Genomic DNA, 144,179 nt, shown 5'->3' on the forward strand with positions numbered 1-144,179 from the left:
GGTTGGAATCAAGAAATTCTGCTGCAAATAGACTCACAAGAAGTGCATGATAGCCATATTGGGGAATACTTACTACTTGCCTAATAAGAAAGACAGACTCGTGTGGATGCCGACAAGTGATGGGAAAATCTCCACTAGATCATTATGGAATGAAATCAGAAATGTGGAGGAGAAGAAACCATTTTCAAAATGGTTTTGGAATTGAACCATTCCTACAGAAATTGGTTTCTTCTCTTGGCAGATTATGTGCGATGAAATCCCAATGGATGAGGCTTTGAAGAAAATGGGAGTGCTACTCGTTTCCAAATGTTTATGCTGTACTAGGCCAAAAGGTGATTCTACTTCTAATTGTTTGGTCGAAGGCAATATTGCCACTAAGGTATGGACTTTTTTCTCCAGACTCTTTGAAGTGGAAGTGATTCTCTTGCAGGGTGTGAAAGGCAGGGTGTTGTTCTGGCATAACCATGCCTCAGGCAAGAGTTTCTACGGGATGATAATGGGTTTTATTCCCTCATTTATCATATAGGAACTTTGGAAAGAGAGAAATAATAGGAGGTATGGGGAAAGAGCAAGGTCGGCTTAACATTATTGAGGCGGTGAAAAATTGGATTAAAAAATTCCATACTTCGGCTCTTTCTCAAAATCTCCAACGTTAAAGGACTTTCTTATTCTTGATATTTTTAACCTCTCTCACCCTCCAATTAGACACAAAATGCCCATCCTCGTTTACTAGTGCGCCCCCCCTTCAACTCTGTCAAGTCCAATGTGGATGACGCATGCAGGGAAATTCGAGTCTGGGGGATGGAGGGGGTATTATTAGAGAATAATGGTCACTTGTTGGCAGTCTTTGCAAATTTTTATGGGGAGTGTACCAACTCTATTGCAGAAATCAAAGCTCTTAAGGATGGTCTCCAACTGTGCGCTGCTATGGGGTTTTCGGACTTCCATATTAACAAGGATTCCTCCATGGTGGTGCATTGTTCTTTCTAAAAAAAGTGCACTCTTTAGAAAGGATGGTACTGGTTCCATGACATTTAGGTTTTGATTGAGTCGTTCTGCCCCAGGATTTCTTTCACCTTCAGAGAAGGCAATAGGGCTGCCAATTGGTTGGAAAATTAGGCTTGTGACTCAGTGGATAATTCCTTCTTCGCTTCTGACTCAATGCTCCCTCTGGGTCTCAGGCGTATTCTACGTGAGGATGTAACCGGTATTCCTGTGTTGAGATCTCGTTAATTATTTTTGTGGGTTTTGTATGGGAGTGAGGTATGGTCTGTTAGAGTGTGTGAATGATGATGTTCTCATCTTGGGTTGGGGTAAGGCGAGACTTTGGGATATTGGCCATTAATTAAGGGGATCAATTTGCTCGGTAGGTGTTACATCTATGCCCGGATTTGCTATTAATTATAATTTCTCTCTCTTGTGACATGTAGATTCTGCTGCTGTGTACGCTGGTGAGCTGTTTTCACTTGTGGCAAAACCTAGCAATAAGATCATTGACCAGTTCACGGGCCTACCTATGGAGGAAAGGTTCCTTAACCGACAGTGGGGAAGATTTATCGATGGTGATTTCGTCGACCATCCTCTTAGCACTAGTCCCCGGAGTGAAGAGTACCGCAAGGTGTTCCCTGTGTCCCCTCACCTAGACACCTCTTTTGGCAATGAGCTTAGCATCGTGATCGGGAAACTCTTCGGGATCACGAAGGACCTGTCATGAGGGTCGAGGGGTAAGGTACTGCCCTTATAAATGCTAGTATACTTTCCCCTTGTTGGCCTTGAAGTGTGGGCTAAAGCCCAAGCAATTTTCTTAGGGTTCTGCCCTTTACAGCAACAACGGACTCATCAAGACCACATCTGTCCGTTAGTCCGCCCGTGCTGTTTAATGTTTTTGGCTGTTCTTCCTCGTGTGGGACCCACACCCCATGTGCCGGGCATCCTACCTAGGCACCTAGACAAGGTTGGCCCCACCTTTGGTCTCCTTGGCTTTTGGGTGTGCCATACAAGCCGACCCATTTGCCTAAGTAGGCTTTTAAATGACTTTTGACTCTAAAAGCCCAATCCAAATAGGCCCTAAGTAGGGATTAGTATTAAGAGCAAAACTTGGCCATTAAGGCTCAGTACTTCTCCTACTAACCCAAAACATTGGGAGCTAAGGAGCATTGAAGACCTTGGAGAAGAAGAGATTGGAGGATCTATGGAGGTGGAAGCCATCCATTAATCCATCCTTGAGGTAAATGTCCTCACCTTTCTCCCTCTCTTTTTCATTTTTGGGTTTGGGGATCCCCTTGGGATCGATTCCAAGCTTGGGGTTTCTCTTGGGAACCCAATAATCCCTAATGAATGCTCCCTTTGAGACTCACATCCCTTTCCTTTAGTGCCTTTATGGCTTTAATGACCTAAATGTTGTTCAAGCATTCAAGACCTAGTTAAGTTTGGGGAAGAACCTTGGAGATGGATCCAATCCCTTGAATCCACCATGTTCCTTAAAGGACTATGTGTTTTGGACCTCCAACGAAGGATTGGACTCACCTCCCCAACACTAGGACCTTTATGACTCTATGGATGAAGGGCTGAAGGTGGAGATCTTCACAGATTTCAAAAGAATGTCGACAGATCCACGAGCAGATCCACTGTTGTGTTTCCGCCCATTAGTCCGTCCAGTATAACCTAGCTATTTAGCCTGGGCAGAGCCACGAGCGGACTCACTTGTTGAATCCGCCCGTAGCTCAGTTCGCTCTTGGGAATGTCTCAGGGTTTGGACAGATGCACAAGCGATTCTATATTCCACATCCGCCCATGAGTCCATTCTATATATTTTTAGGGCTTGGCCTAGACGGATCCACGACCAGAGTCACCGGGCTGCCTCCGTTCCTGCATCCGCCCCTACTGTCTTGACCAAAACTTCAAATAAGTTGTTGGGACCCTTCATGGGACCCACCTATACACTTCTAACACTGTTTTCATGTATCCTCAGACTTCGGAATGTATATGGGAGTACGTGCACCAAGGCAAACCTTACCAAACACACCGAACGACAATCAAGCAAACTGTGAGTGGGCTTTGGGTGATGTTTAAGCTTGATATATATATATATATAGTATACTACATAGATTACATGATGGTTTTTATGCTTGCATTCATCCTTGCCATGTTGCATCCTTGCATATAAAACCATATTGGATATGAAATGATGATATGTGGATATGTCTACTTTAATTCATTATATTATGTTACGGTGTCGGGTATGCCGGTGCCATAACCCTAGAATTCCTTATTATATTCATTACCTGCCATCTTGGTCTGTATGCATTGTGCCGTGCTGGTATCCGGGTACTAGATGGAATGGGACGTTGATGCACCCGAAATACCTCTCGAGATGATAGGACTTGCATGTAGTATATATGTGGCTAGGATTTATGCTCCCTTATGCTACGACCCTTGCCAACAGGGGTTTATGTGTTGGATAGTCTGAGCACCTGTTGCCTGTGGAGGTAGGAGAGGCCAGGTCAAGGGTAGTGACAGCTATCGGGGTCTGCCACTGGGTGGTCTATGGCTTCTACCAGCGTAGGCTCCCTTGTGATAATTGAGGTTTCACTGGGGCAATAGGTTAAGTGACCCTCAGTGTCTCCCGAGTTATCATAGTAGCATATACCATAACTTAGACTGTTTGTTAGGTGGAAAATATGATTAACATTACATCCATCATGGACTATGTGTGATTATGTGTTTGTGCACTCCTCTTTCCCCTCACTGGTTCAGTGGAGCTAACCCCTTGTGAACACAACTTTTTAGATTTTGATGCAGATGGTGGTTACTTGGCTGGCTTAGAGGCTCAACAGGCGCAGTATGATAGTATTGGTGCAGAGGAGCCCGATTGTGTCCGATGAACACGGTGACGGTTGCCCCTATGATGATTGTGTGTAGGGGCACTGATGTTGTTGGGGATTGTCCCCACTTTTTGATTCTTTTGGGGCTTTGTGACCATCATGAACACTTTTTGTAATAACTTACTATTATTCTGAGTAGTTATGTCATGGTCAGTTGGTGGTCAACACTAAACTATTACTATATCACTTAGTCAGCTAAACATACTGTAACTGCTTTATGTAAATATTGCTTCCGATCATATTAACTCTAACAATAAATAGAATATTTATTTCCTTTTTACACAAATGTGATCATTTGGGTGGGTCCTTGGTTGTTGACTATGGCTTGGGACACTGTGTCGTTGATCCTGGTAGGAATTGGGGTAACGCGTGTCATCCTAATCACCCTCTTAACTGTGCTTATGGCCTAAGCTTGGCATAGGGGTGTGACGAGTGTGGTATCAGAGCGTGATGCTCTACACCAAACATGGTCCACCAAGGGCTCTTGATTTACTCTACACAATAGGGTCTAAATTAAAAGCTTTCAATTGATATAATTGGAATGTGTGCAGAACATAGGGAGAAGGGAGAAATCCGGGAACCAAAGCAAATAATAAGGACAACATGAGAATTAAAAGAGCTAGTATATATATATATATATAAATACATGTTCCATAGACAACCAACTGTTACGTTTACTCAACCTCTTGTGGAGGCGAGCAAACCATATACAAACCCAAAAGAGAATCTCTAAAATTACAGATTAGAAGAACCATAATTACATGCTTGTTCAAAAAAAAAAAAAAAAAACAAAATAAAAAGCCAAATTAAAATATTGTTCACCAAACATCCATCTAAACCATAACAAACACAAACTAAGAAAAACAAAGAGCAATTTCAGAAGCCCCGAGGCCTTGTCCCCCATCTCCTCATCACTGCCCTCATCTTCTTCATCATTGGCCTCATAATACAGGTAGGCATTGATGTCACGAATGTCCTTCTCCACCCTTTCGAAGCGATGGTTATATGAGGCAAACTCTCCATGGATACCTGTAAAACCCTGAAGCATGTCTGAATTGAGCTTAGCCATGTTAGTGTTTAGCTGGCCTAGGGTATCAAGAACAGCACCCATATCTGAGGTTCCAGAATTGGAAGCTCCAGCAGCAGACTGCACTGGAACTCCTCCCTCATCACCATCACTTCCTTCTGCACCCACCTCCTCACCACCCTCTGGGACCACTGGTTCCCCATCATTGTATGTGTTGCATCTGATCTGCATTCGGGCCAGGGAATTTCTCCCAAAAGGTTTCTTGTAGCTCTCACAGGGTGGCTCATCCTCCAGGTTAACCTGGAAATGCTCGAAGATGCGGGTGAGAAGTCTTCCATAGGGCAGAGTCTTCTCTATTTTAGACTTGAACAGAACTTGCTCCATGTGTTTGACTATGATGAAAGGCAGGCTTACTTGGACACCCTAATGTAGACAATACCCCAGAGTTGCAGATATGAGGGAAGGCTCAGTGTTGTGCCCCTTGACAGGAACTAGGTTAGTATTGGCTATCATAGTCAAAATCCACTGAGACTTACCAAAAGTTGTCATATTCATCCAGTACTCGTACTTGTCATTAGTCATGGTGGTGTACAGCTGTTTGTACTCTGCCTTAGACATGTAAGTCAAGGGATCCCTCCCAGGTGGATGATAAACCTGGTTCCCAACAGAACTGATCCCTAGGATAACTCCCAATTCCACCTCATGGAATGATATCCAGACTCCCTTCACAAAAGAATTTATTCGAAGCCTCACTACATCCTCTGAATGACTGACATATTGGAGTAGAAACGCCCAATCAGCTTAGGGTAGTAGTACCTGGGCAAGGTTAACATGTTGAACCACCCCAAGTACTCAAATCTCGGCCCCACCTTGAAGGCAACTAACTCCTCCACTATGACATCCCTCCCCACTTCAATCTTCCATTTGTGTAGTTTCCGAGTGTATAGGTCCTCCACCTCTGCTGACACAAAGAAGTTGGCATCAAAGTGGACTGGGGCTGGAGCCGGTGCTTCTACTGCTGCAAGAGCCCTGTTTCCCCTAGTCTTGGGAGCCATTTTTTCACTTAAATAATCTACAGACATCAAATGAAACCAAAGGGACAATGTGAGTGATTAGTCACTCCAATTTTAACAAAATACGGGAATGGAAGACTAAAACACAGCAAATCATTGAGTCACAATCACTAAGACATTAAAAGAGAATTGATAGGGAAATGAGTCTCTCGAATTTGGGATCAAGGAAGAAAAATCCCAATAAACCCTCCACAAAATCTAAATATAATGATAAGGATTAAACACAAATTGTGCAAGCAACACTCTTGTAAGAGAAATTAAAAGGAGAGTAAAACATACCCAAAATATAAAATAAATCCCTTCTCCAATGGCAAAATTGGGAAATTCTTTAAAAATTCCATAGGGGCATTGATAGTAATGCCAACCAAGTAACAATGTAATTAAAATTTCAACAAACTCATGAAATCTATGGAGAATAAAATGTTTTACCTATCACAAAACAAATTACCCAAAAATAGTGGGGGAAATTTCGGTTTTGGCAAGGGTTTGACTAACCCTAGCCCTAATCGATGGGTGTAAACATGGTAAGACATGTTCATTAATAGATTGGAACTTAAAGAACACAAGAAAGATAAGATTTCAACATTCTTTAAGCAATCAAACCCAATATCATGAGAAAAGGGAAGGGAAACCTAGTTAAAAACCCTAGAAGAAGATCAAAAATCAACTCAAGGAAACTAAGATGGGAAAGAATCTCATACCTTGAAGTAAGAGGCTTGAGATTAAGATGAAAAGAGGTCCAAATCCATGAGCTTAAGGCTAGAAATTTTGAGCGGACGAAGTTAGGGCTCCCCTACTCTATGCCTCCGCCTTTCCCAAACAAGCCAAAATGAAAGAGAAAGGCGCAGTTAGTATTCTTATTAAAAAATTTTGAGCGGACGCACTACCGCACTCACTATCGTGATTCTGCCTGTGAATTCATTGAGTATGAAAACCTTGACCTTTCATTTATTGAACTGCATGGACGAACAAAAGGAACCACGATCCAAGGATCCGTCCATAGTTCTGATCGGCTCGGTCTTTTGGGCCAAAATGATCACCCTGAGAATAGACGAAAGAACGGACTCACGTTCCCCATCCGTCCGTTAGTCCGTCCAGCCTAATTTTACGACGGAGTCACGAACGGACTCAGAAGATTAGATCCATCTGTGAATCCACCCGTGTTCTAAAGGGCTGTTGGCCAATATTTTTTGGCTCAGCCTTACTCATAGGGCCCTAGTTTCTCTTGTGTGTTGGTACACACACCTTGTGTATTGTGTAGAACTTTATGCTTGTTTCCCTTAAGGTCCCTTACCTTGCATTTATTTCCCTTGTCCTTGTGCTAACATGTGAGGCATCTTATTTATATTAGGTGCTAAATCATGGTCAATACTCGCAATCGGAATTGTTCCCCTCCTAGGAATGATGCCGATGATGTTTCTGACGAAGGTTTGCCTATACCGCCTCCAGTGAACACTAATGCGGATGTTGCCGCACTCTTAAGGAACATTCTGCGTGACATGCAAAGGGGACACCAGGAATCCCAGAATGAGCAGTGCACTTTCATGCAGAATGTGACTGCCCAGCTTCAGAATGTTGGATGGGAAGGATCGAGAGTGCCACCTCTGGTGCATGAAGTCCCTAATCCCACAGCTAACGCCACTCCTATCATTCCTCCTCCTGGGCCAGCTTCAAATGAAGTTCCTGTAGTATAAGTAATCTAAAATCCACCTCCTCCTGCTCTGGCTACCTTACCAGTCCGGAATGTTGTGCCAGAATGGGCCGATGCCTCCAAACTATCTGAGAAGTTCCAAAAGCACCATCCTCCTACTTTCTATAAGTTGATCCATGACTCTATGTTCCCGGCTACCTGGATACGAGACCTAGAAAGGATTTTTGAGGTGCTACTGTGTAGTAACCTTGAGAAGATTCAATGTGCCACTTCCTAACTTTGAAGTGACGCTGATGCATGGGGGCGTTCCTCAAAGGAACATTTCTGGGCCAAGTATCCAAATGCAACTTGCGCTTAATTTAAAGAAGCCTTTCTTAAGAATTACTTTCCAAGGAATTTTCGAGAGAAGAAAGAAATTGAATTCATGAGCCTCAGTCAGAGATCCAAGTCGGTCCTTGAATATTAACAGATCCTTGAGGAGTATTTGTACTTTGCTCCGGCACACTTGAAGACTAAGGACGTGAAAGCAAGAAGGTTTGAAAGAGGGCTTAGGGCTAGCTCAAGTACTTCTGTGGTACTACACAAGTACCCCACTTATGCGAAAGTGGTTAAAGCCGCCAAGTTGATAGAAGATCAGCAAAGGGAGAACTATAGGGCCATATAAGCGGGCAAGAGACCAATGCCATCACATGATTCTAAGGGACCTAATAAGTTCCAGAGGAGAGGGGCCTACTCCAATGCAGCTCCAATTCAGTCCCGTAGACCTGATGTGGCCCAGGTGCCTAAAGCTACATCTGCTCCTTATTATGGGACCCAGACTCTTATTTGTTACAATTACAAAGAGTCCGGCCACATGGTCAAGGATTGCCCACAACCTCGACAACCGGATTCATGGCCAGTTGTGACCTCCAAGGCACCCCAAGCAAAGACTGCTATTCGCCCACTTATTTCTCCTCCAGCAAGTAAGACTCAGGGGCGAGTTTATTCTATCACTCATGAAGAAGCCCAGTCTGACCCTGGTGTCATCACAGGTATTGTACTCAACCACCTTAGTAAGATTCCTTATGTTGAGTTTAACATGTTTGGCTATTCGGTGTTTGTCAGGGATGATTTATGTGTGCTCCTTACCTACATATGTATTGTTTGACTTGGGAGCGTTGCACTCCTTTATATCGCCTTCCTTTGTAAAGAAATTACCAATTGAATCAGCCAGTATGGAACAGAAGTTGATAGTTTATACGCCGACTGGAAGCAAAGTCGAGCTTGACCAAGCCTTCAACTCTTGCCCTATTCGAGTGAGCGACCATGGACTTGAGGCCAGATTGATAATCCTAGATATGAGAGACTTCGATATCATTCTGGGAATGGATTGGTTGTCCATTCATGGAGCTAGCCTGATCTGCGCAGAGAGGAAGATACTCTTCAAGTCAAAGGAAGGCAATGAATTTATGTTCAACGGCAACAAAATTAAAAAGCCTAGAAAGACAATCATTTTGGCTCTCCAAGTTCAGAAGCTCTTAGCACAAGGCTGTCAATGTTACTTAGCCTCCGTGCTAGACACTAAAGCTAAGATTACACCTATGGAAGAGATAAGTATAGTAAGAGATTTTCCTGATGTCTTCCTGGAAGACCTCACACGGTTACCATCAGATCGGGAAACAGAATTTATGATTGACCTGGTGCCCGGTGCTGCTCTGGTGTCTAAGGCACCATACAGAATGGCCCCATCAGAATTGAAAGAACTTCAAGAGCAGCTTAATGATCTATTGAAGAAGGGTTTCATTAGGCCAAGGGTTTTCCCGTGGGGTGCACCTATTTTGTTTGTAAAGAAGAAGGACGGTAGTATGCATATGTGCATTGACTACCGTGAACTCAACAAGCTTACGATAAAGAATCGGTACCCGCTGCCTAGGATCGATGATTTATTCGACCAATTGTAAGGCGCAAGGGTATTATCTAAGATTGATCTCCGCTCGGGGTATCATCAATTGAAGATCAGAGGTAGTTACATCAGCAAGACCGGGTTCAGATCGTGATATGGGCACTACTGGTGGAGTGGAATGAAGAGGGATGTAGCTGAATTTACGGCTAGGTGTCTCACCTGCCAATAGGTGAAGGCAGATAGACAACTACCCCATGGCCTTTTACAGTCATTGCCCATGCCAGAATGGAAGTGGGAACATGTCACCATGGACTTCGTCACTGGATTGTCTTGTACACCCAGAGGTGTTGATGCTCTATGAGTTATTGTGGATAGGTTGACGAAGATAGCTCATTTTATCCCAATCAAGGTCACCTATTCTATGGATAAGATGGCTCTCTTGTACATTGATAACGTGGTTCGCCTGCATGGAGTTCCAGTTCGCATTATCTCGGATCGGGATCCCAGGTTCACATCCAAGTTTTGGGGCGGATTCCAGAGAGTTATGGGTACCCTATTAAGTTTTAGCACTACCTTCCATCCACAGACCAACAGACAGTCGAAGAGGACATTATAGACATTGGAAGGCACGCTCCGAGCCTGTGCCATTAATATGCAGGGCAATTGGGATGAGCATATCTCGCTTATCGAATTCGCCTACAACAACAGTTATCAAGCTACTATCGGAATGGCTCCATTTGAATCTCAGTATGGGAAGAAGTGTCGTACTCCATTGTACTGGGACGAAGTAGGTCAGTAGCGTATCCTTGGGCCAGAATTGATCCAAGCAACCTATGAGAAGGTGGACTTGATCCGTTAACGAATCAAGGTTGTCCAGTCTAAGCAGAAGGGCTATGCAGACAAAAGGCAGAAGGATTTAGAGTTCCTTATTGGTGACAAGGTATTCCTCAAAGTGTTGCCTACCAAGGGCGTGATGCGGTTCAGTAAGAAGGGCAAGCTAAGCCTAAGATATATTAGGCCCTATAAAATTTATGCAAAGATTGGACCGGTGGCTTATCGGTTATCACTCCCACCATTTGTGGATAGCGTGCACAACATCTTCCACATATCTATGTTACAAAAATGCGTGCATAATCCCAGTCATGTTCCTCAAGAATCACCAGAGTTGGTAGTGGATATGTCTTACAAAGAACAGCCTGAGAAGATCTTGGATAGCAAGGGGGTGAATCTCCGCAATAGACCTATTCATTATGTGAAAGTAAAGTAGTACAACCACTCAGAAGAAGAAGCATCCTGGGAAGCCAAGGTGGAAATACGAGCAAAGTACCCTTCCCTTGGATTCTTACAACGTAAGATAAATTTTGGGCACGAAATTTTTTGTAAGATGGGGAGGATGTTACATCCGCGCCTGGATTTGCTATTAATTATAATTTCTCTCTCTTATGACATGTAGATTCTGCTGCTGTGTATGCTAGTGAGCTATTTTCACTTGTGGTCAAACCTAGCCACAAGATCATTGACCAATTCACTGGCCTGCTTGTGAAGGAAAGGTTCCTTAACAGGTAGTGGGGAAGATTTATCGATGGTGATTTCGTTGACCATCCTCCTAGCTCGAGTCCCCGGAGTGAAGAGTACCGAAAGGTGTTCCCTGTGTCCCCGCACCTAGACACCTCTTTTGGCGATGAGCTTAGCATCGCGATCGGGAAACTCTTCGGGATCATGAAGGATATGTCGTGAGAGTCGAGGGGTAAGGTACTACCCTTATAAATGCTAGTATACTTTCCCCCTGTTAGCCTTGAAGTGTGGGCCAAAGCCCAATCAATTTCCTTAGGGTTCTGCCCTTCAAAGTAGCAACGAACGCACAAATGGACTCATTAAGACCACATCCGTCCGTTAGTCCGCCCATGCTGTTTGAGGTTTTTAGATGTTTTTCCTCGTGTGGAACCACACCCTATGCCCCGGGCATCCAACCTAGGCACCTAAACAAGGTTGGCCCACCTTTGGTCTCCTTGGCTTATGGGCGTGCCATATAGGCGGACCCATTTGCCTAAGTAGGCTTTTAAATGAGTTTTGACTCTAAAAGCCCAATCCAAATAGGCCCTAAGTAGGGATTAGTATTAAGATCAAAACTTGGCCATTAAGGCTCATTACTTCTCCTACCAACCCAAAATGTTAGGAGCTATGGAGCATTGAAGACCTTGGAGAAGAAGAGATTGGAGGAGTTGTGGAGGTGGAAGCCATCCATTAATCCATCCTTCAGGTAAATGTCCTCACCTTTCTCCCTCTCTTTTCCATTTTTGGGTTTGGGGATCCCCTTGAGATCCATTCCAAGCTTGGGGTTTCTCTTGGGAACCCAATAATCCCTAATGAATGCTCCCTTTGAGACTCACATCCCTTTCCTTTAGTGCCTTCATGGCTTTGGTGACCTAAATGTTGTTCAAGCATTGAAGACTTAGTTAAGTTTGGGGAAGAACCTTGGAGATGGATCCAATCCCTTGAATCCTCCATGTTCCTTAAAGGACTATGTGTTTTGAACCTCCAATGAAGGTTTGGACTCACCTCCCCAACCCTAGGACCCTTATGGCTCTATGGATGAAGGGCTGAAGGTGGAGATCTTCACAGATTTCAAAAGAATGTCGATGGATCCACGAGTGGATCCACTGTCGTGTTTTCACCCATTACTCCGTCCAGTATAACCTAGCTATTTAGCCTGGGCGAAGCCACGAGCGGACTCACTTGTTGAATCCGCCCATAGCTCAACTCGCTCTCGGGAATGTCTCAGGGTTTGGACGGATGAACGAGCGAATCGATGTTCTACATCCGCCTGCGAGTCCGTTCCATATATTTTCAGGGTTTATCCTGGACGGATCCACGATCGGAGTCACCGGGCTGCCTCCTTTCCTGCATCCGCCCTTACGGTCTTGACCCAAACTTTAAATAAGTTGTTGGGACCCTTCATGGGAATCACCTATACACTTCTAACACTGTTGTCACGCATCCTCAGACTTCAGAATCTGTATAGGAGTACGTGCACTAAGGCAAACCTTACCAAACACACCGAACGACAATCAAGCAAACTGTGAGTGGGCCTTGGGTGATGTTTGGGCTTGATATATGTATATATAGTATACTACATAGATTACAGGATGGTTTTTATGCATGCATTCATCCTTGCCATGTTGCATCCTTGCATATAAAACCATATTGGATATGAAATGATGATATGGGGATATGTCTACTTTAATTCATTATATTGGGTTATGGTGCCGAGTATGCCGGTGCCATAACCCCAGATTTCCTTATTATATTCATTACATACCATCCTGGTCTGTATGCACCGTGCCATGCTGGTATCTGGGTACTAGATGGAATGGGACATTAATGCACCCAGAATAACTCTCGGGATGGTAGGACTTACATGTAGTATATTTGTGGCTAAGATTTATGCTCCCTTATGCTGTGACCCTTGCCAACAGGGGTTTATGTGTTGGATAGTCTGACCACCTGTTGCTTGTGGAGGTGGGAGAGGCCAGGTCAAGGGTAGGGACGGCTATCGGGGTCTGCCACTGGGTGGTCTATGGCTTCTACCAGCGTAGGCTCCCTTATGATAATTGAGGTTTCACTGGGGCGATAGGTTAAGTGACCCTCAGTGTCTCCCGAGTTATCACAATAGCATATACCATGACTTAGACTGTTTGTTAGGTGGAAAATATGATTAACATTACATGCATCATGGACTATGTGTGATTGTGTATTTGTGCACTCCCCTTTCCCCTCACTGGCTCAGTGGAGCTAACCCCCTGTGTACACAACTTTTTAGATTTTGATGCAGATGGTGGTCACTTGGCTGGCTTAGAGGCTCAGCCGACGAAGTACGATAGTATTGGCGCAGAGGTGCCCGAGTTTGTGTTCAATGAACGTGGCGAAGGTTGCCCCTGTGATGATTGTGAGTATGGGCACTAATGTTGTTGGTGATTGTCCCCACTTTTTGATTCTTTTGGGGCATTGTGCCCGTCATGAACACTTTTTGTAATAACTTACTATTATTCTGAGTAGTTATGTCATGGTCAGTTGGTGGTTAGCACTAAACTATTACTGTATCACTTAGTCAGCTAAACATACTGTAACTGCTTGATGTAAATATTGCTTCCGTTCATATTAACTCTGACAATGAATGGAATATTTATTTCTTTTTTACGCAAATGTGATCATTTGGGTGGGTCCTTGGTTGTTGACTATGGCTTGGTATACTATGTCGTTGATCCTGGTAGGAATTGGGGTGATGCGTGTCATCCTAATCACCCTCTTGATTGTGCTTATGGCCTAAGCTTGGGATAGGGGCATGACAGTAGGTGGCCGAACTGGTAAAACCAGTCTGATCCAAATCGAACCGAAGCCTTATCGGTTTGGTTTCGACTTACAGATTGGAGCACAATTCGGTTTCGGCTGGGTTTTGGCTAAAACACTAAAAACAACCACCAAACCCTAATAACTCTACTCAATCCCCACCCAAAACCAGCCTATACCCGGGTTTTAAACCAAACCGACCCGAATTGAAACTAATATCACAAATTGAACCAAACCTAAACCAAAACCAAGCCAAAATTGAAAAGTCCTTATTGGTTCGATTTTGGTTTTCTTGAAACTCACACCAAAACCAAAAAATCCGAACCGAACTGCTTATTTGACACCCTTAATATTATTGAAGACCTCATCCTACCCGTCAAATTCTTGAGACCTTTTGGTGTAAACTGGATTAGAATTGGACAAAGTTCAATATATATGGCTGTTCTCTTGGTAATCTGGGACGTGCTGAATCTGGGAGGAGTGTGTTTTGGGACCACCAAGGTAAGGTAAATTATGCTTTTAAGGAAGCTCTTGGTGTTGTAATAAATTTTGAGGCAGAGTTCTTAGCTCAATCCAGTCAAGTGCAGAAAACCAAAAATCTAGGGATCACAAACCTGTAAATTGAAAGTGATTTGGTGGTGGTGGTTATCTTAGCGCAGGCTGATGACCGGTTACCATGGTTTACTTGGCAAAAATGGATCTCTATGTAAAAATATTTGGCATCTATCAGGTGGAAGATTACTACCTGTTGCACAAAGAATGATGCTCGAGAAAAGATCCTCAAACCCTGCAACTTCAAGCTAGCTTGGGCTAGAAAAACTTATGGAGAACAAACACTACTCTTTAGTGTTTCTTGATTTCTCTATTGATCAAAGAATGAATTTACATGGGTGCAAGGACCTTATTTATACAGGTTTCTTCACAATCCCTTTTCTCTGATCCTCCTTGGATCCGCCAGAGGGCTTTCCTTTCTAGTTAAGTGGTCCCCCTATGCTCGGATTAGGAAACCTTTCCACAAAGGGGGATCCTCTCCTCAGATCACGGGATCCTCGATCCTCTAGCACGTGAATTACGGTTATCAGCATTCACCCACTTGGAAGTTCTCAACTAACCTTACTAATGTGTCTTAGACCTATATAACCATTTCGTTTGTGGTCTCCTCTTTTCTGGTCATGGTCCTGTTACTTATAATCCAAGCATTCCACGTGTCAAGCAGGGATTGGGTAGGTAAAACATGGTGTATCATTTGTCCCCCACTCCCCTTACCTGGAGTGAGGTATGGGGAGAATTATCGAATCATCATGTGCGGAGGCGCCTTAGCTCGTATGCTCAGTTATCTGCAATCTTTGCTTGTTTATTATGCCTCGATGGTGATCGATTTTAATGCTTCGCAGAGCCGGGCACCGATCATGATTCATTTTCCATTTTGAATTGCCTTTCTCATTTGGATGACTTTACCCCTGAGAGTGTTTATAATCGCGTCACCATTTGCCGTTGTTTACACGTGGGTCCAAACTATCTTTCGGATTTCAAGCCTTTTGAGGAAAATTAAGGGGATGTCATAAAGTTCGAATTTAAATTTTTTGCTTTCCCGGTGTTTTCATTGTCGATGTAGCTTACCTCATTCTCCAAACACGCAATTTTTTCATCTTTTCCTTGTATCCTGGCCTTTTAAAAAAATTTGCTGGTTGGATCAAGAGCCTTGGTTCTTCTCTCCCAAAGGTATAAAGTGTTCTAACTTCTCGTGTCTTATCTTCTTCATCGTCTTCAAATTCCCTTGCTTCAAAATCTCCAGACTTTCTGACTTCGCTCTATCTCTGAAGCTATCCCGCTCTGCATCTCTTTTTTCTTCAACTACATTTCTTTTGCTCAATTAAGTTCCTTTTCCTTTACCTCTTCAGTTTATTTGTTTCTCCTCTTTCTCTTTTTTATTTTTATTTTGAGAGATGACGAACTCTAAGAAAACCCTAGTTCCTGAACCCGACTAGGGGGTAGATTCCCTGTTCAAAGAAGCTGAGGAGTTATCCCATGGGGAAGGTGTTAGGAGAACTAGGGGGTTCCTCCTAGGTCATCTATGGAGGGTGTCGCAGTTCCTAGGGCTTCCGTATTAGTCCAGTGGAGTGCAACTGGTGTTTCCACCGGTAACTCCGATCGTGCCTCTCCCAAGAAATCTTTGGCTTCCTGGGGGAAGAAGACTTATCATATCTGCCAACCCCAACTTGATCCTACCATAGGGAAAGGGGTGGATGAGATTCCTTCAGCATTATCGGTGTCTAACCTTGTGGAGATCCGAGAAGTTTACTCGATCCCATAGTCCGTTGACCTTAGGGCTGCCTCTCCCGAGGACAGGTTAAATACTGAGCATCCTAATGAGGTTGGCCTCATCTTAGATGCCTTTGAGGCCAGGCTCCGCTATCCTCTTCTGATATTTGTTTCTTGTCTCCTTAAGTATTACGGAGTCCCCCCCAGCCAATTAGTCCCTAACTGCTGGAGATGTGTCGGAGGCTTCATAGTTAGATGTACTCGGTTTGGTAGATGTCCCTCTCCTGCTTTGTTCATGAGGTGTTTCCTATTGAACTCGAACAGTGGTCACCCCGGGTAGTATTATTTTCATCAGCGTGACATTCCTAATATGGGAAGAATCCCCACCTCTATCCACGGTTGGAAACAGAGATTATTTTAGGCTTCATATGTGGGACACAGGTTTCCTAATACATGGGGTTTCCCAAGTACCTCTGCTCAAAACAGGGTCCCAATCCTTGATGCTGAGGACCTATCCACCTTGGAAATGATGGTGACCAACCTAGGACCTATGGAACTAGACGCTATTAATGCTCTGGACATGTCCGAATCAGAGAGGGGTGAGCGCCCCTGGATTTCGTCTCTATTTACTATCCTCTTCTCATTGGTTTTCATTTTGTGCTAAACCCTTCTTTTATGTTCGGTGCAGTGGAGTTCAATTTAAGTTCCCTTACCAATTTCATGGAGACAGAGAATCTCCAGGTTGTCGGGGATACAGTCCTCTCCCCCTTAGATAAGAAGAAGAAAAGAAAGGAAGCTCCAACCGAACATGAGAAGGATCTTCCGAGAAAAGAACCATAGAAGAGTGTCCTTCCCCCGTCTTCTGGGGGTCATAAAATCAGGGTCAACGTTTGAGCAAGAAGAAAGTCCCCTCCTCTGACCATACTGCATGAGAGCAAAGCTCTCTCACAGTCTTTGAGGATGCCCCCTAGTTGGAAGTTTTCGGGAAAAATAAGGGCAAGGAGAAGGTGAGCTCGAATTTGTTTGTCCCCAAGTGGTCGGTACGAACTGACCAGTAGTCTGGCAACTGCCGAGAAGCGTATTGAGGATCTCAGCCTATCCAATAAAAGGGTTGAGGAAGAACTGAGTAAGAAGGACCAACTGGTGAAGAACAGAAAAAGGAGATTGCGAAGCTTGAAGTCCAAATTGGGGGACTCTAGTGCCAAGGCCGTGGAGGCCTATCTCAGCTCGGATGCCAATACTAGGGAGGACCTGAAGACTGCTTCGAAGATTTTTTTGCAGGTGGTCCACTCTATTTGAGAGCAGGTGAAGGAGAAGTAGCCTGATTTTGACTTTCATAGTATACCTGAGGTGCAATATATGCTCATCCGATTGAAGTTGGGGCCTATGTCCCTACTTCGACTAGAGATCAACTGGTGATTCCATTGCCACGTCCTCCTTCCATGACTCCCCAAGTGGTAAGTACCACGGCCAAGAGGACCCACCTCTGCGATGGTAGCTGAGGAGACCGGGACTGGGGCTACCGAGCAAATTGAGGCTGTTGAGAAGGTTTTCGAGCAAGGCACCGAACAGGTCACCGACTCGGTGGATGGAACCTCATCCCCATTACCCGTAGATGAAGCAACGCCTACTTCGGACACTCAAGATCCAAAAGATTCTGCTTTAGTTTAGCTTTTCTCCCTTTTTCTTTCTAGTTTTTTGCCATATTCTTTTGTTTAGTCTACAATTGTAATTCACCTCGTATGTCTTTAATGAAGAACAATTATTTTCTAGACCTCTTTGTTCTATGTTCATCTTCAGAGTTATATTACCTAATCATGACCTTCGTGTTTTGGCTATAGAGTTATTTCTTCATGTCCGGTATCCCATAACCTGACACTATGGAGCAAGAGAAGGAATTGCAAGATCGGATAACGATGTATGCGAATGTAAATGCTACCCTACGGAGGCTCAATTCTCGCTTTGAGAATGAACTAGATTACTATAAGTCAGTTGAAAGTTGGGAGAAGGATTTACTAGAAAGATTGGACTTTGCTCAGGATATTGTAGATAATGTTGCTGACTATCTTTGGGCGGAGAAATATGCTGCGGCGAACCTCACCATCAAATATCGCATAAAGTCGACGGTCTTCCAACGCTTTTCAGAAGATAAGGCTTTAGAGGGGGCCCAGCGCCTATATAATAAAGTAAAGAAAGCTGCCCTTCACTTTAAGTGGGGGAAGATCAACTTGGGGTTTGATCCAAGAATTCCCGTGCAGGAGGTGAGGTTGGACCCATCTTCTATCTCGATACTCTTCTTTTCTCCTCCCAAGAATGTTCCAAGACCACTACCCCCCAATCCTCAGCGTCCCAAGCGCCTATACTTGTAACTGATTCATTGTATCTGGCCAGTCAGTAATAACTGGCATACTTTATTTATGGAATTTTTATCCCTTTGATGCTTGGTACTTGTCTGGCTCATAATGCTTAATTCTCCACCTTAGTTAGGTGGAAATCATTTCTTCTTGCAGTGCTTGTCTCCCTTTATATATTTGACAAGAGTCACCTTATGGTCAAGAGATCTTTTAGATGATCCTATTTGTAATTTTCAGTGTAGAATATTTTTTGTCTGAGCCCCTGTTAACGCTTCGTTTACTGTGCCATTAATGGGACTTAAGTAGAAGCTGAACTGTCACCCCCCTTCTTAAACCTTCTCGCAGTTTTTGAAAAGCGTAGGTGCAATAGGGACCTGCCGCTTGACCCTTGGCAGTTACTTCTCTTAAATCTGGGTATTACCTTTTGGGATTCTCTTTTGATCTGGGCCATCTCTTCCTCCTTAAATAGTAGTTTTTCCCTCTTTCTCCCTTACCATTCCCTGCTTCTTTTCTTCGGAGCGAAGCTATGAACTTTCTCTGTGGGTTTCTTTCCTGCATTTCTCTTGAAGCGCTCTTACTTCTTTGGTGTTTTGTCTGTCGTTGCCTCTATAACTATTCCGGATGTCTATTTTTGGATGTTGACCTTCCGCTTGGTGAAGTTGTTTTTGGCTCCAATCTTCAATCGACATTTGCCCTTACAGCTTCGACCATCAATCGACACACAGTGTCTTTTGTTGTTCCAAGCTGGTGGGCTACCTCTCCATGTAGTGTGCCCATGCCAATGCTTGGGACAGTCATGCTACCATAGAGAGGATGGGAGTTTTGAGGGGGCTGTTTCCTGCCTTCCCTAACCTCCTCAGAGTACGAGGATGGGAGATTTTGCACAAGCAGTGCGCTGGAGGGCCTAAATCGGCATCGTCCTTACCATCTTCAATCTCCTTATCTCTGGCCGGGTTAGGAGGCCACCCATGGGATTCATTATATCTTCAGAGGAGCTCAAAGATGTTGGTATGGTGATTCCCATTTGGCGAAGCAATCCCCCATTCTTGGGGTCTCTTTAGGCCATTGGGTATTGCATCATGAATGTCGGGGTTAATCATAATCAGCCTGGCGTTCTTGTTATAGCTACACATGTCTCACGCTTCTTGGCCCCTGCTATCAAACCTACCCCTAACTGGCTGAGAATCTGATTGAAGGATAGAAACCCCTGACATGGCATCCAAACACACTGTGGAGCATCACCCAAGTGATTGAATTTAATGGAGAACCCCCGAGGATGTCCTCTTACATACCTGTCAGATGATGGATTGCAGACCCTTGTAGCTATACAGCCCACTGCATAATGTACAGCCTGGACTCTAGGTAATCTCTCTCCTCCTCATAAATGTGGGGTCCACACCTAAAAATAGGTGCATTTTACCCTGGGTGAGGTGTAGGTGTAGGTGTAATGCCCAAACCCTTGGCCAAACCCTTGTGTAAGCCCCATTGAGAAACAGCTTTGCTGTATTCTCTGGGTGATGCATTGGGTGATGCACACATCACCCAATGAATCGCCCAGAGTGGGAAAAATGGGTATTTTATTCAGCAGATGTGTGGGGACCACCCATACTGGCCAAGGGCACCCTCCATAGGTTGATGGGAGTCTTGGGAACCATAACATACCCTTGGCCCTTGTGGACCCCACCAGAATGCCCAGAATGACTGAGAATCAGTCAAAAAATGCATTCTTGGAATGGACCTAAGCTGCCAAACAAGCCTCAGTAGGGGGCTGGTCTATAAATAGAGGACCCCAGCCTCATTTTAGAGGTTCCAAACACTATTGAAATCGTAGGAGAGAAAGAAGAGAGAAAAGAGAAGGAGAAGAAGGGGAGGAGCTCACCCTTGCATCCAATCTGATCCAGCAGCCTACCCAACCTGATTCAGGTATAAAAACTATACTCATACCTGCTGTTATGCTACTGTTACTGTTTATCTCCTTGAATCCCTACTGCTTGGATGAGTTTCTGGCCATGGATAGCCCAGAATAGCTGGGGGCTGCCATGAGCTGCCTTAGATCCAACATGCAAACATGTTGCATGGAGGATCTGAGCATTTTGAGGTGATTTTGGTTGTTGTTGTTCACCTGAGACCAAAATCCATCCCTATGCCAGACTGCACTGCACTGTTGCACCAAGAACAAGCAGTCTGGGCTTGGATCTGTGAACACAGGCTGCTCTCAGCCCAACTCTATGTTGCAGTAGCCTCAGACCACCCTATTACATGTGGGATAACCCTTGCATGCAGCCCAATCCATGCCCATATGCTGGAACACAGCTGGGTTACTATTCACTGGGCTGTTTGGGCAGCTCCTGCCTGCCAAGTGGTGGGCCCAGGTCATGATCCATGTGGACCATTGCAAACTACCCCACATGAGGTCCACAATGACCTAACATGCATGGGGGATCGACCAAGGCACTGCCTATGGTGCAAAACCTTGGAATTGGAGCCTGTTCACATTCTAAACAGGCTCTGGGCGATGCACACATCACCCAGAGAATTAAAATGGCTGATATTGCAGATCTGACCATGACTGTAAATAGTGTAAAGAGGTGGTAAATGACCAAAATACCCCTCCTCACATCTGTCCAAATTTATTTGTACCTTGTGTACCCAAGTGGGCCCCGTAGGGCTTGAAAACCCTGTCTGTGTTGGTCATGTAGCACTACTGACCTTGGGACTGTGTTATAAGACTATTGGGACTGTGAACCATGTACTACAGTGGTAAATTACCATATTGACCCTAAACCACATTCTCCGGATGATGCACCGGGACATAGACCTAAAGCCCAGTCCAACGCCCAGAGAATTCCAAGTGATATCAGATTGAGCACCAAGTCAGACCAGTGAGCCTAGAACCACACTAGGATATCCAAAAACAGTTTGAACATTAAATGACACATGTTTGATTTAATACTTTAGGATTTGATCCCGCGCTCGAGGTGCACTGCCAGACTGCTGCCGAAACCGAAACTGCGATTGATCTTATAGAACCAGGCCAAGGTGAGTAAAATGTCATCGTGTATGTATGTGTAACATGAATAATATGCTGAATCTAATTTTCATAAATTTAAATATTATGATACATGTTCAATTCAAGTCTTATAAATAGAATGTAATATTGTGTTGACTGTTGATCAACTCTGCTTGAATATTCCATGCTGATTGTGATTGCTAGACTAGATGTCGTAGTCGACTTGGAAATGAGGCCTATGGTAGCCTGTAGAATGGGATGCGATTGACACCACCCGACTCATACAATGCCATATAGACATAGGGTTAGAGTTTCATCACCTATGCTACGCACCCGTGCCAACAGGGGTTAAGGTGTTGGATGCCTGTGGGAGCGACCGTATATATATATGCTATATGCTAGGTTTTAAGCCACAAATTATGAGCTATATATGCTGGGCTAAAACCAGAAAAAGAAAAAGAAAAGAAATATGAGCTATATGCTGGGCCTTGAGCCAGAAAAGAAAAGAAATGTGATTATTGAGCTAAATGCCGACGATTACCTCACAGGTTAATCACAGAGGGCTGGTCAGGCTGACCATGGAGAGCATGCTGGAGCTGACCGGTCCTCTCCGATAACTCAATGGGTGTATCGCGGGAAGGGGTTAAAAGCTCGCATCAGGGATACATGTATTGGGGATTGTAGTAGCACTAACCTGCCCTAGTTATGATGTTAGGTGGCTAATAAATAACTGGACTGCATTTTCATGTAGGATTCATATGATTGTGGTTGCATATGCATGCATGATGATATGTTTTACTCATGGGCTCAGCCGGGCTCACACTCTGTTATATATGTTTTTCTATTAGATGATTGTACAAGTGGATGTCATTGTGGCGGGGAGGCTCATTACGCGGAGGAGAGCCTTGGTGGTTATGACCATATTGGAGTGGACCCCAACGGTGTGCTGATGGTCCAAGTGTTCTCGGTGACTACTACGGACTGACCCGTGAAGGGTGTTTACGTGGTTGTGGATGCTGTTGCTTTTTGTCTTGGGGACTCCTTTTGACTTTGTCAAGAGTTTATCCCCGTTACTGTTTCTAGTTTCTCTTTCTTTCTTTTTTGGGCTCGAGTTATCTCGCCCTGTATATATATATATTTTCCTTTTTATTTCAGCAGATGTATTTGGTATCCCTTTTGTTTAGCTTGTGGGTGTGAGAGAGGGAATGATTCAGCATATCTATGTATATAACAATCATTTCCTGTACTGCTACGCTTCCTTTTCTTTTAATGTAATTATAGTTTCTGCAGCACTTTGAGTTTACTTGTGGTAATACTATGGATGTGTGTTTGTGAATGTACTAACTGCTTCTAGATCCGTGGGATTTGGTGGGTTGTCGCTATGCAATCCGGGTCACCTACCTAATCCTCCCAGGGGGTGGTTTGGGGTGTGACACCTTCTCCCCTCATCCCCCAGATCTCTTCTCCAGCGAGTCAAGTCGATGCTCTACACGCTTGTGGTTTAGGCGCACCTCGCTTTATATCTTGTACATCTTATTTGTAAAAATAATCATGTATTTGTTATACACCTCGGTATTTGTCAATAAAGAACTTTTTGTTACTTGACTTGTCACTTCTATTTTTCTTTTACTTTTGTTCTTCTTCTCGTAACTTCTCGGGCGTGGTCGGCCGATCATGTCATCTATACTAGTGATACTCTCCAGCTATGGTTGGCAAACCTGTTAACTTTGAAGTGCCACCATGGTGCAACTTACAATTGTGGTCGGAAGATCATTGATTGTTTTTGTGGAGCGCCACTATGGTGCAACTCACCATTATGGTCGGATGACCATGGATTATTCTATTGGAACGCCACTTGGTGCAACTCACCATTATGGTCAGATGACCATGGATTATTTTTATGGAACGCCACTACGGTGCAACTCACCATTATGGTCGAATGACCATGGATTATTTTGCACATCATCAATAATAACATGAAAGATTTTCTTATAAAAATGAATCATTGCTCCCAAAAAATGACGAATAAATATTTATGCCTTTATTGATCGTAGTAATACGAGCATTTGAAACAATCCCAAGTTGATTTAAAACAAACGAGGGGGACTGACCTTTATTGATAGAATTTTTTCAAATTTTCTGAATTCCAAGACTGCGGTATGGGTATCCCCTCCAAAGTCTCCAAATGGTAAGCTCCTGGCGCCACTTGTTTGGAGATTTTGTATGGTCTGTCCTAATTGGGTGCTAGCTTTTCCATGGCTCTCAGTTCAGAGGCTTCTACTTTGCGAAGTACAAGTTCTACTTGGTGAAACATTCTTGGTTTCACCTTTGCATTATAATGGTGTGTTGTCCATTGTTGGTGCACGGCATTCCTTACACATGTTGTTTCTCGGATTTCCTCCAACAAGTCCAAATTTGCTCTTAATTCTTCCGCATTAGCTTATTGATCATAGAGTTGTACCCTCAGTGAAGTTTCTCCTATTTCCACAGGGATCACTGCCTCGGTTCCATATGTCAACATAAATGGTGATTCGCTTGTTGCGAGTCTTGTGGTTGTTCGGTATGCCCATAAAATACTCGGCAGCTCTTAGCCCACAACCCTTTGGCTGTTTCCAACTTCTTTTTTATCCCATCCAGTAGGATTTTGTTCATGGCTTCTGCCAGGCCGTTAGATTGGGGATGTGCCACCGAGGTCTTACGTAGCTAAATTTCATACTCATCACTGAATTCCTTAAACTTTTGCTCAAATTGCTTTCCATTCTCCGTGATAAGGATTCTAGGAATGTCATATCTGTATGTGACGAAATGGAGGAAGAACCTCCATACCTTCGTAGCTGAGATTAATGCTAAGGCCTCTGCCTCCACCCATTTGGTGAAGTAATCAACTGCCACTACCACAAATTGTCTATCTCCCGACGCCTTTGGGAATGGACCTAGAATGTCCATCCCCCACTGTATGAAAGGTAATGGGCTAGAGATGGAAGTGAGCTCTGTGGCCGTTTGACGCGTGATCGGTGCAAAGGTTTGGCATTTGATGCATTTGCGTACAAAACTCATTACTTACTTTCGTAGATATGGCCAAAAGTACCCTTGTCTGATGACCTTGTGAACCAATGCTATGCCCCCCAAGTGTTTTCTGTAAATGCCTGTATGGATTTCCTTAAGAACATATTCAACTTCGGATGGGCATTTTAACTAGGGCATGGCGTAGGCCTTCTTGTATAGCAGTCCTTCGATCATTGTGTATCGTGTTGCTCTCATTCTTATCTTTTTGGCTTCTTCTTTATTTATAGGGAGTGTGCCCCCTTGGAGATAGGCTATGAAGGGGTCCATTCAGCAAGGCTCAACTTCAATAGGTAGTATGTCCCCGGTTTCTTCTCTACTTGGTGCGCCGAGAATGTCTATGTACACCGTTCTACCTAGGTCTTGAAACTCCGAGGTGGCTAGCCTAGAGAGCGCATCTGCAGAGGCGTTCTGTGCTCGGGGCACCTATAATATTTGAAAGGAAGTAAACCCATCAATTATGTTGCGTACCTTTCTCAGATATTGCACTATGCACGGTTCCTTCGCTTTATATTCTCCATTCATTTGATTATGTGCACGATGATGTTCTTTATCGTCAGACTCTTTGCCAGATTCAAACTAGCAATTAGGGCCTCATACTCTGCTCTATTATTTGTGGTTTGGAACTCAAATCTTAGCGTGTACTAGACCAAGAATCCCCCTAGACTTGTCAATATTAAGCCTGTGCCACATCTATTGTTGCTGGACGAACCCTCCACATACAGAGTCCAGGATTCTGCTAACTCCCTAGCATTGTCCTATAGCATTACCTCATCATCTGGCAAAGTGCATTCGACGAAGAAGTCTGCAAGGGCCTGAGCCTTGATGGCGGTGTGGGGCTTGTATTGGATGTCAAATTCTTCAAGTTCTATCGACCATGCTATCATTTGTCCAGAATGGTCTTGTTTGGCTAGAATTTTCTTTAAAGGCTGGTTTGTTATTACCTCTATGGTATAGGCTTGAAAGTAGGGTCTTAGCTTCCGTGCGGCCATTACCATAGCATAAGCACACTTCTCGACATTGCTATATCTAGTTTCTACATCTAAGAGCACCTTACTGACATAGTAGATTGGTCTTTACACCCGGCCATCTCCTCGGATTAATACCGCGCTTACTGCTACCGTGGTAATGGCTAAATAGAGCTGAAGAGTGTCCCCTGGTTCTGGCTTGATTAAGAGGGGTGAGTTGGTTAAATGCTTTTTTAATTCTGTGAACGCTCTTTGAAATTCTTCCGTCCATTCGAAAGTTAGCCTAGTTCCTTTTGCCTGTCTCACCTGGGCTCTATTCTTCAATGCCTTAAAGAAAGGGAGGCAACGGTCTCCAGAAGCTGAGACAACCTCCCTACTACTGCCACTCTTCTTGTCAGTTCTTATAGGTCCTTGACTCTGCCCTGTGGGATCATTTCTAGTATAGCCTTGATTTTGGCCAGATTAGCCTCTATTCCCCTTTTCGAGACCATAAAACCGAGGAACTTCTGTGAGGTAACCCTAAAGGGGCACTGGGCCGGGTTCAGCTTCATTTTGGTTTCCCTCAAGACTTGGAATGCCTCCTCTAGGTCGGTGACATGATGGGCTGCCTTCAAACTTTTTACCAGCGTATCATCTACATAGACTTCCATATTGCGCCCTATTTGACCCTTAAAGATGTGGTTCACCAATCATTGATAGGTGGCTCCTACGTTTTTCAACCCAAAGGGCCTATGGGTATAACAGTATGTATCCCTTCTGGCAATGAAGGAAGTCTTCAAGATATCCAATTTATTCATTCTAATCTGATTATATCCAGAATAGGCGTCCATGAAACTTAACATTTCATGGCCGACTATCGCATCTATTAATAAATCAATATGAGGCAAAGGGTAGTAGTCTTTAGGGCATGCTTTATTCAAATCAGTGAAATTGATAAACATCCGCCATTTGCCGTTAGGCTAGGGTACCATTACAACATTGGAAAGCCATTCTAGGTAGATGGCCTCTTCTATGAACCCTACTTCTAACAGCTTGATCACCTCTTCAATCACCTTCTTGTTGGAACCAAGCGCTTGCCAATCCCCCAAAAGACACATTGTGAGGGAAGGTGCAACTTTAATTTCTTATTACACACCAGCCAGCGCGCATCGCTCCCTCTCCTGAGCTGAGATTTGAGCAAGGCATTTTGGGTCACTCCCAACAATCCCCCCCCCAAATGGATGCTCAATAACAAAACACTCATGGCACCGGGGAGACTCGAACTCACGATCACCTACTCTGATACCAATTGTAGGATTAAGCGTTTGTCAATCCCCCAAAAGACACCTTGTGAGGGAAGGTGCAACTTTAATTCCTTATTGCACAATAGCCAACGCGCATCGATCCCTCGCCCGAGCCGGGATCTGGCAAGGCATTTTGTATCACTCCCAACAATCCCCCCCAAATGCACGTCCAATAACAGAGCACCCATAGCACCAGGGAGACTCGAACTCGCAACCACTTGCTTTGATACCAATTGTAGGATTAAGCGCTTGTCAATTCTCCAAAAGACGCCTTGTGAGGGAAGGTGCAATTTTAATTCCTTATTGCACACCAGCCAGAGCGCATCGCTTTCTCGCCCGAGTCGAGATCTGGGAAGGGCATTTTGGGCCACTCCCAACAATGCCACTCCTAATAAAAGATGCCTTGAAAATAAACACTAAGGGGTTTAATATTACCTCAAACCTTAGTGAAAACTGTGCTACCTTTCAAACAGTGAAGCTTAAATGCAAATATGTATGAAGGGAGCTTAAGTGAGATTGAATGCCTTGGATTGGTGCTTGAAATCTCACTTGGGAGTGACTTGTTCTTGGAGGCTCTTGATTATGATTAATTGTATTTATTAGAAAAACAAGTGATTATTTATAAGCAAAGAGGCTTGAATTAATTTGGAATCTAGATTAGAATCGGATTCCACAAACCATATATAATCTGGTATGCTAGATGTCAATCCAGTATGCCGGATCACCTAATTTTCTTTTAAAACAAAGGAATAACGGTCAAATGAGACTTAGTAGTACACTGTTCTGGTATGCTGGATAGCCATCCGGTATGCCGAATCAAGGCAAATAGCAGACAAATAGGATCCGGTATGCTGGATCCTTATTCAGCTTATTTAACCAAGCCACTGTGACCATTTTCCTGAGATTAACAGTTGATACAGTATGCCGTTTCATGATCCGGTATGCTAGATCATAAAATTTCTGTTGACATTATTAAGTCCTTTATTGGACTTACTTGGGTCGATTCCATTGGACAAGTCCGGGCCAATTTCTTTGGTCTTAGTCCAAGTAAGAAGTATCTAAAACAACCTCCTAGGGTCACATTACATGTATGCATGCGTGAGTGTGTGCATTACATATGGACTTTAACAAATGAATTTACAACTTAGTACATTTCTAAGTTTTCACAATTCTTCAAGTCTTGAACTTCACTTCTTTACATGAGTATCTTCAAAGTGAGTTCCTCTAACTTGTATTGATCTTTGACTTCAAAAGTTGTTCTCCATTCTTCATGATTCTTTGATGTCTTGAAAGATTGGACAAGTTCAATTTTCTTGAACATCAATCTCTTGAATTGAGTGCTCCCCCTCACTTGATGCTCTGCTCTTCTCTATGCATCTTTTAGAAAAGAGTTAGTATAACTAACTTATTTATTATCATCAAAATCATAATGGGTGATGTGTGGAAATTACCCCAACAATCTCCTCCTTTTTTATGATGACAAATAAATAATATCAAGTGATATACAGAGACAATATGAAGACAATTTATATTTAAAAGATAAACTACATAACAACTTTTTCTCCCCATTTCTCTCCCCCTTTGGCATTATCAAAAAAAGGGGATAAAGAAAAATAAAACTAAATAAAATGTGGGTCCCCATTGTGTGTTGGGTCCGTCAATGTTGGTATCATACCTTTCTCTTGGTTTCCAAACCATTTGGTTACCATACCAATTTGGGTATGATTGGGGGTTCCAAGGTCTTTGGTTTTGGGGTATCTTATGTGGTCTTTTCACTTTGGGATGACTCCTCCTATTTTGACCATTGTAAGGTCTTCTAGGATGGTGAAAGGGTTGATTCATATAATGACATTCCCAAATAGTGTGTCCCTTCTTGTTGTAATTGTTGCATACAATAATTTGAGGGTAGTATGGAGTCTTCCCTTTGGGATTTGGTTTACTAAATTGAGGAGTTTTCTTTCTAGCATAACATTCCTCAATTGAGTGTCTTTTCTTTTTACAATAATTGCAGAACTTCTTCTTCACTTTCTTACTTGTTACTTTACTTGAACTTGCCTCTTTGTTTATATCATAACCTACTCCTTTCTTGTTAAAGGATGCTTTGGAGGTATTTCCAAGTAAAATATCAAAGGTCTTTTTGCCATTTGTGAAGGACTCTAAGGCTTGACACAGTTTCTCTTTTTCTTCTTCCAACATATTTACTTGAGAAGTTAAAGATGTGTTTTGGTCTTTGAGGGTGTTTGTCTCCTTTAAGAGATTTTTCTTAGTAGTAGCCAATTCTATGTTGCTTTGGTATAAATCTTCAAAAGCTTCTTCTAATTCTAAGTAGTCTTTGTCTTTTGAGGGTGAAGTAGGAGTTACCTCATTTTGAGTATCTTCTTCTTCAGTAGCCATTAAAGCAAGATATGTTTGTTCCTCTTCATCTTGTGATTCTTCATTATCTTCTTCTTCATCACTTGAGTCGAAGGTGTGTTCAGCTTTGTAGGTCTTCTTATATTTCTTCATTTTAGGACAATCTCCTCTAAAATGTCCAGGTTTTCTATATTCATAACACACAATTTCTTTTGAAGAAGAGTCAGAGTTATCCTTAGAAATATTCTTACCTTTTTTGTCTTTGAAAAATCTTCTTCTGTTGAATGAAGTTTTGCCCTTGTTCTTCAAAAATCTTGAGAATTTCTTTGACAGATAAGCAATTTCATTATCCGAAAGTTCTTCATCATCATTGCTGATGTCATTGGTCTTGAATGCGACAACTTTCTTCTTAGGTTCCTTAGGATCATCCTCCTTGGTGTCTTGCTTTAGCTCCATCTCATGTGTTTGGAGTGATCCCAACAGCTCATCTAGGCTTAGTTTGTCAATGTCTTTTGATTCCCTTATAGCTGTAGTCTTGGGTCTCCATTCTTTTGAGAGGGATCTTAAGATCTTTCGAACATTCTCACCATTGGAGTAAACTTTACCTAATCCTTTCAACGTGTTCACAATGTTAGTAAATCGAGTAAACATAGCATATATATCTTCAACATTTTTCATTTTAAATAATTCATACTCATTTACTAACATGGTAATCTTAGACTGCTTAACTTCAGAGGTACCTTCATATGTCACTACAAGCTTATCAAACATTTTCTTAGCAGAGTCACACATGCATGTCCTATTGTACTCCTTTTCTCCTAAGGCACATTGAAGATAGCTTATAGCTATATAATTAAGCTGCATCTTAGCTTTTTCAGCTGGGGTCCATTCTTCTTTGGGCTTGTCTATGGTATTTGGTCCCTTTTCAATAACTTCTCATGCGTCAATGTTATTGGTGCACACGAAGTTCTTGAAGCGATTCTTTCAATAGGAGAATCCATCATCTTCAAAGAAAGGTAGTCTAGTGATAGTGTATCCCTCAATCTTACGATTGGCAGAGGATCCCATGGTCTTAAAACTCTTTGTTGGATTAAAAATAATCGCGGTCTTGAGCTCCCACTCTAATATCAATGTGAATTCACCTAGAGGGGGGGTGAATAGGTGAAGGTTTGAGAAATAAAAAGACTATGCGAAAATTAACACAAAATATAAAGACAATCAATAATTAGAGTAAGAAGAAAAACACAAAGATTTATAGTGGTTCGGCCAATATGTGCCTACGTCCACTCCTCTCAACTTAAAGAGAATTTCACTAATAGAATCTTGAGTAAGAGCAAGAGGACTCGTACAACTACTCTTGAGAAATGAGCTAGAAGGCTCAAAAGCTACTTTTGAAATAATGAGCAAGAGGACTCATTCTCTTGATTTCGAGCAAAAGGACTCAACCAACTAATGTAAATTGAAAATAATCACTAAGGGGTTTAGTATTACCTCAAACCTTAGTGAAAACTGTGCTACCTTTCAAACAGTGAAGCGTGAATGCAAATATGTATGAAGAGAGCTTAAATGAGATTGAATGCCTTGGATTGGACCTTGAAATCTCACTTGGGAGTGACTTATTCTTGGAGGCTCTTGATTATGATTAATTGTATTTATTAGAGCCTAAAATAAGTGATTATTTATAGGCAAAGAGGCTTGAATTAATTTAGAATCTAGATTAGAATCGGATTCCACAAGCCATATATAATCCGGTAGACTGGATGTCAATCCGGAATGCCGGATCACCTAATTTTCTTTTAAAACAAAGGAATAACGGTCAAATGAGACTTAGTAGTACACTGATCCAATATGCTAGATAGCCATCCAGTATGCCGGATCAAGGCAAACAGCAGACAAATAGGATCCGGTATGTTGGATCCTTATCCAACTTACTTAACCAAGCCACTGTGACCATTTTCCTGAGATCAACAGCTGATCCGGTATGCCATTTCATTATCCAGTATGCTGGATCATAAAATTTCTGCTGACAGTATTAAGTCCTTTGTTGGACTTACTTGGGTCGATTCCATTGGACAAGTCCGGGCCAATTTCTTTGGTCTTAGTCCAAGTGAGAAGTGTCTAAAACAACCTCCTAGGGTCACACTACATGTATGCATGCGTGAGTGTGTGCATTACATATGGACTTTAACAAATGAATTTACAACTTAATACATTTCTAAGTCTTCACAATTCTTCAAGTCTTGAACTTCACTTCTTTACATGAGTATCTTTAAAGTGAGTTCCTCTAACTTGTCTTGATCTTTGACTTCAAAAGTTGTTCTCCATTCTTCATGATTCTTGGATATCTTGAAAGATTGGACAAGTTCAATTTGCTTTGAGCATCAATCTCTAGAAGTGAGTGCTCCCCCTCACTTAATGCTCTGCTCTTCCCTATGCATCTTTTAGAAAAGAGTTAGTACAACTAACTTATTTGTTATCATCAAAATCATAATGGGTGATATGTGGAATTTGCCCCAACACTTCTCTTGTTACTCTGGGGCAAAGGTCCTCTTCTTTTGGGAAACCGGCTTGGAGGTAGGGTATAAACTGAGCCTGTGTTCAACCAACTACCAATCTACTCCAGGCATGTCTGATGCCGACCATACGAATATATCAGCGTTGGCCCTCAAGAAATCCACGAGGCTGTTTGTCTACTCGCCGCTCAGGGCTGCTCCAATCTGTATGGTACGGCTCCCATCTCCTTCAATGATTTCTATGGGGACTAAATCCTCCGCTGGTTCCGTTCTTTCATACGCGGGGTTGTCCCGATCATCCTCAAGGTGAATTAGAAGCGTCTAAGGTTCCTTACCCTTGGCCCTCAAATAACCGTCGTACCATTTTTGAGAGGTTATCTGGCATCCCCTGTATTCTCCGATTCCTTGATCGGTAGGGAACTTCATCACCAGGTGGGGGGTGGAGACCACGGCTTATAGAGTGTTGAGTTCTGGTCGTCCTAGTATCCCATTGTGGGTAGAGTTCACCTTCACCACCAAAAAGTTCATCATCACCGTAGAGAGTTTGGGTTCCGTCCCTACTATCACCAATAATTTAATTGACCTCTCCACATGCACCGGGGCTCCATTGAATCCATACAAAGGAGACTCAACCCTTTTCAGCATCTCAAGTTTCAGGTGCATTTTCTCGAATGCATCATAGTACAAGATGTCAGCCGAACTTCCGTTATCCACAAGGACCCTTGACACAGTACAATTGACGATAGCCATTTTGATTACCAAAGCATCATCGTGGGGAGACTGTATGTCGAATAAATCTTCATCCGAGAACATGATCTGAGGCTCGGTCCTCCTCCTCTTATCGGACACTTCCGTTTGGAACACGTACCGAGCATGATTCTTTCTAGAGTTGGAGGATTCACCCCCCAGCCCTGGGCCCCCATATTTTGTGGTAATTTCCCTAAGTGGGGCATTCTCGGTATGCCATTTCCCCCTTCCCCGATCTTTCCTATCTGACCGAGTAGGTGACTTGGTCTTCTCCTTGGACTCCCGGGGATGATACTCTTGCCTCCTTTCATTACCAGCTTTCTTAGCAAATCGGCTTAAACGGCCCCTCTGGATGAGGGCTTCGATCTCATCCTTCAATTTCCTATAGTCCTCGGTATCGTGACCATGGTCTTGATGAAATCTACAGTATTTGCTCTTATTGCACTCGTGCACGGGTTTGACCATCGTAGTACGCCAACGTAAGGTCACCTGGTCCTTAATCTCATTCAAGATATATGCCCGGTTGTGTGTGAGGGTCGTGTAAACCGATTCTGGTCCTGCATCGTTCTTTGTAACCCAGGCCTTGTTGTCTCTCTTTCTCTTCCCCTCCTTCTGCTCTCTGCCGTGCTTCGGGCCGTTCTCCCCAACTTGTGCATCTTTCTTTTCTTGACTTTTCTTCTCGGGTTTGCCTTTTTTTCTTGCTCGGCTGCAAGAACTTCGGCCAAGTTGATGTGCTTTTCGTAGCGTGAGAAAAGTTCATACATGTCTGCCGGTTCGTCCATGATCAAGTACCTCCTTAACTCGACATCCCTGATGTCATTGTGCAGAGCCTGGAACTTCACGATCTGGTCTAAGTTTTGCATCTCCAATGCCTCCTTGTTAAATCTCGTGAGAAAGTCCTTAATAGACTCATTAGGGCACTGCTTTATAGCCAAAAGATTGGCGGTTGTCTTCTTGTGGACCCTGCTACTCATGAAGTAGGCAAGAAAAGCCCATCCAAGCCCCACGAAGTTGGTCAGGGAGCGTGGTCGAAGGTGCGAGAACCATTGTCTCGCCGCCCCCTTAAAGGTAGAAGGTAATGCTCTACACATTATTACGTCTGAGGCGGCTTGAAAGAACATCAACAACTTCAAAATTTCTAGGTGATCTTCTAGATCCGTCGTGCCTGTGTACTGCTCAATTGCAAGCATCTTGAATCCCTTCAGCAGAGGTTCTGCCCAGATCTCGTCAGTAAAGGCCAGATCAGTAGTGAAGTGGAAGTCGTGATTTAGGGCTAGGTTTTTCCCTCTCATGACCTCCTGAACTTGATCCTGTAGCTCCAAAACTTTGTCGTTTAAAACTTGTTCGACCTTGGTCATCTGGGAACCTTGGCGCTTGCTGTTCCCTTGGACTTCTTTATCCTTCCATCGAGCATTATTCGCGTTGCTGTGGTTCTCACTGTGCTCAAGGGAAGGGGTTCTTTCCCTTGCCTGCGGTGGACGTGGTGGTATCTGGATCCCTTGCAGGAAATCGCACTGCAGTTCTACCATCTGATCCATCTTGTCCTACCACTGAGCCTACAATGCATCGAGTTGTTCCACCGTTATGTACCGTGGCAGGTCTCCAGGGAGTCTTGGCTGAGACTCCTCTTACTGTGATTCATTCACCTCAAGGATTAGATCATCTGCTTCATGGTGAGAGCCTGCAGGTCCACCTAGAGCTCCTCCTGAGCGACGGCAGGAGCAGCGGCAGCAGCGGCCCTAGAAATCTTTGATTGATTCCAGGTGTTTGTCATGCTGGAATCCTCGCAGGTTTCTATTCTTCGTTCCCACGGATGGCGCCAAAGAATGTTGCACAAAGAATGATGCTCGAGAAAAGAGCCTTGAACCCTGCAACTTTCAAGCTAGCCTAGGCTAGAAAAATTATGGAGAATGAACACTACTCTTTAGTGTTTCTTGATTTCTCTATTGATCAAAGAATGAATTTACATGGGTGCAAGGACCCTTATGTATACAGGTTTCTTCCCAATCCCTTTTCTCTGATCCTCCTTGGATCCGCCAAAGGGCTTTCCTTTCTGGTTAAGTGGTCCCTCTATGCTCGGATTAGGAAACCCTTCCATAAAGGGGGATCCCCTCTCCTCAAATCTCGGGATCCCCGATCTTCTTGCACGTGAATTACGGTTATCAGCCTTCACCCACTTGGAAGTTCTCAACTGACCTTGCTGACTTGTCTTAGACCTGTATAATCATTTCATTCGTGGTCTCCTCTTTTCTGGCCGTGGGCTGGTTACTTATAATCCAAGTCATTCCACGTGTCAAGCAGGGATTGGGTAGGTAAAACGTGGTGTATCATTTGCCCCACACTCCCAATATCTGGAGTGAGGTATGGGGAGAATTATCCAATCATCACGTGCGGAGGCACCTTAGCTCGTATGCTCGGTTATCTGCAATCTTTGCTCATTTATTATGTCTTGATGGTGATCGATTTTAATGCTTGGCAGAGCCAGGCACCGATCATGATTCATTTTCCTTTTTGAATTGCCTTTCTCATTTGGATGACTTTACCCCTGAGAGTGTTTATAATCGTGCCGCCATTCGCCATTGTTTACACATGGGTCCGAAATATCTTTTGGACTTCATGCCTTTTGAGGGAAGTTGAGGGGATGTCATAAAGTTCGAATTTAAAGTTTTTGCTTTCCCGGTGTTTTTCTTGTCGATGTAGCTTACCTCATTCTCCAAACACGCGCTTTTTTCATCTTTTCCTTGTATCCTGGTCGTTCAAACAAAATTGCTAATTGGATTAGAAGCCTTGGTTCTTCTCCCCCAAGGGTATAAAGTGTTCTAACTTCCCGTGTCTTATCTTCTTCATCGTCTTCAAGTTCCCTTGCTTGAAAATCTTCAGACTTTTTGACTTCGCTCTATCTCTGAAGCTATCCCGCTCTGCGTCTCTTTTTTCTTCAACTACATTTCTTTTGCTCAACTAAGTTCCTTTTCCTTTACCTCTTTAGTTGGTTTCTTTCTCCTCTTTCTCTTTTTCTTTTTTTTTTTTTTTTTTTTTTTTTGAGAGATGATGAAATCTAAGAAAACCTTGGTTCCTGAACCCTACCGGGAGGTAGATTCCCTATTCAAAGAAGCTGAGGAGTTATACAATGGGGAAGGTGTTAGGAGAACCAGGGGGTTCCTCCTAGGTCATCTGTGGAGGGCATCACAGTTCCTAGGGCTTCTGTATTAGTCCAGCGGAGTGCATCTGGTGTTTCCGCCGGTACCTCCGGTCGTGCCTCTCCCAAGAATTCTTTGGCTTCCCGGGGGAAGAAGACTTATCATATCTGCCAACCCCAACTTGATCCTACCATAGAGAAAGGGGTGAATGAGATTCCTTCAGCGTTGTCGATGTCTGACATTATGGAGATTCGAGAAGTTTACTCGATCCTGGAGCCCGTTGACCTTAGGGCCGCCTCTCTCGAGGACAAGTTAAATACTGAGCATCCTAATGAGGTTGACCTCATCTTGGATGCCTTTGCAGCCGGGCTCCGCTATCCTTTTCCAGTATTCGTTTCTTGTCTCCTTAAGCATTACGGAATTGCCCCCAGCAAATTTGTCCCTAACTGCTGGAGATGTGTCGGAGCCTTCATAGTTAGATGTACTCGGTTAGGTGGACATCCCTCTCCTGCTTTGTTCATTAGGTGTTTCCAATTGAACTCGAACAGTGGTCACCCTGGGTGGTATTAGTTTTGTCAGCACGACATTGCTATTATGGGTAGAATCCCCACCTCTATCCATAGTTGGAAACAGAGATTCTTTTGCGCTTTATGTGGGACCCAAGTTTCCTAATACATGGGGTTTCCCGAGCACCTTTACTCGAAATAGGGTCCCAATCCTTGATGTTGAGGACCTATCCACCTAGGAAATGATGGTGAGCAACCAGGGACCTGTGGAACTGAACGCTATTGATGCTCTGGACATATCCGAGTTAGAGAGGGGTGAGCGCCCCTGGACTTCGTCTCTATTTAATGTCCTCTTCTCGCTGGTTTTCATTTTGTGTTAACCCCTTCTTTTATATTCGGTGTAGTGGAGTTCAATTTGAGTTCCCTTACCAATTTGATGGACACGGAGAATCTCCAGGTTACCGGGGATACAGTCCTCTCACCCTTGGACAAGAAGAAGAAAAGAAAGGAAGCTCCAACCGAACAGGAGAAGGATCTTCTGAAAAAAGAACTCAAGAAGAGTGTCCTTCCCTCGTCTTCTGGGAGTCACAAAAATCAGGGTCAGCATTTGAGCAAGAAGAAAGTCCCCTCCTCCTCCAACCATACTGCACGGGAGCAGAGCTCTCTCACAGTCTTTGAGGATGCCCCCTTATTAGAATTTGCCGAAAAAAATAAGGGCAAGGAGAAGGTGAGATCGGATTTGTTTGTCCCCAAGTGGTCGATGCAAATTGACCAGAAGGTGAACGGGGATGCGGTGGCTGCCGAGCATCTGGTGTTGACCTGCATTCCTCTAGCTGACTGGGATGTTCTCTAGGATATGGAAGATGATGCACTGGAAAATACCACCCTTGTGCGGGCCTATGAGGTGATGCTTTCTTCTATGAGAGATATCATGGTCTCAGTTTATCATTACTGACTTTCCCTCATTGCAAGCTTTGGCTTTTGACTCGGGTTTGGTACAGTGAAAGATAAAGATTGCCTCCGTATACAGCAAACTGGAGAAGGATTGCAGGGAGCTGAAGCAAACCTATCTTGATAGAAACGATCAGATCCATTCTCTGGTTGTGGAGATGAAATTGTTGACGGAGGGAAAGAGTGCCGCAGAGAAGGCCCATGCTGTGGCAGACAGTAGTCTGGCAGCCACTGAGAAGCGTATTGAGGATCTCAGCCTATTCAATAAAAGGGTTGAGGAAGAACTGAGTAAGGACCAGCTGGTGAAAAACCAGAAAAAGGAGATTGCAAGCTTGAAGTCCAAGTTGGGGGACTCTAGTGTCAAGGCCGTGGAGGCCTATCTTAGCTCGAATGCCAATACCAGGGAGCACCTGAAGACTGCTTCGAAGATTTTTTTGCAGGTGGCCCACTCTATCTGGGAGCAGGTGAAGGGGAAGCACCCTGATTTTGACTTTCAGAGTATACCCGAGGTGCAATATATGCTCGTCTGGTTGAAGTCAGGGCCTATGTCCCTACTTCGACTAGGGGTCAACTGGTGATTTCACTGTCGCGTCCTCCTTCCATGACTCCCCAAGTGGCAAGTACCGCGGCCGAGGGGTCCACCTCTGTGGTGGTGGCTAAGGAGACCAGGATTAGGGCTACCGAGCAAACCGAGGCAGTTTAGAAGGTTTCCATGCAAGGCACCGAGAAGGGCACCGACCCGGTGGATGGTACCTCGTCCCCATTACCTGTTGATGAAGTAGCGCCTAATTCGGACGCTTAGGATCCAAAAGATTTTGCTTTAGTTTAGGTCTTCCCCCTTTTTCTTTCTAGTTTTTGGCCACGTTCTTTTGTTTAGTCTGCAATTGTAATTCACCTTGTATATCTTTAATGAAGAACAATTATTTTCTAGACCTCCTTGTTCTATGTTCATCTTCAAAGTTATATTACCCAATCATGACCTTCGTGTTTTGCCTATAGGGTTGTTCCTTCATGTCTGGTATCCCACAACCTGACGCTATGGAGTGAGAGAAGGAATTGCAAGCTCGGATAACGATGTATGCGAATGCAAATGCTACCCTGCGGAGGCTCAACTCTCGCCTTGAGAATGAACTAGATTACTATAAGTCAGTTGAAAGTTGGGAGAAGGATTTGCTGGAAAGATTGGACTTTGCTCGGGATATTATAGATAATGTTGCTGACCATCTCTGGGCGGAGGCATATGCTGCGGCGAACCTCACCATCAAATATCTCATAAAGTCGGTGGTCTTCCAGTGCTTTTGCGAAGATAAGGCTTTAGAGGGGGCCCAGCGCCTATATAATAAAGTAAAGAAAGCTTCCCCCCACTTTAAGTGGGAGAAGATCAACTTGGGGTTTGATCCAAGAATTCTTGTGCAGGAGGTGTGGTTGGACCCATCTTTTATCTCGATACCCTTCTTTCCTCCTCCCAAGAATGTTCCAGGACCACTGCTCCCCAATCCTCAGCGTCCCAAGCACATGTACTTGTAACTGATTCATTGTATCTGGCCAGGCAGTAATAATTGGCATACTTTATTTATGGAATTTTTATCCCTTTGATGCTTGGTACTTGTCTGACTCATAATGCTTAGTTCTCCACCTTAGTTAGGTGGAAATCATTTTTTCTTCCGGTGCTTGTCCCCCTTTTTGTTTTTTGCCGACAGTCACCTTTATGGTCAGGAGATCTTTTAGATGATCCTATTTGTAATTTCCAATGCAAAACATTTATTGCCTGAGCCCCTGTTAACGCTTCGTTTACTACGCCATTAATGAGACTTAAGTAGAAGCTGAACTGTTGCCTCCCTTCTTAAACCTTCTCGTAGTTTTTGAAAAGCGTAGGTGTAATGGGGATGATCATGCTACCACAAAGAGGATTTTGAGGGGGCTGTTTCCTGCCTTCCCTAACCTCCTCAGAGTTCGAGGATGGGAGATTTTGCACAAGCAGTGCGCTGGAGAACCTAAACCGGCGTCTTCCTTGTCATCTTCAACCTCCTTGTCTCTAGCAGGGTTAGGAGGCCGCCCATGGGATTCATTCTGTCCTCAGAGGAGCTCAAAGATGTTGGTATGGTGATTCCCATTTGGCGAAGCAGTCCCCCAAGGCTTCTTAGGGTCGCTTTGGGTCACGGGATATTGCATCATGAATGTCGGGGTTTATCATAATCGGCCTGGCATTCTTGTTATAGCTACACCTATCTCACGCTTTTTGGCCCCTGCCCCCCTCATCCCCCAGATCTCCTCTCTGACGAGTCAAGTCGACGCTCTGCGTACTTGTGGTTTAGGCGCACCTCGCTCTTGTTTCATTTTCGTTGCATGGGAGAAGCATTCATCTGCAGTCGAGCACACTCTATATCTTGTACATCTTATTTGTAAAAATAATCATGTATTTGTTGTACACCTCGGTATTTATCAATAAAGAACTTTCTGCTACTTAACTTGTCGCTTTTGTTTTTCTTTTACTTTTGTTCTTCTTGTCGTAACTTCTCGGCGTGGTCGGCCGATCATGTCATCCATACTAGTGATACTCTCCAGCTTATGGTCAGCACACCTGTTAACTTTGAAGCGCCACAATGGTGCAACTTGCAACTGTGGTCGGAAGGTCACTGATTGTTTTTGTGGTGCGCCACTATAGTGCAACTCACCATTATGGTCGGATGACCATGGATTATTTTTGTGGAAGCCACTATGATGCAACTCATCATTATGGTCGAATGACCATAGATTATTTTTGTGGAACGCCACTATAGTGCAACTCACCATTATAGTCGAATGACCATGGATTATTTTTGTGAAACGCCACTATGGTGCAACTCACCATTATGATCGGATGATCATGGATTATTTTTGTGAAACCCCACTATGGTGCAACTCACCATTATGGTCGAATGACCATGGATTATTTTTGTGGAATGCCACCATGGTGCAACTCACCATCATGGTCGAATGACCATGGATTATTTTTGTGGAACGCCACCATGGTGCAACTCACCATTATGGTCGGATGACCATGGATTATTTTGCACATTATCAATAATAAATTGTAAGATTTGCTTATAAAAATGAATCATTGCTCCCCAAAAACGACGAATAAATATTGATGCCTTTATTGATCATAGTAATACTACTGTGTCTTTTGTTGTTCTAAGCTGGTGGGCTATCTCTCCGTGTAGTGTGCCCTTGCCAATGCTTGGAACGATCATGCTACTACAGAGAGAATGAGAGTTTTGAGGGGACTGTTTTCTGCCTTCCCTAACCTTCTTGGAGTTCTAGGATGGAAGATTTTGCACAAGCAATGCGCTGGAGGACCTAAACCGATGACAAACTATTTATCTAAGGAAACTGCAAAACTCAGGATGTTTATCTATGTTTGATAAGATTTAAATTAGTTATACAATAACGATTACAATTATATTTTTCATTAATTAAATTCACTTCTCTTCATTTCTATTAGGCCAAAGATTTTATACACCGTCGTGCATGCTTGTACTGTCGTGTCCCCTCTCACAAAAAGTAAGAAAAGTCATAAACCCTCCACCAATATTTAATGCTTCGAAACTTCCACCCTCTCACATGCACGGTTTACACAGCTGTGTATGAAAAGTTCCCCCTTTCTGTTAAAAGAGACGGTAGTAGCCTAGTCTATTAATGATTTGATATCTCTCAGCAATGGCCAACCATTATCTTCAGATGTGAGACTAAAATATGTTATTTACCAAAAAAAAAAAAAGAGACTACAATATGTTGTCTTTAACTGAGTGTTGTTGATAAGGAGGATAAGTTGGGCTTGCCACGGGGCCAGGGCCCATAAGGTGGACCCCATTACTTTTAAGGCTTCCATGGTAGAGTGACTCAGAAAATATAAATATAATTGTTTGCCCCACTCAGAAAATATAATTAGATAGGAGAGATAAGTGGGATAATGAAGCTGATCATGAAGAAATCAGAACAAACTCTACTCTACAAACAGGAAACCAGAGAAGGGTACTCTTCCCAGTCCTCCATCATCCATTTAATTCAAAAGATTTGCAAAATTTGCCTTCTAGAGCGAGTTTGATGCTTAGGAGACAATGCAGCCAATATTACAATGCCACTAAGTAAAGCCAACCCAAGTCCTAAACTATTCACCACCATGGACTCGGCGGAACGTTTCAATACATTCCTCTTCGTTTGTAAGAGAGTCAGCTTCTCTAGAAGGCCTGTCTCGGCTGTTGCCACGGCCAACCCATAAGTGTAAAGACCCAGAAACACATGATGCCATGGCAGGACCCTTGTAAGCCTTGTTCTTCGAACTTCCCCTCTTTGCCGAAAGCTCAAGAACCCCATCAACCACTGTAAAGTGCAAAGGAGAAACATAATATATAAATATCACTTGTCCCCTTGTCCCCCCTTCCCTAATCATAATTCATAACTATTATTCTTCTACATTTCTACTAATAATGCTGCTGGGTTAATGATGGATTCAAATTTCAAATCCAATTAAGGGTTCAGGAAGGATAATGCCGACACCAAAATAGTTGCTTCGTTATTATTTCAAGAGATGAAAGAGAATGGAGCAAGAAAATTTCAGAGAAAGAAAGGGGAAAAAAGAGAAGAAGTACCAACCTGAGCTCCAAACAGGAAGACAGTGATCAAACCCATCCAGGAATGCAGACTGTAGAAATTGGCAACAATCCCATTCTGGCGATGAAACTTAGTCCAAATTCCGAAGAGCCCAGAAGCCAGAGCCACTCCTTGCATGCTCAGATGTACCGATTTCTTCAAATTTCTTGAACCCGGAAGCGACCGATGCACCAGAATAGCTGAAACATTTTAAAGCAGTAACAAGTAACAAAAAAAATCAAAATCCACCTCACCCCTTTTGTTTTTCCCTTTTTATTTTCCAAAAACCATTGGTGGATCTTGTCTCTGGCTTTGATTTACTACCTTCTCCACTGATGATTATGAAACCGATCACCATTAACAGCGGATGTAGGACCTGTAATCGCAAGCCAAATCCCATATTCAGCTCGGGAAAAACCCACCAAAAGAATTAAACACCAGTTTTTTTTTAAATTTTTTAATTACTAAAAAGGGTTTTACTTGAATAAATAATGAAAAGAAACCGGATGATCCAATGGATGAGTGGACTGAGAGTACTGCTACTAATCTACTTACAGCGTAGAGGAAATCTTCATGAGAGGAAGAAAGAGGAAGAAAGCTCGTCTGGAAGACAAGTGCCCAAGTGAGCACTAGGCCTGCAACTACAAATCCCGAGATTCTCGCAAACATAATGAGAGCAAACAGCGAAGGCAATGTAGGCATTGCTGTGAGGTGTGCAGTAGAGAGAGAGAGAGAGTTGGTGAAGATGAAGATCTGAACTCTGAAGTTCTGATTGTAGAAAGATGCCAGAAACAAAGGGCACCGAAGCGAGTGGTATTCTTTTTTTGTTAAGTACCGAGGCGAGTAGTATAGACTGTAGAGGGAGGTAAGCAGAAATAATTATTTAAAAAGAAAATGATATACTACTACCGGTACTACAAGTTAAGTTAGTAAAGGAGTCCCAATCATTGTCTATTCTCATCACAAGGATCATCCATATCCAAAGACGGTGTCTGATTAACTTCCACTGCACCGTTTAAAAAGAGAGAGAAAAAGATGTAGAAGAAATGTAAGCAGCATGGAGTCTATGTGCTATGGAGAGTAGAACTTAAATTTATTTATTTTTTGTTTTTTTGTAAGGTGTAGAATTGTAGAACTTTAATTGGATCTTTCTAACGTGCACGGGGGGTAGGGGAGTTTTTTGCACGACCAGATCTTCGTTTGTTCCTCGGATTTGGGTTGCGCAAAGTAATCTGTGCCGTTCTTTCGCCGGTTCGTCTAGTGAAATTTCTGTCGGTGGCTACGAAAACTGTATTTCACTTTTTTTTTTTTTTTTTTTTTTAATCTTTTGAAAAAGCCAAAACTATAATTAAAATTTGGGAGAGCGCTCTTTGTGGGAGTGCGCAGGGGCCACACGCACATGACAGCCACACATTGGTATCTTGAGGGCGGAATTTTCGCCCAACAACGGGGTGGTCATTTCGCTCCTCCCAGCGAGAACATTTTCCCATAACATTTACAGAAGGGGAATAGAATGCTACCTTGTGCTTGGTCACTGCGCCTAGACACAGGTGGGTCTAAAATATCCATCCACTCCACACCCATGGAAAGACAAAAATCTTGTCTATATGGTCGTGTAGCACCTACACAGACAGAGAGACAGTTATGTAGCTCTACATGGATTGGGAAAGAAACCTATGGCGTCACAAAAAGCAGAGGGACCCAACAAGTTCCAAAGGGGACCTTACTATGGGATGACACCGACACAGTTCGAAAGGCTGGAACCAGCTCAGCTATTTAAACAGCTCAACCAGCCCACTCTACTCAGTCGACAGCTGCATCACAGTCAGTTACATCGACAGCCCGTTGCAATTTATGAGACCGGATGCCCCTTACCCTCTACCTCTGAGAGCACAGTAGTCTCAACCTGCGGGTCGTGCCCTACACCCTCATCAAGGCAACCGAGTAAGGCAAGTATTCGTAGTGACCAATGTTGAGGAAGAGAGTGCATCGGGTTTCGTGACACATATACTACTTACCTCACCAATGATTTATTTCGTGCCTGCATTGTATTCCCATGCATGCATAGCATGAAGTTTAATTGGATTCATGTGTCAGGTACTCTGCATATTTCTCTTGTACCCATGCATGTGTTATTTGACTCTGGAACATCACATTCGTTCATATCTCCCTCATTCACTAAGAAAATGGGCGTCCCTCTGAAGAAGCTAGCCCAAGACTTAGCAGTTAATACCCCAACTAGAGTTATTGTGATATTGGAGATTGTATATGAATCTTATCTAATACAAGTCTATGGTCGTGACACATTAGCACATCTTATTGAGCTCGACATGACCGACTTTGACGTCATATTGGGAATGGATTGGTTATTGGTTTACATGGCGAATATGTTGTACGTAGAGAGATAGATAGTGTTTCAACCCGGAGGAGAAGAAGAATTCATCTTCACCGATCATAAGGTGAAGAGGTCAAAGAAGTAGATCATATCTATTCTTCAGGCGAAGAAGTTGATGGATCAAGGTAGTCAATGTTATCTAGCCTCTGTGATGGACACTGAAGCCAAAGTGAGGCCGCTGACAAAGTTGGAAGTAGTAAGGACTTCTCGAACGTATTTTCGGTTGATTTGACGATGTTGCCACCCGATTGGGAAACAGAGTTTGTGATTGACCTACTTCCAGGGGCAGCACCTATATCAAAGGCACCTTACAAGATGGCGCTAACAGAATTAAAGGAGTTGCAGACCCAGTTGCAAGATTTATTGAACAAGGGTTTTATCTGGCTCAATGTGTCTCCCTGGGGAGCACCGGTCCTCTTTGTTAAGAAGGACGGCAGTATGAGAATGTGTATTGACTACCAAGAGATTAATAAGCTAATCATCAAGAACCGATACTCACTGTTAAGAATAGATGATTTATTCGACCAGTTGTAAGGTGCAAAGGTCTTCTCCAAAATTGATTTGAGACCAGGCTACCATCAGCTCAAGATCAAAGAGAGTGATGTAAATAAAATGGCTTTCGGATCTCATTATGGACACTGTGAGTTATTGGTTGTGTCTTGTGGGCTAACCAATGCCCCAACCACATTTATGGAATTGATGAACAGAGTGTTCCAGGATATATTAGACAAGTTTGTCATCGTCTTCATTGATGACATTTTGATCTACTCCAAAAGTGAAGAAGAGCATATTAAACATCTGAGAATAGTATTGCAAAGACTGAGAGAAAAGAAATTGTACGTCAAATTCAGCAAGTGCAAGTTTTGGCTCCCTCAAGTGGCTTTTTTGGGACACGTAGTTTTAGAAAGAGGTATTGAAGTAGTCCCTGTCAAGGTGAAAGAAGTGTTAAAATGGGAAGCACCAAAGAATGTTGGCGAGATCAATAGTTTTCTAGGATTGGTAGGATACTATAAAAGATTTATTGAGAACTTCTCACGCATTTCAGCCCTAATGACCCGGTTAACTAGAAAGGGTGTTAAATTTGAGTGGTCTATTGAGTGAGAGAAGAGCTTCCAGGAGCTAAAGCAGAAATTGAGAACAACCCTAGTTTTGACTCTCCCGTCTGACATAGGGGGAATTATTGTTTATAGTGATGCATCCAAGTTGGGACTTGACTGTGTATTGATGCATAATGACAATATAGTCTCCTATGCCTCTAAGCAGCAAAAGGACTACGAAAAGTACTACCCCACCCATGACCTTGAATTGGCGGCGGTAGTATTTGCTTTGAAAATTTGGCGTCACTACTTGTATGGCGAAAAGAGTGAGATATACAATGATCACAAAAGCCTAAAGTATTAATTTACTCGGAAGGAATTGAAGATGAGGTAGAGAAGGTGGTTGGAACTCATGGTTGGTCAAAATGTCATAGACACCCCCTACTTTATGATTTTATTTCAATTTAATCCACTCCGTTAGGTTTCTGCAGTTAAGTGGCTGTTAACTTTTTTTAAATGATGAAATTACCCTCAGCACAATGTGAACTATCCATAATACCCTTTAACTTTTTATCTACCTCACGGTCTCTCTGAACATTCGTGGATGATGGGTTGGGGAATGCTAGTGAGGAAATACCTCCTGATCTTTCTGCAATGGAAAGGGGACCATCAACCATTGTTTCAATCTCTTTCTCTTTTTCTTCAAACCTCCCAGTCCTTGGTCCTCTCTATTATTTATATGAATTTTTGTTTCCGTTTGTCGTTTTTAGAACGAAACACACAAATCACAACTACCACCACCGCCGCCTCTCTCTCTCTCTCGGTGTGATAGCTGAGAGACAGAGAGAGATATGGTGGGTTTGAGGATTCTACTTGAAGCCCAGAAGAAGAACATTAACAGAGATCCACAAATCATCAATAAAGTTACCATGATCAAAATTTCCTTTAATTCACCTATTAATTCATCTCTATATTCTTCATAAACTCTTCCAGCCATCACTTTTCTTGACTTGTGTTTTCTCTATAAGCAGAGAATCTTGCCTGACAAAGACATCTACATGTACAAGTGAGTTAATTCCATCAATTCTTTGCAGTTTCTTCTCTCTCTCTCTGAAATATTGATGGGCTTCTTTCAAATTAAACCTAGATTCATTATTCTGTGTTTATCTCAACTTTATATAAATTCAAATATACTGGGTTTTGTTTCATTTTGTAATTTCTCCTTCATGGGTTGTTTTTACTATTGATCGATGGTAGATGTTAGTGGGTTTCTCTTAGATCTTCTTGATCTCGTTCATTTTGGTTACGATCTTATTGATTCTATCTTCTCTGGGTCATTTTTTCCAGTAGGAGTTCAATCGGATCAGACAAATACACGTTCTGTCCGAGTTTCCCCCTTCGTTCCTTCTTCAATCGCTTGACATGGAAGAAACGGTCTTCTTTTTTAAGGATTCGATCGAAGTCTATCTTGTTGGTGATTGGTAACCTCCGTCGCTTATCCAATGATGATCTTGAAACCTTACGGTGGATTAGCGATACAGAGATATGATATGGAGAGATTCTGATCCTTTGTCACTAATTGCAGTTTCCTGAAAGCAACCATCTGCTGATGCACCCACCGGTGATGCTCCGGTCGATGCGCCGAGAACCAGTAATGCTCCGGCAAAGTCTCCACCTACATCGGTTGCCGACTCACCGAATGCTGATTCGCCTTCTGAGTCATGGAGATGAGAGGAGCGATGAGGGGCTGCCGGCAGTGAGAGAGGGAGGCGTGAGATTGAAAATGCCAGTCGAGTTAGGGTTTTGGGGAGGGGGATAGATTGTTGGAATAGGGAAGAAGAGGGAAGGTTGATATTTTAGGGTTAAAATGGACATTTCAACTTTGGGGTTAAAATGAATATTTTATCTTGTTTTTTTTAAATAACTAAGGGGTAAAATGGATATTTCACCTTTGGGTACTAAGTGTGCTTAACATCAGGGGGAAGGTTGCCATTTTGACCAAGTTTGGTAAGTCCATGATATTTTGAATACTTAGAGGGGGTGTCTGTGAAATTTTCCCTATAATAAAATGAAATGGAGTCGCCACCTAGGGTTAGGGCCTAGGACCCATTGGTGTAACCCTAGAAGGGCTATGAGACTTCAGTTGGTCTGGTCAGAGATTTGGGGTAAGTGGTTAGGTTACGAGAGTGGAAATGTGTTAGGCACCCACCTCGCCCGGATGAATCGGTCTTTCTACTAGATGCCTTGTTTTCGAATATTCTCCCTTAATGAATGTCCTATTCCTACATGTATGGCTAAATAATGATGCACAAACTATTTAATTAAATTAAACTATGTTATACTAACTACTGTACACTACATGAGAGTACTTGAAAAGACTACATCGTACTAAAATTAAAAATTAACGAAAGAAATGTATACCTGTCTACTTTAAATAAATACAATTATGCAAAACGGACGTCGTGCCCCAGCTCATTTGGAAGCAAAAGATTGGCTTTGTCCCTTTTGTCAAACAGAGTAACGGCTTGCGAGTGTCAAATCTTACAATCTCGGATAGAATAACGACGTTCCAAGGCTTTGGAAACTAAGGCCGGACAAAGTGGCTGTGCCACCGGAGGTTTCCCAGATTTGGGCAAGAAAGAGTCGAAGAAGTCGGACTCGGATAGCCCGAACCTCGGACAGACGGGCGAGATTCGAAGGCTCGAAATTAGATTGGGGAAGAGCTCCGAAATAAGAAAAACAAGGAAAAATTGGAAAATTGGAGCTCTGGGGGTGCCCCCTCTCCCACAAACTTCGATCGTTCAAATGAGGGGGTTGACCTCCTTTTTATAGGCAAATTTTGGGTTCGATGGCGCTGTGAAAAACATGCGGGGCCGCATGGCTGGGCCACGGTAGAGAAAAAATAGAGAAAAAAATAGATTTTGGGCGTGCACAGTAGGGCCACGGGTGTACGGCGTCGCGCTGCAGGCCTCAACGAGGCACCACACAGTAGGGCCGTGCAGTGCCAGGCACTGCCTTACGAGGCTGCAACCGTGACGCTGCCTCGTGGGGGGTTGCATAGGCAGTCTGGGGGTATCTGGGGGTTGTGCACATGATTGTACGCTTAGCGGGACGAGTAGGGATGTTTTTCGATATAATGTTGGTTTTCAAGGACATTGCCAGTCTTCTACGTCTGATCGTTGTCATCGCTGGGGGGTTGATAAAATTCAACGTCTACACAACCATCACTGGTGGATAAGATCAAAGAAGCCCAACCTACCGATGTAGCGTTACATAAATTGATAGATGTGTTCGGGAGGAGAAACAACAAGATCCGGACTTTACTTTGGTAGAGGACGACTTCCTTCGATTCAGAGGCAGATTATGTGTACCCAGTGATGATCAACAGAGGAGATAAGTACTGAGTGAAGCAGATTGTTCACCATACTCTGTACATCCCGGTAGCACCAAGATGTACAAAAACTTGAAGAGGAATTACTGGTGGACAGGGATAAAGGTTGATGTAGCCACATTTGTATCAAAGTGTCTTACCTGTTAATAAGATAAGGTGGAGAGGCAGTGCCCACATGGGCTATTGCAGTCACTTGCCATTCCAGAATGGAAGTAGGAGCATATTACTATGGATTTTATCACCAGATTGCCCCGGACAACTAGAGGTGTAGATGCTATTTGGGTCATTGTTGACCGGCTTACCAAGGCAGCACATTTTATTCCAATGAAGGTGACATATCCAATGGACAAGTTGGCTAAGTTATACATGGACAATGTAGTTCGCTTGCATGAACTCCCAGTGAGTATCATTTCCGATCGTGATCCCCGGTTCACATCGAACTTCTGGTGTGATTTCCAGAAGGCACAGTACGACAGGAAATGCCAGACATCATTGTATTGGGATGAAGTTGGCGGGCAACGTATATTGGGGCCAAAATTGATACAAGCCACTTGTGAGAAAGTAGACCTCATCAGGGACCTGATCAAGGTAGCTCAATCAAAACAAAAGAGTTATGCCGATAAGAGACAGAAGGACCAGGAATTTATCATGGGCGATAAAGTATTTCTTTGGGTATCACCAACAAAAGGGGTGATGCGATTCGATAAGAAAGGGAAGTTGAGTCCGAGGTTTCTTGGGCCTTATGAGATCTTAGCCAAGATCGGATCGGTGGCGTAAGATTGGCACTGACCCCATCATTGGTAGGAGTCCATAATGTATTCCATGTATCGATGTTGCGGAAGTACATCCCAGACTCAACTCATGTTTTGACTCAGAAGCCACTTGAGTTTGCTGCCAACATGACCTATGAAGAGAAGCCCAAAGAAATTCTAGAGCACAAAGAGCACAATCTTTGTAACCGTACTATATCATTTGTGAAGGTACGGTGGAGCAATCATTCAAACCATGAAGCATCTTGGGAGCTCAAAAGTGAGTTAAGGGCGAAACATCCTCACCTTTTTAGACTATCAGGTACGCCAAATTTCAAGGACAAAATTTCTTGTTAGGTAGGGGGAATGTTACAACCGTGCCCAAATCAGTACTAATTTGAAACTTGCGTAGATGTGGAGGCTACGTATACTGATGACCTCTAGACCATTACAATCAAACCAACACACAAAATCATTGGTCAATCGACAGGTGAACCTGTGGAGGAAAGTTTCATTGATAGGAATTTGGGGAGGTTCGTCGATGGTTGGAAAGTACTTGATCTCCCTCTATGCACTTGCCAAGTATGTGAAGGACTCTATGGAAAATACCCAAAACCTCCTTTTTCGGATGATTGAAGGTATGTGCTTGAGACTTAGTACAATTGCCTTCCATGGCATGTAAACATAGTGCCAGTTCGGGAAGACAAAGTTGATTTACCAATTCTCAGACAGTAGTTGGTTTTTGGTTTTTTGATATTGTATTTTCTTTCTGTCAGGGTTAGGGTGCTGAATGAGTTTGCAATAGCTTTGTTCTCCTTTTGGGTCGGGGTAAGGTGGTTAAGTCCCCCCTTGTATGTCTTTTCTTAATTGGGTTTTAATAAAAGTTTAGGGGCCTCCCTGGGTCCTAGATAATGTTCGGGGTAAAAAAAAAATGTGAACATAGTGCCACAACCATACTTGGACCCCCACACAAATCCCCTCACACTTGGCCTTGGAAGCAACCTTTGGACTTCCAAAATTGTTGCCTATGTTGTTGAGGTCGATCATATGGTTGATCAAGCAAGATCAACCGTAGGATCGACCTGTGGTGCTGAAAACTGATTATTGATGTTGTGGGCCCCATTGATCCTTGGGGTAGGTCCCAACCCCTTATAGCGCTGTGATGTATGGGTGCACCATGCCAGCCATACCCTATTGGTACTTGGTTGTGGGTCCCCTTGCCCAAGTATGAGGTTTAAAGTGATTTAAACTTGGGTGTTTGATCTGACTACCAAATAAGCCCTAAAATCACTTGAGTATTATATATGTCATGAGCTCCCAATAGCTCATTTCATGTCTCCTCCAACCAAAATCGTGGAAGAGAGGAAAGAAGAGAAGAAAAAAAAAGAAAGGAAGAAAGAAGAAGAAAAAGGGTAAGGAAGGGGAGCTAGGGCACTCACATTGACCTCCAAGCTCCAATCAAGGTATACCCTCCAACCTTGAATACCCTTCTTCCATTTCCTTGCTTAGTGTAGTTTAGGGTTTTGGGATTTCTTCTTGGGTTTGGGACTTAAGACCATTGATTCATGTTATAGTATCATTAATGTGAGCCCTAGGTGTTCACACACCCTTGTGCACCTTCCCCAATCCTGAAGCCTAACTTGTTCATTAATCATGTATAAAGGTATCCCTAAGCCTAACATGCATGCTATACCCTATGGCCCCTTATGCTCCTAACCATTTGGGAAGCATCCCTAGTATAATTAGAACCCTTCTATGGTGGTGTACATGTTGTCCACCTCCCCCCTTTGAATCCAATTGAGGATTGGGGCTAGAATTAGGGTTTCCATGTATGAAACTAAGTTGGGACCATCCCCCCATGAAATAGAATGGTTTATTAGTGATTAAATGACCAAATCGACCAAATCAAGGTGTACATGATGTGCATCAACCCCTTGAAGCCCCCCAAACAACCTAGACTCGAGATTGACCAAAGCATGTGAAGCACAACTTCGGATGCCTAACCGGTCGATCGAGCGGTCAGTCATACACCATCGATCGGAGGCTCAAAGGCAGCATTTGTAGGGCCTGAGGTCGATCATGCAGATGATCAGACCTCATCAGCCACAGGATCGATCTATGGCAGCATTTTGTTGTATTTTCCCAACCTCTTTGTGGGGTCTTAAGCTACTTTTGTTGAACCCTAATTAAACTATGTTCCACAAATTAAATAGGTTGAAAACAAGGTCCCGACGAGGCTGAACTAAAGAGATATGTTCGAGTACATCGAATCACTTACATGCCAGAGGTGAGTGGGTTGGATCCTCAACTTGATTTATGGAGTGTTTGGTCTTGTATTGCCTATGGACATTCATGCATAATCATTGAAGCATTTATGTTTGAATGTGATTAGTATATTTATCTTTCCATAACCTCACTATGCGTGAGAGTCTAGGTTAGTTATATTGATTAGGTTGTGCTTGTAGTTATATCATATGATTGTTAGATGATTAGGTCTTTCTTGATTCATGTGTATTGAGGTGATTGAGACGATATTGTGATTATGGAATTCGAGTGGCGAAGGGGATGCCGAACTCAGGATTGCCATCCGTTTAATGTTGTACTCATGCATGTAGAGTAGATCTTGGAAACGGGGTGCGGAGTAGCTGGGGTTCCATTGTCATATCGCGGTACTTGTTTCTATTTTTTATTTGATTATAACTATTGCATTACTAATGATTGCTACATTAGGACGAGAAACAGGGAACGGTGTGACCGAGGGAATAGCCGATACTGTATCGTAGTACTATTTGTATGTGGGTGCATATGCTAGAGGAGACGAATGGATAGTGTGGCCGAAAGGAAACTCGGTACTATGGCTCCAACCTTTAGTATATGCATATGCATGCAGCATCATACATTTAAATGCATGCTGGATAGGTTGAGATGAGACCCTGTACTACGATCCCTTGTCGACAGGGGGTTAGGTGTCAGACAACCCACGGGTAGGCCTACCGAGAAGTTTGGGTTTCGACCATACTTCGGGACCGAGCGCTAGGACGGGGTTGTAAGGGATTTACGGACAATCTCATGAGGAGACCAATACCGCGGGCTTCTAATCACAACTCGGGTTTTTCATCGTTGGGCTCCGCCGTTTTTGGGACCAGGGATGTTACCTAAGACGTTGTAATAGTACTCACCTAGATCGACTTAGACATTGCTGTTAGGTGGACATTAATAAAATGAATTCATGCATACATCATGTGACTGCATTCATGTATTTATGTGTGTGCTTGCTTGTTCTAACTGCTCATTAGGCTTAGTGAAACTCATACCACATGGTTTCTCCCTTTTAGATGGTGATGCAGGTGTTTAGGAGCCGGCAAGCTCACAACCGCCTTATCTCTATATTGATGGTGTTGACATCTAGAGTGCTCCTACGGAGGAGAAGCATGGTCCAGACTGTACATGTGATGACTGTACCTATGGGGCATGAGTGATTGAGGGTTGGACCCTTTTTTTTTAAAACATTGATGTTTATATTTTTTTGTCATTGATGTATATACATTCTTTTTTAGGGATTACTTTAATTATGTCTTGGTATAAATTTGGGTGATAACAATGATGATAAACCATACACACAGTTACTTTATACAATATAACAGTAGATTCCCTTCTTGCTGATTTTATATTCAATATGTCTTCTACTGCTCTGATTTTGATTATTATTGATTATGGACTATGAGTGTTAGACACTGCATCTATGATACTGGTGGTGATAGGATGTAGGCGTACATCCTAGTCACACTCCCCAGTGTTTGGGAGTGGGGTGTGACAACAATTCCGCATCAAGAAAATTTCCCGCCATCCATTTAGATCCTTAATGGTAATAGGTTAATCCGAGTTGATCCTACTCGGAGTCCATCTTCTCAAAACCCTAGGACCTTTGTCTCATCTAATTCGATGGCTCCAAACCCAACGGAGCACCCTTCTCATAGATGCAGTACGGATCCACCATCAAGTGACTGTCCAGATCCTTACAAGCAAAGATGGCCGAAATAAAACAAGTGATGGCACAATTATTACTAGCAGTGCAAGCCTAACAGAGGATTGAAACTGTCTACATCCATTGACCCCAAGAGAATTTTATCGAAAATTCCTAGTGTCACACCCCCTATCCTGACAAGGCATAAAATACTATAAAAGATGGGTATGACTAGGACAACACGTATCATTCTAAATAATCGCCAGGATCACAAATACAGTGGCTCGAATCACAGTCAATCTAATACACATATATTAGAGTGCAGAAGGAGAAATATTACATTTCAAATCGTAAATAGTAGCGGAAGTGTTTACAAATTAAAATAGTTACAAGATGTTCATTTGAACTACGTAATATTAAGTATTGTATCTTTACACATTTTCAATGACCATCTCATAACTACAAAATAGTATAACAATTAAATGTTTATACATAAATGGTATGAAACCCAAAAGAAACAAAAGGAGTAGAAACTCAAAATCGGCATGCCCCGTAGGCACAATCATCACACGGGCACCCATCACCGTGATCCTCGATCAACAACTCTGGGTCCTCAGCACCAATGAAATCATAATCCGAGGCATGAACCTCCAGGTTTGCCACATATCCAAAATCTACAGCAACATCTAAAAACGTGTACACAAAGAGGGGTAAGCTCCACTGAGCCCAGTGAGGGGATGGGGAACATATAAATAATAACGTATAGTCCATGATGCATGTATTAATTATAATGTTTCCACCTAACAATCAATCTAGGTCAATAGGTACTTGCTACTACAATGACTCGGGATACACCTTAGGTCACTTACGGTCATCGATGCAATGTATCCTCAATTACTGCCTTGGGGCTCGCACCAGACATAGCCTCGCATGATACTACCCAGTGGTAGACCTCGATAGTAAATGGTCATCCCCGGCTTGGCCTCTCTCACACTCCACAGGCAAGTGGGAAGCCTTGACTATCCAACACCTAAACCCTTGTTAGTAAGGGTCATAGCAAGGGGAACATAGTCCTAACCGCAGGTATACTATATATTTCTATCGTATCGAGAAGTATTTTGGGTGCATTGACATCCCATACCATATATCGCACAGGTACCAGCATGACACGATACCTAATAGTCCATATATGTACAACTTATCATACACATGAATCTGGTGTCGACATACCCCGACCATCGTATCCAACGTCTCACAATTCTAACATAATCATTCCCAACACAATCACAATCGCAAGCATAATTATAAGTAATGCAATATGAAGCATGCATGATAGATGGCATTCAAGACATATCGAATGCAAAATATTCTCAAATTAATTCAAGACCAAAACCCACTCACTATATAGTTCACGTTTGGAAGTAATGGTTAGTCACCGGTTGCCTTTTTGCACGCCTCACCGTAGTTGCTTAGATGCCTAGGGATGTGAGAAAAGGTGTTAGAAACATGAAGGGAAGGTCCCAAGAGGTCCTGCTACGGTTAGGCCTTTGGGAGTAGGGCAATTTTATAGGTAGTTTTTACAGTGCCTGCTATCGGGCCAAAAACCGCCCAGGTTAAGAGCTTCATAAGACTGGCAGTTTTTCGCACGGTTTAACCAGGGAGTAAAACTAGGTGATAATCCGCCTGAATGCCAAGCCCGAGATTTTGAGGTTTTCACCTCCAACTCCATTTACCTTAGACCCTAAGGTCCCAAGGGCTAGAAGGGAAGTGTCCTAGGGTCCTTTGGGTCAATTTATATAACCCAAACCATTAGGTTAATGGGTTTAAGGGATTGACTCCACCATTGGCTCCAAACTGGGGTTTGAGAGGTTAGTGTCTAAGGTTCAAGAGAGGGGTTCAAAGGGAGGTCTTAAAGTGCATTAGGGAAGTGACACTGACCCAACCATGGGTCTCCATACTAGTGCTTAGTCATCCCTGAGGTTCCAAGTGGAACCCTAGGTCAAACCCCACCCATGTATACCCCAAAACCCAAAACTACAAAGGGAAGAGAGGGGGAAGGGGTCCTTGTACCTACCTAGATTAAGGGGAGCCCCAACGGTGATCCTCCAAGCAAGCTTTCCCTTCACCAATCTCCTTTCTTCTTCTTCTTCACTTCCTCGTTTTTGGTAGTTGTAGGTGGAGTAAATGACCAATAAGTGGCCAAGGAAGTCTATTTATAGTAAGGGGTTAAGTAAGGGTTTGTTTGGTTGCCCCTCATTAGGTCCAAAACACATCAAAAGTCAAAATGGGTGATGTGGGCCCACCAATATGACTCCATATGAAAAGGTAGGCTGTGGATGGGGCCCACAGTGTATGGGACATCATACACTTACACAAATTACGAGGTAAGTAGGTCCCACCAAATAAATACTTTCTTTGGAGCATTACAGCATGAGCAATTTTTCAGCCGGTTTCTCTTGGGAGAAAAACCGAATGATAATCTGGCCCTGTTGAAAGGGCTTTTTACACTTTAAACAAGTCCCAGGCCTTGGCCCGCACTTCAAGGACTTATTAGGGAGTGTGTACAAGTACTAATTTGGGTTAGGAACTTACCCTTATGTGATCCTCTTGCCCATCATGGCATGTCTTTCGGGATTCTGAAGAGATTCCTCACCTCGACACTTACTTCACTAGGGCACGAAGTGTCGATGTGGCACGACACTAGGCGCTCCTTTCGGAACTCCTCGCTCCTAGGGCTCGTACTAGGAGGGAAGTTGGTGAAGTCATCGTCGACGAATTTCCCCTACTTCTGGTTGAGGAATCTATCCTTAATAGTCAAACCCGTGAATTGGTCAATGATCTTGTGGGTCGGTTTGATGACCATTGCAAATAACTCACCGGCATAGACTTCAGCTCCATCTACATGGCACCAGAATAATAATATAATATTAGGATCTTGGGTGCGGGTATAACACTTAGAGCATCTCCAGTAGCCTCTAGAGTTCTTACCAGAGTGATCATAGAAGATGATGAGGATGTCTTGGCTGATGCTCATCAAGAGTCTCTAGAGATTGAAAGAGGGCGAAGGATGAGGGAGAAAGTAGAAAGGCTGGAAGCCATTGTCCGTAGTGGGTAAAATCAAGCATTTCTGAAGATAATACTATGAGATTGTTTCCAGAATCCACAGTTCCTGAAGACTTCAAATGGAAGCCAAACAAATGTGATGGAACTAATGACCCTAAAGCTCACCTGAAAATCTTCACCAATGCTACCCGATTATGGCAGTTGACCGAAGAGTAGATGAGACAAGCATTCCTTTATTCCTTGTCAGGATCTGCTCTGTGATGGTTCACACAACTCAATCATTTATAGACATAGACATGGTCAAGTGTCATAAAAGTCTTCACCAAGAAATATTCATAGAATACTGAAGTAGACATCACACGACGTGAGCTAGAGACACTAAAACAAGTGTCAAGTGAAGGTTTCTCATGGTTCATTATGAAATTCAGTGAAAAAGCTGCCAAGATGTCGAACCGCCCCTCTGAGGTCGAACAAGTGAAAATGATCCTTGAAAATCTCTATGAGGAATATGATGAACATCTCTACTACTAACCTATCAAGACCTTCTCACAAGAAAGCGTATTGAAGACAAGTTTCTCGAGGGAGTAGAAAGCCAATGTACCTTTCATGATTCCTTTGGAACACTCTCCGAGAGGAATGGGAGATGAACGAAGGAAAGAATCTTGAAGTAAATGTGGGGGAGAAGAGCCAACAATCGAACATGCGAATAACAACTCCAACCTCTCCTCAGATTATAATACAGTCAAGTCCTCTAATACCCCAAGTACCCAAAAAGAACTTTTTAGATTTCGAGGACATGGCTCTGACTACAGTATTCACCACTTCCTCTCAACCAGTCGATATGGCACATCTACCATCATGGTACAAGCTGGACCTATATTGTCATTATCATGACCAGAAGGGTCATTAAACTGATAAGTGTATACACCTGAAGCATGTCATTCAAGATCTGATCGATGTCGGGAAATTCGAGCTCATGACAAAGTAGTAGCCAAATGTGACCACTAACCCCCTTCCAACTCATGGGGGTGAATATGTATTTTTTACGTACATCCTATCTCTTTCCTATTGCCTTCATCGAAATGGCATTTTTTGATGATTCTGTAACTGCTTATCCAAAAAAAAAAAACAAAAAACACAAAAAAACACATAAAAACTTGGTCGTTTCATGGCCGCCAGTAGTCCCAAATAGATCCTAAGACAGCATAATCTGATAGTATCCATGTTGTGCCTTAACCTTTTCTTTGAAAAGTTCATCTCGGCCACCTACAACCTATTAGTCAAATGTCCACCCGCTTGTTGCATGTCCCACAAGCATCTAGGGTCTGACCAGGAGAAATCTCCATGCTAAAACCAAATGTCACAAGGGCAATAAGTTTCCTAGGAATGAAAAAGGAAAAAATTCCATTTTCAAAACCCAAGTTGGGGCAATCTCAAAAAAAGAGAGATAAATTTGATCAATTGCCCCAAGATCTCATGAGCAATTGGGAGCAATCACCAAATTGCCAATTAAGCCATGGAGGCAAAATTATCAATCTTTTCAGTTAAGCCTTTGGGATGGGATTGTCGAAATTTTTCATCCAATCTTTAGAGAGCATAATCACCCAAATCTTCAATTGGAACATGAGGGCATAATTGCCAAATTTCTCAATGAATCTTAAAGAGCAGAATCACCAAGTTCTTGCTTAAACTCCGAGGGTAGAAGTGTCAAGTCATGGTTGGATCCTAAAGTCACGTTTGGGCTTTTAACATCCTTTGGAACTTTGTATTAAACCCCATTACAACCTAATGAAGTCCTCTTGAGCTAAATAATAATGGGATTCTCATCGACAACTTCAAGCTCACCCAACTACGACAAAACTTAATTATCAAGGCTTTGACATTGTTATTTTCCCCTGAACTATGTTTAACCTAATCCCTATTTGGGGTACATAGGCAGCTTGATTAAGTAACATTCGAGTTCATTCCACCCACATATAGAGTTTTCGATTTGTTTACATTGTGTCTATCACATTTCTGTTCTTAAGAATTCTAGGAATACCATACACAATCATTAATGCAAACAAGAATGATTGAATGTAGTTTGAAAATCCTAGGGGATGAGAGTACAATAAATGTAGTATTCAAATTTCAATATATGGGAGAAAGAGTTTCCTTTTGAAAGAGAGTTTCCTTTTGAAAGTCACAATAGTTCCAACGGAAGTCTATGATTTATTTGTACACACCCCCATATATATATATATATATATATATATATATATATATATTTATGTATGTATGTATTTTTGTAGGGTAAATTACACATAACCCCTAGTTTTCAAATGAAACTCAGATCACCCCCTGATTTTTGATAAAACTCAAATCACCCCCTCTACAATAACGGTGTTAGTCTGCTGTTAGTTATTGGTGTGAAAGGACTATTTTACCCTTGTACTAAAACATTAGAATTAAATTTATAATACTATCCTTCATCTTCAACATTGATCAAGGGTAGTTTAGGGATTTAAATTTATTTAACTGGCTAACATCATCACTTAATAGCATAAAACTAACGGTAGGGACTAATTTTTCATATTGGGGTCTAAACCAGGAGGTGATTTGAGTTGATTATCTTGGTGAGAAGGGTATATCCTTATTTTCATCCGTTTTTTTTTTCCTTGGTGGATTGAAGCACATATGGAACTATGGAGTCATCACATCTTCAGCCTTTTCTTTTGTCTTTTGATTAGACTTCCTTTCAGAGATTTCTTAGTCTTAGTTATCAACTCATCTTGTAAAACAGAATTAAGTCTTCCATCTTATCATACCCATTTGAGCTTGGGTCCACAAGAGTTAATAAACAAACACATTATTGTGGGTGTGGATGTGGCCCCTATGCAATAAGAGCATGCACGAAAGCATCAGATGGGCGATCATTTCTGCCTTCCATGGGGGGTGAGGCGGTAATTTCACTCATGAAATGTTTCTCCTAAAATTTATGCCACAATAGTAGAAATTCATGCAAGGCTTAGCTTCAAAGCACAAGGATTGAAGGATTGAGCTTCTTAACTTCTAGGTAAATATTCTCTCTTCCTTTCTGGTTAGCTTTGTTTCTTAACTGTACATAAAAACATTCTATGCTACAGTTGCTACTGTTACATACAACAGAGACAGACAGGAGACTAAGGTGAAACTTTCCCTGGTTTTCTTCCTATGTAAATATTACGCCCCCACCCAACACCATCCACCCTAACAGATTTGCTTGCTATCTCTCTATTTCTTACAACATTACAAGGTCATCTGGAGACATCCTTATGCCATTTTATTTTCATCATCTCACTTTCTTATCTAAACGTGTAGAGCTATTATCAGCTGAACAAACAACAGCAGAGGTAACAGGTTCCATCAGTGTCTCATAGTCAACCTCAGTTGAGCGGTACTTCAACTTGAATCCACTCTGGATCCATGATCGTATGCACAGGAGTGCTTGCATGCTGCCATGGGGCAAACAATACCGTTGCTTGTCAATCTCATCACCTTTGCGACAAAACAGCTCATCAGGTGCCACTGAGGTTGCTTGGACAGCCAAGAAATCTCGAGCCATCCCTGATAGATGTGGGTAACGCGTGTTGTTCACCTTCCACCAATCTAAAACATCTGTTGGAATGGGAGCTGGAGGTTCAGAAAGATACTGTGTGAGCTCATCTGTGGCAGCACTTATGCTCACCCTGCGTCTCTTGCGAGCAATCTCCTCTGCAAAAGAGACACCACTCCCATCTTCACTTTCCTGAGCACTATAGCCATTAGCCATGGCAGTGAAATGGTTGGTTGCATAGTTCCTCATAAAATGATTCCTTGCTTCCTCAAGGTTGTTGTCTGAGTTAAGATTCTCCGGTATGAGCTCATTCTTGATCCTGGGGTCAAGAACTGCAGCCATGTATGTAAAGATATTGTAGACCTGCGTATTGTAACTCCGGACCTTTTTTGCCATGTCATCTGCTGCACTTTTGAGCCAGTCAGGATTGTGGCGGGAATCCCTGCACGAAGCAATGATCTCAGCGACATGGTCCATAAAGAAGAGCACCAGGCCAACCGTTCGGACTTTGCTCGTGCAGATGTTATTTGTGGTCTTGTAGAATGGCTCCAAGTATGCGTGCATGATATTAACTGCATTCTTCTCCGCATGATTCAACAGCATATTCTTACTCCCTAGTGTCTCCTCATGCTTCCTGATGACAGCATCCATGGACTTGGAGGCCTGCATAATAAATGAAATCCCATTTCTTTGTTGATCATTAAATTCTCTGGGTCAAATAAAAACCAAATTGGGAGCAAAATCTACAATAGTGAATACTGAACAGGATCTCGCCAGGGCCAAGAAGAAATACCTTACGCACAATACCTAGCAGCAAGTAATTGCCACTCCAGCGGTTGGAAGCATCCAGTGGGAACTTCCAAGAACCTTCCTGATATTCAGCTGTTGTTCGTCTGAAATCCTCTGAGATTTCTAAAGAGGCATTCATCTCCAGTACAAATTCCCGAATCTTAGATACTACTGGTTTGGCAGTTCTCAATCCATCTTCTATGATCAGGTTCAGCATCCGAGCAGCACAGGGGATGTAGCAGAAGGGACCTATCTTCTGACCATCCAAATCTTCTTGCAATGTGCGACAACCATGCACAGCATTCTGGCTGTTATCATGGGTACAGGAGAGGATCCTGTTGTCAATGTTGTACACCTTGAGGATCTTCACCAATAAGTGATAGATGTCAGTGCCTCCACATGGGTAAGGTATGCGAATGATATCAAGAAGAACCTTGTGGAGAGACCAATTCTCATCAATCCAGTGGCCTATGACACTCATATAGGAAACTTGCTCAAATGAATTCCAGAAATCAAGTGTAATCGAGACCTTAGAATTCACATGCTCCAAAGATGCCCTAACATCTTCCTGCATGCTCCTGAACACCTCGAGGCTCACTGCACGAAAATTCTCACTTGGCCAGAATTTTACTGATGGATTGAGGAACTTGAAGGAGTTCACCAACCACTCTTCTTCCACTATTGAGGGATGAAGACAACCTTGAATAAGCCACTTGAGTAGCAGCCAGTTCAAGTGATCAAAATCCACCGAGGGTGGTTTTGCTTGAGGTTGAGGTTGAGGTTGAGGTTGAGGTTGAGACTGAGATGGGGGTTTCTTGGTTACAGGGCTTGGCTGTGATTGTGGTGGCTGGGTGGTGATTGTGTCCCCCAACTTATCGTATCCAGGATGGCGATGATTTAGATGCCTTCCCAGATTACCTTCATAGGGAAAAAAGTAAAAGCTAATGGGTGCATGGTAATGGTTACAAAACAGCTAAGTGATATGTGAGGCATAAACAAATACAAATCCCATTGTTTATCAAACTGGGTGCTGACATAGACAGTCGACATCCCAAAATTTTCTGCAATGGAAAATGTTACAGAAGAGAACTCATCAATCATGGAACCATAGTAAAGACACAACAGTTACCTGTGGCAGTTGCAATAGAATAACTCTGCTTGCAGAATTTGCATCTTCGACTCTTCCCATCAGGAGCTGTTTCAAAAAACTTGAGATAAACTGATGTCATGGACTTCTTTCTTGGTTTTAGTTGAGGAGCAGCATTTGCCTTCTCTGATGAACCCAGTCCAATGTCTATTGGATCAATGCTTGGTATAAGTGCCATGTCCATCATACTTTTGGGTTCCATATCTGCTCAAAACAACATAGTAAGATTATAAGTGAAACAATGTTCAAATTTCAAATGCAAATAAGGTGAATCCATCATTTATTTGGGAGAATCATGGTTCTACCCAAGCCAATGATAACGTTCTTCTTTTTAACAATAGTTTGTCAGGAAATATATGATTCGAAGGCAATGATTGGTGCACTTGAGTATCTGTTCATATAGCAAGAAAATGTCCACACTAATTAAGGATTTTTTATTTTATTAAAAAGTTCACCTACAGGAGGCAAAGCCGCAAAGCAGAGAAATACTCAGTTGAATGGATGAGTTAAATATTAACAAAAGATCCCCATGCCCCAGCTTTTTGGAGGGGGTGTGTGGGGTGGTTTATAGGAAGTAAAAAGAAAAGGATGGCATTGGGAAGGAGAAAAACTGCAAATTGGAGCATTCATTTTTTACCCCCTTCTTTAAGGCCAAAGACCCTTCATTTGGTCATCGGAATCCCCGCATTACCATGAGGATCATTTCTCCTTTCCCCATGTTCCCCAAAAGTGCAACAATATTGTGAGTTGATTTACTACTGCACTCAATGTCGCCTCACATTACATCACCTCATCTAACTAGGAAATTCCTGCCTATGAGTGCCTCCTTTGTATGCAAAGTGGAGGATCAGTAGATCAGAATTACCTTCATTTCTCCAATTCTCCCTTCCAACAGGGTCTGAGTTTGTTTTAATCCCTTTCTGATGCACTGGGTGAAACCAAGATAAAACAGCAGAAACTTGCTGGGTTATCTGGTTCTAGAGGAACAACTGAACCTTTGATAACCACTCTGCACTATGGTTCAAAATGTCGATCAAAACCTATCTTGGTGTTGCAGTTTACTGAGACGATACCAATGGGTCAAAATGGTATCGTCCCTGGTTTTGCATGGTTTCAACAGGGTTTGACCAAGTTTTGGGTTTCGACCAGAACCTGGTTTGAACACTATATATAAAATGCCTTATTTCATGTGAAAGTAGTCTGTTTGAACAAAAGAGGAGTTTCGTTGGTTTCAACTAAGGGGAGGGATTTTTTCCCCCAAAACTTGTATTTTCTGGGCAAAATATTTCATTGATCTCTTTCATTCTCATACACATTCAACCTTTCTACAGAGTGGATTTACTGCTCGGAGCTCCAAGGTTCTGTTTCGATTTTCATATTTTAGATAAAATGGCCTGATCTACAACTTCATGTAATCGTATTTTTTTTAAGTTGTTGAATTATTTATTGAATTTTCTGTTTTAAAATTGATTTTCCTTCAACAATTTTTTGAAAAAAAAATAGGGGCAATATGTGATGGATGGACTTCAAAATTAATATATGTCTGACACCGTTGGCCAAGTCGGAATTTTTTTTTGTACTTTAATATATATTTTTTTTTTTTTGTTTTTGTGCTTTTAATTTTTTTTTTTTTTGATTTTCCAAAATTAATTGATGAAATTCAAAAGAAAAAATTTTGAAATTATATAAGAAAAATATTCTGTTTTGGTTTGAAAAATTAAGAAAAATAACTTAAGTATTAGAAATATGTTTTCAGTCGAAATTGATTAATAATGTGATGTTCTTTAATTATTTTTTGTTTGATTATTTATATATTAATTATTAAAAATAAAAAAAAATAGTTTTAATTACACAAAAAATATAAGATTTAGGGGGATATTTAGAATAAGTTTGGGAAAATATCATCCCCCTCCCCTCTAAGTTTGCCTAATATCAATCCAGTACCCAAGTTTTCAAAAATGATTACTCCCTCCCCTACTTTATAAAGATTATATCAACCGTACCCTAAGTATGTAACGCTGTTAAAAAAAACATGTGTAAAGACAAAATTACCCTTTTTAATATCTATTGAAAGCATATGTCTTCCTCCCTTGCTTATGAAAAGACTATATTACCCTTTTATGTAGAGTTAAAAGGCAAAAGTCTTTCTTCTCCCTTGCAACAGCCAAATCGAGAGATAGAAGAAGGGGGAGAAAGAAGACAAGCCGAGAGATACAAGAAGGGGGAGAAAGAAGACGACCTTTCTTTCACCATTGACGATCTGCTGCAACCTTTCTCGGCAGTTAACAAAATAAAATAAACCCTCTTCTTTAAAGAAGGAACAATACATCTTCTCAGAATATATTGGGTTTCCATTCTCTTCTTTTTCCCATTTTTTTGTTCATGAATGTGAAATTGATTAATTTAACCTGTAAAATTCTCATTTGAGAAAGGGTGAACCTGTTTCTGATTGCATAGTCTTCTTAATTAGGGGTTGGCTACTATTAGGTCAGTGGTGGAGAACAGTACCAAATCAAAGTTATATCAAGTAGGGTAACAGAACATTCTCCTTTCCATAGGGTAAATCTCTTTAAAGATTTCAAATTTCCATTTTCTCTAGATAATTGCATGTCATCTTCACATTTCACATTCTACAAAACCAAGGCAATACGCTTCTTCCACTACTCTCAATCCTAACCACTGCAGATGAACCACACGTGGCAGTCTAAGTGAAGAAAAGTAGATGGGAGAAACTAAGATAGGGAGATAGGAACTTTCGTGGAAGGGGAAGCCCTTCATTTATAGGTAAAGCTGTCTAGCAAATGGAAGGCATTTATGATCTTAAAGAAAGATAGTTCTAAGAATAAGTTAGTAACTCTGTTTTGCTTTACAGACCCATCTGAGGTTGTTTGAGTTCATCAAAATCTATCAAGTTTTCAAAATCTATGAGTTCATCAAAATCTATCAAGTTTTCTTCTTAGTAACTCTGTTTTGCTTACATTTAGATGATGAAGGTAGCAGAGAAAAGATGAAGATCGGCGGCAGTGTTGTGGTGCTGGCGCTGCTGCTGCTGCTATGATGGTGGTGCTGCTGCCAGAAGAAGACGAAGAAGAAGAGGATCTGCGGTGATGGTGGTGCTGGCAGAAGAAGACAAAGAAGAAAAAACGCGAGAAGCAGAGGCAGAAGAAGGAACCAGAGAAGCAGAGGAAGAAGAAGAAACGAGACAAGCAAGGGAAAAACGATGCAAAAAGGGGATTTTGGGATTGGAGGGGTAAAAATGGAATTAAAATAAATTAAGGGTAATTTGGGGTTTTAGATAAATTGGACCTGTCCACGTCATCAATTAATGGTAGTTTTTAACGGTTAGGGTACGGTTGATATAATCTTTATAAAGTAGGGGAGGGAGTAATCATTTTTGAAAACTTGGGTACTAGATTGATATTAGGCAAACTTAGAGGGGAGGGGGATGATATTTTCCCAATAAGTTTTGTTGCATTTTTAGGAGCCATATTTGATGTCTATGTTAATAATCATTCTGTTCTTGTTGCAATAGTGTGCCAACTAGTGCATAATGGCTGGGGAAGGTACATTGCATAGAGGCATGGGAGACCCCTTTCGGCCGACAAGAAGAAATCTGAGTTCAATTACTATCACAAAAAAATTGGGGGAGGTGGGCCCACTAGACTGAAGTGGCATCTTGCTGGTGGTGACATAAATGCCATGGGCTACCCTAGTGTTCCAAGTGAGATAAAGACGGCCATGTAGCGCGTCTGAGGGGCAGGGTACACAAAAGGAATGACAAGAGGGCAGCAAGGGAAGATTTTGATGCTGCATGTCTATAGAGGATGCCTGAATTGGGGAAGAGGCTTATGACAGTGAGGAGCCAGATTGAGATGATGCAGAGAGCCAAAGACAGCGCCAAAGGCTGCACTACTGAGAAGGGCAAATGAACCTTTGCTACCTTTACGACGGAGCAGGAGGTATTGTTGCATATGGCCAAGGGAGCTGGTTCATCTAGATAGGCTCCAATAGAGCCAAATGTCACAGCCCGCCTAATTATGGCCCAAGGCTAAGACTTGTAAGGCCCATTAACATGGACCTTGGGCCAAGGAAGAACCAAGGTCTAGAACTCTCCATACTGGAAGAGGCTAGACTCATTCTAGAAGTATTGAAGAACCTCTAGAAGCTAGGAAAGATCTAGCAAGCTTCTAGAGCATTCTTGTAAATATCTAGGATTATTCTAGACTCTATTCTAGAAGGTTCTCCACCGTTGGATGGAGGACACATGTAAATATCATAGCCATTCATTATAGGCTTGGTTGCCTATAAATAGAGGTGACCTCATTTGGCCAAGGCAATCAAGCAAGCAAGCTATCAAGTCCTGTACTAAAAGCTTTCAAGCCATTCAAGTGCATTCTTTCAAAGTCTCTCTAGTGTTCTCTAAGTTCTCTTCCCAAGTCCCTTGCTAGAGTTGGTGAAAGGCTGACTTAGTGCTAGAGTGAGTGCTAAGTGCCGCGCGTTGCTTAGTAAGATCTAGGGCCGTGACAAGTGTGGTATCGAGCTTGGTTACGAGGAAGATACAGAGATTCGACATCAGGCCAATTACGAATCGGAAGTGCTAGACATGATGGTGAGTGAGCAAGCCCGTGGGAGGAAGGCCATTCCCACCAAGGAGAGGCGAAGAGGCAAGGACAAGTCTCGTGGACTTAGTGGAGCTATGGAGCCACGCCTAGCTCGGGTGGAGCTAGCAACGGCCGAGGTGAAGGAGCGCTCGATGTTGTGGAGCAAAGTGGGAGGAGCTCGAAGGCCACACGATGGAGCTCAAGGAGGAGCAGTGGGCCAAATGGGGAGCTCAAGGAGTCCCTACAAACCACTCTCAACACCATAATGCACGCCAACAGAAGAGTTTGCCAGCCTTCAATGCTCAAGTACGGGAAGCATCGCCAAGATGGACGCCGCATCGATGAGGCAAGCGGATCGTGGCAATGTGTGGAGGCAACGGCCGGGGAGCCACCACTCATGCGTGAGGTACCTAGGGTAGAGGTACCAAAGCCCAAGCCATTCGATGGGAAGAGAGATGCGCGGAAGTCGACAACTTTGTGTGGCACGGAGAGGTACTGAGGCGATGGCACTCGAGGACGAGCCGACTAAGGTGCGGATCTGCAACACTTTACCTCACCCGACACAAAGAACTCTATGGTGGCGAAGGAGACATGCCGACATAGAAAGAGGTACGTGCACAATAGACTCCCGGGATGAGTTCAAGAAGGAATTAAAGAAGCGTTCTACCCGAAAATGCTCGCTTACTTGCTGTAGAAAGAGCCTTAAAAGGCTGAAACACACCTGGTCTATTAGGGATTATGTCAAGGAATTCTCAACACTTACGCTTGAGGTCCCTAGTATGACCGATGAAGAACTTCTCTTCAACTTCATGGATGGTCTCAAGGTGGGCCGCACAAGAACTACAACGCCGAGGCGTGCAAGATCTTGCTCGGCCATGAAGCACGGAGTCATTGGTGGAGTTCAGAGAGAAGATACCGCTAAGGCCAAGAAGAGCAATGGAGGAAATGGTGGGGAGAGAAAGGTCCCAAGAAATACCCTCCCAAGGAAGGAAGTAGTAAGGCTACCACAAGCAAGGAGGGTAAGGCCAAGTTGACAAGAAGGATAAGTTCACTCCAGGGATAAGTGTTTCTTGTGTGACGGGCCACACGGGCTAGGGATTGCCCCAAGAGGAAAGCTCTCAATGCCCTATTGGAGAAGGGTAAAGAGGAAGCACACATGGGGTCTCTACAACAACCGGGTGCTATCAAGGCCAAGGCGACGGAGGTCAAGGCCACTACCTCTCGAAGGGCTTATGATGTGAAGGTGCACATCAACGGAAGCCCTCGCGAGCTACGGTCGACAGGCGCTACACACAACTTTGCCTCAATGGAGGAGGCAAAGAAGCTTCGACTAAAGGTGTCCAAGGAGGGAGGATGGCTCGGCGGTTAACTCCCAAGCTCGCCCCATGAAGGTGTCGCTCGAGGGGTCGAGATGAGCATCGGGACGTGGAAAGGCACCGTGGACTTGTGTGGTGCCTATGGATGATTTTCAGTGGTGTTGGGTATGGAGTTCTTAAGAAGGGTTAAGGCTATACCTACGCCATTCATCAAAGACCGTGCATCATGTGGTTAGCTGTGCACCACGCATGGTCCCAACGGTGCAAGGGACCAAAGAAGGCCCCAAGCTACTCCATGGCAATGGAGAAAGGGGTCAAGTTAAGGGGAAGACACCTCACTCATGCATCAGCTTGAGGAGCAGAGAATATCCCACTGAGGTGTTGCCCAAGCCACCGGAGAAGGTCCTCGAGGAGTTCAAGGATGTCATGCCACCAAAGTCGCCAAAGAGACTTCCACCCAGAGGGAGGTGGATCACGCGATCGAGTCGGGAGCCCGGTGCCAAGCCACCGCCCATCGCACCTTATCGAATGTCGCGCCGCAGTTAGAGGAACTAAGGAAGCAACAAGGACTTACTGACAGCCGGGTTCGTCCGCCCGCCCAAAGCTCCATATGGCGCCCAGCTTCTCTTTTCAACGGAAGCCGATGGGTCACTTCGACTACGACGACTATCTAGCGCTAAACAAGGTAACCATCAAGAACAAATACCCCATTCCTTCGATAGCTGATCTATTTGATAGACTTGGTGGGGTAAGGTACTTTACGAAGCTAGACTTCATGGTCGGCTACTATCAAGTCCGCATCGCGAGGGAGATGAAGCCAAGACCTACATGTGTGACACGGCACGGCTCATATGAGTTCTTGGTTATGCCCTTTGGCCTCACCAATGCACCAGCCACATTTTGCACATCGATGAACAAGGTCTTCCATCCCTACCTCGACAAGTTCGTGGTAGCGTGTACTTAGACGACATCGTGGTCTATAGTAACACCCTGAGGAACATGTGCAACATCTAAGGGTTGTCTTCAAGGCGCTTGAAAGACAATCGCTTATATGTTAAGAAGGAGAAATGTTCTTTTCGCTCAAGAGGAGGCGATGTTCCTGGCATAAGATCGGGGGTGGAACACTAAGGATGGACGAGAGGTGCGGGCTATACAGAGTGGGAGGCACCTACAAAGGTTACCGAGCTAAGGTCTTTTCTCGGCCTGGTGAACTACTATAAAGCGGTTCATTCAAGGGTATTCAAAGAGGGCAGCTCCACTCACCGATCTTCTAAAGAAGAACAAGGCATGGGAATGGTCGACTCACGCCAGGATGCCTTGATGATCCAAGAAGGCCATCACGGAGAAACCGCGTCATTTCTCGCTGCACTACGGCAAGCCATTCGAGGCGCATACGGATGCATCCGACTTACACCGAGGGGTACTGATGCAAGAAAGACACCCCATCGCATATGAGAGCCGCAAGCTCACCGACACGGAGCGGCGGTACACCGTCCACGAGAAGGAAATGACCGTGGGCGTATCGCTTCTAAGAACACGGCGACACTACTTGTCGGGGTCGAGGTTCGTGCGAAGACGGATAATGTCACGCACTAGCTACTTTCGCACCCAGAAGAAACTAAGTCCCAAGGTGCTAGATGGCAAGACTTCGCGGAATTCGACTTCGCCTTCGAGTACAAGCCGGGCAAGGCCAACGAGGTGGCCGATGCGCAAGAGAAAGGCGGAGTTAGCTTCCTTAGCCAACCCGGAAGGAGAGCTCATGGGCTTCGATCAAGGAAGGTCTACAACACGACTCCAAGCTGCAAAGCTTACTTGCACACGCCAAAGAAGGCAAGACACGGAGGTTTGGGGAGCAAGATGGTTTGCTTCTACGCCAAGAAGAGAAGACTATATGTTCCTAAATGGAACAACTCGAGGAGAAATTTGGCGCGGGAATGCCACGACACCAAATGGGCTGGTCACCCAGTGGCAACGCACACACACGAGCATCGCTGGAAGCGCGCATCATATCGCCTCGATGCGCGATGACACAGAGGCCTACGCGAAGACTCGCCTTCAGTGCGCCAACAAGATAAGGTGGAGCACAACCACCTGTGGGATTTTGGAGCCACTCCCAATACCCGAGAGAGAGCACGGAGAGCCGCTCCACGGACTTCATCGCCCCTACCCAAGTCGAGGGGTCTGGGTCAATCATGGTGGTCCGTGATAGATTTTCTAAGTACGGCACGTTTACAAGGGCACCAAGAGATCGCACGGCGGAAGAGGCAAGCAAGACTATTCTCAAGCACGCCGTCAAGTATCAAGCGCCACGCTCGATCATCACGATCGAGACCCCCGCTTCACAGGAGGTTTCGACGGAGCTATTCGTTGATGGGGTCGGCACTACACTTTCTACAAGCTTCCATCCACAAACCGATGGATGACTGAGCGCATCAACATTTTGGAGCTTTACTTGAGGCATTTCGTGAGCGCTAACCAACGAGATCGGGCTAAGCCGCTTCGATGTAGCCCAATTCTCCTACAATCTCCAAAGGAGCGAGGCAACCAATCAAAGTCCATTTGAGATCGCTGCCACAGACAAAGCAACCCTTAACGCCACATACGCGCGATGACAGCTACATAGGGAAGAGCCCATCGGCGTTCAAATTTGCCAAGATGATGCAAGAGAGGCGGATGCGGCTAAGTCATACTTAGACAAAGCCACTAAGAAGATGAAGAGGGCGACAAGGCAAAGCGGCCAGCAAGGTTTCAAGTTGGGGACATGGTACGCGTAAGCTTCTACCTCAACAATTCAAGTCCCTACGGAAGGTACACAAGGGCTGGTTCTCGGTGACGAGGGCCCATTTGAAATCACAAAGAAGGTAGGCAAGGTGTCTTATGAGGCGAGCCTACCTCCTAAGCTCAAGATCCATCCAGCCTTTTCACGCAAGCATGCTAAAGCCTTATCATGGAGACATGGAAGACCCAAGTCGTGGAACATCAACGAGGGCACCAATGAGCGCCACAACTTCCTACGATAAGGAGGCCGAGTATATGATCGCAGCACCGAGTTACGCGAAGCGAGGAGTACCTCCTAAGAGGGAGTACTTAGTCAAGTGGAAAGAGCTACCGGAGAGCGAAGCAAGTTGGGAACATGCGGACTCTCATGGCAGTTCGGGAGCAAATACGAAGGTTCCACGAGGAGGACGCGACGAGGACGCCGCCAACTTAGGTGGGAGAATGTCACAGCCCGCCAATTATGGCCCAAGGCTAAGACTTGTAAGGCCCATTAACACGGACCTTGGGCCAAGGAAGAACCAAGGTCTAGAACTCTCCATCGGAAGAGGCTAGACTCATTCTAGAAGTATCAAGAACCTCTAGAAGCTAGGAAAGATCTAGCAAGCTTTGTAGAGCATTCTTGTAAATATCTAGGATTATTCTAGACTCTATTCAGAAGGTTCTCCACCGTTGGATGGAGGACACATGTAAATATCATAGCCATTCATTATAGGCTTGGTTGCCTATAAATAGAGGTGACCTCATTTGGCCAAGGCAATCAAGCAAGCAAGCTATCAAGTCTTGTACTAAAAGCTTTCAAGCCATTCAAGTGCATTCTTTCAAAGTCTCTCTAGTGTTCTCTAAGTTCTCTTCCCAAGTCCTTGCTAGAGTTGGTGAAAGGTCGACTTAGCGCTAGAGCGAGCGCTAAGTGCCGGCGCGGTTGCTTAGTAAGATCTAGGGCCGTGACACAAAGCTCCCATTTAGGAGGAGCCAGAGTGTGAGGGCCAAGCCCCACCCCCAGTCCGTGACCCAGCAGTTGAGATCCTTGAGTCGGATCCTGCCCTCTTTCCAAGACAATACCGGAAACAAAAAAAAAGCTCAACACAATGATCAAATTACTGACATCCAATATATCTTTCGTAACCTGTCAATGATGTCCACACACCTACTCTAACACCTTTGGACAGAGGTTTGGATGATCTAGATGAGGTAGAGGAGGAGCCTCGTCCTGCCAAACGAAAGGCTTTGATAGAACACCTACGGCCTGTAGGAAGAGGAGTGGTACTGGGGATGTGTCCAATACAATGTGATCTATTGAAAGGTTTTGTGCTTGGAGAATGTAATATTATTTTTGCAACTGTTTGTTAGAGGAGGAGCCTCATCCTGCCAAACGAAAGGCTTGATAGAACACCTACGGCCTATAGGAAGAGGAGTGGTACTGTGGATGTGTCCAATACAACGAGTTCTATTGAAAGATTTTGTGCTTGGAGAATGTAATATTATTTTTGCAACTGTTTGTTATGGGATCATGTATGGTGATGTCAATTACCCAAACCCTATCGCCATTTATGTTAATATTGGCAATAGTATTATACATGTGTTCCAGAACAGGTTTTACCAAACGCCATTTGGTTCCGGAACTCTCCCAAGAACAGTTCCAGAACAGGTTTACCAAACGCCCAAATAGAGGCAAAGAATCATCTTTCAATGAAAAAACAACAAAAGATGATTTTGTCGAAGAAATACGTTCCCAGAACAGAAACGTTACCAAATGCAGCCTAAACTTGTTGTAACTTCTAACGAGGCATTGTTCCGGTGGCAAGTAAGCCCAAACAAAATCATCGGGCTCAAATATGACTTTACAACACTATTGTTCAACAGCCTTCTTATAGGTTTCAGAATTACTTTCCAGCTTGCAGTGCACTTCATCATGTAGAAGCTTCATTTGAGACACAATGTCTTCAACCTTGGCAATATGTTTTTTAGAAAATGGGACTGGTGCGAGGTTGAGTGATGTCTTTGGTTGTCTACCATAAACAATCAAAAAGGGGTTGGACCCTGTAGAATAGTTTACCGAATAGTTGTAAGCAAACTCACCAAGTGATAGACGTTCTTCCCAAGAGCAGGGATTGTCATCCATCAAGGTCCTCAACAAATTTCCCAAGGACCGATTTACAACTTCGGTCGGTCCATCAGTTTGGCACTGAAACACATATACTGAAGTATAGTCTCAATACTTCCATAGTTGACGCCAAAAGTGGCTAAAAAAGCCCAATATTTAAGTTTTTGTTTCTGGACTGAAAAATCCAATAGTAAACAAAAAAAACCCCTTCTTGCCTCCAACTGAACCAAATCCCTGTTTAGCCACCAACTCAAACTTAGATTCCTTCAAAATCTAATCACCCAACAATCAAAGTTTTAAGTATCCTATCATATCCACCAATACGTGTCGTAGCTTTAAGCAAGGTTTAAAATCTCATTTCGTTTAGCTGTTTCTGTCTGACCGAAATATTGTATTTTTCCTGCAAGATTTCGATTGGTAATTTTGGTGGGTTTTAGGCAAATTAAGGCCTGAAACTTCATGGAAACCCTATTTAGGCTATATAAACACATGTAAATGTTCAAATTGCAAAAATAGTTACCCAAAGTGGTGTTTTGGATTTGCACCCTTGATTGGCAGTATACGGTCGAATCCTAATGTATAAGTTAGTTAATTATACATACATATTGTTTAAGACTTTAAGTACTAAAGGACATAATAATTAATAAGTAATTTGAACATGTATATTCTCGGGAAAACATAAAGTCAATGACTTATAAGTCATAATATTAAGTACAATAACAGGATGACATCAATATCCTAATACAAGTCAACTAGTCATCAAGAGACTCAAATGTCTACTAGTAATAATTACTCCGCCGTCCAGGATCAACCCCACTCATAGTCCAATGGAGCCGATGTGCATTGTTCTCTGACTGTAAGACATATGAATGTCACGTCATAGTCTAGGAGAAGAAACGAGTATAGAGTCCTCCACAGTTGTATATTCTCTAGGAAACATAAAGTCAATGACTTATAAGTCATAATATTAATTAGAATAATAGGATGACATCAATATCCTAATACAAGTCAACTAGTCATCAAGTGACTCAAATGTCTACTAATAATAATTACTCCGCCGTCCAGGATCGACCCCATTCATAGTCCAATGGAGCTGACGTGCATTGTTCTCTGACTGTAGGACATATGAATGCCACATCATCGTCTGGGAGAAGAAATGAGTATAGAGTCCTCCATAGTTGCCATGTAATTGCATCATCAACATGCTGAAGGTAACCTATCCTAGGATATTTATACATAAAAAAAATTTCGACACCGTGAGGTTGTAGATCGGCCTCCTGTGTTTGACATATAATATTTTCATCACTAACAAACATGTATTGATCATATTTTTTTCAAAAAAAATTTTTTTTTGGAGAAAATGGTTTTACCTGAAATAGTGTAAAGGCTTTACTGATGTGCTAAGAAGGTTCAATACTGTGTTTCCCAAGTGATTCCGACGTAGATGCGGCGAAGAAATCAAAAATCACCAAAATCAGTGAAAGAGGAAGAAATGGGAGAAAAAAGTTAAAAAAACCAAGGCTTGTGAGCTCTCAATCGAAATTTCGACCATACTCACTCGACCTTGTCCTTTTTTAAAGTGAGTTTGTAACATCTTGCCGAGATTTCGGCGAGATGTTACAAACAGTCGAAATTTCAGTATATATCCAAAATTTCGATTGAGTTTGTCTTTTTTCAATTTGAGGATACGTTTTATTTTGGATCGACCGAAATACTCAAAATTTCAGAGATTTCGACCGAGACGAAACGTGGTTTTGTACTATGGCTTTAAGGTACCAATAAGATACATTAAAAAATTGTATCGGATTGATACATGACCCGATATACTCGATAAATAGTTGATACCTATTGATACGCTCGAGACAACAACAACAACTTAGCCTTATCCCAACTGAGTGTAGTCGGCTACATGGATCCTTGCAAAGACTGAAACTAAAAAATAAAGGCAAACAGCCCAACAACATCGCAAAACTCAGGAAAAACTCTACCTAAATGGGGTCAGCTACATGGGTTGTAGTCCACCAAACATCTCTATTCAAGGCCAAGCAAGAGAAAAGGCCCAAACTACTTCTCTTAGGGTCATTTTAGGCCTGCTCCAAGCTCTTTAGATCCTTCAATCTGAATCAAGTCACTCCTCCGAATTGGTGCATCCCGAGGCTGCTGTTGAACATGACCATGGCACCTCAAACGACTCTCTCGAAGCCAAGGTTTGATCTCGATGTGAACAGTAACTAGTTCAATAATAAACCAGATCAAACCATAAATGTCTAGATCTGGACGAACCAGCCTAAACTGCAAGAACTCCTTTTTTTTTCTCTCTTTTTTTTAGAATACTACATCAATCACTCTTCTCATCCATAAATTATCCTAGCAAATTTCTCTCCAATGAAACTGGCTCTGGAATTTTAATCACCTATAGCGCAATCTCAGCAACTTCTTCAATATTTATCGTCGCCTCTTTTTGTTGAATCACATTCAACCCCCTCCCCTGCTTTCATTGTTTTCATTGCCCAAGTCTCCATTCTCATCTTCTAAGCCATTGCCAGTAAAGAAGGTTTGGAGACCACCAAATATGTACTCCCCCTCTTTATTAGAACGAGCAATTTTGATTCAAGTGTCAAATTGAGTAAGAATCATCTGATAAAAATTCTTAAAGGCATCACATACATCATTCTTATGTTTCATCAAAACAGTCCAAGTAGTGCGGGAAGTCATCAACAAAAGAAACAAAGTAGCGATAGCCAAGTAAAGAAGCTGTAAGAGAGGGAACCCAAACATCAGTATGGACAATATGAAAAGGAATAGTGGATCCATTGCCATTGTAAGGATAAGAAGAACGACAATGTTTAGCAAATAGACATGGTTCACACTGAAATACATGGGAAGGAATGGAAGAAAACAAATGTGGTAATTTTTGTCTCATAACACTAAAGGAAGGGTGACCCAAACGTTGATGCCACAACATTACAGAGTCAACAATACTATTGTCACCACGCCCACATGCATAGGATTGAACAGTAGGTAGGGAGGATGTTCCTGGATCAAGAAGGTAAAGAGTCCCTTTTCCTCACATCCTCTACCAATAATCTTCTTTGTCACCAAATCCTGAAAAAACACAATGAGATGGAAAAAAAGGTAACACAACAATTCAAGGATTTAGTTAGGCCTCACAGATAAGAGATTAGTATTAAATTGAGGAACAAGAAGAACAAAATCAAGGGAGATAGAAGAAGTAACACGGACACTACCTTTACTATAAATGGAGAGGGAACCATCAGCAATTCTAACCTTCTCCTTACTAGAACAGATAGAATAGGAGTCATAACACTGAGATATGTCAGTCATATGGTCAGTGGATCCAGAGTCAATGACCCACGCAGAGGTAGTGGAAGGGCCAGATGTAGAGGCCTGTAAAGTGGAAGCTGAAGAATCTTTACTATAGGTGTAAAAGTAGAGCTGTTCAGATATGACAAAACCTTGCGAAATGCTACAATATCATCCTGCATGGGGGCACCAGTGTCTGTCTGTAGTCTATATGGAGATCCCATAGGTGCAACCTTAGTCATCAAGGTGCAAGCTCTGGCTCCCCCTCTCTTGCTGCCTTGCATACCAGGGAGACAGCCATAAAGTATCCAACATCTCTCTCTCGTGTGTCCAGATTTTCCACAATGGGTACAGCTGAACCTATCCTTGTCATTTCCTTAGGGTGGAACCTGGCCTCTGCCTCTAATAGCTGACATAATGTAGGAATACACGAAAAATGGGTATGATACCCAAATCCAATTGGGAGTACACACTCTACCTAACTAGAGACAGTGCTTCTCAGGTAAGACTTCTCCACAACTCTACTCTCTCTTGGATTATATGGTACTACTAGCCTCTATTTCAGTCTTTTTTTTTATTATAAAGGTGGTTTGTGACACTTAAGCAGCAACACTTAGGAACATGAAACGAGACTATGGGAGGGTTCAAACACACCCTTGGGCGATCCAAATAGACTGGACTATAGCTCCAATATAGGACGGATGAGGAAGAGAGTGATAAATTACCCAAAGGGCTGGCGGTAACTTGCTGCCTAGCTGGGTTTGCTTGATTTGAGCTCTAAGCCCTATTTCTTCAAATAAAACCCTCTTTTGGTTGCTCCATAGTCTTCATTCATGTTCCATGTAAGGTATCTTCAAACATTTCATATAATAGTTCTTCCTTAGAACCCCTTTGTAACCTAGGGTTCCAAAGAGAGGAAAGAAAGGGAAAGTAAGCTCTGATACTAAGTTGGGAGTTAAGGAAGCAAGAGAACAAGGAGAGAAATGAAGGTTGAAGAAGAAGAAGAAGAAGAGAACATGGTGCAATGTTATGTGTTGGAGTATAGTCTCCATCACACCTATATTACTTCACTAATGAGATAGAATAAATTACATACACCTCCCTAGGGAGGTAAAAGGGACAAAAAATAGAAAATTATAATATAAGGAAACTAGTTAATTAACTAGTTCCTAACGTACCCTTACAACATATAAACTCTAACAGTTTCGACCTAAATGCCTATATAAGTGTCACTTATCCCCATCGAAACTTGAGGAAACTTGGACAGGAACTTATTTATGCTAGGAACTAGGGAAGAGACTTATTTAAGCCTAATATCATTTAAGTAAAGATATTATTCATAAATAAGCAAATACCCCCCTATTTGAATCCAATAATAAGAGTTAAAAAATCAAATTCCAAAAGGATAAAAAGTCAACCCCCCAGTTCAAGAACAAAAACTGGATTTTCAGCGGTAGGTGAAATTTTTAACTTTCTAAAGTTGGGTTTTTTCTCAAATCTAAAAATTTCATAAATCTTAATATGGTAAACATTGCTATAAACCAACAGTGCGGTAAAATATTCATTTGTTTTGATTTCTAAAAAAATATTTCCATTCAGAGCGCTTTAAACAACATTCGCGCACACCAAATTAAGTTTGACCGGAACATAACTCCATCAATATAAATCTTATATCGATGGAGTTCTGTTTCAGTCAAACTTAATTTGGTGTACACAATCGGTTTGAATGAAAATATTTTTTTAGACATCAAAACAAATGAATATTTTACCACAATTTTGGTTTTTAGCAATGTTTTACTATTAACAAAACTGATTTAGGAATAATGCTTGAATGATCTTACACAGACCCTAAGCCTTTATTTATAATAAGGAGTCAAAGTTACATGGACAAAATTGTCCCTAACATAGCCGACATGGCTGTACATAAGATAGAACATAGTAAAAAGTCCAGAATACCCTCCACGGTATTCTGGCCCATACAATCCAACACTCCCCCTCAAGTTGATGCATATATGTCATGCATGCCCAAATTGACTAAAATAGGATGAAACACTTTGCCACTTAGTCCCTTCGTGAACACATCGGCTAACTGATCAGCAGACTTCACAAATGGAACAAAGATGAGTCTGGCTTCGAGCTTCTCCTTGAGAAATGTCGGTCAATCTTCACATACTTAGTACGATCATGCTGGACAGGATTATGAGCGATGCTAATGGCCGCTTTATTATCACAATATAGCATTATGGGAAGATGGACTACAACACCAATATCCTGCAACAATCCTCTAAGCCACAAAAGTTCACAGATTCCTTGTGCCATGGCACGGAATTCAACTTCAGTACTGGACCTTGCTACAACATACTGCTTCTTGCTACGCCATGTAACAAGGTTGCCACCCATAAATGAGCAATAGCCAGAAATGGATTTTCTGTTAGTAGAGCCAGCTCAATCGGAATCAGTATAAGCTTCAACTTTTAGATGACCACTAGGAGATAAAAGTATCCCTTTTCCTAGAGCAGACTTCACGTATCGCAACATGCGAAGAACTGCATCCATGTGAGAGGAATAGGATCATATATAAACTGGCTTACCAAACTCACGACAATGGCTATGTCTAGTCATGTATGAGAGAGATAGATCAACTTGCCCACTAATCGCTGATAATGACCTTTGTCAATAGGTTCACCTTCTTTCTCCCTAAGTCTAGTAGTAGCTTCCATGGGAGTATCTGAAGGATGACACCCTAACATTCCAGTCTCAGACAATAGATTTAGGATATATTTTCTTTGAGAAAGAAAGATGCCCTTTGAAGATCGAGCAACCTCTATCCCTAGAAAATATTTTAGAGTTCTCAGATCCTTTATTTCAAACTCACGACCAAGGAAGAGCTTCAATTTGTTGATCTCATCACCATCATTGTCGGTCATTACAATATCATCGACATAGACTATGAGGATAGTTACCTTATCACCAACTCGTTTGATGAACAAGGTATGATCAGCATTGCTTGATTTGTATCCCACAGAAACTATAGCCTTGTGAAATCTACCGAACCAAGTTCTAGGTGACTGCTTCAACCCATTGGGAGAGCCCTCTTCAATTTACAAATCTTACCCCTGGTAGTACTATCAGAGAAGCCTGGTGGAATGTCCATATATACCTCTTCCTCTAGTTCTCCATAGAGGAAGGCATTCTTCACATCCAACTGCTGAAAATCCCATCCAAGATTCACAACACAAGATAACAATACTCTTATAGTATTGAGTTTTACTACTGGTGCGAAGGTATCCTAGTAGTCAACTCCATATATTTGAGTAAAGCCCTTTGCAACCAAACGTGCCTGATATCGATCCACTGTTCCATCTGCCTTTTGTTTGACCACAAACACCCATTTACATCCCACAGGTTTTTTCCCTGGCGGAAGAGCAACAAGATCCCATGTATTATTTTTTTTTAATGCTCACATTTCTTCCAACATTGCTGCCTTCCACTTTCCATCTATAGATGCTTCCTGCCAATTTTTAGGAGTGGAAACATAAGAAAGAGAAGATACAAATGCACGAAAAGGAGAAAGAGAACTATAAAAAACAAAACATATGGGATGCAGAGTGCAAGTCCTAGTACCTTTGCGATGAGCAATAGGTAGGTTGGAAGAAGGCGGCTTACCAAGAGAAGAAGAATCTGGATCCTGAGTCGGCAATTGGATAGGCATTGGTGCTACAGTGGATTGAAGCTACCCTTTGCTGGAACATCTCTTTTTATAGGTGATAATGTTGGAGTCGTCAATTCTCTTATGAAATTTACTAATGGTTCTCTGTACTGGAGTCAACTCCACTTGAATAGGAATATCATCACCACTTGTTTCCAGGGTCTCCCCCTGTAAAGGATTCCCTTTGGGTGAAGGGGCAGCAGTCATTGGAGGCTAGGCAGCAGCCATAGAAGGCTGGGCAGCAGCCATAGGAGGCTGGGTAGTAGCCATAGAAGGCTGGACAGCAGCTGTAGGAGGCAGGACAGCAGGCATAAAAGGCTGGATAGCAGGCATAGGAGGTTGGACAGCAGGTATAGGAGGTAAAAGAAGGGGAACCTCAAGAGAAGGAACCACATCTTCACTAGAACTCTCCCCCTGAAGAGGTGGTGAAGAATAATAAGAAAGGATTTCATGAAAAATGACATCCATACTGACCATAATATGACGGGAAGTAGGATGGTAACACTTATAAACTTTTTAGGTTGGGGAATAACAAAAAAAAATACATCTTAACCTACAGGGTTCAAGTTTGCCATGAGATTTTGTATCTCTAGCATAACAGACACAGCCAAACACCTTGGGTGGATCACAAAGGAAGAATTCCCAAGTAAAACATTAGTATGACTATAGGAATCAACTACTCAGGAAGGCAATCGATTAATTAGATAAGCCGCAGTGAAGACAACATCACCCCAATATTGGGATGGAACATGTCGAGCAAACATCAATGCTCTGGCCACTTCCAACAAGTGGCGGTTCTTCCTTTCAGCCACACCATTTTGGTCCGGGGTATCAACACAACTAGTCTGGTGAATAATCCCATTATCAGCAAAGTATTTTTGAAATTGGGATTCCTTATACTCGGTTCCATTGTTACTTCTCAAAATTTTGAGAGCAGCCTGGAACTGAGTTTGGATCATTTTATGAAAATGCTGAAAACATGAAAAAACTTAACTTTTTGTGTGCATAAGATAGACCTGTGTGTTTCTAGAATGTTAATCAATAAAGGAAACAAATCAACGATGACCAAAAAGAGAAGATTTACGACTAGGCCCCCAAACATCAAAATGTACCAAATGAAAACAAAAAGAACTCCTTTTATTTGATAAAGAATAAGTAGAACATGTTTGTTTGGCCAGAACACAAGCCTCACAAAAAAAATCATCCTTACTACATTTGGTGACCAAAGCAGGAAATAAATGCACTAAAATTCCTAATGGAGGGTGACCTAATCTAGAGTGCCATAGGTAAAGTTCAGAAGAGACCAAGGAGTTCTGGTGTAGCGGAGAAGGTAATGGTGGTGGAGAGAGATAGCCATCATCAAGCAGGTACAATCCATCGTGTACTTTACCCAAGGACGGAAAAAAAGTTACTTTGCAATTAAGATCACGAGTAATACTACTAATGGAAAGATGATTAGTAGTAAAATAAGAATTGTGCAAAACAGAAGACTAAGGAAGGGAGGAAGTGCAGTTGATGATTCCTTTTCCAGATATGGAGGAAAGGGAACCATCAGCCACTTTAACCTTGTCTTTCCCAGAAGCGAGAGAATATTGATGGAATAGGCTATAGGAACTGGTCATGTGATCTGTAGCTCTAGAATCTATGATCTAAGGATGGGAAGTTACAGAAGCATAATGACCACCTAATGGAATACCTGACCGGGCAAAGTTTGAACCTGAAGGAGCAGAGGAATTGGCAGTAGCAGCGGATGTAGTAGAGTTAGCAGCAACGGAAGTCCTTAGCACATGTAGGAATGCTTGTAGATCATCTTGGGAAAGACCAATGTCTATAGTCGGGGCTGTAGTAACAGATTCAGAGTGGCTTGCTTTGTTTTTTGGCTTCTTCTTGGTAGCCCATTTAGCTTTGAAGGCAACTGGTTTCCCATGAAGTTTCCAACATTTATCCTTGGTGTGGTAAGGTTTGTGACAATGCTCACAGGTAACAGTGCCTGGGGTAGAACTCCCAAGAGAGAGGTTTCCAACAGGTGTAGTTAGAGCCGGGGCAGCAGTCTGTAGGGCTGATCTTTCAGTAATAGGAGGGTGTAACATAGCAGCCCGTTCGTTTTCTTCAGAGGAGACCAAGGCATAGGACTGTTCAAGTGTGGGAAAAGGAGAATAGCCTAACACTTGAACACGAATCTGGTCATACTAAACATTCAACCCAGCTAAGAAGTCATAGACCCTGATTTTATCCACATGCAAAGTGGTCCAACTATTGCTAGAGGCTGCACAGAGTAGCATAGTATTTAGAGACCGACAAGTCTCCCTGAGTAGTATGAAGGACCTTTTTTCTGAGTTCATAAACTTGGGCATCATTGCCAAGCTGCCCATATGTTTCCTTGCAAGCTGACCAAATCTGAGAGGCTGTATCAAGGAGAAGAAACCCATGTGCATGGCCTGAAGTCATAGAACCAATCAAATAGGACATGAGAACCCCATTGTTGGCAAACCATCTAGTTTGAAGAGGACCAGGTCTGGCGGTATAACACTGGTGCCATCAATATGGTCAATAAGGTCACGGCCAGCAATGGCAAAAGAGGTAGACTGAGACCATAATAGGTAGTTTGAGCCATCCAGTTTGATAGGATTAGGAGAAAACTTGTGGACATGGCCATCATGATCAAAAGTGGCAGTAGAAGTAGCAAAGTCACCCATAGTAGCAACAGAGAAACCCAAATCGTAGGAAGGGGCTGGTGTGAAGAGAAATCCAACAAATACTCCAAGATAAGGACTGAAAGCAAGATCGAGTGGTCCTCTTGGATGGAAAAAACACCCCCAAAAAAATCAGCAGCAATGGAGAACCCTATCCCAAATATCGATGTTGTCAAGGTTTTGAAAAAAACCCTGAAAGTTGAGATCGATGTTGGGGATTGGATCCAAAAAAAAATATGCAGTAGAGCTGCATATATGCTGGCCAGGAGTTGGTAGATGATGCCCTTAGTGGTAGAAACTCCTCCAAAAAATATAGCAACAACAAACAGCCCTAAACCCAAAAATCGATAGATGTTAGGGTTTTGGAAAACCCTGAAGAAGGAGATCGATTGGGATTAGGGGTCTTCAAATAACTGGTAGAGGCTAGATAAATGCTGGTTGAGGTTGCAGATGAAGCTCCAACAATGGAAAATCAGCCTTCAACAGTGGTAGGGGCCTGATCTTCAAAAATCATGGAAAATTTCAATATCGCAGAGATAGGGCCAGCAGCTATCGAGCAAGATTTAGGACATGGAAAAAAGGAAAAGAGGTGGGGAGGAGGGCAGCAACTAGATCATATGATCACCTCATTAGTGCTGTCCTTGGAGAGGGATGAGAACCAAAGAGAAAGAGGAAAGAAAAAATATCGAGAGAAGGAGAAGGGAAAGAAACGATGGGAGGGTGGTGGGTTTTGAAAACCTAGATCAGAGAGAGTTTTGGCTCTGATACCATGTTAACAAAACTGATTTAGGAATAATGCTTGAATGATCTTAGACAGACCCCAAGCCTTTATTTATAATAAGGAATCAAAGTTACATGGACAAAATTGTCCCTAACATAGCCGACATGGCTGTACATAAGATAGAACATGGTAAAAAGTCCAGAATACCCCCCACGGTATTCTGGCCCATACAATCCAACATTTACCATATTAAGATTTATGAAACTTTTAGATTTGAGAAAAACCCCTACATTAGAAAGTTAAAAATTTCACCTACCGCTGAAAATCTAGTTTTTGTTATTGAACTTGGGGGTTGATTTTTTATCCTTTCAGAATTTGATTTTTTAACTCTTTTTATTGGATTCAAATAGGGGGTATTTGCTTATTTATGAATAATATCATAAATAAATGAAATACCAAATATAAAACCATTTACTTAAATGATATTTGGCATAAATAAGTGTTTGTCTTGGTTTCTAGCCAATGTCCAAGAACAATATACACTATCAAACTTGGGTCACAAAAAACAAAAACCACAAGTATAATTTTGTGATGTTCATGCATTGTGTTTAGAATGTCAAAAATAGGCTCATTACAAAAAGTCTGATAAAGAAACACATATCTGGGCCTCGAAACTACCAACTCAAGTTGGCTGGGAAAAAATCACAGGTTTCGACCAGTTTCGACCATATCTCGGTTTCTGGCTGGTCGAAACCCGAGTTTTAGAACCTTGGTTGATACTGATTTCGGCCTTCCATCATTACTAACTTCTTGTATGATATTTTTACAAATCATCCTCTTCAGGTCCAGTTCTGTCAGAATGGTCCTCAAGGTAGTTTGGTGAATAAACACCAACTAGTTCATGCATCGATTGAAAGGGAAATGCTGTGAAGACCAACCCTCTCTTCTTCCCAAACTTTCTCAACATGTATTTTGAATTATGGAAGTTTTACCACAACCCTAGAAGTTGTTTAGGTTGCCTCGACTCCAAATAGGAAAGAAGATGAGTTAAAACAAAGAAAAAGACCGTCTCCTTAACATTGCCCAACCGGAATGCTCTTAAATAGTCACTGACTATTCAGGGAGCTGTTGTGCCATACTTCCATATACTCAGAGAGATGATAAAACAATAAAGCTCTCTTCCAATTGTTCATCTTATAATGGAAAAGAAAAATCATGTACCCTTGTTCCAATATTGTGTTATGTTTTAATAAAACTTCATATTATTTTACGAAAAAGAAAAGAGATTGAACCAAAAGCAGAACATAAAAGCATGGCCATTCCAATGTTATATGTTATATTTACCAAGGTTTGAAATTTCAAATTTCAAACCCATTTTGAATTCTATGGAAACCGAAATACTTCGGTAAAATTTAATTCATTTCGAAAATTTGGGTCCACTTCGACATTGCAATTTCGATAGTCATTTCTTTTCAATTTTGGCCAAAACTGAACTATTTCACAAAATTGCTGTCATTTCGACCAAAATTTCGAACCAGATTTACAACTTAATACTTCCAACTAAACAAAGAATCATACAAAGACCTGTTCAAAATCTCGAGACTAACCGAGACCTGTCGAGATTTTGAACAGGTCTTATCTCATCGAGACCTGTTCAAAATCTCGACAAGTCTTAGTTAGTCTTGGTGGTTTCTGTGGGTTTTGAAGAAAAACTCCAAAATACTCCATTTTTTGCCCAAATCTCACTCATTCTCGTCTATAACAAGTAACCTTGTCACTCAACAACACCATTTGAGGAGATTTGCTGCACATCAACACCAATTGGAGGAGATTTCAAGTTGAAGGTAAAACAACATTGTTGCTTGTATTGTTGTTTGTTCACTTTCATAGTATTATATATGTCAACCTTTGACTCTTTTTTCTTTTGTGTGTGTGTGTGTGTGTGTGTGCAAGAACTCAGTTTTCCTTGTTGTGTTTGGATCTATGTAGCCGACCCCATTAAGTTGGGATAAGGCTGAGTTTGTTGTTGTTGTATAATTTAATTAGTGGTTTATAATTTCATGTCTTTTCACTTGTTTGTATGATTTATTTAGGTTTTTATACTGGAATTCTATGAAATCTAGTGCTAAAGATTGTATGAGACAGGCCAGATCATTGTATATATAGTATGTATACTACCAACCATAGGTAAAAAATAAAACAACCATTTTGAGTTGGTTTTTTAAAAATTTAAGCATTACATTAAGTTTATAGGGCCTAAAATAGGCTATACTGAAATTTTTAGGACCTGAATAGGTCATATGGCCACCGAAGCAAGGGGCCGAGAAAAAAAAATACATCAACTTGGTTTCGAGCCTGGTGATCTCGAACCTTGGCTTCGAGAGAGTCGTTTGAGGTGGCATGTCACGTTCAACAGCGGCCTCGGGATGCACCAGTTCGGAGGAGTGACTTGATTCAGATTGAAGGATCTAAAAGAGCTAGGAGCAGGCCTAAAATGACCCTAGGAGAAGTAGTGAGGAAAGACATGAATAGTTTGGGCCTTCTCTCAAGCTTGTACTTGAATAGAGATGTTTGGAGGACAATGACCCATGTAGCCGACCCCATTTAGAAGAGTTTTTCCTGAGTTTTGCAGAAGTTGTTGGGATCTTTGCCTTTATTTTTTAGTGTTAGTCTTTGCAAGGATCCATGTAGCCGACCACATTCAGTCAGGATAAGGCTGAGTTGTTGTTGTTGTTGTAAACATAGAATCAAACAGAATTAAAAGGGGCACAGGAAAAACTAAATGGAGAGATAATTTGATGTCTTTGATGCAATAAAAAATTTAGATAGTTAAAAGTATCAGATACTATAAAGAACATCAAACATTGGCAAAAGCCTCTATTTTATTTATTTATTTATTTTTTTTGGGGGGGGGGGGGGATGTAACACCCTGGAAACCTCACCTAGTAAGATGCAATAGAAAAATAAGATTAACCAATGATATAACAGTTAGAATGATGGAACTACATGTACCTTTCAAGGTTTTAAATGCATTATTGATATTCCAATCCATTAGGTTACCAGTTTTTCCGCTTGCTGTTCCTGTCTGATAATCAACATATTTTGTGAGAACTACCAGATAAAATATACAATACACTCAAGAAAACATACAAAATACAAACACTCGACTAAATAAGAAACACCAACATGGTGGTGAGAGCATTTCATAGTAAAGTGTCCCTTAAATAACATGAATTACAACAATTAGATAGAGCCTGTTTAATGATTAAAGGCTAATATGACCTTAGATAAAGCTGAAAGGCGAAACAGGTAAGGCTTTGTTGAGTTGAATTGAGTAGAGTTTAGATGAATCCAATTAAATGATGATCAAATAACAGGCCAAAGCCAAAAGATGCACAAGATATACAAAGGAAACTCTAAGGTTCTGAATAAAAACAAAAACAGGAGAACCAACACTGTGTAAAGGTACAAATTCTAGGGATTAGAGCAACATATGGAGATTAACTACTATGCAGTCATGTTTAAAGTTGAGTTTTGTCTTATCCAACTCCTGAATGCTACTTTCTATAAACTACGAGAAATTCGTTTGAGGTGGCATGGTAATGTTAAACGGAGGCCTTTGGATGCTCCAGTACGGAGGAGTTATTTGATTCAAATTGAAGGAACTAAATGAGCCAGGGCAGACCTAAAAGGACTTTAGGAGAAGTGGTGAGGAAAGACATGCATAGATTAGACCTTGTATCAAGTATGACCTCGAATAGAGCTGATTAGAGGGCAAGGATCCATGTAGCTGACCCCATTTAGTTGGTTTAAGGATGAGTTGTTATTGTTGTTGTTATTTGTTTGTATATGAAGTTCTTACCAATATGGTTAAAATCAAGGTTTTAGGTCTCGGTTTCGCCACTGGTTTCGCCAGGCCACGAAACCGAGATCATGTATTTTTTTCCCTGAACTCAATTGTAGGTTTTGGTGGCCATATGGCCAAGATAGGGGGCTGAAACTTGACATTCCCCCTATTTTAGGCCTTCTAAACACAGTAGAACCCTTAGTTTTTACAAATTCAAACCCAAAATGTTACTTTCACTACGGACCCTAAGTTGGTAGTCTACAAGTTTAGATCATGTTTCTATGAAAAATATAGTTTTTAAGATGAATAGTTACCTTAGGTTTTTGAGATGCAGCTTGGAGGAGATTAGCAACTTCAATCTTTAATAAATCAAGCTTTGATGAGGTGTGATTTGCCAAAAGAAATGAAAAAAATGACCCAAAGATGGAGTTTCCCCTTCACAGAGGCGAGACAGGCGAGAGCGAGTCAAGATCTCGTCGAGTTATGGTGTATTTTGAGCTTTCTAGTTCTACCAAGTCGAACCGAAACGAGAAATAGCTCGAGATCTCGGCGTGATACCGAAATCTCGAGCGAGATAATGACATATTTGTGTTTCGCATGGCGTTTCGTCTAGAGATCCTACGAGATCGAGTTAAAAGCTGGTTGTGATCTCGCCGAGATCTTGAACTATGGTTAAAATCTTACTATTGGACCCAGATGGCCATTGAGAGGAGGGTGAATCAATGGTGACTAAACACCGATCCCAAGTCACTCATTGGCGTATCTATAACTCAAGCATATGCATACACATACCACACATCCACACACCACCTGGAGCACACACACACTCATACACCCATATACGGCTATCACCAGCCACACATCATACATCATTAAATCCCATCCTCCTTAAATACAAACCATCTTGCAACGCACTCAGAGATATGCAAATATAGAGTTACACACCAAAAGACAAGAATATACGTGGTTTTGCAGTGTGCCTACATGGCTACATCCATGATGCAAATGGTAGCTTAGGCTACGACCCAAATCCTACCTCTATAAAATGGACAATAACATAGTTGTCAAGGGGTCGCCAAGGCGTCTAGGCAGATTTCTAGGTATGTAGGCGGCTGCCTCCTTATTGTAGGGTGCCTTGCATTGGTTTAATTGGCATCGAACTAGGTTCTATGCCCCTCTATTTGAATCCAATAAAAATAGTTAAAAAAACAAATTCCAAAAGGATAAAAAGCTAACCCCCCAGTTCAAGAACAAAAATTGGATTTTTGGCGGTAGGTGAAATTTTCAACTTTCTAATGCTGGGATTTTTCTCAAATCTAAAAATTCCATGAATCTTAATATGGTAAAACATTGCTAGAAACCAAAAGTGCGGAAAAAAAATTCATTTGTTTTAATATCTAAAAAATAATTTCATTCAGAGAGAGTTTGACAGCATTCGCGCACACTAAATAAGGTTTGACCGACACATAACTCCTTCAATATAAATCAGATTTAAGCAATCTTGGATTTGTTGGAAAGCTGGTTTTGTGCTCTACCTAATACAAAAAGTCTCATGTAAAAATAAAATCATTTGATCAATCAAATTTCTTAGAGAACAAGATAAACAAAATGTATAAACCAAATGAGAGACTAGGTATACCTGCAAATGACCAATTCCAAGAACATATAAACAAAATATGTGTTCTGATTGTTTCACACATATAACTGATATATTAACAAAAATATTGGAACGCGATTTAGGCGCCGGCTAAGCGCCTAAGCACTTGGGAAGGACCTTGAACACCTTGAATCACCTAGCGCCTTGACAGGACAATACAAAGTTCTGCAACTACAACTGCAAGGAGCTACAACCCCAATTTATACAACCACAACTGTGAAGGTGCTACAACACCTGATTTACCCAGCATAAAACTAGGAGGGCGCAACAACGCCTCACTTGGTGGCTATAACTACCAGGGAGCTTCAACCCCCGTGTTCAGCACCCACTGAACACCCTAGTACTATAAACAATGGGCTTATGTGTGTTGCCCCAATTTCAACCTCTTACATATACAAATCCCACCCCAATACTCAACAAGTATTTACTTAGGCATTTTCACAAACATCTAGCCAACAATGAAATACAACACAATGGGGATATGTTCAAACGGTTACCTACATTGTTGGTAACCTCCGGAGATGCCGTAGATTGAACTTCTTGAATCAATGAAGCACTCCTTTTTCTTATTCCTTTCACTCCTTTGAGGAGACACTAACATGATGTGGAACAAGATGACAACTTGTACTAAAATGGTTGCTAAAGATGTGAAAGGGGTATTGAAAAGAAAACGTCATTTCACTAGGGAGACTTGGTGGTGGGATGAGGAGGTTCAAGTAGCCATTAAGACTAAGAGAAGTAATTTTAAGGCATGGCATAGGACTAAGGATGTAGAGGATATAAAAAAGAAATAAAGCTTCCAAAAATGAAGCTAAGAAGATTGTGGGGAAAGCAAGAATGAAGAAATATGAAGATCTCTATAACCATTTGAACACAAAGGAAGGGGAAAAAACTATCTATAAGATAGTAACAATGAGGGAAAGGACAAGTTGAGCTTTCGACCATGTCAGATGTATTAAAAGTGACGATGGAAGAGTGCTCATAAAGGATGAGGACATTAAGAAATTGAAAGATTATTTCTACAGCCTACCAAATGAAAACTGATAATCCCATGTTTACACTAAGAAGGGGGTGAATCAGTGTTACCAAATTTTATCTCCAAAATTCTGACCTTGATTGTTCACCTCACTACTAGTATCACATACACAATCATATGCATGTCCAACCTGCTACCACCAAGTGGCCAGGTCTACCAGACAATGTGATACAGGGCAATCTTGGACCGGGCTGGCCCAACTGGTGCACTACCTTGGACCAACCCAAACCCAGTTGAACTGGGTCCAGTATGAGTGTTTGGATCTAGTAGGATTTTAGGAAGTTTATTTTATTTGGGAAAGTATTATGTAATCTTTTATTTTAAAATAGTTATTAGACACGTAGGGAAATTTCCAATTTGAGTTTTACTGGGTTTCTATTTTAGTTAACCTAGTTTAGTAACTAATGTATTGGACAGATTGTTGAAGAATGAACTGAGTTTGGGATTGTGTGCATGTGCACTCTCTTCTCCCCCCCCCCCCTTTTTTTTCTTCTTCTCACGGTTTCTTCTCTTTCCCCCTGCAATTCTGATGTCTTTCTAGCTTTTCCTTTCTCCTTTCCCGGTCCCCCATTATCTGGTATTAGAGCCGAAGGATCCATCTCCTTCCCTTTCCATCTCTCTCATCTCATTCTCCTTCTTCCCCTTTCCCAAACCTTTCTCTTATCCTACGGTAACAAGAGCAATCCCGTTACATCCCATCCTCCTAACCTTCCCTTTGATTCCCAGAAAACCCCTCCACATTGATTCCCACTGCAACAACACCCCACCCATTTTGATTTTCCCCTGCTGTGACAGTGAAAAAAAAAAACTCTGTGATGTCACAGCAACCCCAACCCACAACAAATCCCACTGCCCCTTTTCAGTGACAGCCCCCACCACCCTTTCAGCGACCGCCCCCGCCGCCCCTTTCCTTCTGAAATATGGGGTTTGACCCAGTGAAAAAAAAAACAGAACAGAGAACATCAAAAAAAAAAGGAGAGGAAACTCCTACCTGGTTTGAAGCTGCTGCTGCCTTCTTCCGTCGAAGTCACCGTCCTTTGCTAAAGTCCAAGTGTGAATCAAACTCCTACAACCGCTGTTCGATTCTCCTTGTCGAAGTCGAGTTCCAGTCGAAGTCCCCAAGCTTCACCCATTTTTCCCGTAGGCATCCTCTCTGATTACCAGCGGTAGAAGCCAAGTCCATCATGCCTTCCAGATTCTCACCCTCCCACATGATAAATTATACCTTTTAATCCCATTTTTTTTCCATTAGTGCCCCTGCCCCACTATATCTCATTTAAAACTCTTATTCTCAGGTTATTCCAAGTATACCCCTCCCTCTCACGGTTCTTTATGTTTCCTATTTTTTTAATTTTTTGTTCCCCACAACACCCCCGTATTTCTCTCTCATCTCCTTTTTCTCCTTTAATTTTATTCGTTTCCAAGTTTACCCCTCCCCACCCATCGTTACACCACATTTCTTTTCTTCTCTTTCAATCCACTACCCCAATGAGTCCTAAAGAGTGGGCTAGGATACTTCAACAAAATGATAAAGCCATAAGAATCGTTCAAGCAGACCTTGAATGGTTGAAGTTTGAGTTAAAGCTCCAACAACATGACAAAGTCATAAGAGCCCTTCAAGCAAACCATGAATTGTTGAAGGCTGAGTCTTTACCAAAAAAAAGAAATAAGAATTGTTGAAGGCTGAGTTACAGATCCATGATCAAACTTCGACCCAGCAGTTGAAGATCATAATGAAATCAACGGTCCGATCGCAGAATTGAAATTCCATGATCAGACTTCAACCCAGGCAGTTGAAGATCACAATGAAATCAACGGTCTGATCGAAGAATTAAAATTCCATGATCAGATTTCAATCCAGGCAATGCCAATGGCCAATGAACATCAAGAAATCGTGACGGATCAGATTTCAATCCACGCGATGCTGTTGACCGATGAACATCAAGAAATCGTGGCTTGATCGTTTAATTGATCCATTTAAATATGTGCTTTCCCATGGTTACTTCACTTCAAGAATTTCGGCTCATGGATTTTATACAAGTTGGATAGGGACTGATAGTTGACGTCAATCATACGATTTTGATTCTCTCGTTCTACAAAACTCGTGGATGAGTTTTTCTGAACTCCAGGAGAATTGATGCAGGACAATCTTGGACTAGGCCGACCCAACGAGTGAACTACCTTGGACTGACCCAAACCCCCAGCTGAACTGGGTCCAGTTTGAGTGTTTGGATCTAGTAGGATTTTAGGAAGTTTATTTTATTTGGGAAAGTATTATGTAATCTTTTATTTTAAGGTAGTTATTAGACACGTAAGGAAATTTCCAATTTGAGTTTTATTGGGTTTCTATTTTAGTTAGCCTAGTTTAGGAAGTAATTAGGAGTCTTTATTTTTGGGTTTTATAAATAGATGTGTAACTTACATATTGGACAGATTATTGAAGAATGAATTGAGTTTGTGAATGTGTGCATGTGCACTCTCTTCTCCCCCCCCCCCCCCTTTCTTCTTCTCATGGTTTCTACTCAAAGACCTCACAAGCCTTCTCTCTCTTTACCTTGTAAAACTAGGGCTTGATGGCTCAAAAACCTCCAACTCTTTGCACAGCCACGTTCTCCGCTTAATTTGGGGCAAGCAGCAACTTGAATCACTTAATTTGGCCTTGTAACAAAGAAGTTATGCTCAGTTAAAGTTTCTTAATAGGTTTGACCACAGGAAGGTCCTAGATGCCCTCAGATTGGAATCTGTGGGGTTCCTTGTGACGCAGGGCACATAACAGCCCATTGGCACGGCTAATAGCCATCAGATCAACTACCTAAATGGCAGGTTCAATATCAACCCTTAGATCATGTTAGAAGCATTGACAAAACAAATAACAAGCGTGGCCAATGAGATTCGGACAAATAGAATCTTTAGGGGGCGCAATGGATGAGTGAAACGCACTGAAGCATTGGAACCCTTTTGACGTTTCAAGCTAGATCGGTTTGATGGTCTGGAAAAAACATTGGCCATTGGATGGGCTTAGAAAGCGGAGTGCACTTCGGCCATCTGATCGACATCTTCACTAATGTGGCATGCTACAAATGGTGCAGCCAATCGAAATTCTCCAAAATAAAATCATGACCATCTGCCTTCTACGCGTGCATCTCATGCGATCATGGCTGGTCTACTAAACTTCATGGCGCACAAAGTAACTCTGCGCTTGGCCAATCACAGCTCTAGCGGGAGCATCTTTAGTGCAAATGTGTCAATGCCTTCACGAGGGGAGTGTAGTCGATATCTTAGATCCCTGATTCTAATCGAATGGTCCAAAACACTCTAGAACCAATGCGCACCAACCAAATCACATTCTAAGGCTTTAACTTACCGAGAGCCCCTTAAAATCGCACCTATTTCAGGCAATACATCAAGCACATGGTATGCTCCATTATACTTGGCCATTTTTTTGAGTAACTCGAATAGTTGTCAAGGCGAACCAAGGCAACCAAGGGGGTAAAAAACCAAGGCGACCAAGGCGATACTAGAAATCAAGGCAAGAGAAAGGTGCCTGGACGCCTAGGCGACGCCTTGACAACTATAGTAGCTCGCATGGTCCACACACGGGGACCTCTGCGGGCATACTGTCGCTCAACGTGTGCAGCCATGTTATGGCCTGTGCAGCTTGGCATGGCCTTGTGCCCTTGCCCTATGAGGCCTGGCTTGGCCTTGCGGATTGCCATGTGGCCTTGCCACGTCACTTTGCCACCTGCCACCTCAACTTCAGCTGCCATATCAACAACCCTACCATGTCATCAAGTGGACCCAACAACATAAAGATTTGAATGCCACTCATCATTGAGACATTTTTTGGAACTTGGCTTTCTTGAATGATCGTACAAAAAATGGTCGTGTCTCCCTCATCCGAAGTCAGATCGACATGGTTACAATTGCGTTGGAAAAAAGACTTGATGCTCAACGCTTCTCCAATACAACTCTCCCGGCAAATCTGTCACTTGGCCGGTCCAAATTGGCTCCGAACATGACTCATCTTCCCAATACATTACTAACATTTCCAGCACTGGCAAGTACATCCCAGTCACCGCCTGACTTGCCCAGACACTCCCAACTCACCCTAATGTTGTGCCACATTACAAAATACTCTCTAATTGTTGCGAACAATGACAACAAACTGCCAGTAGCTTCCAGACACTGCATGTTGCCCAATAGAGACTTTTCGAGCAATAGTGGCCTCGAAGACTACTTTACTCATCAAGACACAAGGTTTAAAGTATCGATATCGGGTATCGTATTGGAAGGTGATTTTAAGAGACATATCATATCGTATCGTATCGGAGATATGTATTGTACGCTACAGATAAACATGGAAATATACTTTTGGAGCAAAAAACAATATAAATAAGCAATATATAACATGTATCATGCATAATCATTAAAATGGAGAAGACGTATAACGAGACAAGAAACTTTCATTGATTTAAGTACAAATCCTTGCAAATGATCAAGTTTGATGCATCAACAAACTTAGTTTTACCTAAATCTATCGATTTATAGCCAAACAATAAGATTAAAAACCATGATTTAAACACAAAGATCAAGTTTTTCTGAAACCTAACATTTTCTAACTTGTCACATGTTTAGTGCCTCAATCTAAGTCAGTTCAGAGCCCTGCCTTTTAGGGCACTTCTTCTACAATTACATCTGTATGGGCTAGGACTTTAAAGTGCACATAGATATGGTTGTAATGGAGATTAACTCCTAAAAGCTGGATCAAATTACAGTTTATAAAGCCACAAATGGAAACCCAGGTGATACTGCATTGGAGGTTTGCTACACAGTGGCTGATGTCTTGTTTTGCCAGTTCAGTGGCAGGGAAACAATGGCGACACCTGTAGATTGGGTAGCACATGGCTCCATTTTGTTGGCACATTCTCTGGGAGCATAAAAATCTCTAGATTTCAGGTGGTTCACAAGTTTTTACTGGTGCATTAATTAATAGTGTTAGAATAGGTATTGCTCCTGCTCCTTGGTATGTATTTAACTCCACTACCGGATAGTGTTTCTCTAATGACTCCATTTGATGACTTCAGGATTGTTCATCTCTTGGACAATAGGCAAGCTGATGCTCTATCCTTTTTTTGGTTTCATCAAAATTTACTCATGTATGGCATCAGGCACCCCACTACCCATATATTAGCTGATAGACATACAACCACAAATTATGAGACTATATAGTAATGAATTCCATGTATGCCCAACCCACACATACACACACACACACACACACAGAGGTAGGTCCTATTCCGTAGGACAAAAATTGAAATGTTCTTCATCGCACTCATTCATAAGATCCAAAGAGGCAAGATACAGATTGACATAATCATTCAACTTGAGACCAGATCTACAATACATGGAATTAACCATCCCTTTTATACCACTCATCTATCTATTATTGAAAGGAACCAGTGCAGTGCTCACACCACTTTTTTTTTGGCTTTTTGATTAAAATCAAGAGATTTCAATTGGTGATTTTTCAATGGTTCTTAAAACATTCTCAATTTATTGTTTTACCACTCATCAAATCTTAAGAGACTCTTCCATTTCTACATCCTCCCCCTTTTTTCCAAATCCTCTTTTTAAGGTTTTCCTCCTCCCTATAGAATCTTAAGAATCACTCAATCACTTCCCTCATTCCTCTTTTTACAGATCATCTTCTTTCCCTACCAAATCTTTCTTCCTTTTCCCCTAACCCACATCACATTTCATCAGATTTAACAACACTCCAAACAAGAAAACCAAAAAATAAAAAATAAAAAAAATAAAAACATCCCTAAAGATATAATTCCTTAACCGACATTGCTCATCTATGTTTATTTTTTTTTTAACCCGAATATTCACTGGGACCCGGGCTGGCCCCTAAAATTTTATTATACTCAAACTCCGCAAAAAGGGAAGAATACACAGGGGGACATTCCTGACTTACCCCAACCCAACCAGAAAAATCCACTCTCAATCACTCCAAAGATGCCTCAACCCATACAAAAGGCCCCATGAAAGACCTAAAGCTAATATCTCAAAACAGGAAGCCCAATAGCCTCCTCTCTAGCAATCCGCCGAAGCTGCAAGGGAAGATCAAATTCTTAACTAAACAAAGTGTCAGACGCCGAGTCGCACGCATAATTTGCCAACCAATCTGCTGCCCTGTTACCCTCTCTATAAGTAAACGAAATCATCGGCCAAAGTTCATCAATTAAAATTAAAACTTCATGGAACCAGTACCACCCTTTCCAAAAATTGCACCTTCTCTTAAGAATGCCTTGCACAGTCGTGGTAGAATCCGAGTTCCCATGCAAATCCGAAAACCCCAACTCAGCGCAGAGTTTGAAACCATCCCTCAAAGCTCTAAACTCTGCAATGGAGTTAGTACAGTCACCATTGAAATTGGGAAAGGCAGCCAAAACTGGCCCTCTATTATCTCTAATAATACCCCCACCTCCCCCTGTACCAGGGTTTCCTTTACACCCCCCATCCACATTGAGCTTTATCCCGTTAAAAGGGGGACACCAATACACTGGAATAGGAATTTTGTGAACAATGGGAGGAGAAGGAAGATTAAAAATCTGGAGGATAAGGGACTCCCTCAACGATGGGGATTTCGCAAAAGATGAATAGTAATGAACCTCCTTCACCCAATTTTTTATTTTCTCCATAATGAAATTCGCCGAATGAGCCTTCTCCCCATGTCTCCTGTTGTTCCTTTCCTTCCACAATTCCCAGATGATAAATGAAGAAAGTAATCCAGTGATCACCCCACAAAGACTCTTCCTATAGACATGGCTGTACCAATATAAAATCCAACTTCTCACGTCTTGTGAGGGGACCACCTCCACCTCAAATAATCTTGAGAAAAAACCCCCAAACTTTAGAAGCGGTCATGCCCGTCACTAAGCAATGAGTAGCCATTTCACACCTAGAAATGGCACAACAATAGCACTGGACGCTAGGGGCACACCTAATGTCATAACTGCATCATCAGTTGGAATGCTGCCACACATGACCTGCCAAGAAAAGAAACCAATTTTTTAAGGCAAAGTACGGTTCCAAAACCATTTAGCAAAAGGTTTGTTCACCGAGATTATCCTATCCTCATTCCACAAAGACTTGGTAGAACTTACCGTCAGTCGCCGGAGACCAAACTAACCTATCCTCCTTATTGGATAGAAATGCTCATCTATGTTTCCCTCCCTCTTTTTTAGGACCATGTTTACTCTACCCCTTTTTTTCTCTCTTTGAAGAGGAAGTATAAAATTTTACCGTACCAAATCTAACTTCCTGTTTCCTTATCCTAACTCATCCATAGATTTAAAAGCAAAAGGAATTTAAAGAAAACCTAAAAATATATTTTCCTTGTTCACAAATACTCAACATTTTCTGTGTTTTGTCTTCTGTTTTTAAAAATCAGTAATTTGAATACATAAAAAGCCTGAAAATATATTTTCCTTACCCCAAATCACTCATCTACATTTTGTTTGGGTTCTATTAATTACTCAAAACTGAGTACCAAAGAAAAATCTTAAAATTATGTATTTTGAATACATCATTCTCCTTGATCGCCTTATCTTTTCTATTTAATGTAGTTACTGGAATTCCCAAAACTAGACATCCATAAAGATCCCCCTTTCCATACGTGTGTAACCACAATAAATCCTCTAGAATGTGCATTCCAAGGATAAACACTAAATGCTGCATTTAGAGGCAAGGAAAAGGTATCAAAGGACATTTTGGTCGATGAAAACTGGAATTGTGAATTGACCAAATACCCCATATGATGCTTTCTTCCTCCCATTGGATATGGCATAAGAAAGCATTCTCAGAATATACATTCCAAAGTATCCGAGGTCATGTGCTACTAACAATTTCCACCCCGACATAAGCACTTTTCTTCAATTTAGGAAATCTTCCATTAGTAAATCTATAGACTTCAACAAGTAAACATAAAGATCCCTCTTTCTATACATGTGTACCGAAACATTTCTTTTTCTTTATATAAGCAATTTTCTTCTATTTAGGAAATATTCCATTGCCATATCCATAAACTTCCACAAATAAACATTCTATTAGCACTCAATTCTCACCCAAGTCTCAGACAGTTAAAGAAACACTGTAACTAGTCATTCTCCCCTAATGTCACACATGTACCCTCTTCTCCAAAAACCTTTTAAAGGGTCCATCCAAAAAAAACAGCAAGGCATACAATGATAGGGAAAACTAAGCTGAGGAATCTCTACTTGAAGTTTTCATCTAAATTATTAGAGTTTCATCCTAAACAATATTGCCACCTACTTTTGTCAGGGATTAGAAAGTCTAGGATCCAGAGTTGAGACCACAATGACACATAATTTGGTGCAATATTATAAAGCTCAGGTAGTTATTGTGAAGATGCAGGTTCAAGTCTTAAACCACAACTTTGTGTAAAAGTGCAAAAGTTTAGGTCTGTGTCCACTCCAACCTCCCAGGACCCAACTAAGGTGAAACTTTCTTTGGGTCAGAGCGTTTAATATTTCAAAAATCAAATGATTTTAGTACTCCCTATATTCTGTAAAAAGTGCGAAAAATCATGGCATTTGATACTCCAATTTCCCATTTTCACTAAATTATTTTCCAAGTTTTCCTTCATCCACGACACGGATTTCAAGTTTGAATTAGCATGATAAGAGGTAAAGTGGGAAAGCAATTAAATTCCTGAGATGGGGAACAGAGGGAGCAGAGAAATCTCATACCAAGTGCTACCTGTTTGGACCCATTTACTTCTTCACTTGCTCTATCATTGAAGAAGACAATTTAAGGATAGCTTGAGATAGATCATTGAAGCTGTCTCCCCGACAATTTAAAAATAGCATGAGATTGGTCATTGAAGCTCTCTCCTCCATTCTCACTTATATTATTTTTTTCTTCCTCTCTTCTTCACAATCTTATCTCACATTTCATACGTGATCAACAATCCTCTACATTAGAGAGGCTCATCACTGAAACTCTCTCTCTCTCTTAAAACTCCTCTATCTTCTCTACTGTAGATGAATTTATTAATCTTACAGACGATATTTGATGCAACTATATTTTATTTCGGAAATAAAAGGTTTTTATCTTTCTATGCCATAATCATATTCGTGCATCGCACAGGTTTACTGCTTAGTAATAAGGATAATGAACTATTTCCATTTTTTTATCACATAATCTAACTCGCAGTAGAATCACAGTGCTGCAACCAGTGCAAAAGATCGTCATAAAGCCTGCTAAACCAAAGAACACCATTGTTATTGCATCAGCAATATATTTCAGAGATTAGTCTAATTGCATGAGCAATATATTTCAGAGACTCCAACTAGCAACAACAATGAAAGTATCATAAATTACCCACCTCAACTGAAGAATAAATCAAATTCACAAAGCTTACGATTAAAACAATCTCAAGAACACAAGATCACCTACCTGAGTAAATGTACAGTGCACCAAAACTATAGTATAACAAGAAGCAAGGAAATTCTGTCAATTAGAAATGAGCAAGTTTACCTCAAAATTCATTGTAGCCAGCAGCCTTTGCAGAAACAGCCAGCAGGATACTTCAACTTTCAAGTCCAGTCCTTGGAAACACAATCTGATCACCAAGCACAAGAGGCTTCAGAAATGAAAAATAAAAGCGTAAGAAATCAAATTTCGTTGACAGCGTAAACTAGGGTTCCCAAAAGGGGGAGAGAAAGAGAGAGGCTGGTTCACTCACAACGAAACGCTAGTGAGGGGTGTTCGTCTTTCTAGCCGGTCCCGGACCGCATCGCTGAAGCTTGATTGAAGCACTACAACAGGACATCCAATTCGACACCACGAATGTAGAGAGGAATAACCCCAACACAGAAGAGAGGGATAGAAGGAACGAGGAACGGAGGGAGACTGGGTTAAATCTGTACAACGCCGAGAAAGAGGGGAATTAGTATCAGAGAACACAACGCAGGAGAAGATAGAGAATACGGAGCAGAGAGGGAGAAAGAGAATGAGGATTGGGGGGGAGAGAGAAGATGGAGGTGAGCGGCAATTGCTTCAGAGGAGAACGAAGAATTGCAGAGAGGAAGAGAGTGGGACGACAAAGCCGGATCGGAGCTGGATTGAGCCGGATCTGAGCCGAGCGAGGGAGAAAGTGTAAGATCAGTTGCTTAGAGAGAGACAGAGAGTCGAAAAAGTCGAGACTTCACAGTTTTTAGCAGAGCCGCGACGCTTACGGAGCGTTTTTAAGTTCTTTTGAGCAGTTGATGTCTTTGTCGACGGCTAGACGCCTTGGGTTCCTTCTTGATTTCTTGTCAGTATTTTAGAGACGAGAATCACGAGACACGAATGAGAGAACGGTTGTGATTGGCTCGGCTGGTACAGCATGTGAGCGGTCGGCTAGTTAAATTACTAAGTTTGGTTCTCTCTCAATTCAAGCCCACTCGAGCCGCTCCACAGTTACCCAAAAAGAATCTGTCATTAATTTTTAAGCCAAGTGGGAGATTGATGTGGGAAAACCACTATCAATTTCTCTAAATACGACACTCATGTGTGTACCACAGTTGGAAAACCAGCTGATATATTATTAAAAGTTCAGTCCATGGGTGAGCAACACGTGTCAAGATTTGAGGTCGGTCTATAGAAATCTTTGGAACCATTGATCAATGGCTCGTTAGTTGGTACAGTATAAAGCCTATATCTGGCACAAATATTAGAATGGCGTAGGTATCAATCATTTCTCATTGGAAAACGGGGGAATAGACAAGCATCATCCACGTCTCGTATACATCCCGTCTCAACATATCAAGGCATATTACAATTCAGGAACATTTAATAAAGGTGTGTTCAAGATAGTCCAATATCCACTGAAATGGTTGATTGGATTACAATTCAGCAACATTTAATGAAGGTGTGTTCAAGATAGTCCAATATCCACTGAAAGGGTTAATTAACTCCTGGCAAGCCCACTTTGCATTTAAGGCATGCTCATTAAGCCGATCAATCTCGGATCGCAAGTGACGGGCAATCAAATCATGTCAGATCAAGTTCCATCCTCATGATCGCCTATAAAGGTTAGATGAAAACCTTGAGGAAGAAAAATGAGGAGGAGAGAGAACTCAACTCTCCACTTTAGCACCAATTCTAGGCGAAATTTTACTACAGTCGAAGAACCTAGATATGGTTCTACTTTCGCTGAACTCACTTTTTTCTCACTCTCCTGACTGGATGCCCTGAAAACTGAATTAGGCATCGGAGGACTAATCTGGAGCCTGCTCCGGTTACCCTCTTGTGTTTTCCTTTCATGTGCAGATTAACGCATCTGATGGCATACGTCCACCTTCAGTTTTCACCCACATCAATTTGGCACCCATCGTGGGGCCCCAGTCCTCATAACCACCGTCATTAACCATTTAGAGACTCATGTGAGAAAAAAGAGGGCCCAGAATAAGGGACAACATGCAACCTCCCGAAAAACTAACAACAGCCAAACCAGGAGAGATCTTAAACCTGTTACCTAATACTCTACTAAAATTCAAGCAAACAATAACCATGCTATAGAGACCTTTCCAGTCCATTCTGCTCTTGATCTTGAAACTCTGGTAACCCGTGCAGAGTTTAACCAACTCGACCAACACCTCCACAACATTTCAGAGGCTTTGCATGGTTTGCCCAGACCACCTCACCCCGCAGGAATTTAGATCTCCATGGGGAACATAGCGAAACCGCTTCAACACCACGAGCACGAACTCGAGGAAGTCACACAACCGTTGCTCGAACCCCCTGGGAAGACGACGGTGAGAACAAAATCAGCCAAAGCCATCAAACAGGGTCATGATGAAACCTCCTACCCCGTAGCCAGGAGGAGCAATTGAGGAAAGTAACAAAGAAACAAAGGCAACTACAAACTCAACAGGAGCGGCCCACCAACAAGACGGCCTTCACAAACGTGGTTGTAGATGTGTCCCTCCCAGCTAACTTCAGGATGCCTCTTATTAAGCTATACAATGCTTTAATAGATCCACAAGAACATTTGGATAGATTTGAAGTTGCAATGGCTATCATAGGTGCTGGCGAGCAATTTTAGCCAGAGCATTCACTACCTTCTTAGAAGGCATGCGTAAATTTGGTTTACGCATCTTCCTAAGACCAACAAGACGGCCTTCACAAACGTGGTTGTAGATGTGTCCCTCCCAGCTAACTTCAGGATGCCTCTTATTAAGCTATACAATGCTTTAACAGATCCACAAGAACATTTGGACAGATTTGAAGTTGCAATGGCTATCATAGGTGTTGGTGAGCAATTTTAGCCAGAGCATTCACTACCTTCTTAGAAGGCATGCGTAAATTTGGTTTACGCGTCTTCCTAAGATTTGCGAGTTGGGTGACGCTTTCACTCACCATTTTATAAGCAGCAAGACTCGTCGCCGATCTTCGATCAATTTGATGACAATTTGGCAATGATCCAACGAATCACTAGGGACTACCTTAGATGCATCATCCGAATGTATTGGTGAAAGATTTGGATTCCCATATCTCCTTTGCCGCCCTTCTTGTGAGAATCTGAGATATTAAGCTAGCAAAGTTTGTAGCATTGGAGGAACCAAAAGATCTCACAGAGCTATTATCGCGCTTTGAGAAATTCATCAACCTAGTTGAGATGATGGAAGCTAGAAGAATTATGATGGAGCAATACCGGAGACAAAAAAAAAAAGCCCAAGAAGAGCATGAAGTGAGAGTCAATCGTCAGGAGAAGAAACCACGCCATGACCAGATCTAGGGTTGGCCCAAGAGTTCCCTCAGACCAGAAGCCAAGTACACTCCCTTAACCTATACTCATACCAATATTTTAATGCAAATCTAGGATCAGAGCATCCTGAAATAGTCCCAGGGATGCCTCCCACCATGGTGAGTAAGATCAGTCCAAGTATTGTCGTTTCCATAGAGAATATGGTCATACGACGGATGAATGAAAAATATTGAAGAAGGAAATTGAAGAACTCGTCCAAAGGGGATACTTGTGACAATATGCCAGGTAAGATGATGCCCAATCAAGGATGTACTTGGAAAGGCGGAACCAAGTAATTGAAGGCCTAAGAAGTTCAATGCCCGAGAGAGGAAATAACCAAAGACCCTCAAAGCTTCCTCCAACCACGAGTGTGGTGGATCCCAAAACCTCCAATAAAGGCCCGCTAGCTGGTATGATCGCGGTTATCAGTGGCGGTCCGACAAGCAGAAGCATCTCTAACTCAACCAACAAGGAATATGCTAGAGAAGTACTCAACATAGAGTATGTAGATCGGAAGTCCAAAACTGATCAGGTCATATCCTTCTCGGATGAAGACTTGAAGGATATTCATCTACCTCATGATGATGTCATCGTCATAACAACAACGATTGCTAATTTTGGAGCTCAGTGAATCTTGATCGACAATGGAAGTGTAATCGACATCTTCTTTTACGAAAGTTATCAAAAGATGAAGCTTGATGACCAACAGTTGCTGCCAACCAATGGCCCCTTGTATGGTTTCTCAGGAGCATCTATATTATACATAGGATCTATAATTTTGCCGGTAACAGTAGGAATGAGCCTTTACAATCTACAGTTTGGACCACATTCATAGTCATTTCAGTCTCAAGTTCATACAATGCGATCTTTGAACTACCTGTCCTCAACACTCTGAAGGCTGTGGTCTCACTTTATTATCTCATGATGAAATTCCCAACTTAGAATAGGATCGACGAATGCATTGGAGACCAAAAGATGGCATGAAAGTGTTACATCAATAGTGTGATAGGAAATGCGATCGTAAATCAATCCTTCTCCATTTCTATTGAAGATCCAAGAGACGATGCAAAAGAACAAAGAGGAGAACCTGCAAAAGAACTCGCTTCTATAGAAATCAATCAAGGCGACTCATCCCTTATGGTTCATATAGGAGCAGGTTTAGGAGGTGATCAATGAGACAAGCTTATTCATTTTCTCAGGCGCAATGCCAATGTGTTCTCCTGGTTAGTCGTTGATATGCTAAGCATGGCTCGTGAAGTTATTGAGCATAGGCTCAATGTGAATCCAGCCCTAAAGTTGGTTAGGTAGAAGAGAAGGGCGTTGCACCAGTTAGGCAAGAGCATATCATAGAAGAGGTTGATAAGTTGAAAATATAGGTTTCATCAGGACAATTTACTATCCGAAGTGGCTCTCCAATGTGGTCATGGTCCCAAACGCCAATGGAATAGAGCATGTATATGTATCGAGTATTCAGACTTAAAAAGAGCATGCCCTATGGACTATTACCCTTTTCCTCGTATGGACATACTCATCAACGCCACTATGGGTTATGAGATGTTAAGTTTTATGGATGTGTACTCCTGTTACAATCAGGTCATGATGTATAAACCTAATATTCCAAAGACCACATTCTATATGGATGGGAGCAATATTGTTACGAAGTAATGCCCTTCGGCCTAAAAACATAGGAACAACTTATCAAAGGCTAGTAAACAAGTTGTTCAAATCCCAAATAGGATAGACAATGGATGTATATGTAGATGATATGCTAGTCAAGAGCATCAAAGCCGCCGACCACATCACACATCTTGAAGAAACTTTTGGAGTATTAAGAAAGCATTAGATGAAGCTTAACCTAGCTAAATCTGCATTTGGAGTAAACTCAAGGAAATTCCTAGGCTATATACCAGGAGAGGCATCGAAGCGAATCCATCAAAGATACAAACCATCCAAGAAATGATAGCTCCCCGCTCTATTAAAGAAGTACAAGAGCTACATGGTCGAGTAGTTAATCTCGGTAGGTTTATATCTAGCTCTGGTGATTATTGTCTCCCATTTTTCAAATATTTAAAGGGGTAGAGGATTTACATTGACAATCAAATGCCAGACAACATTCGAGAAACTAAAAGTTTCTCTCTTGTCACCACCCCTTCTGGTTCATCCCGAAGCCGGAGATAGGTTATTGTTTGATAAGAAAAATAACCAACCGCAAGCGCATAGTATCAGCTGTAGCTACGGGTCGAACTCAGGGAGGTCGGGTTGCTTAAATCTTTATTCTCAATTTAGGCAAAGTGTATTCAACAAGAAATTTATATCTCTAAGCTTAAACTAAGATAAATACCAAGATCAACTATCAAATTAAGAAACTAGGCTAAACTAGGGCAAACAAAATTAACACAAAAAGTAAGAGAATGAGATGGGTAGATTCAAATTGAGATGGGCTCTTGGGGATGGAATCCACCACAAGGTTAGGGTAAGTCAATGATCAACACATCAAAGCATTGCATATATCATGGTCTAGATCTATAGGAGATGCGGCGAAAAGGGCTAACATATCCTATGAGTAGTACACATTCAATATACAATTAGATCTTAAAAATCATGAACATGAATGGTGTCACAATGGCTACGGCGGCAATATTGCATGTAGTCCATTAGGATGACATGTACAATGCGGCGGTCAACAATTGTAAGCCCAAACAATGAACATGTCCATTAATACACAAGCATGTAAATTATCACCTCATCCTTCCCTCATGGCTTCATCCTACCCCAAGAGTTGAGGGTTTAGTTGGCCATGGAAAAATCGATGGAAGAAAAGGGGGTTGATAAAGAGAACATTAAAACTAAACTATAAAAATAAAATCAAAAGATTAAAGAACTTAGTTTGTGTAGAACTTGAACTTGAACCATTGAAGAAAAATTTTCAGCCTTAAACTGAATCAACACTTGAATTACACCAATGTAAGAAGGGGATGGAGATTAAAAATCCTAAATTACATTAGATCTAGGAATGAAAAAAAAAAATTACATCAAAGTTCTAAGCTTAAGCTTAGACAAAGAAACTAGAAAAAAAAAAAAGAGAGAAAGAATGCTAAAACAAAAGGCTAAAGAGAGAATGAATGAATTTCAATATGGGAGAAGACCCCCTATTTGTAAACACAACCCCAATCCCGTTTGCAAAATTTGGCCAGTCTTCCCCTTTCTTTCCTAATTCGGCCAGCCAAGGGAGAGATTCACTTGGTCAATATTTTTCAGCCAAGAAATTCTAAATTTGATTTTTTTTAAAGAAGAAAGAGAGAGAGAGAGAGAGATTGGGATTTTTATCCAAGAATAGAGAGGGAGGTGGAGATTGGATCCACAACTCCAAAAATATAAGATCTCAATCAAATCACCAAGAAAATCTTTCCAATCTTCTAAGATTTGAGTACCTTGCTTTGACTTGGGCTCTACTCCACAACTGAAAATGCTAGATGTCACCAACAATGCACTTGGATAAAAATACCACTTGGAATTTTCCATGGGAATATGGGCTGTCCCTATTGAATTTTGAATTTGCTTGCTTAGGGTCTTCATGGCCCAATGGTCCAGCCCATATATGAAATTAATTCTTGGGCCTATGGCCATGGGGTTCTTTAAAACTTGATTCCTTACATTTCAGCTCCACAAAGGGTTTTTAGCATAATTTGGGCTTCTCTTTCAAGAATAGACCTAAAACCTAAAAACACATAAAAACACCTCGAGTAGCTCTGTTCAAGCATGAAAATACAAGAATATAAAGGCTTAAATTCACACACACACACACACACACACACACACACACACACACACACACACACACACACACATACACACATATATATATGTTCATTAAATACCCCCATACTTAAACTTTGTTAGTCCTTGAGCAAACAAAAAGAAAACTAACCTAATGAAAACAAAGAGAAATGAAAAGAAAACCCTAACTCACTTTCGTAGGAATCACGGTTGCACTTAGCATGTGCAACAATCCTTTAAACCCCTAGGGCACCCTAGTGGATGAGTTGTGTCTCGTGAGTGTTTGCAGCGAATGTACACACAAAAATCAAAACCATGAAATAGTTGTAATCCTGACAAGGACAAAGGAAAAGTCCATCTCCACTCTAAATTGGAAAAAGAAAAGCGTCGATAAAAACTCATGAGATTGAGATTCTTAAGGGACCCTCATACTTAAAATTTATTGTCCGCTCCAATCCATAGAACTAACACACATCTAAATTAAGGGATCTCTTCATATTTTTCACCCTATCAACCCTAGGGATCAAATCAAAGTATGCCCTCAAGGATACAAAAGAATCAGCTTGGAGCTTAAACAGAGAACTGAGACAAAGGCACAAATTCAAATGTTCTTCTCCTTTCTTTCTTTAGCATTGAACTTAGTTATCCCTCTACTGCAGTTGGCTTGAATGACATGCAAGCCTTGCACCAGACACCCAAGTTACTAAGCAATGTCAGAATTCTCTTATTGCATATATCTGTGACTTAGACATTGATGCAGTCTGAGTTCAAACTTCAATCACTTTCTTCTTTCTAATCCATGGTTGAAAGGTGTTTCGATTCTAGGAACCTCGCTTCATGAGGTGGAGCACCCAGTCTAATATAACCAATAAATCATAATTTATTATTATTATTATTATTATTATTATTATTATTATTATTTTATTTTTTAAGAACTTCTTTCAGAAATAATAACACTTTAATCTCAAATCTCTGTCTCAGCTCCTAACTAAAACTCAAGTAGACAAGAAAAACTCATAAGATCGACCTTTTCAGAAAAAACAATGTTATGCTTCTGATTTGGCCCCTACCTTGAGATATATATCAATTCCACTTCTTAAAACTAGCGCTTTATTACTTCAAAGCATAGGTTACCAAAGTCATCTCTTCTCAATAAAAAATAAAAGGAAAATAAAAACATTCCAAACAATTTAAGATGACTATAAACTCACCTACGCCTAAGTCATGATCACAACATAATTTAGCTCAAGAACCTATCTCCCCCCCATACTAAAACTATGCAGTGTCCTCAATGCATGAAAGAAAGTAAAAACAAAGATAAAGGAGAGGGAAATACCAAAGGTTATCAATCATCAGAGTAACGAGGCTTATGGAGATCTATGACCTCTTCCATAGTTGCGGTAGGCAACTCAATGAATGACTTTAGGCGTTGACCGTTGACCTTGAAAATGTCACCATTCTCTGGATTCAAAATTTTTACTGCACCATGGGAAAAAACGTTATGTACAACATAAGGACCATCCCAAAGAAATCTCAACTTACTAGGGAAAAGGTGTAATCGGGAATTATAAAGCAAGACTTTATCGCCTACTTGAAATGATTCTCAGAGAATATGTTTGTCATACATTCGTGCCAAGGCCAGAAACAACCCATGCAAAAGCAACTAAATAATTCCAGATCACCAAAATTATGACAGCTTGCACGTTGAGAGGGAAGCGATCAATTGCAGAAGATAAATCATAACTAAATAAACAACATGTCTTCCGAATATGCGAAAGCTAACGCCCATGCAACCAAGCAACGGTTAGCTGATCATAGAGCACCGTTGCGTTAACGCAGCAAGAAAAACGCTAACGCCCCAACTATAAACGAGCGTGCTAAAGTAGGCTTTGGTCTTCGCCTTGTAAATCCGAGCATTGTCATAGGCATCATTTCTAAGTTCCTCCAACTCAGATAGTTGGAGTCTATGATGTATACCGGCATTAGACAGATCAAAATTCATTTTCGGATGGCCCAAAATGCTTGGTGTTCCAATTCAATAGGTAGATGACATGCTTTTCCATACACTAGATGATAGTGAGATTGACCAAGATCGATCTTGTAAGTGGTTCGATGGGCCCAAAAGGTATCTACCAATCGGTTAGACCAATCCTTGCGGTTAGGGTTGACAATTTTCTCTAAGATCTGCTTAATTTGCCTATTAGACAGTTCCACTTGGCCACTAGTTTGGGGGTGATAAGGGGTAGCCAACTTATGGGTGATCCTATATTTCTTCATGAGGGCCTCGAAGGGTCTATTGCAAAAATGTTTACCTGTATCACTAATCAAAGCACGCGGTGTACCAAAGCAGAAAAAGATGTGTTCTTAAGAAACCTGGCCACCACTTTATGGTCATTGGATTTACATGTTATGGCCTCTATCCACTTGGAAATGTAATCTACGGCTAACAGGATATACAAATTCCCAAAAGAATTAGGGAATGGTCCCATGAAATCGATGCCCCATACATCAAAAATTTCAACTAACAAAATTGGGTTGAGGGGCATCATGTTCCTCTTGGTCACATGACCTAAAGGCTGACATGCTGTATAAGCCTTACAATAAGCAAAGGCATCCTGAAAAAGAGTCGGCCAATAGAAACCGCATTGAAGAACTTTGACGGTGGTTTTCTTTGGACCGAAGTGGCCTCCACATGCCTGAACATGGCAAAAAGATAAGATAGAAAGGTGCTCATGATCAGGAACACAACGCTGGATATTCTGATCCGAACATGTCTTAAATAAGTAAGGGTAATCCCCAGAAAAAATGCTTGACTTGGGAATGGAACCTATACTTGTCTTGGATGGACCAATGATCAGGTGTCATCCGTAGCTAAATAATTGACAATATCAACGAACCATGGTTCACTAGAGACCGCCAAAAGTTGTTCATCGGGGAAGCTCTTATTGACTGGAGAATCAACAGTCAAGGAATTGGGTAGCCGGGATAAATGGTCTGCAACTAGATTTTCAGTGCCTTTCTTATCCCGTATCTCGATATTAAACTCCTAAAACAATAAGACCCACTGAATGAGATGGGCCTTAGCATCCTTCTTTTGCATGAGATATCTAATAGCAGCATGGTTTGTGTAAATGATGACACGAGAACCAAACAAGTAGGACCAGAATTTCTCTACATCAAATACAATAGCTAAGAATTCATTCTCGGTAGTGGTGTAGTTAAGTTGTGCATCGTTAAGAGTCCTACTGGCATAATAAATGAGAGAGGGTAGCTTATTAATCCTTTACCCTAAGACAACCCCTATAGAAAAATTGGATGCATCACACATCAACTCAAAGGGCTCAGTCCATACAGGTGGCTGGATAATGGGTGCAGTAGTCAACTCCTTTTTCAAACGCTTGAAACTCTCGAGGCAGTCTTTGGAAAACTCGAAGGGCTGATCCTTTCAAGTAAAGTTGTCAGAGGTCTAGCAACCTTGCTAAAATCTTTGATGAAACGCCGATAAAAGCCCGCATGCCCTAGAAAGGAATGAATGTCCTTGACAGATCTGGGGGGTGGAAGATCTAGAATCAGATTTACCTTGGCTTTGTCAACTCTAATCCCGTCCTTGGAAATCACATGTCCAAGAACAATGCCCTCTTTTACCATGAAATGACATTTCTCCCAATTGAGGACCAAGTTCTTTTGTCTACATCTCTCCAAAACAAGTCGGAGATGATGAAGATACTCAGAGTAGGCAGATCCATGAATGAAAAAATCGTCCATAAAGACTTCAAGGAATTTTTCCACCATATCTGAAAAGATGCTCATCGGGCATCGTTGGAAAATTGCAGGGGCATTGCATAGCCCAAAGGGCATGCGCCGATAAATAAATGTTCCAAACGGGCACGTGAATGTAGTTTTATGTTGATCCTCAGGGGCAATGGGGATTTGGTTATAACCAGAGTATCCATCTAAAAAGCAATAACACTCATGGCCGGCTAGACGCTCTAACATCTGATCAATAAAAGGCAGAGGGAAGTGGTCCTTCCAAGTGGCCGCCTTTAGGTTACGGTAGTCAATGCAAACTCTTCATTCCATTTGAATACAAGTTGGAATTAATTCGTTGTTAGCAGATTGAACTACCGTTATACCAGATTTCTTTGGCACAACCTGGACTGGACTTACCCATTGGCTGTCAGCGATGGGATAAATGATTCCATTGTCCATGCACTTTAGCATTTCTTTTTGGATGGCTTCCTTCTTCACAGGATTAGCTCTTCTTTGGGGATCCCTAGAAGGTTTGTGACCATCAATGAGATTTATATGATGTTGCACAATTGAAGGGCTAATCTCCTTGATCTCAGCCATCGTCTAACCGATTGCTTCCTTCTTCTCTTTTAACAAACTAATCAACTCGTCCTCTTGATTCGAGGTTAAATCAGGTGCAATTATGACTGGAAGAGTTCGATCATCACCTAGGAAAGCATATTTCAGGTTGGCAGGCAACTCCTTCAGCAAGCAACTCCTTCAACTCAAGCTTAGGGGGCTCAATAATAAAAGGTTTGGGTATTGAGGTAGATAGGAGTCCAATGGGCTCCACAGGTGGTTGGAGACTCCAAACCTCAAACATAATTCCCTCATCAAAATTGCCCAGCTGGTCCAAACTGTAACAACCCTAATCTGAGGACCTGGTGGGGCCCATGACACTAGAGTCCACCAGGGACCGCATAGGAAACTATTTGATTAAACAATCAAATAAATCAAAGTGTAAAAATAAAAAAGAAATATTAAGTGGAAGACAACAATCTAAATCTTAATATAGGGTACTGATGGCGCTAATCTATAAATCCATGCTCTCCTAAGAGAGGAACAGAACTTTAGAATATTTACATTATGTCGGGTACAAGACCCTCCTTCTCAAAAAGAATATATACAATAAAAGAGAGTTTCATATACACTAAAGTATAAGACTCCAAAAGCTGTCAAAGATCCTCAGTCTTTAATTCTTTCAACTATGGCTATGCCCTTGCCCTTGTCTGTCTCATTTGTTAAAAGATATTCATTCGAGGAATGAGCTACACGCCCAATAAGAAATAACATTGTCAAGCATGCTCACATATATCAACCATACAATCGAAATCATTTCATTTCAGTCTTAGTCTTAAGCCTCAGCTTTCCTTACGTTCAATATACCTTCAGTCAATACCATCGAAGTGGATTCAATCCATACCACCAAAGTGGCTCAGTCCATTGGCACGAGGCCGGGTATATCTCATTGGTTTGATTATTGGCTTAGACAATTCAATCTTATCACGTTCCAGTTGAAAGCCTCAACGCTTGTCCTCAGGGGCACATGGTAGTGCTAGGTCGTATGTTGGCTGTGCCCGTCGACACAAGTCTTTTATTTCCATTTCAATCTTTCTTATTCATTTACAATCATCATTCATATAAAACATTTAACAATATCATAATCATTCATAAATGGATGATGATAAACATATCTTAGTCAAGCATATAAAAACATCTCAATATATGGTTATAAGTTCTACATTATATATCATTATTACAAAAGCAATTATTTCATATTATCATAGCTAGTGTTATCCATCAATCAACAATGTTTCGTTACCAATATTTTCGCATTCCGATCAACTGGTCAAAGTAAACCTTCAAAGGGTCCTTGCTGTGAATATTTCGCGTGGTTGAAAAGATTCTCCAAAAGGTTGTCGATAGATCTCGATGACTAGTTGATTCTACCCTACGATTGTTGAGCCAAGACATACATGTCAAAATATAATTGAAAGAAGGTGGGGCCCTAGGGTGTGCTAGGGTTAGGTTGGATTAGGTCCAAGACTCAAACAAGAATTTGACAGCAACTCAGGTGGATGAAGTAGTCGATCGGGACATCATCCAGAGATTTTGCAGCAAATTTTCCAAGGTCGAAATAGGGCTTTTGGCTGGGGTTCTTGGTTGAATTTCTTCAATTGATTATGGATTTGAGGTTTACCTGACCTAGACCATGAATTGGAATCATGATTTGGTCAATTGACATGAAGAATTGATGAATTGAAGATGGGTACAACCATGTCAACCATGTATACATAGAAATTGATTTTTATCATATCAATTCAAACATGCATAGGTTTGGATGATCAAATCTCAAAGTAAGGTAGAATCTGTGCATAATTCTAAGTCTAATAGAGATTTTGGTAAGTCAACAACATGGGGTTAAGCATGCATGAAAGGATCTTGGGTTATGCCAACCAATTCCAAGCTAAAATTGAAGTTAAATTAGTGATTTCACAACTGGATTTGTTCCAATTGACCAAGTAATGGAAAATGGTTTAATTTCTGTAATTGGTTTCATGAAGAGGACTAACCCAAAGGGAAAGAGAGTAAGAATGAGGGAATTTCTTACCTAGGGGTAGCACCAAGCTTCCTTTCCCTTCTTTTTCTTCTTTCTCTTCTTTTCTTCTTTTCTTCTCTTCTCCTCTTCATACGATTGAAACAGTGTAGGGTTTTGGTCTTTAGGATGGGTTTATATAGATATGAGTCCAAGGGCTTGTTTGGATAAGGCTCATTAGCCCAAAAACAGATTTTAAAACCGATTCTCATGTTCTTAACTTGAAACGTGGGTCCCATAGGGTAAATTAATGAAATTAAAATGATACGAGAATGCGGGGCATCACATCCTCCCCTCTTAAAAAAAAATTTCATCCTCAAAATTGACATACCTCAAGATTCGAATAGTTGAGGATATTGATCCCACAACTCAGCTTCCATTTCCCATGACGCTTCCCGGCCTGAATTATTCTTCCATTGTACTTTAACTAGTGACACGGATCGATTCCACAACACTTTCTCTTTTCTATCCAGGATTTTCACGGGTTCTTCCTCGTAAGAAAGGTCTTCCTTCAATTGTAACGGCTCATAGTGTAGGATATGAGATGGATCGGCTATATACTTCTTCAACATGGACACGTGAAATACATTATGAATGTTAGTCAAATCTGGTGGTAAAGCAACTCTGTAAGCCACTGTACCAACTCTTTCTAGTATCTCAAACGGTCCCACATATCTAGGGGTCAACTTCCCCTTCTTACCAAACCTCGTCACTCCCTTCATCGGCTCAACTTTTAGAAACATTTTGTCGCCTTCTTCAAATTCTAAAGGTCTTATTCTCACATCCGCAAAGCTTTTCTGACAGCTTTGGGCAGTCTTCATTCTCCGCTGAATTAGTTCTACTTTCTCCAAAGTTTGCTGAACTAATTCCGGTCCTAACAATTGTCTTTCACCAACATCACTCCAATAAATTGGTGACCTATATTTCCTTCCATACAACGCTTCACATGGTGCCATCTTGATTATAGACTGATAACTATTATTTTAGGCAAACTCAACCAATGATAAGTGTTCACCCCAACTTCCTTTGAAATCAATTATACATGCTCGAAGCATGTCCTCCAGAATCTGTATTGTTCTCTCTGATTGTCCATTTGTTTGGAGATGAAAAGCAATGCTGAAATTCAATTGAGTACCCATAGCTCTCTGCGAACTCTTCCAAAAATGCGAAGTAAACCTTGGATCTCAGTCGGATATAATGGATACAGGTGCTCCATGCAGTCGCATAATCTCATCAATATATAATTTTGCTAATCTGTTCAAAGAGTAGTTGATTTATATAGGTAAGAAATGGGCTGATTTAGTTAGTCTATCGACAATCACCCAAATCGTATCATGATTCTGTGGAGTCTTTGGAAACGATGTAACAAAATCCATCGTAATATGCTCCCATTTCCACTCAGGCATTCTTAGAGTCTGTAGAGTCCTGAGGGTCGTTGGTGCTCGATCTTTACCTTCTGACAAGTCAAACACTTCTGCACATACTTCGTAATCTCTCTTTTCATGTTATTCCACCAAAATGTTTCTTTTAAATCTTGATACATTTTGGTACCTCCAGGATGAACGGAATATGGGCTACAGTGTGCTTCCTTCAATAGTATTTCTTTCAAATCCTCAATATTTGGCACACACAATCTGGTTTGAAATCTTAAAGAACCATCAGTTGCAATAGAAAAATCTGCCTGTTTCCCTTCCTGAATTTCTTTCTTTACTCTGTCCAAAAATGGATCTTCATTTTACCTTCCCTTATCTAATCAATAACAGAGGGCCGGACCACTAAACTTGCCATCAAGGCTGTGGCATTTCCAATTACCATCTCCAAAGCTTTCTACAGTCTTCAATTATATGGGGTTGGCTAGTAAACATTGCAGCCATTACACCCTGGGATTTCCTGCTGAGTCCATCAGCTCCTATATTGGCCTTAGCAGGATGGTAATTGATGTTGCAATCATAGTCCTTAATCACTTCTAGCCATCTCCTCTGCCTTAAATTCAGTTTCATCTGGGTGAAGATGTACTTTAAACTTTTGTGGTCAGTATAGATCTCATACCTTTTGCCATATATGTCAAACCCCAAACCACCCCCTAGGAGGATTGGGTAGGTGACCCAAATTACATAACGGCAATCTGCCAAATCCCACAAATCTAGAAGCAGTGCTTACATTCACGAAACCACATTCATCTCATTACCATAAGTAAGATCAGAGTGCTGCAGAATAAACTACAATTCAATAATAAAAGGAAGCATAGCAATACGGGGAAATGGTGATAATATATACATACTATAGTTTATACATTTCCCTCCACCCACAAACAAAGAAACCAAATTGATAAGTTCAGAACTACATAAATAGACATATATTGGGTGAGCATACTCAACCCCAAAAAGAAGTAAAAAGAAACTACAACTGATCCACAGTCAGAACGGGGAAAACTCCTAGAAAAATAAAAAGGAGTTCCCACAACAAAACATCAGAAGTACTCCTCAACGGTCTTCATCAATGACCACCGAGAAAGTATGCAGGATCGGTATGACCTCCGTCGGGGTCCACACCAACATCATCGTAACAACCAGGATTCTCCTCCTTGAGATAAGCCTCCATGCTACACTGGCATCGATCTATAAAATCATCTAAGAAAAACATTATACAACAGAGTGTGAGCCCCACCGAGCTCGTGAGCAAATAACATCAATCATGCATGCATATGCAATCACAATTCACAGTTCGCATGATCCTACATGATGTGCAAGTCCAGTTTATTATTAGCCACCTAACAATACAACTAAGTCAGGTCAGTGCTACTACAATCCCCAATACATGTATCCCTGGTGCGGGCTTCTAACCCCTTCCCGCGATGCACCCATTGAGTTGTCGGAGAGGACCAATCAGCTCCCGCATCAGTCACCAAGGTTAGCCCGACCAGCCCTCTATCATTAACCCATGGGACAATCCATTTCTTTTCTCTTTTCTTTTATTTTCTGGCTCGTAGCCCATATTCACCATTCCGGTGTTCTTTTCATTTCATACACCATTCCGATGTTCTATTCATTTCTTTTTCTCTTTCCTCATTTTTTGATGGTCATCCTCATAGGCATCCAACACCTTAACCCCTGTTGGCAAGGGTGCATAGCACGAGTGATGAAACTCTAACCCCATGTCTATATGGCATTGTATGAGTCGGGTGGTGTCAACTGCATCCCATTCTACGAGCTACCACAGGCCTCATTTCAAAGCCGACTACGGCATCTAGTCTAACAATCACAATCATCATATAAGAATTCATAGTGTTGATCAATAGACAGTCATTATGCAGTGATTTGAGTAGTTTGAACAGAAATAAATAACACAACATATATGATTCAATTCTGATTAGCCGGCATAGCATCGTAATTACACATGCATATATGATAGTATTATTCACTCACCTGAGTTGGGTTCTAGATACTCGTTAGTAAACTCAGTTCCAACAACAGTCTGATTGTTGTCCTCGAGCACAGGATCAATTCCTAGATGTAAATTAAAAGTTATTATATTAGGGTTTCAGTCTATCACTGGTACTCCTAGGGTTAACCTAATCTTACTGGGTTGACCCGGTACTTGGTTGGTACTCATTTGGGATCACAGGGCTTGCACTGGGCCTTAGGTTCTTGTCTCGGTGCCTCAATCAGTGTCAATGGCACAAAGGGTAAAATAGTCATTTCAATGGTTGTACCTGACCCTAGGTCAGATCAAGTCCACAGTGTTGTCCACAGCTTGCCCGAGCTGCAGGACCAAGCACAGTAGGGTTTCTTTCACTTGTGGGGCCCACTTGGGTTCCAAAGCATTCTCCAATTAAGGACAGATGTGGGGAAGGGCTTTTTGGTAATTTCCCAACCTCCCACAATGTTCAAAAGCTAAGGGGTGAGATTCCCCAAAGTCAGATCAGCAAAACAACAACTTTCCATTCACTGGGCGATGGCTTTGAGTGATGTCTGCAACTCCCAGTGCATCGCCCAGAGGCTGCAAATCGATGCTGGGCTGAGTTCCCAAGGCTGGGCTCACAGGGCTGAGGTCAGACCTGATCCTATGCATGTCAGGGGGGTCAGGTAGCCCCAGTGATGACCTACCTATTGGTCCAATTGGATCCTCCATCAGATCCATCATCAGGCTGCCAATGGCTGCCCAGACAGTCCCAGTGAATAGTGTCACAGGGTTTTCTCAATCTTGGGAGTCTAGTTTCAGCCACATGCAGGGCTGGAAATGCTTGAAAAATAGAGGTTCAAGGCTGCAACCACCTAGGGTTTGGTCTCTGCAGCCTTGGCTTACACTCAGGGTTCCATTCAGTCCATCAGGAGCAAGGCTGGGCAGTGCAGCTACGCACAGCCAGCTTTGGCTCACAAGAATAGCATAATAGAATAATGAAATTCAATAAAAATTCTAGATCTTCCATGCAGAAGGTCTGCATGGCAGATCTGGAGGTGCTCTGGGCAAACTCTAGCTATTCTGGGCTGCCCAGGGAGCAAGAAACACATCATACATAGAGAAGGAATGGGGACAGCAGGCATGGGGGGTGTTTTATACTTGAAATGGCCTAAGAGGGGCCTCGATTTCTAGCTGGGATGGGTGGCAGCAGCTCCCCCTCCTTCCTTCTTCTTTCTTCCTCTTCTTCCTCTCCCTTTTTCTCTCTTCTTTCCTCTCTTCTCTCCCATGGATTTCAGGTTTACTAAGGGTTCTAAATGAACCCAGAACCTCCCTATTTATAGGCTCAGCCCTCACTGAGGCATGTTTGCCTGTGAAGGCCTCTTTTAAGAATCAGTTTTTAAACTGATTCTGACTGATTCTAGGCACACTGGTGGGGTCCATAGTGAACCAAGGGTATGAGGTGGTCCCTTAGACTTCCCTTTATCAGTGGAGGGTACCCATGTCCATATGGGGTGGTCCCCATAATTAAAAATCAATAAAATATACAGAAACAGCCACTGGGCAATGTCACTGGGCCTAGCTGCATCGCCTAGTGCCATTGCCTAGAGAATTCTAGCAAGCTGAAATTCAATGGGGGCTTGCACAGGGGTTTGACCCTTGGTCAGGGCTTTGTCCCCACATGCCACATAGGGGATTGTACACACTTCCTCAGAGGTAGGTCCCACTATTTGGGGAGGAGAGAGATTACCTGGGATCCAAACCATATATCAAGCTGTGAGCTGCATAGTTGTAGGGGTCTGCTATCCATGTTCTAACAGATATATAGGGAAACTTGTTCAAAGTATTCTCATTGATCTCATTGAGTGGAGTGATGCTCCACAGTGATCCTAGTTGCCTGGTCAGGGGTTCCTGCCCTTCAATCAAAAATCCAACCAGTCAGGAGCAGGGTTTGACAATATAACTAGTGCCTCCATATCTTTAGTGTGAAGATCACCGCTGCCAGTTCTAAATCATGGGTTGGGTAGTTCTGTTCATGAACCTTCAATTGCCTTAAAGCATAAGCTATCACCTTTCCATGTTGCATGAGTACATACCCTAACCTACTTCTTGATGCATCTTTATAGATAACAAAACCTCCCGTCCCTTGTGGAATAGACAACACTGGGGCAGATACCTGTCTCTTCTTCAATTCTAGGAAACTCTTTTCGCAGTCTTCAGACCAAACGATTCGAACTCCCTTTCTAGTGAGTCTGGTCAATGGTACATTGATGGTGGAAAACCCCTCTATGAATCTTTTGTAGTAGCCAGCTAAACCAAGGAAACTTCTAATCTCGGTCACACTTGTCGGTCTAGCCCAATCCATCATTGCTTGTACCTTATTGGGGTCTACCATGATGCCATCAATTGAAATAATGTGACCCAAAAACACAACCTTGTCGAGCCAAAACTTGTACTTCTTGAACTTAGCATACAGCTTCTCTCTCTGTAGTGTCTGTAGTACTGCCCTCAGATGCTCCTCATGTTCCTCCTTACTCTTAGAATAGATCAGAATATTATCAATGAATACAATCACGTACTGATCAAGCACGTCATGGAACACTCTGTTCATCAAATCCATAAAGGTTGCCGGGGCATTAGTCAACCCGAACGGCATAACAAATAACTCATAATGTCCATAACGCGTTCGAAATGCTGTCTTTGGAACATCATCCTCCTTAATTCTTAATTGATGGTATCCCAATTGCAAATAAATCTTCGAAAAAACTTTTACACCTTGAAGTTGATCAAACAAGTCATCAATCCGAGGTAATGGATATTTATTCTTTATGGTTACTCGGTTCAAATCTCTATAATCGATACACATTCTCATGGTACCATCCTTCTTCTTAACAAATAGGACTATTGTTCCCCACGGTGAAATACTTGGCCATATGAAAACCTAGTCCAACAACTCTTGTAATTGATCCTTCAATTCTTTCAATTCTATAGGAGCCATCCGGTACGGTGCTTTGGATATTGGAGCCGTACTAGGTGTCAAACCCTACCCTCTGACTGGCTGGAATCTGACTGAAGTACAGGAACCTCTGATCAGGCAATCAGATTCACTGTGGAGCATCGCTCCAGTGGTATGGATCAATGAGGGAACTCAGTGCATGTCCTCCTATACACCTGTGAGAAGATGGACAGCAGACCCCTGCTCTTGTATAGCTCACAGCCTGATGTATGACTTGGATCCCAGGTAATCTCTCTCCTCCTTCAAGTAGTGGGACCCACCTCTGAAAAATCATATAAAAACCCATGGTGGGCATGTGGGGACAATACCCTAACCCAGGGTCAAACCCCTGTGCTTTTCATCTTTGAATTCTGTTGTAGGAATTCTCGGGGTGATGGCACTGGGCGATGTAGCAAAGCCCAGAGACATCGCCCAGTGGCTGATTTTGCATATATTTAATTATTATAATTATGGGGACCACCCAACTTGACCATGGACACTCTCCACTGATAAAGGGGACTCTGAGGGACCACCTCATATCCTTGGTTTAGTGTGGACCCCACCAGAGAGTCCTGAACTGGACAGAATCAGTTCCAAAAATCAGTTTTTAAAAGAGGAGACTGTTGCCAAACAGGCCTTAGTTGGCCTTTAGTTATAAATAGAAGGCTTTTAGGTTCATTTAGAACCCTTGGCAGAAATCAAATCCGAAAAAGAGAAGAGAGGAAAGAAAGGAGAGAAAGAAGAAGAAGGAAGGAGGAGGAGGGCTGCTGCCAGCTCCATCTCTAGCTGATCCGAGCCACTTCACAACCATTTTCAGGTATAGGAACCTCCCCCATACCTGCTGTACCTAGTCTTTCTTGGTGTTTGCTGTGTTTTGTAACCCTGGGCAACCCAGAACAGCTTGGGTTTGCCCAAACTTGGTCCAAATCAGCCATGCAGACCTTGTGCATGGTAGATCTAAGCTTTTTGGTGAAAATCAATATTTGGTTTTGCTATTCCCTTAGCCGAATTCTGGCTGAACCTGCATGCTCTGCCCAGATCCCCATCTGGCTGTTGGATTAAAGCCGAGACTGTAAGCTAGGGTTGCACTGACCTAACCCTAGGTGGTTACAGCCATGAAACCTTATTTTGCATTCATTTCTAGCCTTGCATATGGCTGGATTCCAAGATCCCAGACCTACAAAACCTTAAACACTATTCATCCGGGTTATTCGGGCAGCCAGATCCAGCCTAACTGGAACCCTGATGAAGGAACCAATGGTACCATGGGATAGGTCACCACTAGGGCTACCCAACCCCCCAAACATGTAGAGGATCCATTGGACCCTTGGCCCTGCAAAGCCCAGCCTAGGAAGCTCAGCCCTGCTGTCGATTGCAGGCACTGGGCGATGCAGCAAGGCCCAGAGACATCGCCCAGTGAAGGAATCTTTTGATACAAAGGGCAGAATTGTAATTTCCTATGGGATTTGATGCTTGGACACTGTGGGATGTGGAAAATGACAAAAATGACCTTCCCCCACATTTGTTCATATGTGAAAATTGGTTGGAACCCTAAGTGGCCCCGTAGGTAGCTGTGCCTTACTGTGCTTGATCATACTGCACTGTCCTGAGTTGGACAGCAGTATGTTGTAATGTAAAATATATTGTGGACTAAATCTGACTTAGAGGCAGGGGTGGGCATTGTAAATGACCAAATTGCCCCTGTACCCTAGGCATTGGCCCATGCACCGGGACATGACCTAAGACCTAGTGTAAGGCTCGGTGTTTCCAAATGAGACCAACTAGACCCCAGGTCAACCTAGTAAGATAGGGTAACCCTGAACACCAGTTTAGGACCAATAACTGAATAAAACACTATTTGATTTTGGTATCTAGGACTTGATCCCGTGCTCGAGGACAACAATCAGACAACAGCTGGAATTGAGTTTGTGATTGAATACCTAGAGCCAGGAACTGGTGAGTGAATGATACTATCGTATGTGTAAATGCAATTATGATCTGATGCCGGCTATTAATAATTGAATCTTGTCTGTTATGCTATTTACATACTTATAATCAAAGTTACTCAAATCACTACATAATGACTGTTGTCGATCAACACTGTGAAATGATTATGGTGATTGTGATTGTTAGAATAGATGCCATACTCGGCTTGGAAGTGAGGCCTACGGTAGCCCGTACTATGAATGCAGTTGACACTACTTGACTCATACTATACCATATAGACATGGAGTTAGAGTTTCATCACCCATGCTACGAACCCTTGCTAGTAGGGGCTAAGGTGCTGGATGCCTGGGAAGCAATTATCAGGGAGTGAATAGGATCGGAACACCGAAAGGTGCAATTATCAGAACACCGGAAGGTGCATATATCGGAACACTGAAAGGTGCATAGATTCAAAACACCTATATGGTGCATGAGGGAAGAAGCAGTTGTTTACCAGGATAATCATAGAGAGCTGGTCGGGCTAACCTAGGAAGGGATGCTGGAGCCGACTGGTTTTCTCCGACAACCCCATGAGTGTATCGCGGGAAGAGGTAACCAAGCCTACACCAGGGATACATGCATTGGGATTGTAGTAGCACAGACCTAACTTAGTTGTAATGATAGGTGGCTAATAATAAAACTGGACTTGCATATCATGTAGATCATGTGAACCTGTGGATTATGGTTTCATATGCATGCATGATGGATGTTATTTGCTCACGAACTCGTTGGGGCTCACACTCTGTTATATGTTGCTTTGTTCTTAGATGATCTTGCAGGTGGATGCCGTTGTGGCATGGCGGGCTATCTCGAGGAGGAGAGTCCTGGTGTGTATGATGATGTTGGTATGGACCTCGACAGAGGTCATACCGATTCTGTGTACTTTCTCGGTGGTCGTGGATGAAGACCGTTGAGGAGTGCTTCTGATGTTTGGTGTTGGAAACTCCTTTTTGTTTTCTGAGGAGGTTTCCTATTTTTGGCCGTGAATCGGTTTTAGTTACTGCTTTTGTTTTCTTTCTTTCTTTTGGGGTTGGGTGCCCTAACCCTATATATAATCATGTATGTAGGACTTAACTTATCAGCTTTTATTTTCTTTGCTTGTGGGTTATGTGTGCCGGGGAAATGTTCGAACAAGACTTATTATGTATATATTAACACCATTTCCCGTATCGCTATGCTTCCATTTATTTTTGCTAAATTGTAGTTGTTCTGCATTACTCTGATCTTACTTGTGGTTAAGATGTGGATATTGGTTCATGAATGTAAGTACTGCTTCTTGGTCCGTGGGATTTGGCGGATTGCAATTATGCAATTCGGGTCACCTACCCAATCCTCCTAGGGGGTGGTTTGGGGTGTGACAGAGCTTGGTATCAAAGCGTGAGTCTCTTCTTACATTCATGACGTGCAGATTAAGGGTAACAAGATATAACTAATAAAATATGTAATAAGTAAAAGCTACAGGGGAGGTAGATGCAACTAAACAAAGACATAAAATTTTTATTAACTTAACAATATTAGTATAAGTTTGATTGCATAAACTACAATTCAACAAGTACATAAGCTGATAGAAGAAAAAAAAAAAACCTAGACTAAGTACATCAGGTAGGAGACTAAAATGCATAAACTATAAAAATGATCATAATCATGTAGTCACAAGTGTCTAGGAGATGCTAGGAGCTACTCAATAGGAGGTTGAGGTTGGCGTGAATCAACTCGAAAATAGTGATCCCAGAAGTCCAATCTCTACTCAACAGCACCTACTTTGCTGCCCAAGGAAGTGAAACCCTGATCAACTCTAGATCCCAGGTCCGACATCTATGTGTCGAGGCTCTGAAGCTGTGCCATCACCTGAGCCCAATCTGGAGGCCCTGGAACCTGCGAACTAGTGGCACCGGTCGTCTTGTAACCAGGTAAGTCCATAAATGGCGTGTCAAAACCCTCAAGATCATCTAGATCTAATCCCTGCTCCTCCGTATACATGCCATGAGTGTCTGCTGTAATGTCTCCATGCTCCTCTCCAATCTGGCCCTCATCATGTGCATCACCAATCTGACCCTCGTCTTGTTCTGCATCACCATGATGCTCACCCTCTGGTATGCCCATCTGCTCCTCACCCTCTATAGGATCCTCCCCAGGCACCTTCATCTTCAGAATAGAGGTCTTGTCTATTGGCCTGGATCTGGCCTTGCCAATGCACTCCTCCTCTAACGGAACCCCAAAGTATCGATGTAAGGAACTTCTCATAAGGAAGGTTACCATCGGCTGGATTCAGCGCGTGGTAAAGCATCACCTGAAGTAGTAAATATGGGAGGTTGATGACTGGACCCCTCTGACCGGCACCTAACAGGCAATAGGTAATGTAGGCCCGCATCATAGAAATGCTACCCTTGTTACCGTCCTTTGGGTAGATGTTATAGGTTACACATCTACTAATGACCCTCGCACTAGGCATATAGACGGTCTCTAATTTGGGAGTATCCCCTGACCCTGTCAAAGCTCTGAACACAGTCCGTCTAGTCTCTAAAGAGAACATGTCCGATATATCCATGCGGGGTTGGTAATAAACCCTATCACCCGTGTCAGGTAAACCCAGGATCTCCACCAATAGGGTAGTAGTGGTCAGCCTGATATCCACTCCCTTCACCCTACTCTCCACCCCGAACTCCTGGGCACTAGAAGGCCCCAGGTTACAGTAAAAGTACCGAACCAGGTTGGGATAACAAGGCTCGGTAGGAGATAACATAGATGCCCAGCCTAGGGCATTAAACTTGGCAAAGAGGCCATATTGGTGGAAGTCCTCTATTCGGACCACCCGACCATTCACTATTTTTACGGAAAGAAAATTCTTCCACTCCTTAGCATACTCATACCTGGAGAAAAGATGGTGGTCGAAATCTGGTTCCTTTGAGGATGAATCATCTCTAGGGGATGAAGGAGGAATCTCTGAGTAGGAAGAATCCTCAGACTCAACCCGTAACCTCTTCTGGGCTATCAATTTGCACGTAGTTCGTCTATTGGTGGACATTCTCTACAAAAGAGAAAGAAACCCTATGGTTAGGGCTAGCAATTTGGTGAAAATCAAATCCAAAACAAGAGGGAAGTGAATAAAGACATATAGGAAACAAATGTGACCTGGAAATCTTACCTAGGCATGTGTGCAGTCGTCTATAGCCCGAGGAATCGATGGGAATAGTGTGGGAGTGGTCCCCTTACCCTCCAAGTACTTTTCTCTAAGGTTTGGTGAAGCTTGGAGTGAAATAGAAAGCAAATGGGCCCTTCTCAGACTTAAAAAGCCTGAGCCCGATTCTCTGAGCGATAGCACTGGGCGATGTGGCAATGCCCAGAGACATCGCCCAGTGAAGGTAAAATTGCAGGAAATCAGTATTTTCACATGTGGATTCTATTTTTGGGCATACTAACCTTATAGGACATTAAGTAAGGACTTTTACAAAAAAAAATTTTAATTGATTATTATTATTAAATAATAAAAATATTAAAAATATATTACATAATAAGAAATTGATAACTTAGGGACTTAGGTTTCATAAGCTCAAGAAGGTAAAATTTCACAAATAGGGGCTAAGGAAAGGACCTATATGATTAGGTTTTAAAATGGAAGTGTATTATATGCTAATAAGTATAATTATATATAATTTGTTATATAAATATAGTCTATGGTGTGTATTATAAGTATATAATATACCTGTTTGTTACAATGTATGAACCCAATTGAAATGCTGTGATGAAAACAAAACATAGCTACCTAGGTATGTTGTGATACGTGCGTAGTACATGTGAGAGGCGTAGATCCTATCCAAACTCAGGATAGAATACCCGAGAACAGGACCTAATAGTACCTCTTAGTCAATCGGTCACTTAGACGTTAAGGTACCTCGAGCCAACCCAAGAGTTTGTTTTACTGGTCCATACATATTTGAATTCCATAGTTATGTACTTAATTCTTTTAATTAAGTATGCCCTCATGCCTAGAACCATTTTGTGTGACAAGACCTATTACCTCATTCAACCTGGAGACCCCAGTACCATGCTTTATATTAGACATCTACGAGAGAGATTGAGGCAGATACGACTAGTGTTACCCCAGGCTAAAAACCGACTGGACCTTTACTTGACCATTGCAACCATTAGTGGACCCGAGGAACATGACCATTTTCTGAGGTTAGCTGGAGAGGTAATAGCTAGATCAGGCAATTAATTAAAATTTTTTTTTTTATTTAAAAATCTGAAATTTTCCATTAGTGCCATGCATAGCATATTTCTTCATAAAATGCATAAGACAAAGAAACACAAAGCATTCAATAAAACACATCACATAACAAACCAAGATAAAGAATCTAGCAAATTCCGCCTTACTGGTATGACTCATGCTACTCATTGGAACTTTGGACTGGACTTGAACCTGCTTAAGTTAGAAAACAACTATTTACTCACATAGATGAAATTGGAATATTGAACACGCTCCTCTTTTCAGAGAAGCATCAATGGTCAACACTAGAAGATCTCGTGGAGGTCAAAAAGGTAAACAACCTAGAGTTGTGCCGGAAGTGGAGTTGCCCAATGAGATTGAGGCTCAAAATTCTGAGGCATCAGCTGCTTCATCCGAAGCACCAGCGGCTGTGCAAGCTACTGCAACAGCGCCTCAGCCAAGTGTGGCAACCGGCGACGTAATTGCGTTCATGACTACGATGATGCGTACTATGCAACAATAGTAGGAGTTGCTTGGTCAGATGTCTACACAATTTGCAACCATGATGCATGAAAGCGCCCCACCACCACCACCCAATCGACCAGTGCTATTTCCACCACCAGTACCGTAACACTTAGCGGAAAATTGCACCGCCAAGGTGATGGAATGATTTAAGAAACTCCAATCGCCTGCATTTTCAAAAATAACCTCTGAAGCAATGCAGTCGGAACGGTGGATCAGTGCCCTAGAAAAGGCATTTGAGGTACTAGAGTGCACAGGCGCACAAAATATTATTTATGCAGGATATCAGTTGCAAAATGAAGCTGAAACTTGGTGGAAGGCTATTAGACCTAATTTAGAAGCTGCACACCCGAATCCCACTTGGGAGCAGTTTAAAGAGGTTTTCTTCAAGAATTATTTTCCTGAAAGTTTCAAGGATAGAAAGGAAGCAAAATTCATTGCACTGGTGCAAGGGAACAAGTAAGTATTAGATTATCAATAGTATTTCGAAGATCTGTTCCATTTTGCTCCAGAGCATTTGAAAGGAGAAGTTAGTAAGGCCAAGAAATTTGAGAAGGGACTTAAGACTGAGATTGGATCAGTTTTATCGATAATGGATATTCGGGAATATGCCTAAATTGTTGATAAGGCGAAGACAATGGAGGATAGATTTAAAGAAAAGGAGAAGGAGAAGGTTGTGATGTCGTCCGGCCTAAACAAAAGACCAAACAATTACCAAACCTATGGCTGGCCAAATAAGGTTTACCGAGGAACAAGCTCAGGCCCTACTTCGACTCTATATCATAGGCCGATCGTGGGACAGAATCCATTCCGCTCCACACTCAATCGACCTGCTCAACCTGCTACGAGTTAAGCGACGACAGCAGCTTCGCCAGCCTAACCAGTAGCAAGTCAAGCGAGCAAAGCCGTAACACTTGGAGCCCCACCCTTCAAATGCTATTTATGCGACAAGGAAGGGCATATGGCCAGAGACTATAAGGCACGTGGTTATGGCAACACCTTGCCAAATCAAGCCTACGCCAGGCCATTTCAACCACGAGACAATCAGATGCAAGGGAAGGTGTACGCTCTAACCAATGAAGAAGCTGAGGCAAATCCCAACGTAATGACAGGTATGTTGCTGAACGCTACTTAACTAGGGAATAATTGGTTTATATCATATAACCTAAATCACCTACAAACCCTAGGTACCTTAAATGTCTCAGCCATACCCACACGAGTGTTATTTGACTCGGGCGTAACCCACTCTTTCGTCTCCTCAAACTTTGCAAGTAAGATGAAAGACCAACCAAGGGACATTGGGCATGAGCTAGTAGTCAGCACGCCAACAGGAAGTGTCATAAGTTTGAAGGAGGTTTACGACCCTTGTCAAGTCAAAATTTATGGGAAGAAGTTAACTGCTCGATTGATAAAACTGGAAATAAATGATTTTGACGTAATACTAGGCATGGACTGGTTATCTGCCTATGGTGCAAACATCTTATGTTCAGAGAAAAAGATAGGGTTTAAATTGGAAGATGGATCAGAGTTCACCTACCAAAGTGTGCCAAGGAGAAAGACTAGAATTGTAACGTTATCCGCACTCTAAGCATAGAAGCTACTAGAAGAAGGATGCCCAGGCTTTTTGGCCACCGTAATAGACACGGAGGGGAAGGTAAAACCCTTGGAAGAACTCCACGTTGTAAGAGACTTTCCTGATGTATTTCTAGAAGATCTGACTCATCTTCCACCGAACCGCGATATAGAGTTCGCGATTGATCTGATTCCTGGTACAACACCTGTATCTAAAGTACTCTATCGAATGGCACCCATTGAATTGAAAGAATTGCAGGCATAACTTCAAGACCTATTAAAGAAAGGATTTATTCAACCCAGTGTGTCACCCTGGGGAGCTCCTGTGCTGTTCGTGAAGAAAAAGGATGGAAACATGCGGCTGTGTATCGACTACCGTGAATTGAATAAGCTGACAATTAAGAATCGATATCCGTTGCCGTGTATTGACGACTTTTTTGATCAGCTACAAGGAATGAGAGTTTTCTCTAAGATTGATCTTAGGTCAGGATACCATCAACTAAAGATCAAGAGTGGTGACATCCATAAAACCACATTCCGAACTTGATACGGGCATTATAAATTTTTGGTATTATCGTTCGGACTAACCAACGCCCCAGTAGCACTCATGGATATGATGAATAGAGTGTTCCATGACGTGTTAGATAAGTTCGTCATAGTGTTCATTGATGACATCCTGGTATACTCCAAGAGTGAGGAGGAGCACATTTGACATCTTACATTTATATTGCAGTGGCTACGAGAACACCAGCTTTATGCCAAGTTCAATAAGTGTGAATTTTGGCTCAACCAAATTGAATTCCTGAGACATACTGTCACTAAAGACGGCATTAAAGTAAACCCCAGCAAGGTGAAAGCGGTACTAGAATGGGAAACTCCGAAAAATGCCACGGAGATCTGAAGTTTCTTAGGTTTGGCTGGGTATTACCGTCGATTTATTGAAAACTTCTTTCGTATTTCGGCGCCCATGACGAAACTCACCAAGAAGGGTACCAAATTTGAATGGAATGAGGCATGCAAGAAGAGTTTTCAAGAATTGAAGGATCGATTAGTGTCAGCCCCAGTACTGACCATTCCAAATGGAGCCGGGGGAATGGTAGTATAGACATATGCATCTAAAACCGGCCTAGGTTGTGTGTTGATGCAAAGAGGAAAAGTGGTCGCATAGGCCTCTAAGAAGTTAAAGGAGCATGAGAAGAACTACCCCACACATGACTTAGAATTGGCAGTGGTAGTCTTCGTGTTAAAAATTTGATGACACTATCTCTATGGTGAAAAGAGTGAAATCTTCAGCGATCATAAAAGCCTGAAGTATTTCTTCACCCAAAAGGAATTAAACATGAGACAGGGGCGGTGGCTGGAGTTGGTAAAGGATTATAACTGTGAAATCCAGTACCACCCTGGCAAGGCCAATATTGTGGCGGATGCGTTAAGTAGAAAATCTCAAACTGCGTCTCTCACATCCTTGGTCGTGAGTGAACAACTAATAGAGGAAGCTCGGAGATTTGATTTGGAGCTCGTGATCGGAGAAGCGGTATATAATTTGCAACAATGAATCTACAGCCGTCGATATGAGAGGAGATAATTGTGAAGCAAGCATTGGACCCCGAGCTGGCCAAAATTATATTGGAAATTCAACAAGATGTCCACAAAGACCCAGATTTTTCATTGGCCCAAGATGGAGCATTGAAGTTTCGAGATAGATTGTGCGTGCCAGATGACTATAATGTTCAAGACCGAATTTTGAAAGAGGCACACAGCTCACCCTATACTATCCACCCGAGAAGTACAAAGATGTACAAAGACCTGAAGAAATATTACTGGTGGATTGGAATGAAGTAGACCATAGCAATCTACGTGTCTAAGTGCCCTCACCTGCCAACAAATAAAAGCAGAGAGACACCGACCGTATGGGTTACTGCAGCCACTGCCCATACCTGAGTGGAAGTGGGAAAGAATCACTATGGATTTTGTAACAAATCTGCCCAACACCAGGAAGGGCATGAATGCAATTTGGGTAATCGTGGACGGACTAACAAAGGCAGCTCACTTCTTACCAATTAAGATAAGTTATCCGATGGAGAAGCTTGCCCAGGTTTACATTGACAACATAGTCCGCTTACATGGCATGCCTGTTAGTATTGTGTCTGACAGAGATCCTCGATTTACTTCAAGGTTTTGGAGAAGTTTACAAAGGGCATTGGGATCTCAATTGAATCTTAGTACAGCTTTCCATCCGCAGACGGACGGACAGTCGGAAAGAACCATCCAGACTCTGGAGGACATGCTCCGAGCCTGTGTTTTGGAAATGAATCACAGTTGGGATGCCCACATACCTTTGGTGGAATTTGCATACAATAATAGCTATCACTCCACCATTGGCATGGCACCGTTCAAAGCACTTTATGGCAGGAAGTGTCGAACTCTGCTCTACTAGGATGAAGTTGGTGAGTGGAAGTACCTCGGACCTGAAATGAATCAAGTGACCTGCGACAAAGTGGATGTCATAAGAGAGAAGATCATGGCAGCCCAGTCGAGACAGAAGAGTTATGCGGATAACCGGAGGAAGGATATTGAATTTGAGGTCGGAGAAAAAGTATTCCTTTGTGTGTCTCCAACTAATGATTACTATGTTTCAACAAGAAGGGCAAGTTGAGCCCAAGATACATTGGTCTTTATGAGATACTCAATAGAGTGGGACCCGTAGCATACAGATAGGCACTGCCACCATCTTTACCGGGTGTCCACAATGTTTTTCATGTGTCAATGCTGAGGAAATACATAAACAACCCAACACATGTGATGTCAACTCAACCTGAACAGTTAGGCGTGGACATGACCTATGAAGATCACCCCACGGAGATACTGGATGGAAAAGAACATAACCTCCGAAACCGCACCGTCGCTTTCATGAAAGTTCGATGGGGGAAATAACCCAATGGAAGAAGCTTCGTGGGAACGTGAGGAAGAAATGAAGGAGAAGTATCCTCAACTCTTTGGATTACTAGGTGAGCAAATTTCGAGGACAAAATTTTTGTAAGGTGGGGAGAAATGTCAAACCCTGCCCTCTGACTGGCTGGAATCTGACTGAAGTGCAGGAACCTCTGATCAAGCAACCAGATTCACTGTGGAGCATCGCTCCAGTGGTATGGATAAATGAGGAAACTCAGTGCATGTCCTCCTATACACCTGTGAGAAGATGGACAGCAGACCCCTGCTCTTATATAGCTCATAGCCTGATGTATGACTTGGAGCCCAGGTAATCTCTCTCCTCCTTCAAGTGGTGGGACCCACCTCTAAAAATCATGTAAAAACCCATAGTGGGCATGTGGGGACAATACCCTAACCCAGGGTCAAACCCCTGTGCTTTCTCCCTTTGAATTCTGTTGCAGGAATTCTCTGGGCGATGGCACTGGGCGATGTAGCAACGCCCAAAGACATCGCCCAGTGGCTGATTTTGCATATATTTAATTATTATAATTATGGGGACCACCCAACTTGACCATGGATACTCTCCACTGATAGAGGGGACTCTGAGGGACCACCTCATATCCTTGGTTCAGTGTGGACCCCACCAGAGAGCCCTGAACTAGACAGAATCAGTTCCAAAAATCAGTTTTTAAAAGAGGGGACTGTTGCCAAACAGGCCTTAGTTGGCCTTTGGTTATAAATAGAAGGCTTTTGGGTTCATTTAGAACCCTTGGTAGAAATCAAATCCGAAAAAGAGAAGAGAGGAAAGAAGGGAGGGAAAGAAGAAGAAGGAGAAGAAGGAAGAAGGAAGGAGGCGGAGGGTTGCTGCTAGCTCCATCTCTGGCTGATCCGAGCCACTTCACAGCCATTTTCAGGTATAGGAACCTCCCCCATACCTGTTGTACCTATTCTTTCTTGGTGTTTGCTATGTTTTGCAACCCTGGGCAGCCCAGAACAGCTTGGGTTTGCCCAATCTTGGTCCAGATCAGCCATGCAGACCTTGTGCATGGTAGATCTGAACTTTTTGGTGAAAATCAATATTTGGTTTTGCTGTTCCCTTAGCCGAATTTTGACTGAGCATGCATGCTCCGCCCAGATCCCCATCTGGCTGTTGGATTGAAGCCTAGACTGCAAGCTAGGGTTGCACTGACCTAACCCTAGGTGGGTATAGCCATGAAACCTTATTTTGCATTCATTTCCAGCCTTGCATGTGGCAGGATTCTAAGATCTCAGACCTACAAAACCCTGAATATTATTCATAAGGGTTATTTGGGCAGCCAGATCCAGCCTAACTGGAACCCTGATGAAGGAAGTGATGGTACCATGGGATACGTCACCACTAGGTCTACCCAACCCCCCAAACATGCAGAGGATCCGTTGGACCCTTGGCCCTACAAAGCCCAGCCTAGGAAGCTCAGCCTTGCTGTCGATTGCGCACTGGGTGATGCACTGGGCGATGCAGCAAGTCCCAGAGACATCGCCAAGTGAAGGAATCTTTTGATACAAAAGGGTATAATTGTAATTTCCTATGGGATTTGATCCTTGGACACTGTGGGATGTGGGAAATGATAAAAATGACCTTCCCCCACATCTGTCCATATGTGAAAATTGGTTGGAACCCTAAGTGGCTCCGCAGGCAGCTGTGCCTTGCAATGCTTGATCATACTGCACTATCCTGAGTTGGACAGCAGTATGTTGTAATGTAAAATATATTGTGGACTAAATCTGACTTAGAGGCAGGTGTGGGCACTACAAATGACCAAATTGCCCCTGTGCCCTAGGCATTGGCCCATGCACTGGCACATGACCTAAGACCCAGTGTAACGCTCGGTGTTTCCAAATGAGACCAACTAGACCCCGGGTCAACCCAGTAAGATAGGGTAACCCTAGGACACTAGTTTAGGACCAATAACTGAATAAAACACTATTTAATTTTGGTACCTAGGACTTGATCCCATGCCCGAGGACAACAATCAGACAACAGCTGGAACTGAGTTTGTGACTGAATACCTAGGGCCAGGAACTGGTGAGTGAATGATACTATTGCATGTGTAAATGCAATTGTGATCTAATGCTAGCTATTAATAATTGAATCTTGTCTGTTATGCTATTTACATACTTATAATCAAAGTTACTCAAATCACTGCATAATGACTATTGTCGATCAACACTATAAAATGATTATGGTGATTGTGATTGTTAGAATAGATGCCGCACTCAGCTTGGAAGTGAGGCCTGCGGTAGCCTAGACTGTGAATGCGGTTGACACTGCTTGACTCATACTATACCATATAGACATGGAGCTAGAGTTTCATCACCTGTGCTACGAACCCTTACCAGTAGGGGTTAAGGTGCTAGATGCCTGGGAAGCAATTATCAGGGAGTGAATAGGATCGGAACACCAAAAGGTGCAATTATCAGAACACCGGAAGGTGCATATATCGGAACACCGAAAGGTGCATAGACTCAGAGCACCTATATGGTGCATGAGGGAAGAAACGGTTGTTTACCAGGATAATCACAAAGGGCTGGTCGGGCTGACCTAGGAAGGGATGCTAGAGCCGACTGGTTTTCTCTGACAACCCCATGAGTGTATCGCGGGAAGAGGTAACCAAGCCTACACCAGGGATACATGCATTGGGATTGTAGTAGCACAGACCTGACTTAGTTGTAATGATAGGTGGCTAATAATAAAACTGGACTTGCATATCATGTAGATCATGTGAATCTGTGGATTGTGGTTGCATATGCATGCATGATGGATGTTATTTGCTCACGAGCTCGGTGGGGCTAACACTCTGTTATATGTTGATATGTTCTTAGATGATCTTGCAAGTGGATGCCACTGTGGCATGGCGGGCTATCTCGAGGAGGAGAGTCCTGGTGTGTATGATGATGTTGGTATGGACCCCGATGGAGGTCATACCGATTCTATGTACTTTCTCGGTGGTCGTGGATGAAGACCGTTGAGGAGTGCTTCTAATGTTTGGTGTTGGAAACTCCTTTTTGTTTTGTTAGGAGGTTTCCTATTTTTGACCGTGAATTGGTTTTGGTTACTGCTTTTGTTTTCTTTCTTTCTTTTGGGGTTGGGTGCCCTAACGCTGTATATAATCATGTATGTAGTACTTAACTTATCAGCTTTTCTTTTCTTTGGTTGTGGGTTATGTGTGCCGGGGAAATGTTCGAACAAGACTTATTATGTATATATTAACACCATTTCCGGTATCGCTATTCTTCCATTTATTTTTGCTAAATTGTAGTTGTTCTGCATTACTCTGATCTTACTTGTGGTTAAGATGTGGATATTGGTTCATGAATGTAAGCACTACTTTTAGATCCGTGGGATTTGGTGGATTGCGATCGTGTAATTCGGGTCACCTACCCAATCCTCCTAGGGGGTGGTTTTGGGTGTGACACTAGGAATCAACTCAATAGCAAACTCCACATCTCTTAGAGGTGGTAAATCTGACAAATCTTCCGAAAACATGTCCAGAAATCCCTTATGGTCGGTACATCAAATGAAATTGATCCCCACACTTCAGTAGCTACAACTGAAGCTAAAAATTCTCGACATCCCTGTCTCAGTAACTTTCGGGCTTGCATCATCGAAATAATCACTGACAGAGGAGTTCCTATCACTATCCTAGAAAATTCTGGTTCGTTGACAGGTCTCACAACCACCTTTTTTTTCAAAACAGAGAACGCTAGCATGATATGCTACTAGCCAGTCCATTCCCAAAATGACATCAAAGTCTTTCATTTCTAACAGAATTAGGTCTGCAGTCAACTTTCTATCCAAAATCTCTATTTCACAAGTTTCATAAACTAATTTTGTCTCTATTATTCCTCCAGATGGTGTAGATACACACAACCGGTAATTTAAAACCTTAGGTTCTACATTCAATCTAGTGGCAAAGGTACTCGATATAAAGCTATGAGTGGATCCCGAATCAAATAGAACATATGCAGGTATTCCAAAGACTTTTAGCATACCTACCAATATATAATCATTCATTAATTAGCATAGGGAAATCACAACACAGCATCAACATTATAAAACATTCATTCTTAATCCATTCAAGAAAAGTAAATGTACCTGCCACAACAGAGGGAGATCCCTCTGCATCCTTCTGAGTCATCGCCAAAACCCTACCAGAGGCTCTTGGCTTTTGGTTTCCTTGAGTATATTTTCTATTTTGGGCATTTTGAGTGGAATGCCCTCCTTGTGGGTTCCGCTCTGGCTGATCCTTCAAAGTTGGACAATTCCTTGTAAGATGTCTAGGTTCCTTACGCTTAAAGTAAGTGAATGTCCCTACGAGACAATCACCCTTGTGGTTCTTACCTCACTTCTTGCATTCAACCTTTTCTTGGGGCTTCTTCTTATGGAATTTCTTCCAGTTACCCTTGTTTATTGTAGGGCCAGCAAAAATCTTCTTGAACATCTTCTTTGGTTCAACATCTTCCTCTTTTGTTGCGTTCTTCTCCACAGTCTCATAGATTTGAGATTTCTGGACTACTTCTGCATAAGTTTTCAATTGCATGGGAGAGATACTCTTTTGGATCTCAACCCTCAATCCTTACTCGAATTGTCAAGCTTTCATCTCCTCGGTACTCACCATATGTGGTGCGTACCTTGACAGTTCCTCAAATTTTCTTTCATACATCATCACCGTTTGACTTCCTTGAGTCAAATGCATAAATTCAAAGATCTTCTTCAGGTTTACACAAGGCGGAAAATACTTGTCATCAAAGGCTGCCTTGAATCCATCCCAAGTGATTCGTCTATCACCGGCCTCCATAATTGGCTTAGTCATCTTCCACTACTGATCCACTTCTCCTTGAAGCATGAAAGTGGCACACATAACCTTTTGCGCATCAGTGTACTTGATTACATCATATACTTTCTCCAGATCACTAATCCACTGTGTAGTAATAGCTGGATCAACACTTGTCCCCTTGAAAGCTACCGAATGGAGCTTCTTAAAATCCTTAAGGACATGTTTATCCTCAGTCTCAGTCGTCTCTCTTCTACTACCACTACCGCCAGTAGGTGTAGCTTGAGTAATTCCCTCAATTCGGTTTGCTTGATTCTATAATGCCCCTACTAGGTTGCTGATAGCACCTAGGACTTGTTCAATCTGGGGTTACCCTTCATTCACAGGTGTTGTAGGGCTCTCTATGGCATTTCATTCTAGCTTACAACCCTTCTTCTCATAGGTGCCATTGCCTAGTCATTGAAGACACAGATTCAATCAATTTCTCATCCATAAAGGACTATCAAATCAACTTCATCCATTAGTATATACAGTCCATACATGTTCGCATGCAATTCTATTCAATTCTCATTCAGTTCAGTTATGTCCAGTTTTGTTCAATTTTGTCTAGTTCTGTTCAGTTCTGTTCAGTTATCATTCCTATGCCATTTGACCGCAAGTCTATAGAATCTATCTAAACCTTCGCTCTGATACCAAGACTGTAACGACCCCGATCTGAGGACCTAGTGGGGCCCATGACACCAGAGTCCACCCGGGACCACACAGGAAACCATTCGATTAAACAATCAAATAAATCAAAGTGTAAAAATAAAAGAGAAACATTAAGTGAAAGACAACAATCTAAATCTTAATATAGGGTACTGATGGCGCTAATCTATAAATCCATGCTCTCCTAAGAGAGGAACAGAACTTTAGAATATTTACATTATGTTGGGTACAAGACCCTCCTTCTCAAAAAGAATATATACAATAAAAGAGAGTTTCATATACACTAAAGTATAAGACTCCAAAAGCTGTCAAAGATCCTCAGTCTTCACTTCTTTCAACTATGGCTATGCGCTTGCCCTTGTCTATCTCATCTGTAAAAAGATATTCATTCGAGGAATGAGCTACACGCCCAATAAGAATTAACATTGTCAATCATGCTCACATATATCAACCATACAATCGAAATCATTGTACTCATTCATATCATTTCAGTCTTAGTCTTAAGCCTCAACATTCTTTACATTCAATATACCTTCAGTCAATACCACCGAAGTGGATTCAGTCCATACCACCAAAGTGGTTTAGTCCATTGGCACGAGGCCGGGTACATCTCGCCGGTTTGCTTATTCGCTTAGAGAATTCAATCTAATCACTTTCCAGTCGAAAGCCTCAATGCCTGTCCTCATGGGCACATGGTAGTGCCAGGTCGTATGTTGGTTGTGCCCGTCAACACAAGTCTTTTATTTCCATTACAATATTTCTTATTCATTTACAATCATTAGTCATATAAAACATTTAACAATATCATAATCATTCACAAACATATGATGATAAACATATCTTAGTCAAGCATATAAAAACATCTCAATATATGGTTATAAGTTCTACGTTATATATCATTATTACAAAAGCAATTATTTCATATTATCATATCTAGTGTTATCCATCAATTAACAATGTTTCCTTACCAATTCTTTCGCATTCCAATCAACTGGTCAAAGTAAACCTCCAAAGGGTCCTTGATGTGAATATTTCGTGTGGTTGAAAAGATTCTCCAAAAGGTTGTCGATAGATCTCGACGATCGGTTGATTCCACCCTACGATTGTTGAGCCAAGACACACATGTCAAAATATAATTGAAAGAAGGTGGGGCCCTAAGGTGTGCTAGGGTTAGGTTGGATTAGGTCCAAGACTCACACAAGAGTTCGACAACAACTCAGGTGGATGAAGTAGTCGACCGGAACATCCACCAAAGTGATGCAGTAAGAATGTTGACTGTGGTAGCATTATCTGGATGATGAAGTAGTCGACCAGGACATCATTCAGAGATTTTGTAGCAAATTTTCCAAGGTCAAAACAGGGCTTTTGGCTAGGGTTCTTGGTTGAATTTCTTCAATTGATTATGGATTTGAGGTTTACCTAACCTAGACAATGAATTGGAACCATCAATTGACATGAAGAATTGATGAATTGAAGATGAGTACAACCATGTATACATAGAAATCAATTTTTATCATATCAATTCAAACATGCACAGGTTTGGATGATCAAATCTCAAAGTAAGGTAGAGTCTGTGCACAATTCTAAGTCTAATAGAGATTTTAGTAAGGTAACAACATGGGGTTAAGCATGCATGAAAGGATCTTGGGTTATGCCAACCAATTCTAAGCTAAAATTGAAGTTAAATTAGTGATTTCACAACAGGATTTGTTCCAATTGACCAAGTTGGAAAATGGTTTAATTTCTGTAATTGGTTTCATGAAGAGGACTAACCCAAGGGGAAAGAGAGTAAGAATGAGAGAATTTCTTACCTTGGGGTAGCACCAAGCTTCCTTTCCCTTCTTCTTCTTCTTCTTCTCTTCTCCTCTTATCCTCTTCATACGATTGAAACAGTGTAGGGTTTTGGTCTTTAGGATGGGTTTATATAGATATGAGTCCAAGGGCTTATTTGGCTAAGGATCATTAGCCCAAAAACAGATTTTAAAACCTATTCTAATGTTCTTAACTTGAAACACGGGTCCCACAGAGTAAATTAATAAAATTAAAATGATACGAGAATGCAGGGCATCACACAAACACTCTTGAAATCCAGAATCAAAATCAATCTCAAAGTCTATCTGAATGCATTCTGGGATTTCTTGGAGCATATGTACTTCTTCCTCATATGGGTTTGGTTGCTTACCCAACCTACAGACATTAAAGTCCACAGAGGTGCTGCCAAAGGAAAGTTTCATGTTACAGTTCCTACAATTGATAATGGCAGTGCTAGTGGCAAGGAATGGTCTACCAAGAATGATTGGGATCTGGTCCCGAATGTTGGCAACTGATTGGGTGTCTAAAATGATGAAATCTACAGGGAATAGAAATTCCCTGACTTTAAGTAAGACATCCTCAACCATGCCAGTTGGAGTCTTGATTGATCTGTCCGCTAGCTGAAGCTTGACATTAGTTGGTTTCAGCTCGCCTAAGTTTAATTGCTGGTAGATAGAGAAAGGCAAGAAATTAACACTTGCTCCAAGATCAAGAAGAGCATGGTCAATCTTCGTGTTACCAATTACACGAGATATGGTTGGGCAGCCCGGGTCCTTATATTTAGCTACCATCTGGTGAGACAGAATGAAACTAACATTTGCAGCTAAGAAGACTTTCTTGGGCACATTTGTTGTTCGTTTTTGAGTGCATAAGTCTTTGAGGACTTTAGCATAAGCGGGGACCTAAGAGATTGCATCCAACAAAGGATTGTTGACCTGTACATTCTTGAAGATGTTGGGAGTGACCCAAAATGCCCTACCCAGATCCCGACTCGGGCGAGGGAGCGATGGCGCTGGCTGGTGTGCAATAAGGAATTAAAGTTGCACCTTCCCTCACAAGGCGTCTTTTAGGGGATTGGCAAGCGCTTGGTTTCAACATTTGGTATCAGAGCGAGAGCTCAAGACCGTGATTGTTTTCAATCCAACTAAGAGTAAAGACCATGGGATCCTCTGTCAATCGTAAGGTTGAAGGATACAATATTATCAGACCACCCTTCTTTGAAGGTGAAGGATTTTCCTATTGCAAGAATCGCTTCAAGAATTTCGTTTGTGCCAACAATATCGATGCATGGGAAGTCATCGAAAATGGAACAAATACCATAAATAAGCCCAAAGAAGAATGGACCCCTGCTGAAAAAGGAAAGATGCAACTCAACTATGTAGCTATAAGCTATATTCAATGTGCTCTAGGAGAAAAGGAGTACAATAGAACTTGTATGTGTGACTCCGCTAAGGAGATATTTGACAAGTTAGTTGTTACCTATGAAGGTACGTCTGAAGTCAAACAATCTAAAATCGATATGCATATAAACGAGTATGAATTGTTCAAAATGAAAAATGATGAAGATATCTATACAATGTTTACTTGTTTTACTAATATTGTGAACAAGCTGAAGGGTTTAGGGAAAGTTTATTCTAATGGAAAAAATGTTCGAAAGATATTAAGATCTCTTTCAAAAGAGTGGAGACCCAAGACTATGGCAATCAAAGAGTCCAAAGACATAGATAAGCTAAGCCTAGATGAGCTTTTGGGATCTCTACAAATTCATGAAATGGAGCTCAAACTGGACACCAAGGAAGATGAGCCTAAGAAACCAAAGAAGAAAATTGTGGCTTTCAAGTATTATGAAATAAATGACGATGAAGAAGAGCATTCGGAGGATGAAATTGCGTATCTTACCAAAAAGTTCTCAAGGTTCCTAAAGAATAAAGGCAAGACCTCATTCAACAAAAGGAGGTTCTCAAAAGACCAGAAAGGTAAGAATCTTCAAAAGATGCCACTGACTCCTCTTCCAAAGATATCGTTTGTTATGAGTGTAGGAAAACAGGACATTTTATGGGAGATTGTCCCAAAATGAAGAAGTACAAAAAGGCCTACAAAGCCGAACACACTCTTGATTCAAGCGATGAAGAAGAAGATGATGAAGTATCTCAAGATGAAGAAGAACAAACCAATCTCGCACTCATGGCTACTGAAGACGACGAATCTCAAAATGAGGTAACCCCCACTTCTCCATCTCATAAAGATAAAGATTTTTTAGAAGAGGCTTTTGAAGATCTCTATCAAAATAGTTTGGAACTAGCAACCACAAAAAAAAATCTCTTGAATGAGATCAACACTCTTAAAGACCAAAACACATTCCTAACTTCTCAAGTGAAAAACTTAGAAGAAGAAAAGGAGAAATTGTGTAAAGCCCTAAAGTCATTCACAAATGATAAAAAAATACTTGATATTCTACTTGAAAATGCCTCCAAAACACCTTTCAACGGGGTAGGCTATGATGTGAACAAGAGTTCAAATCAAACCAAAGAGGCAAGTTCAAGTAAAATAGCAAGCAAGAAGGTAATGAAGAATAAGTATTGCAACTATTGCAAAAAGAGATGACATTATATTGAGGAATGCTACATTAGAAAGAAAAGTTCTCAATCCAAGAACACCAATCTCAATAGGAAGACCTCAAATATTCCTCAAGTGGTTGTTTGTAATAATTGCAATAAGAAAGGACATACCATTTGGGAATGTCGTCAGATGAACAAATCTTTCTTTCACCCTAAAAGACCCTATAATGATCAAAATTCTAGAAATGGACTGTGAAGTTTTGGATGATTCCACTTCACGAGAGATATCAATATCAAAGTAATGGAAGATAATAGTGAGAAGACGACCATAAGGAAGATTGGTCTTCTGAGATGGCTTGGCAATATGTTCCATGTAATGCATCATGAAGTAAGGAAAGCACATTTGATTGCCGGTGAAGACACAATAAGTTAGGTATGCTTGTGGAGTCAAGCACTTGCTCCGGTCTCCTCCTCTTGGAATAAGATTATGTTGAATAATATAAGATATGACATGAGGAATCATCTTGAGGCGACCAATCAGAACAGAAGTTTCATTTCCTTGATATTCAGTGAGAATGTTGGAATAGATGTCTTCATGATTAACTATTTCATCGAAATTGGAGTACTTTGGGTTCCAATAGATGCAAGGTCCGGTATTAGAAACTTGAAGCAAAGAAGCAAGATCATCAAGTGAGAGTTCAATGGTGACGCCATTGATAAAAGAAGTGAGTTTCAACTCTTCGGCCATCCCACTAAAGCAGAGATTGTTGTAAAAATAGCGAATAAGGGTGGGATAGCATATCTCCGGAGGGTGAAGAAGAGATTTTCATCCTAGAGATTGAAATAGATCTTGGAGATGAATACCTTCAAATGAAGCGGTGTCAACGGAACGACCTTCTTCAATTTTTCTTGAAGCGAACAACGGCCAAGTAGCAAGAAACTCTTGAGAAGGAAAGTATTGAACGGGCTGATTTTCTTGATGAGAGGCTCCTTGAGATTGAGAAGAAGCTCCCCGAATAGGAGTAAATCGTCCTCCTCCTCGCCGTCCACATTTGGAGGCGGGTTCTTCTCCGGTCATAGGTGCTTTGCCTCTTTGACTCATATTGAATAATAGTGAAGAACATGAGAGAGAGAGACTGTAAATTTGAGTATTGGAGTAAATCACACTTGCTTGGGGTTAATAATAGAAGAATAGTGAAAGGTAATGCCAAGAGAGGTGAAAAAGTGGGGTAAATATAGGCACAAAAATAGTCTGCCAACGGCTAAAAAATAGTCATTGGACCTGATTCGGTATGCCAAATCAGGATCCTGTATACCGTTTCCTGGCCAACGGCTACAAACAGCTAGAAATTTAAACTGATTCAGTATGCCGAATCAAGATTTGGTATGCCGAATCAAGATTCGGTATGCCAAATCCGATAAAACAGAAAAATTACATCTGAAAGTAAATAACCACTGTGAGTCATTCGGTATGCTGAATTTGGAATCGGTATGCCGAATCGGCTGTTTCAGCAACAAAATTCATTTTTCAAGCAAAATTCACTTTCAATACATGAACAACCAAACTTTAATCAAAGGGATTGCATAACCCAAGGTCTCTTCTAAGAGAGCAGAACCTCTCTTCACTCAAGGGTTTGGTGAAGATGTCCGCAAGCTGCTTCTCGGTTTCAATATAATCAAGACGAATTTCACTTCTTTGAGCATTATCATGTAGGAAGTGATGACAGATATCAATATGTTTAGCTCAAGAGTGTAAAATCAGATTTTTATTGAGATTAATAGCACTGGTGTTATCACATTGAATTGAGAAAGTGTCAAACTTAACACCATAGTCTTGGAGAATTTACCTCATCCATAACACTTGTGCACAACATCGTCCAGCGGCGATGTATTCAGCTTTAGTGGTAGATAGAGCGACTGAATTTTGCTTCTTACTAAACCACGGAACTAAGCAAGATCCAAGAAAGTGACAAGTACCACTTATACTTTTCCGATCAACATGACACCCGGGAAAGTCGGCGTCAGAGAAGCTAATAAGGTCAAAGTCATTGTCCATAGGGTACCATAAGCCAATGCTTGGAGTTCCTTTTAAGTACTTAAAGATTCTCTTTACAATACTCAAATGGGATTGCATAGGTTGGGCTTGAAACCTAGCACAAGCACAGATGCTAAACATTATGTCCGGTCTACTAGCCGTTAGGTAGAGTAAGCAACCTATCATGCCTCTATACTTAGTTGGGTCAACTGGGATTCCATCTTCATCCTTAGACAGAGTTACAGATGTGCTCATTGGAGTACTGGATGACTTCTGTCCATTGATGTCAAACTTCTTTAACAGTTCTTTAAGATATTTGATTTGACTAATGAAAATCCCATTAGGAGTCTGTTTTATTTGAAGTCCTAAAAAAAAAATTCAATTCACCCATAAGACTCATTTCAAATTCACGACTCATACTCTTACAAAAATCAAGACATAGAGATTCATTGGTAGAGCCAAAAATGATGTCATCTACATATATTTGAACTAGAATTAGATCTTTATTTCTATGTTTCACAAAGAGAGTAGTATCTATCTTACCCATAGTAAAACCATCATCAATCAGGAACTTACTCAGCCTGTCGTACCATGCTCTTGGAGCTTATTTTAAGCCATAGAGAGCCTTCTTCAACTTGTAGACATGGTCAGGATGCTTTGGGTCTTCGAATCCAGGTGGTTGAATGACGTGTACTTCTTCATTGATGAAGCCATTTAAAAATGTGCTCTTCACATCCATTTGATGTAACCTAAAATTCTTATGACAAGCAAACGCAAGCAACATTCTAATAGATTCTAGTCTTGCTACAGGTGCATATGTCTCATCAAAGTCAATACCTTCCTGTTTGTTATAGCCTTGGGCAACCAGTCTAGCCTTGTTTTTAGTAATATTACCATCTTCATCAAGTTTATTTTTAAATACCCATCTAGTTCCAATAATTTTGGTGTTAGATGGTCTTGACACTAAGTCCCAAACTTGATTCCTTTCAAATTGATTGAGCTCTTCTTGCATAGTAATTATCCAATTACTATCCAAAAGTGCTTCTTTAATATTCTTGGGTTCGATGGTAGAAATAAAAGCCACATTGGAACAAATATTTTGGATTTTACTCCTAATTTGTATATCTTTATCAAGGTTTCCAATGATAAGGTCAAGAGGGTGGTCTTTAACAGTTCTAATTTCTTTGGGAAGTTGATGGACTTGATCATTAGGTTTAGCTAGAGTGACTTTTTCAACTCTCTTCCTCATTTCAAGTACTTCATCCTCATCATCTTCTTCTAGGTCTTTATATTTTTCTTTTGCCATTGATTCATCAAATTTAACATTCATAGATTCTTTCACAACTAGTGTTCTTTTATTAAAAACTGTACATGCTCTACTATTTGTGGAGTAGCCTAGAAAAATACCATCATCGGCCTTTTCTTCAAACTTTTCTAAGTTGTCCTTAGTGTTAAGAATAAAACATGCACAACCAAACACTTTAAAGTAATCAACTTTATAAAGCTTATTATGGAAAAGTTCATAGGGGGTCTTTAACAAAATAGGTCTTATCAAAACCCGGTTTAACACATAACACACTGTGTGAACAACTTTGGCCCAAAAATACTTAGGCAATGAGTACTCATTGAGCATTTTCCTAGCCATTTCTTAGATAGTTCTATTCTTCCTTTCAACCACACCATTAGATTGTGGTGTTCTAGGAGCCGAAAAGTTATGAGTTATACCTTATTTTTGATAAAACTCTCCAAATTCTTCTATATTGTTAAATTCGTCGCCATGATCACTTTTGATAGAAGTAATCATGTAACCCTTCTGATTTGTACTCTCTTACAAAGAGACACAAACTCTTCAAAAGCATCATTTTTATGCTTGAGAAAGAGGGTCCAGGTGAAACGGGAGTAGTCATCTACAATTACAAATATATATTTCTTACCTCCTAGGCTTGTGGTTTGGATAGGTCCAAACAAATCAAGGTGAAGTAGTTGCAAAGGTCTTGATGTAGCAACAGAATTTATAGCCTTATGAGATACCTTTGTAAGTTTACTTCTTTGACATGCTCCACATGTGTGTTGCTTATCAAAGTTCAACTTAGGTAGGTTTCTCATCAAATTTTTAGAGGATAGGGA

General features: G+C 41.9%; 3 protein-coding genes across 3 annotated transcripts; all 3 read right to left on the reverse strand.

Annotated features, from left to right (window-relative positions):
* Positions 1-41,057: 41,057 nt before the first annotated feature.
* Positions 41,058-42,371, reverse strand: LOC122651743 (probable transmembrane ascorbate ferrireductase 4). Its single transcript, XM_043845263.1, has 4 exons — positions 42,198-42,371; positions 41,967-42,018; positions 41,646-41,842; positions 41,058-41,372 (listed from the first exon to the last, which is right to left on the reverse strand). The coding sequence occupies exons 1-4, from the start codon at positions 42,342-42,344 to the stop codon at positions 41,058-41,060; spliced, it is 711 nt and encodes a 236-aa protein (XP_043701198.1). The 5' UTR covers positions 42,345-42,371.
* Positions 42,372-59,492: 17,121 nt separating this feature from the next.
* LOC122651757 (zinc finger BED domain-containing protein DAYSLEEPER-like) lies at positions 59,493-101,966 on the reverse strand. The gene is made up of 7 exons (XM_043845287.1): positions 101,889-101,966; positions 101,666-101,785; positions 101,472-101,562; positions 86,007-86,105; positions 61,734-61,955; positions 60,609-61,522; positions 59,493-60,478 (listed from the first exon to the last, which is right to left on the reverse strand). Exons 1-7 carry the CDS (start codon positions 101,964-101,966, stop codon positions 59,552-59,554), a joined length of 2,451 nt encoding a protein of 816 aa, XP_043701222.1. The 3' UTR covers positions 59,493-59,551.
* Positions 101,967-112,845: 10,879 nt separating this feature from the next.
* Positions 112,846-113,469, reverse strand: LOC122651765. Its single transcript, XM_043845300.1, has one exon. It carries the CDS (start codon positions 113,467-113,469, stop codon positions 112,846-112,848), a length of 624 nt encoding a protein of 207 aa, XP_043701235.1.
* Between the last annotated feature and the right edge of the window lie 30,710 nt (positions 113,470-144,179).

Source organism: Telopea speciosissima, chromosome 1 (genome assembly GCF_018873765.1).
Source record: "Telopea speciosissima isolate NSW1024214 ecotype Mountain lineage chromosome 1, Tspe_v1, whole genome shotgun sequence".
In the NCBI taxonomy this organism is placed as follows: Eukaryota; Viridiplantae; Streptophyta; class Magnoliopsida; order Proteales; family Proteaceae; genus Telopea; species Telopea speciosissima.

Excerpts from the sequence above, each read along its gene's own strand:
- LOC122651743 (XM_043845263.1), bottom strand. The coding sequence starts at position 42,344 with ATGCCTACATTGCCTTCGCTGTTTGCTCTCATTATGTTTGCGAGAATC. Across the intron at positions 42,019-42,197 it reads ATGAAGATTTCCTCTACGCT|GTCCTACATCCGCTGTTAAT; the intron begins GTAAGTAGATTA and ends TTGCGATTACAG. Across the intron at positions 41,373-41,645 it reads TCTTCCTGTTTGGAGCTCAG|TGGTTGATGGGGTTCTTGAG; the intron begins GTTGGTACTTCT and ends TGCACTTTACAG.
- LOC122651757 (XM_043845287.1), bottom strand. The coding sequence starts at position 101,966 with ATGGTGAGTGAAAGCGTCACCCAACTCGCAAATCTTAGGAAGACGCGT. Across the intron at positions 86,106-101,471 it reads TGGTGGGCCGCTCCTGTTGA|TTCTCACAAAATATGTTGAT; the intron begins GTTTGTAGTTGC and ends TTTATCTGGTAG. Across the intron at positions 61,956-86,006 it reads TGCATTTAAAACCTTGAAAG|ATATGGAACCCAAAAGTATG; the intron begins GTACATGTAGTT and ends TGTTTTGAGCAG.
- LOC122651765 (XM_043845300.1), bottom strand. The coding sequence starts at position 113,469 with ATGGCACCATGTGAAGCGTTGTATGGAAGGAAATATAGGTCACCAATT.